Consider the following 144,179-nt stretch of genomic DNA (forward strand, 5'->3'; position numbering starts at 1 on the left):
CAAATGTTTTCGGTTCCCATTGGAGAGGCACGTCCTTTCGTCTACTAATCGCACGGTTTTGCGGTGCAGTTGCAAAACACAGACACTAAACTTATTACAGTGAACGGAAACGTCAATGAACGAACGGACAGATCATAACTTTGGAAAAATAAAGGAAAAAAATTTTCACTCTAGGGAAGACTTGAACCAAGGACCTTTCTTTCCGCAGCTGCTCACACTACCCACGTGACCACGGCGCTCCCGAGTTCACACTATCCTCGATGTTGCCTATCTTGCACATGGACTACTCAGTTTGTATATTTTGCTTATTTTTTTCATAGTTCCACACAACTTCTTCCTGTTTTCTCGATTGATCTGTGTTCAGTTTTTCAAGGCCTATCCACTGTGCCAACTTGTAACTAAATCTGACAGGGGTGCGATGGGGAGGTTCCCTCGTGAGAGGGAAGACAGTCGTGTTCAGTGTACGGCTCTGGTGCATCGTACTGCATTTTCAGTAGCAATTTGAGCAACAGTTGGCACCCCAGCGACACTACAAACTGTGTCAAATCTGTTACTTCAAGGACAGCTTTGAGCCAGTCAACTTGCATTGTGCATTCCAGCGACACCAAAATGCCACCATTTGCGAGTTCAGCGGTGTCGAGCTAGAGCTTGTCGGAGTGCAGGGTGGAGGACTGTTGTTTTTTCTAACGAGAGCCGGTTCTGCCTCGGTGTCGGTGATGGCCGTGTGTCGGTTAGGAGGAGGCCGGTTTAGGGCCTGCAACCGACCTGTCTGCGTTCTACACGCACTGGACCTACACGCAGAGTTACGGTCGGAGGTGTGGTATCGTATAACAGCAGGAGCACTGTCGTGGTCGTCCTACGTAACTTGTCTGCACATTTGTACGGTAACCTGGTGATTCGACCTGCTGTGCTGCCATTATGAACGGCACTCCAGCTGGTGTTTTCCGACAGGATAACGATCGCCCACACGTCTCTGTTGTAACGAGACATCCTCTGCAGAGTATCGACACGTCACCTCGGCCTGCTCGATTGCCAGATCTTTCTGCAATTGAGCACGTGTGGGACGTCGTCGAATGACAACTCTGTCGGTCGTGTGCGGCATTAGCTGTCCCTGTACTGACCGACCGAGTGCAACGGGCACGGAACTCCCTCTCAAGGACTGACATGCAGCACCTGTACAACACGATGCCTGCACGTTTGCGTTCAGCATTCTGGTGGTTACACTGGTTATTAACCTAACAGCATTTCACATTTCCGATGGCTTATTTCGCACTTATATTAACCTGTGATCCTGCAATACTAAACACTTAAATATGTTATCTAGACAAATGTATTTTCATTACTCTACATAATAAGTTTTTGGTGTTTCAGTTTTTTTCTGCCATTGTATTTGGACTGACAATGCGTCATAGCCTGAAAACATCTGGTGTATAAGGCGATATCATGTCCCCGTGGTGGTAGGTCCTTTTCTTCTCTTGTTTTTCTTCTGCGTGGACTTATTGTTCATTGTTGCCTTCTTCTTTTCAACCGTGAAGCTGTTCCAGTGATCAAGCTTCTCCTCATTGTTCTCAAATCATTGCTGGACTGTGCTGCCCAGGTACAATTAGTAGCAAGTCAGTCGAATACTTGCAGCCATTTTTTTCCGGTTCTTACTGGCGTCTCTGAAAAACACAGATGGATGTCTGATGTACAACTGACTCACAGCATTACAGCTTTCTTCTTCTTCTTCTTCTTTAAAAAAAAAATCTGATTCCTAAATTTTCGGATCTTAGGATGATGTAATATTTGTATTCCAGCTCCTGTTTGTGGTGTAGGAAACATAACACAGTGATGTAAATGTTGTGAAGTACCCAGCATCTCCACCAGACACTGTCACATTGTAACTACTCTAGAGCTCAAATCTGAAGGCAGGACATGAAAAGGCACCAAAAAGGGCATTCCTGGCAAAAGGAAGCCTACTAGTATGAAATTTACACCTTAATTTTAGGAAGAAATTGCCACGAATGTACATTTAGAGATCAGCCTTGCATGTTAGCGAATTACGGACTGCGGGAAATCAAGAAAAGATGAGAATCAAAGTATTTGAGAGGTTGTGATGTGGAAGGATGTCAAAAATTAGGTGAGCAATAAGATAAGAAATGAGGCGGCTATTCACAGAATTGGTGAGGTCAAGTACATGTGGAAAACACTGCTGTGGAGAAGCAACTGAGTGAGGGAACTTGCGTCAAGACATGGTGCGAAAACATCTGTGGTACTAGAGGAATCTGCACGAGGGTAAAAACTGTAGGGGAACGTATTTTTTTAGAAGTCTGGCAACCGCAGCTAAAGTTGCACATGACGAATAAAATCTCCCACATTGGCTGTTAAAATACTTTTATTGAAAAGTCATAACCTGTTTTGCATCAATAAGGATGCACCTTCAGGTGATCTGTACAAGAAATTGAAACATTACAGAATTACAATGATTTTAAAAATAAATGTGTCATACCACAAAAATTCATATATCAGTGAGAGCCGAGTACTAACAAGTTTATTTTTTTAACAGTCACAGCGCAGCAAAGTGAATGCTATGATCTTAGTCACATCATTTGTCATCAAGATCAAATTGATAGCATACTAAAAGCAGTTATTTATGACTGGCACTGCACTGCACCTATAAGTGAGATTAAAGTCAGATAAAATTCTTTAAATTTCTGACTGCAGTGTAGTTGTGGTGTCCAACTAAAAACACCATATTAGCATGCCTTAACTCTGACAGAGGAATATAATGTAGCTTTTAAAGCCTCACTATGTCATAGAGATGAGAGGAGAGCACACAGCACCAGCATAAACTGTACCTACGGCTCGTCGTTTCAAGCGAGGTGGCGCTAATGCGAGTCCGACACTGAACTGGTGCTGTCTGTGACAAGAGAGGTGGGGATTGCCTTTACAAGTTATATTGTCATTGCAAACTTCTTTTTTAAAAACATTTATAGTTAAAAATGGTTAAAGACATTAAAACACGAGTTAATGTGCCTCTGGAAAAAACCTGACTAATAACATGAAGTTTTTGAATACTAAATTGCACTATTTTTAGAACCAGCAAAGCATCTAGTGTACCCATATTATTGCAAGGCACATGAAGAGGTGTTTTTTGGAAAGCCAGTTACATTAAGTGACTATAAAACTAAATAGAATGAAGTCTTATGAAAACAAAATCAGAACGAAGAAGAACAGTGTTGTGTATGGAAGTAATAGATAGGTGGGCTGACTATTATCTACCCTTTTCACAGTGCAGCACAAGCAAATTTGAGTGAAAGCTAGTAACCAAATGACCTGTTTCACGTGAACGGGCACTTAAAGTTGACCTCGAGTCCGAGTTTTTCCTATGTTCTCTAAAACGGACCTCAAAGCTTCTTCCTGTCTGGCTATATATTTTAAGTTATCCCAAATTTTATCTACTCTATGCCTGAATTTTACGCCATTATTGTTTGGGACAAAATAGGCCAGAACTATTTTCTTTACTTCACTGCACCATGACCGTTTAAAAGAATATACTTGTAAGTACTCGGCTCTCATTGATAGATGGCACTTTATGGTAGATCTGTTTTTAAAACCGTTGTAATTCTCTAATGGTTTCAATTTCTTATACAGACCACCCGAAGATCCAACTCTGCCGATGGGAAACCAGTCGTGACTTTTTAATAAAAGTATTTTAACAGCCAGTGTGGAAGATTTTATTCATTGCTGCAAGGGAAAGCAGAGACTGGGATACATCCAGCAAATAATTGAGTACATAGGCTGGAAGTGCTGCTCTGACAATAAGAGGTTCGCCCAGATGAGGAGCTTGTGCAGGGCCACATCAAACCAAACAGAAGACAAAATAATACCAATAACAAAAATAATAATAATGAAATAAAGAGATGAAATCAAATTTCTTTAGTGACTTACATTACTTTCAGTTTATTTAAAGTTGTTCGTAACCTCCAAGAGTGCAACTTCTATTCTACCTGGTTATTAGGGGGACCATGACTTTGCTGGAGTTGATAATCAGCTCTCTCATCCTGCGGTAAGCTTCAGTCAGTGGATGAAATTTTTTCCACCCAGCAAGTGGCTGTACCCATCAAATGTATAAACTTATTAAGAGATTTCATAGATGCCTGCCTCTCCTTTAGTTTTTAAGTTTTTCCCTTTCTCGCTCACGATAACTATCGTATCGACATTACGAGGATCAGTTGAAGACGTATTGGTAGCACAAGCAGCCACTATGACACACCGTATAGTGGCTCGTGTAATGTAGGTGCAGGTGTGGATGATACTATATGTGGTTGTTGTTGTTGTGATCTTCAGTCCTGAGACTGGTTTGATGCATCTCTCCATGCTACTCTATCCTGTGCTAGCTTCTTCATCTCCCAGTACCTAATGCACCCTACATCCTTCTGAATCTGCTTAGTGTATTCATCTCTTGGTCTCCCTCTACGATTATTACCCTCCACGCTGCCCTCCAGTACTAAATTGGTGATCCCTTGATGCCTCACAACATGTCCTACCAACCGATCCCTGCTTCTAGTCAACTTGTGCCACAAACTTCTCTCCTCCCCAATCCTATTCAATACCTCCTCATTATTTATGTGATCTACCCATCTAATCTTCAGCATTCTTCTGTAGCACCACATTTCAAAAGCTTCTATTCTCTTCTTGTCTAAACTATTTATTATCCACGTTTCACGTCCATACCTGGCTACACTCCATACAAATACTTTCAGAAACGACTTCCTTACACTTAAATCTATACTCGACGTTAACAAATTTCTCTTCTCCAGAAACACTTTCCTTGCCATTGCCAGTCTACATTTTATATCTTCTCTACTTCGACCATCATCAGTTATTTTGCTCCCCAAATTCCAAAACTCCTTTACTGCTTTAAGTGTCTCATTTCCTAATCTAATTCCCTCAGCATCACCCGACTTAATTTGACTACATTCCATTATCCTCGTTATGCTTTTGTTGATGTTCATCTTATACTCTCCTTTCAAGACACTGTCCATTCCGTTCCACTGCTCTTCTGAGTCCTTTCCTGTCTCTGACAGAATTACAATGTCATCGGTGAACCTGAAAGTTTTTATTTCTTCTCCATGGATTTTAATACCTACTCCGAACTTTTCTTTTGTTTCCTTTATTGCTTGCTCAATATACAGATTGAATAACATCGGGGAGAGGCTACAACCCTGTCTCACTTCCTTCCCAACCGCTCCTTCCCTTTCATGCCCCTCGACTCTTATAACTGCCATCTGCTTTCTGTACAAATTGTAAATAGCCTTTCACTCCCTGCATTTTACCCCTGCCACCTTCAGAATTTGAAAGAGAGTATTCCAGTCACCATTGTCAAAAGCTTTCTCTAAGTCCACAAATGCTAGAAATGTAGGTTTGCCTTTCCTTAATCTTTCTTCTAAGATAAGTCGCATGGTCAGTATTGCCTCACGTGTTCCAACATTTCTACAGAATCCAAACTGATCTACCCCGAGGTCAGCTTCTACCAGCTTTTCCATTCGTCTGTAAATAATTCGCGTTAATATTTTGCAGCTGTGACTTATTAAACTGATAGTTCGATAATTTCCACATCTGTCATCACCTGCTTTCTGTCGATCTCATTTTTGAGGCGTTTGTTTTCCTTTTTGCCTACTTCATTTACTGCATTTTTATATATTCTCCTTTCATCAATTAAATTCAATATTTCTTCTATTACCCACAGATTTCTACTAGCCCTCGTCTTTTTACCTACTTGATCCTCTGCTGCCTTCACTACTTCATCCCTCAAAACTACCCATTCTTCTTCTACTGTATTTCTTTCCTCCATTCCTGTCAATTGTTCCCTTATGGTCTCCCTGAAACTCTGTGCAACCTCTGGTTCTTTCAGTTTATCCAGTTCCCATCTCCTTAAATTTCCACCTTTTTGCAGTTTCTTCAGTTTTAATCTACAGTTCATAACCAATAGATTGTCCACAACTGCCCCTGGAAATGTCTTACAATTTAAAACCTGGTTCCTAAATCTCTGTCTTAGCATTATATAATCAATCTGATACCTTTTAGTATCTCCAGGATTCTTCCTTGTATACAACCTTCTTTCATGATTCTTGAACCAAGTGTTAGCTATGATTAAGTTGTGCTCTGTGCTAAATTCTACCAGGCGGCTTCCTCTTTCATTTCTTAGCCCCAATCCATATTCACCTACTGTGTTTCCTTCTCTCCCTTTTCCTACTCTCGAATTCCAGTCACCCATGACTATCAAATTTTTGTCTCCCTTCTCTACCTGAATAATTTCTTTTATCTCATCATACATTTCACCAATTTCTTCATCATCTGCAGAGCTAGTTGGCATATAAACTTGTACTACTGTAGTAGGCGTGGGCTTCGTATCTATCTTGGCCACAATAATGCGTTCACTATGCTGTTTGTAGTAGCTTACCCGCATTGCTATTTTCCTATTCATTATTAAACCTACTCCTGCATTACCCCTATTTGATTTTGTGTTTATAACCCTGTAGTCACCTGACCAGAAGTCTTGTTCCTCCTGCCACCGAACTTCACTAATTCCCACTATATCTAACTTTAACCTACCCATTTCCCTTTTTACATTTTCTAACCTACCTGCCCGATTAAAGGATCTGACATTCCACGCTCCGATCCGTAGAACGCCAGTTTTCTTTCTCCTGATAACGACATCCTCTTGAGTAGCCCCCGCCCGGAGAGCCGAATGGGGGACTATTTTACCTCCGGAATGTTTTACCCAAGAGGACGCCATCATCATTTAACCGTACAGTAAAGCTGCATGCCCTCGGGAAAAATTTTGGCCGTAGTTTCCCCTTGCTTTCAGCCGTTTGCAGTACCAGAACAGCAAGGCCGTTTTGGTTAGTGTTACAAGGCCAGATCAGTCAATCATCCAGACTGTTGCCCCTGCAACTACTTAAAAGGCTGCTGCCCCTCTTCAGGAACCACACGTTTGTCTGGCCTCTCAACAGATACCCCTATGTTGTGGTTGCACCTATGGTACGGCTATCTGTATCACTGAGGCACGCAAGCCTCCCCACCAACGACAAGGTCCATGGTTCATGGGGGGGGGGGGGGGCTATATGTGGTAGGGGGAAAAAAACTGGGATCAGATGGGGATTCTGTGCTCAAAAAACAATGGAACTAATCTGTTTTCTAATAAAAAGTAATCAAACAGTATTTTTTCATTCACCTGTCTAGGAGGTAGAAACCTGTCTGGTCCACACTGAGCTACTTACATCTACACCTACATACCAGAAGTCATGTTGCAGTGTGTCATGGAGACTTTTTTGTGTACCTTTGTCACTCCCCACATTTCATGTTTCAGTCACAAATAGCGTGCGGGATGACGATTGCTGGAGTCCCCTTGTGATCTTGAATCTCTCTGATTTTACGTTCATGGCTTCTTTGTGAGATACACTTAGAGTGGAAGCAATTTATCGGTTGACTTTCCTACGACTATACATTTTTAAGTCCCTACTTTGATGAACTTTTTTTTTAAACTAGTTTTTGAATCACTGTCATATACAGGGCTATTACAAATGATTGAAGCGATTTCATAAGTTCACTGTAGCTCCATTCATTGACATATGGTTACGACACACTACAGATACGTAGAAAAACTCATAAAGTTTTGTTCGGCTGAAGCCGCACTTCAGGTTTCTGCCGCCAGAGCGCTCGAGAGCGCAGTGAGATAAAATGGCGACAGGAGCCGAGAAAGCGTATGTCGTGCTTGAAATGCACTCACATCAGTCAGTCATAACAGTGCAACGACACTTCAGGACGAAGTTCAACAAAGATCCACCAACTGCTAACTCCATTCGGCGATGGTATGTGCAGTTTAAGGCTTGTGGATGCCTCTGTAAGGGGAAATCAACGGGTCGGTCTGCAGTGAGCGAAGAAACGGTCGAACGCGTGCGGGCAAGTTTCACGCGTAGCCCGCGGAAGTCGGCGAATAAAGCAAGCAGGGAGCTAAACGTACCACAGCTGACGGTTTGGAAAATCTTACGGAAAAGGCTGAAACAGAAGCCTTACCGTTTACAATTGCTACAAGCCCTGACACCCGATGACAAAGTCAAACACTTTGAATTTTCGGCACGGTTGCAACAGCTCACGGAAGAGGATGCGTTCAGTGCGAAACTTGTTTTCAGCGATGAAGCAACATTTTTTCTTAATGGTGAAGTGAACAGACACAATGTGCGAATCTGGGCGGTAGAGAATCCTCACGCATTCGTGCAGCAAATCCGCAATTCACCAAAAGTTAACATGTTTTGTGCAATCTCACGGTTTAAAGTTTACGGCCCCTTTTTCTTCTGCGAAAAAAAAGTTACAGGACACGTGTATCTGGCTCATGCCACAACTGGAGACCGACAGCGCCGACTTCATCTTTGAACAGGATGGTGCTCCACCGCACTTCCATCGTGATGTTCGGCATTTCTTAAACAGGAGATTGGAAAACCGATGGATCGGTCATGGTGGAGATCACGATCAGCAATTCCTGTCATGGCCTCCACGCTCCCCAACTTAACCCCGTGCGATTTCTTTCTGTGGGGTTATGTGAAAGATTCAGTGTTTAAACCTCCTCTACCAAGAAATGTGCCAGAACTGCCAGCTCGCATCAACGATACTTTCGAACTCATTGATGGGGACATGCTGCGCCGAGTGTGGGAGGAACTTGATTATCGGCTTGATGTCTGCCGAATCACTAAAGGGGCACATATCGAACATTTGTGAATGCCTAAAAAAACTTTTTGACTTTTTGTATGTGTGTGCAAAGCATTGTGAAAATATCTCAAATAATAAAGTTATTGTAGAGCTGTGAAATTGCTTCAATCATTTGTAATAACCCTGTACTCGAACAAACAGGCTGCCACCATGAAGGTAGTCACAAAAAGAAAAACTTAGTACAGTGTAGGCAAAGTGGAAATGACCAAGGAAATACACTGCCTGAAAAAAAATTGGTATGCCTGGGAAGTCAAGAAGATGTGTAAAAATCAAATTTTTGGGCCAAATAGTTTTTATGAAATCGAAGGATAATTGTGTCAAAGCAGTCGGAACACCACATGTCTGCAAACAGGCGAGCAGTGCAGTGATGACAAAATCGCGCACATCGCGGAATGCGGAGAGCATGTCTTTGTAGCAGCGAAAGGGTTAATGCGGCTGTGGTGGCTTTACTTCATAAACTTCGTGCTCCCCCCCTAAACGTTAAGTTTGCCAACTATACTATACTATGGCGCTGCTTCTCTAGGCGCGTACAACTGGCAACGCAGCAATCTCCCGCATCTGGGCGGGCATGCGCGAACCGCCAAGATAAAAGAATTGAACTATAGTGGTCGATCGTACAGCTGCCACAGCAGACATAAGGGATTGTGAGCCCAGTCATGTCAACACCAACTGTTGCGAACTGGTTATTAGCTGTGGAACTATGGGCAGACACACCTCTAGCCCAACTTCCACTCACACCACAGCATCGACAGGCACGGCTGGACTGGTGCCGTCAAATGATCACTTGGAAGTTGGAATGGTGTGCCACAAACTTCAGTGATGTGAGGAGATTCTACCTGCACACAAGTGTCGGTTGTCTGCACGTACAATGAGTGCTGTCTCATAGTTCCACACACACTGGCTCCTCACCAGACCGTATAAGCTACAATTCTCGTTCATCTTTGATGTTTTTGGAGGGGACACTGACTGGCACTAAGTACTTGCAAAATGTTGTTAGATCCTTATTATGCTTATCCATTATGGATATTTTAGAACCGTGACTGTATATTAATGTAAATAAGTTATACACAACTGCAACCAGTCACTTTTTTCAATAATAATGCTTTATTACATTAACCGGTTTTCGAACCCTTTCAGGTTCATCTTCAGATGATTTCGGGAGGATCCGGGAAGTTACATCATTACTGGTAGTAGCGTAATGCTGGGTGCTGGTTTGTGACAGTATAGGCGGCTTTTTTCGTATCTGTCTGCCTCCATTTTTGTGTCCTGAACACTTTCACACGAACTGGATGCTGGTAAAGTGTCACTGTTAAAGTGTGGACTAATATAGTTCGTGTGAAAGTGTTCAGGACACAAAAATGGAGGCAGACAGATACGAAAAAAGCCGCCTATACTGTCACAAACCAGCACCCAGCATTATGCTACTACCAGTAATGATGTAACTTCCCGGATCCTCCCGAAATCATCTGAAGATGAACCTGAAAGGGTTCGAAAACCGGTTAATGTAATAAAGCATTATTATTGAAAAAAAGTGACTGGTTGCAGTTGTGTATAACTTATTTACGTTGTTAGATCCGTCTTTTTTTACTGTCGTTCCAACTGAATAATGCTCATCTGCACGCTGCCCGTGAAACTCGACCAACTCTATATAAGACGAACAGCAACTGCTACGGCCAGCACGATTTCCAGACTCGTGTCCAGTCGAGCACGTGTGGGGTGTAACGAAGTGAGAAGTGACTCGTGCAACTCGTCGAGCAATAAGTCTTACAGTACTGTGTGCGTGTGTTTAGCTGGTGTGGTGTGACACATCCCAGCACAGTGTTCACAAACTGTACAACTGACTGGGTGCCGCAGCGAGTGCCTGCGCGTGGAGGGCACGCCGTCTATTAGTGTAGGTGTTTCGGCATAGGTCGACACCTGATCCTCAGAACTGGTTGTGCCACTGATCTGTACACACAATAATTTCGTGTGTTCCCTATGCACTGTTGCAACAATAAATTTTGAGCAAATTGGAAACGTCTAAAATGATGTCCCCTTTTTTTCGGGCTGTGTATTTGCCACAAAACACATGTCGGGTCGACTGTTGCTCACGAACACTGCAGAAGTTGCTCGGAATGGTCATCTCTGACGTCACTGCAGTACTGTGCCGATTTATCAAACGATTAGCGTTTTTAGTGTTCCGATGTAGTTCTTCTAGTGTTGGAGTATTATTTGAGTACACCTGACATTTCAGTTTACCCCATAGTTAAAAATCAGACTGAGAGATCAGGCAGTCAGTGTGGTCAGGAGAGAGAACTGCCTCTGGCGACTGTCCTCTGCTCACCCAACACTGTGCACCACGGCAGTCGATCAGTGCATCGAATGCACGAATTCGAACATTTTTTGTGACGGGCAGTTCTCCTACTCTTTAATGAGGGTCAGTTCCGTTATCGGTATTATAAATATTTTCCGAGCCAGTTGTATTTTGTTCACCCTGTATAAATAAATAATAATAATCAAATGTGTAGCCTTTGCAGATGGCCGTGCAGTCTTTGGAAAAGATATCAAATGTATCAGAGAAAGCAGACCTACAAATCTCAACATCCAATACAAAATAAATGACAAGTGTTGTGTCTGCCCCCAAATCATTGAAAACGTATTCTGGGAAAGTATGAGATTTAAATGTCTCAGAAAAAAAAAAATCAGTCGAACCAAAGGACTGACCAGAGAAGCAAACAAAGCCATATTCCAGAAGTTGTCAATGGCAGATAGATTCCTCACTTACATTTTCAACAAAAAGAAGGTCTTCCTCAATGTAAAAATTAGACAAAATGAAACAGCTGTAAAAGTGCTGTAGGCAGCACAATGCATTGTCATACTAAAGTAAGAGAAATACAAATAATAGAGAGAAAAGGATACTTCAAAAAATTCTGGAACCCACTAGAGATGATAATTAGGAAGGAACAAAGGAGTCTAAAATAAATTCCTAAACTGTCACACACAATCCAAAGAAGGCTATTGAGTTTCTGAGGACGTGTGTAAAGAATGGATGACAATGTATCCACTAAAAGACTCATCCAATATAACAATAATAATAATAATAATAATAATAACAAAATCTATGCATCACAGTTACTCATAAAGACTTATGAAAGAGGAAAATAACTGGAGACAACTTTCAAAACAGAATAACTCAGAACCAAAATAAAAAACTGTATGGGTCTTAAAGAAAAACTGAGGAAATGTGCTAGAATCTTGACCCAGGAACAAAAAGAAGGCACACTAAGAGAATATAGGGAGGAGAACTTTATGTGAAAGAAAAATGCCCCTGGGTAATTGTGTTATGATATCCACAGTTGACTGAAGTCAGTTGACTGTTTACAAAACAAGTGCATCTTCAGCTTCTGACTTGAAAACAGAATTTTCCTTTGAAAGTTCTGGAGATGTATTTAGTCATTTGATCTTCACAATTGCAGCCTATTACTCCAAACCCTTATGCAATTTGCATTTGGTGTACAGTAAAAAGTGAATATACTAATTGTTTGGATATGGTACTTACAAATATTACAAAAAAAAAAAAAAAGAAAATCCTGATACTACAAGAATACTGTGAAAAACCGAATATTACAACAAAGGAATAAAAAATGTAAAAATAGAGATAACGTCTTTCTATAGGATAAACTACCTTTGAGCCCTAATCCTTTACCCAACTATACTGCCTGACACAAAAAGTGAACAATTCAGAAGGGAAGAAGAAATGTAAAACTTCAAGGGTTGAGAGGGTATGTGACATCATTTTGGTGAAAAAAAAATTGAGTCAAATTTGTGAGGAACTTGACAGTGTGACAGCCTCATCTGGCACAGATGTGTGTACTGATTCACTCCGGGATCGTATCGTGAAGCTATTGTACCTCCCCTGAGGTGAGCTGGTCCTGAACCGCTGTAAGTGGTCGTCAATGTTCTGAATACTGGCACCGGGACGCAGTTGACATCTCACCCTGTGCAACACTTTTGCTTTTGGGAACAGATCTGAGGATCTTGCTGGCCACAGTAGTACATCACCATCATGCAGGCAGTTCATAGAGACATTTGCCACATTTGTAGAAGTATTGTCCTGTTGAAAACCAGCATCCCGATATTGTGGCACAAGAGTTAAAGAGTGGGGATGCAGGATGCCTGTGATGCAATGTAGGGCTGTCACAGATCCGCTCAGTTGCCACCACCAGTGATCTGAAGTCACATCCGATGGTTTCTCTCACCGTGATGTGGTGACCAACACTACGGTGCCTCTCCAAAACGGTGGAAGAAGCGACTTCACAATTAGAGCTTATTATCTGGAAACTAACATAGGCCATACAACTCACATTTTTGTGAATTATAAAAAGTTTATTCCTGGTACATGGAAACTTTGCAAAATAAAAAAGAAAAGAAAAAAAAAATACTGTGAAATACATAATACTAAAACAAAGAAATTTTGAGAAAGCATTTGACTCACAAGGGAACCTCCCCATTGCACCCCCCTCGGATTTAGTTATAAGTTGGCACAGTGGATAGGCCTTGAAAAACTGAACACAGATCAATCGAGGAAACAGGAAGAAGTTGTGTGGAACTATGAAAAAAATAAGCAAAATATACAAACTGAGTAGTCCATGTGCAAGATAGGCAATATCAAGGTTAATATGAGCTCAGGAGTGCCGTGGTCCTGTGGGTAGCGTGAGCAGCTGCGGAACGAGAGGCGCTTGGTTCAAGTCTTCCCTCGAGTGAAAAATTTAATTTTTTATTTTCAGACAATTATTATCTGTCAATCCGTCCGCTCGATGCGAGGTAACTGCGCCGTAGTATGGGGACGCTACACCAAAACAAACATCGAAACACACTTTTCTGGGAGTGATTATCACATCCACAAGAAAACCTAAATTGAGTAAGGTAGGAGAATCTTTTTACCCATTCGCCAAGTGTACAAGTTAGGTGGATCAACAACATATTCCTGTCGTGTGACGCACATGCCGTCACCAGTGTCGTATAGAATATATCAGATATGTTTTCCTGTGGAAGAATCGGTTGACCTATTGCAATCAAATGGTTTTGGTTCCCATTGGAGAGGCACGTCCTTTTGTCTACTAATCGCACGGTTTTGCGGTGCGGCCGCAAAACACAGACACTAAACTTATTACAGTGAACAGAGACGTCAATGAACGAACGGACGTATCATAACTTTGCAAAAATAAATAAAGTAAACTCTTCACTCAAGGGAAAACTTGAACCGAGGACCTCTCGTTCCGCAGCTGCTCACACTAACCACGGGACCACGGCGTTCCTGAGATCACACTATCCTTGATGTTGCCTATCTTGCACACGGACTACACAGTTTGTATATTTTGCTTATTTTTTCATACTTCCACACAACTTCTTCCTGTTTTCTCGATTGATCTGTGTTCAGTTTTTCAAGGCCTATCCACTGTGCCAACTTATAACTAAATCTGAGGGGGGTGCAATGGGGAGGTTCCCTTGTCAGTAGCACACCTGCACTTATTGTCAAAAATTGATGATATGGGGCAGTGGTCAAATTTTTGACAGGATTGAAGACTTCATAGTAGGGAAGACACAGCATGTTATCTCAGATGGAGAATCATCAGGCGATGTAGAAGTAACTTTGGGTGTACACCAGGCAAGTTTGTTGGGACCTTTACTGTTCATGCTCTCTATTAATGACCATGGAGACCATATTAATAGTAACCTCAGTCTTTCTGCAGATGGTGCAGTTATCTATAATGAAGTACTGTCCGAGAGAAGCTGCATAAATCTTCCATCATATATTGATAAGATTTCAAAGTAGGGCAAAGATTGTGTGCTTCACAAAACGAAAAAACGTAGTATCCTATGACTACAATATCAATGAGTGACTGTCGAAATTGACCAATTCATAAAAAATAGTGTGGAGTAACACTTCATTGGGACACAAAATGAAATCATCTCTTCAATTGTGGGTAAAGCAGGTTGTAGAATTCAGTTTATTGGTAGAATACTGGGCAAATGCAATAAGTCAACAAAGGAGACTGATTACAAATCCTTTGTGCAACCCAGTCTAGAATATTGCTCAAGTGTGCAGGAGTCGTACGAGGTTTGACTAACAGCGGATATTGAACGTATACAGGCAAGGGCAGCACAAATGGCCACAGGCTTTTTAATCCATGGGAGAGTATTACAGAGATTACGAAGAAACTGAATTGGCAGGCTCTCGAACATATACATTCGGGAGGACAATGGTTCATGCAATTTGGTCATATGATGACATGATGGAGACCGTGGCTGTTGTTTGAAGACAAATGTTGATGATGTTAGGACAGCAACCAGCCGCATACAAAGAGCTCTTTGTATGTATCAAAACATGTGGTGCGTGGTAGAAATGATCTCAGCGACAAATCTGAAGTGTTCAGTGAGAACTATTTACGTGTGCAACAACGAGGATGCAGTGATAATGCATTTACATCTGTTGGACGAATGTTATGAAAACAAACACTCGAAACCGACGTTTCACAACAATTAATCTGTAAAAACACACCACATATCATAAAGAAAGCGTGTAAACCATCTAAGGATGAATCACAATGGTAATGGTATCCTTTGAATAAAGGAATTGAAAGTAAATTTGTGGCTGGTTGCTGTCCTAACACCATCAACATTTGAGAATGGTTCAGACCTGTGTCTGGCCGAGCAGATTTAGGTTTTTCGTGATTTCCCTAAATTGCTACTGGCATTGTCAGGGTGGTTCCTTCATAATCACCATAACTTTAGGCCGCTCCACTCACACCGTCAACAGAACAGGCTCTGCTAACGGTATACTATGCCTTCCACATCGCTGGCAAAGGGTTCTACGCAACACTGGTGACTACTTTGAAGGACAGTAACAGATGCAAATACGTAACACTTTTGTATCGGTTGTGAATAAATAGTTGTCACTATTTAAGTTCCAACCCTCGTATATGCCCTTTTCGTTTTGCTCTGTCTGTCTGCTATGAGTGTCCCTTAACAAGTGGCATCGTGACCATTATTTTTCATGTCAAGGTGCTGTGGTACACAGCAGATCTCTGAAGCGGGTTGACATTTTCACGGAATAACTGGCCCCACAATCAGGTGTCTCCGTATGGCAGGAACCCAGTTGCTCTTTGCTCCAGCCTTGCAGATATGCTGCATGCACTTTTGCTCTCACAACATGCAGAAAAGAAACAAAATTTCCCACGCAGTATGTGGCCCAAAACAAACACATACTTGTAAATAACAAAACAGTTTGCTCGAGGCCACGACTGCTCTTCATCGGATAGAGAGACAGAGGGAGTAACACACTACTTTCTTCAAAGTGATATATTACCCGTCAAGTCTTACAGCATGTACTTCGGAGTGCCCACACTGCTTCAAGTGCAAGTTTCATTCATTTGACTCGCAGTTTTTTTCAGATACGTCCAGGATTGGTCAGGTAATGTATTACTCTGCTCAGTGGGTGAAAAAAATCTAATTTTTAATCACTCCATGATTTTGGGGAGAACACCGTATTTTCCCCTGCCTCTGCTGAAGTTTCCCAGTCATTTTACAGTCTTGTAGTAACTCATTCATTTTGGCCTCAGTTCCAAGTATTCTTCATACTTCCATTTGAACATCTTCCTGTAACCAGTATAGAGCGTCTTATACCTTTAGATCAGATTTACTTTTTGTTCCAACTGATCCGTAGTGAGGAGATCCTCTGGGATGTCGAACACGTCAGATAACCAGAATACGCAATAACTATTTACAACATAAGAACAGATATGCTAATGTACCTTCCACAGAGCCCGAATGAAATCTCCCTTGAGAAAAAAAAAGAAAGAAAAAAAAAAAAAACAACAACAACTTAGGCAGTGTTACATTTAAAAGTATATGAAACTTGTCACCAAATATTAAATGTTCACTGCACTTAGGTGCATATGATAATTTTTAGGATATTGTAGTCACGCATGATCAAATAAAAAATAAAAAAAATAAAAAAGAAAAAAACATTTTACAGCACTTATTTTCGAGGATTGCATTACTGCACAAAATTTGTGCAGAAATCATATTGTACGCAACATTCATATTATGGTGATGTTAAAAATAGCATACAAGCATCAGTCAGTTCTGCTAAGAAATATGTCAATGGAGTAGAATGCGTTCGCAGGATTTGAACAATTTTGCAAGTTTCCTGTTACATTGTAATATTCTAATTTGCTTAAAAGGATATTGTTATTTGACAGTTCACAAAATATACCTCGGAAATATTTTATTTGAGGTCAAGAAGTTAAGGAGATGACTGTATATTATCTTTTCTAAAATTCTGGAGAGTGTGGGCAAAAATGAAACTGGACAGAAGTTTGATGATGGTATTTCTTTATCTCCTTTCTTGTACAAAGGCATAACTTCAGCATATTTCAGCCATTCAGGAAATGTTCCACTAATAAAAAATAGGTCACACAAATAACTTAAAAATTCACCAAACTCAGTACCACACTGTTTAATCGACCTTGTTGATATTTTATCATAGCCGCTATAATTGTTTGATTTAATGATTTTATGCTGGTCATTACTTCTGCTGGTGTTGTGGTGATCATTATTATTGTAGCTACTATTATTATATATTATGTTGTTGTAGTTATTTGTAGTGACCGGTCTGAGGTATTCCGTGGCAGCATGTACTGAACCTTAGAACTCCACTGAACACTGTCTGTGTTATTCTGAAACAGCTCTGCCCCCCTGCCCACACCCAGTCTGTCAGTCTCCAGTGTTGACGGCACTGGCAAGGATGCCGCCAACTCGCTCCACACTGACGACGGCCACTGCGAGGCCGACGCCCCGGCACCGGACGAGACGGTGTCGACGGGCACGGCCGCCACTTCGACCTCCGGATCCGACGGCACCGCGAACGGCGACGGCAGCAGCACCGGTGTAAACGGTGGTGGCACCACGGCGAGCGATGCTGCCACTGGAGTGGGAGAGGAACAGCACACGGGAAACACTGACTCTGCCAGCACTGCCGAGAAGAGGCCGCCGTTCTCCTACAAGGCACTCATTGCTATGGCCATAGCACAGTCACCTCACAGGTTGGTAGGACTGCAACAAAGTGCTAAATGTCTTCACTAAAATACACTACATCTTCCTAGATATGTACTATCACAGTTCAGCACTGCCCACGGTACCGTTTATCAGCAAAGTCTCCACGCAGCAGGGAGGATCACGGGTCTCGCCTTACAGGTTGTGACAGCACATTCGAGTCTTTGTCTGCACATTCGAGTCTTTACTGCACGTTCTGTGGCCCTGCAGTGGTGGAGTGGGGACAGCCGTGTTGCATGTGCATTGCAGCTGTTAGTTTTGTTACTGTCTAGGTCTTGCGTAAGTCGAGTGAGAATGTTTATTGTGCAGAGAGAGTGTTTTCAGTGGAAGATGTTTCCCGTACAGGAGGAAACTTTTGGAGCCTGTGAGGCAACAATTTAGTTTGCGTTTTTCCGCATCGTAACACTGTATGTGGTTTCATTCACAAATTCCCGACGACAAGTTCAGTTTGTGATGCACCACGAACTGGTGGGCCCAAAATTTTAACAGAATGGGACCTTGATGGCATTTTCGACATCTTGTTGCGGAGTCCAACAAAATCAGTGAGGGGATCATTACAAGAGGCTAAAGTGTCTTGTACGACAGCACATAAGGCTGCAACCAAAGAACTGGGGATTTATCTGTGTAAAATTAATGCTGCGCAACATTTACATTCCTCGGACTGTGCAAATAAAATAGCGTATTGTGAGTGGTTTCGGCAATTTGTTAAACTGTATGGAGTTAGTGTTTCAGATTGAACCTTTTTCACTGATAAGGCACGGTTTCACCTATCTGTCTACGTAATTCCACAAAATGGACGAGTTTGGTCACAATAAAATCCACATGCCTTAACAGAAATACACTCTACATGGAGAAAATCAGCGTGTGGCTTACTGTAATGCGAGCACTAATTATAGGGCCAATTATTTTTGATACTGGGTACCCATTCCATTGGCTACTGTTCCCATATAATTTATCTATTTATTGTCCTGCTGAATGAAAATGAGACCAGAATTGATTTTTCCGAAAAGACAATGCTACTGCTCACATGGCATACTAGTTGCTATGATTTTTAGATGAAGTGCTTGGAGACAGAGTAATTTTGAAAGATCTCTGGCTCCCGTGCTCAGCAGATCTGTCTCCGCCCAACTTTTTCCACTGGGGTGGGTGAAACATTTCTGTATCAATTTAACCCAAAGACAACAGACGAATTGAAGACAGCGATAATTGATTGTCTGAAGTCGGTTACACGTGAAACATTGGTAAAGGTATCCGCAAATAAATGTAAACGTGATAAACTGTGGTTTCAAGAAAGAGGAAAACATTTGCAGCACTTAATGTGATACCGGTGAGTACAGTGTATTTAATTGTAATCAGTATAATTAATTAATTTTATTGTTTTAATTGTAATACTGTTGAATACCATCCCCAATCGTAACTGCAGCCACTAGCAGTGAATCCCAGCCCCTAGCTCAGAGTGACATAAACGTGCTGCCAGTCTTACACACCCCACAAGGCGAGATGCGTCGAGCTCACTGCTGCAGAGACTTTGCTGTTGCACTGTATCGTGCTCATACGGTAGACATAAGTTAATGGTGTTTGCATCATCAACCATAATTTTGGGTCGATCCCTTTTTTCTGTCTTCAGTCGTCTGACTGGTTAAATGTGATCCTCTCGACTTCCTCTCCTGAACCATCCTCTGCATTTCAGAGCAGCACGTCTGCCCAATGTCCTCATTTGTTTAGTGGAAATATTGGAATTTCTTTCTTCCCATTTAGTTCTAACCATTCACAAGTCCCTCCAGCACCATCAAAGTTACCCCCTTTATACTTAATATGACTTATCATCATGTCCTTCCTTCTTGTCAACATTTTCCAATTGTATCTCACTGATCCTGCAGAGGAACTCCTCACCTCTCATCCTCTCAGTCTGCCCAATTTTCATCATCCCTCTACAGCTCCACATCTCAAATGCATCTGTTCTCTTCTTCTGTACCAGTTTCCTCACTATTCATGATTGACTTCCATGCGTGCTGTGTTTCAAATGTGCGTTCACATAAATTTCTACCTCAGATTAAAACTTGTGTTTGATACTATCATTGGTCAGGAATGACCCTTTTGCCCGCTTTTTTATGTGCGTCATCCTTTGTCCGTCATGTGTTATTTTGAGTATTCCCCAGCTTTGATGTTAAATTTATTGCCGTTTTTGCAGCTGCTACTCCTCATTACTTTCTGTCTGCCTTGCATTCTCATAGCTAGGCCTACCTGTATGGTTCCACCACCCTATCAACTGCAGTTTTCCCCAATCACCCATGTAATATGTGGACAATCATTCCATTTTGTTTGTCTACATCTACATTTACATTTATATAAAAAACAAAGATGCTGTGACTTATCAAATGAGAAAGTCCTGGTAGATAGGCACAATAAAAAACACAAACACTCACACAAATTTAAAGCTTTCGCAACCCACGGTTGCTTCATCAGAAAAGAGGGAAGGAGAGGGAAAGACGAAAGGAGAGTGGGTCACACACACACACACACACACACACACACACACACAAACACACACACACACACACATATCCATCATCCATCTGCACATATACAGACACAGGCAGACATATGTAAATTCAAAGAGGCTGGGCAGAGATGTCAGTTGAGGCGGATGTACAGAGGCAAAGATTTTGTTGAATGACAGGTGATGTACGAGGGGCGGTAACTTGAAATTAGCGGAGGTTGAGGCCTGGTGGGTAAGTTGCTGTCCCTCGTACATCACCTGTCATGCAACATCTTTGCCTCTGTACTTCCACCTCAACTGACATCTCTGCCCAGCCTCTTTGAATTTACATATGTGTGCCTGTGTCTGTATATGTGTGTGTGTGTGTGTGCGCGCGCGAGTGTATACCTGTCCTTTTTGCCCCCTAAGGTAAGTCTTCCCCCTCGCGGGATTGGAATAACTTCTTAGCCTCTCCCTTAAAACCCACATCCTTTCGTCTTTCCCTCTCCTTTCCTCTTTTCTCATGAAGCAACCTTCGGTTGCGAAAGCTTGAAATTTGTATGAGTGTTTGTGTTTTTTATTGTGCCTATCTACCAGCACTTTCTCATTTGGTAAGTCACAGCATCTTTGTTTTTCATATATATTTTTCCCACGTGGAATGTTTCCCTCTATTATATTCTACATTTATGTACATACTCTTGCAAGTCACAACATTGTGTATGGCAGAGGGTACCCTTTACCACAGCTGGTAATGTCCTTTCCTGTTCCACTGACAGATAGAGGGAGGGAGAAACAACTATCTGTGTGCCTCCGTATGAGCCCGCATTTCTCGAATTTTATTTTCGTGGTACTTACATGCAATGTACATTGGTGGCAGTAGAATAGTTCAGCAGTCAGCTCCAAATGCCAATTCTCTAAATTTTCTCAGTAGTGTTTCTCAAAAGAAATGTTGCCTTCCCTCCAAGGATTCCCACTTGATCTCACAAATCATCTCCGTAACACTCGGTTGAACCTACCGGTAACAAATCTAGCCACCCGCCTCTGAATTGCTTCAGTGTCTTCGTTCAGTCTGATCAGGTACTGATCACAAACACTTCAGCAATACTCAACAATAGGTTGCACCAACATCCTGTATGTGATCGCCTTTACAAATGAACTACACTTCCCTAAAAATCTCCCAACAAACTGAATTTGACTATTCACCTCCACTACTACAATCCTCACATCCTCATTCCATTTTATATTGTTTTGCAACATTACGCCTACATATTTAAACAACCTGACTGTGTCAAGCAGGACACTGCTAATGCTGTATCCGAACAATACGGGTTAATTTTTCCTATTTGCCTGCATTAACTTACATTTTTCTACATTTACGGCTAGCCACCATTTGTGACACCGACTAGAAATTTTGTCCAAGTCATCCAACTTCGACACTTTCATGAACACCACAGCATCATCAGAGATGATTGTACCCATCCTGTCTGCCAGGTCATTTAAAATACAGAAAATAGCAATGGTCGTATCATATTTCCCTGGGACACCTCTGTGTCTGATGAACACTCGCTGTCAGGGACAACATACTGGGCTCTATTACTCATTATTTCTTCCTACTCTTTATTAGACATACTTTGTCACCGACTTGTTACAGCCTGTCATAATTCCTTACTCGATCAGTCTGTTTGGTCTTTTACTGCCCCTGTATCATTCGTTTTTCGTGCACACGCACATACGCAGCATTTCTCTAGACTTGACAACTTATTAATCCTTTTCTGCTATACGGTTGCAGCTGTTTCCTTTTATAGAAGTCATCTTGCTGTATGTAATTCTTGCGAGAAAGTGTGACGATCTCACTGATTGCATTAATATATGGTAGACTGGACTGAGTGATTCAATCTGACCCATCTTGTCGTGTTCTGTGGCCTCCCATGAACCATTCTGCACACACACATTGCACTGCTGAAAAACTTTGTCCCACACGAGCAACAGTTTCCTGGATGAATGTATCACATTTTCTTATGCCAATAATGTGACCTGTTTGAGACACTCTTGATTTGACAGTACGTTTCACGCACATGTCTGTGAGACATCCTGAAAGTGTGCCCAAGTCACACTGATCCATTACCTTTTGTTTATTGTGACAACGAGAGCTGCAGATGTTTTTTACTGGTAGGTGCTGTTGTGCTGCGATAGCTACATTGATCTCGAATCCCTGGACTGAAATGGTTCAAATGCTAATCATTTCTACAGAACATACTAATGTACATCACCTGTGAATGCCAAAGTCTTATCTGTTGTCGTTCAAGTTTTTTTTTTTTTTTTAATCTCCTAAATTATCTGTTGAACTTACTCCAGTCTGTCTTCTCCTACAGTTCTTTCCTTCTACCATGCAATCAGTGCACATATTTTTGTCTTGGTGCGTTTACGAGCCAGCCATCTACCAGGATGAACAGCCACCGCTAAACTGTGGCCGAGAGCAAAGTAGACCACACAGTGGCACAACATGAAGCTGAACACAATGTACTTGAATTCGATGGCTGCTTCACTATCTGAAACATCCGGATCCTTCCCTCCACCACCAGCATTTCTGAACTGTGGATTTGGGAGTTGTTCTTACAATACGGTCTCCGCTCCCGTAATTATCCCGGCCCCAACCTGTGGTATCGTAGTGTCCCCACACCCTCTGTCCAACACTTTCCACCCTCTCTGTCCTATCACCTCCTCCCCATTATCATCTCCCACCCACCTTTCCCACTCATCACTTTTTCGCTCCTTTTTTCCCCACCTCTATGCCTCACAACTTCCTGTTGGCATTCTAGTCCCTGCACACTCCACCAGACAGCACTCCTTTCTCCCCCACCTGTACACTACTGTCCCTCCCCCTTCTCCACCCCCTCCAGATTGCTGCTTTCTTTCCATGTGAGAGCTGCATTTTGGCCAGAGATGCCAGAGATGGTGGTCATGTGAGCATGTGGTGTGCTTGCTTGTATGAATGGATGTATGTGGGGTTCCTCTCCTGAAGAAGGTTTTGGCCAAAAGCTAATGTGTAACTGTCTTTTTGTTATGTCTGTCTGCAACTCATTGTGTCACCTTTAAGGTGACTAGCAATCTATTTTATTTTATTTTACTTTTTTTTTTTTTTTTTACTATTTTGTCAAAAACTGATATTCTGACTTTGTGGCTGTGTACAAAATACAGGCTTACTCTTACAGAGAAGATAACTGCAGTCAACCACTTTTTATAATGCTATTTGTCTATGTAAATAGCATCATTACAGGTTTCAAAGCAACAGGTTCGTAATCAGACGGCTTGTTCTGTTAAGATACATTTTTTATTACTTTGCATTAGCTTTCTTTTTTTATTCCTCCAGATTTTCTTGGGGTGGTAGTGCCGTCAAAAATTCTTTGCCATTATGTTCCAGTGCTGACTGCTTCTGATCGTGCACCAACAAACACTGCATGAAGCACTTTTTTTATGTATATGTACGCACATAATCTGAAGCACCACTCACACACCAATAGGTTTGGCCCCATGGAAGTATGTATACAAAGATGGCAATATCACAACCATAATAATACCAAAGACTTTCTGTTTCAGACATAGTTTGCTATATACATTGATGTGACAGTAGAAATTTACAGTCTACAAACATTCCATTGCTTACTGTTCATATTAAAAGAGAACTGATTAAGATTAAGATAAATGAATAAAGCAGCCAGTTTCTTATAAAGTATTACTGCAGTGATAAGGAACAGATGTACATAAATAAATGTTACAGCAGTGTACAGTGGACAAGCCTGAGGAAATTTCATCATATGGGGGAATAAAAAGTGAAAGCTAATACAAAGTAATTAAAAATGTATTTTTAATGTGAACAAGCTGTCTGATGATGAATCTGTCAGTTCAAAATGGGTAACAGTCTTATTTATATAAATAAATAACATTGTAAGGAATGGGTTGTTACTGTTATCTTCTCTGCAAGAATCCACATGTAGTCTGTCTTTTCCTTGTATTTTGAAATACGATTTAAAAGTGACATGTCAGACACCCATATCGAATGTGGCAAGAATCGCCCTTCGCCAGTAGTTCCGACTCGGTGTTTCTTTCAGATGATGCGCTCTGAGCTGTTCGCTGTTGTCTGTCTGACAGGAAGGCGAAGCTGTCTGAGATCTACGCCTACATCACGAGCCGCTTCCCTTACTTCGAACACAACAAGAAGGTTTGGCAGAACTCGATCCGCCACAACCTGTCGCTCCACAAGTGCTTCATCAAAGTGCTGCAGAAGGGTAGAAAGGAGAAGGGCAACTACTGGGTGCTCGGTGAGTGGTGCGGGCGGCCGGGTGTGACGTCGCCTCGTTCTGTCTTCTGGAACTCGTCACTGATAAAAATATAAAATTTCTTGGGCTTCTAGCTGCATCATCAAATGGTTGAAAAACCACTAGCTTTCAAATGAGTGCACATTGGCCATGGTCGAATGTAATGACTGTTGGTGGCCTGCTGATATACCCTTACATAATCTAGCTAATGGCTGGTGAAATGTTCTTATACCCTTTTCTTACATGTTTGAGCTTAGTCGGGACACTCACATTGGGTCTGTCACCTGTCTTACCATGCATTAATGTACCTCGGTCACTGTTAATTATCTTGTTTATGTGGAAGTCAATAATGAATAAAAAAAATAGGAGTGCAGGTAAGCTACTACAAACAGCATAGTGAACGCATTATTGCGGCCCACGCCTACTACAGTTGTACAAGTTTATATGCCCAACTAGCTCTGCAGATGGTGAAGAAATTGATGAAATGTATGATGAGATAAAAGAAATTATTCTGGTTAGGAAGGGAGACGAAAATTTAATAGTAACAGGTGACTGGAATTCGAGAGTAGGGAAAGGGAGAGAAGGAAACATAGTGGGTGAATATGGATTTGGGGGTGAGAAATGTAAGAGGAAGCCGTCTGGTAGAATTTTGCACAGAGCATAACTTAATCATAGCTAACACTTGGTTCAAGAATCATAAAAGAAGGTTGTATACATGGAAGAATCCTGGAGATACTAGAAGGTATCAGATAGATTATATAATGGTAAGACAGAGATTTAGGAAACAGGTTTTAAATTGTGAGGCATTTCCAGGGGAAGATGTGGACTCTGACCACAATACATTGGTTATGAACTGTAGATTAAAACTGAGGAAACTGCAAAAAGGTGGGAATTTAAGGAGGTGGGACCTGGATAAACTGACTAAACCAGAGGTTGTACAGAATTTCAGGGAGAGCATAAGGGAACAATTGACAGGAATGGGAGAAAGAAATACAGTAGAAGAAGAATGGGTAGCTCTGAGGGATGAAGTAGTGAAGGCAGGAGAGGATCAAGTAGGTAAAAAGACAAGGGCTAGTAGAAATCCTTGGGTAACAGAAGAAATATTGAATTTAATTGATGGAAGGAGAAAATAAAAAAACGCAGTAAATGAAGTAGGCAAAAAGGAATACAAATGTCTCAAAAATGAGATCGACAGGAAGTGCAAAATGGCTAAGCAGGGATGGCTAGAGGACAAATGTAAGGATGTAGAGGCTTGTCTCACTAGGGGTCAGATAGATACTGCCTACAGGAAAATTAAAGAGACCTTTGGAGAAAAGCGAGCCACTTGTATGAATATCAAGAGCTCAGATGGAAACCCAGTTCTAAGCAAAGAAGGGAAAGCAGAAATAGAGGCAGGAGTATATAGAGGGTCTGTACAAGGGCGATGTACTTGAGCACAATATTATGGAAATGGAAGAGGATGTATATGAAGATGAAATGGGAGATACGATACTGCGTGAAGAGTTTGACAGAGCACCGAATGACCTGAGTCGAAAAAAGGCCCCGGGAGTAGACAACATTCCATTAGAACTACTGACGGCCTTGGGAGAGCCAGTCCTGACAAAACTCTACCATCTGGTGAGCAAGATGTATGAGACAGGCGAAATACCCTCAGACTTCAAGAAGAATATAATAATTCCAATCCCAAAGAAAGCAGGTGTTGACAGATGTGACAATTACCGAACTGTCAGTTTAATAAGTCACGGCTGCAAAATACTAACACAAATTCTTTACAGACAAATGGAAAAACTAGTAGAAGCCGACCTCGGGGAAGATCAGTTTGGATTCCGTAGAAATGTTGGAACATGTGAGGCAATACTGACCCTATAACTTATCGTAGAAGAAAGATTAAGGAAAGGCAAACCAATGTTTCTAGCATTTGTAGACTTAGAGAAAGCTTTTGACAGTGTTGACTGGAATACTCTCTTTCAAATTCTAAAGGTGGCAGGGGTAAAATACAGGGAGCAAAAGGCTATTTACAATTTGTACAGAAACCAGATGGCAGTTATAAGAGTCGAGGAACATGAAAGGGAAGCAGTGGTTGGGAAGTGAGTGAGACAGGGTTGTAGCCTCTCCCCAATGTTATTCAGTCTGTATATTGAGCAAGCAGTAAAGGAAACAAGAAAAATTTGGAGTAGGAATTGAAATCAATGGAGAAGAAGTAAAAACATTGAGGTTCGCCGATGACATTGTAATTCTGTCAGAGACAGCAAAGGACTTGGAAGAGCAGTTGAACGGAATGGACAGTGTCTTGAAAGGAGGGTATAAGATGAACATCAACAAAAGCAAAACAAAGATAATGGAATGTAGTTGAATTAAGTCTGACACTTAAAGTAGTAAAGGAGTTTTGCTATTTGGGGAGCAAAATAACTGGTGATGGTCGAAGTAGAGGGGATATAAAATGTAGACTGGCAATGGCAAGGAAAGCGTTTCTGAAGAAGAGAAATTTGTTAACATCGAGTAGAGATTTAAGTGTAAGGAATTCGTTTCTGAAAGTATTTGTATGGAGTGTAGCCATGTATGGGAGTGAAACGTGGACGATAACTAGTTTGGACAAGAAGAGAATAGAAGCTTTCGAAATGTGGTGCTACAGAAGAATGCTGAAGATTAGATGGGTAGATCACATAACTAATGAGGAGGTATTGAATAGAATTGGGGAGAGGAGGAGTTTGTGGCACAACTTGACAAGAAGAAGGGATCGGTTGGTAGGACATGTTCTGAGGCATCAAGGGATCACCAATTTAGTATTGGAGGGCAACGTGGAGGGTAAAAATCGTTGAGGGAGACCAAGAGATGAATACACTAAGGCCAGTATTACACTATCAAATTTCTTTGTCCATTACCTTTGTCAAAGATATTTGATAGTGTAATAGGGACTTTGTCAAATGTCGTCCAATATTTGATCAAATCTAGGGCCTCGCTGTATATTTGATCAAAGAAATCGCTTGTCTTCTGTTCACTGCAATGTGACATGTTACCACATGGAGCGCTAGCATCGCTGCATTCTGTCGTCTGTAGTGTTTTTATAACCATTGCCGGTAAATACAATTGGTGTGTGCTGACAACTACAAAATTAATAGAGATGTCTGAAGCTGATGAGGCGCTTTACAACGTGAGGCACCGTGAATACAAAAATAGATTAAGAAGATTGGAGACCTGACCTGACCTGACCTAACCTAACCTAACATAACCCTTGCCTGTAGCAAGGAATCGGAGTGTTACAGTGAGCCTGTCTTCTGAAGATGTAGCAGTTCTTAAGTGAATATTGTGCCTTGTGATATGAGGATACACTTCATTGAGCACATACAGAAATGTATGCTCATCCATTCTTAAGTAATTGATGTACGACTTGACGTCTTCCACTGTAAGCTCACGTAACAAGTTTTGTTGAATGCTTTTATCGTGTCGTCGTAAAACCCATGGCTTCACCCAGATTAGATTAGTTTTTCGTTCCATAGATCCGTGCTGAGGAGATCCTCGTGGATGTGGAAAATGTCAATTTTTTTTAAGCTGAAATAACAATACTAATAGTGTGAATAAATACATCATTTGTTTCTATTAAAAATTTTGCAAATGGAGTAGAAGGAGTTGGCCAGTAGTAAGTCTTTCAGGCTCCTTTTAAACTGATCTTTATTTCTAACTAAATTTTTTATGTTTCCGAAGATGAGTGTTCCTGAGTAGTGGACCCCTTTTTGAACTAAAGTAAGTGCTTTTAAGTCCTTGTGCAGATCATTTTTGTTCCTGGTATTCTATGTATGAACTGAGTTGTTTGTTGGAAAAAGAGATATATTATTTACGACAAATTTCATTAAGGAGTAAATATACTGAGAGGCAGTAGTTAGTATACCCAGTTCTTTGAAGAGGTTTCTGCAGGACGTCCGTGAATTTACTCCACAAATAATACGTATTACACGCTTTTGGACTCTGAAAACTTTTGTTTGACTTGAAGATGTACCCCAAAATATTATCCCATATGACATTATGGAATGAAAGTAGGCAAAGTATGCAAGCTTTTTCATTTTTGTGTTGCCTATGTCTGCTAACACTCGAATTGCAAACAGATTTGTTAAGGCCTTTCTGCAGTTCTGTGGTGTGCTCCTCCCAACTGAATTTATTATCAAGTTGTAATCCCAGGACTTTTAAGACTGTCAGCCTCGTATGTATGGTTCCATTTTTCCCCCACTTCTTTTCCGCCTGTGCACACAATGCAATTGCGGTACGTGCAACTGCTGCGGTTAATAACAAGTTGTTGTCAGCCATCTTGAACTTTGACGAAAAATTTGATGACAGTGTAATACCCCTTCTAGCGCTACGACAAAGATCTTTGTCAAATATATTGGACGGAATATTTGATCACATCTTTGATCAAATCTTTGACAAAGAAATTTGATAGTGTAATACCGGCCTAAGCAGGTTCAGAAGGATGTAAGTTGCAGTAGGTACTGGGAGATGAAGAAGCTTGCACAGGATAGAGTAACATGGAGAGCTGTGTCAAACCAGTCTCAGGGCTGAAGACCACAACAACAGCAACAGCTGGAAAGATGACATCAAGTATGATCCGATGGTGGCATGTGCCACCTGGGGGACAGTAGACGTACCGATCACGGGTTCAGTTCCGTCCGCCCACAGATACTGTAGTGGCACAGCTACCAGAACGCCACCTGCATCTACCCCTTAATAGGAAATGCGCACAGCCAGGAGTGTCAGTGTAGTGCTAACGTGTGAAGCGAGCATACGACCGCGCCACCGAGAGACGTCAGTGCTTCCTACAGCGAACTGAGCGAGTCTGAAAGGAGTAGTCCTCCCGGAGAATTGCCACACGAGTCTTACGTGCTACGTCAGTCGCGTGATGCCGGTATCGATAGTCACGTGAACATTGTCACACCTGTGGACACACACACACGGCACAAATGCCTGTCAGGATTGTCATATTGAAAGGGCAGCAGTGACAGATTGTACACCTACCACGCACGCCCGTGAGCTCAGATGTGTCGACATGAGCTTTTAGCAGTGGGACTAGGGGCACGTACGCCTCCAGCCCTTCTTCCACTCACACCACAGCACCAGCGCGTGCGGCTCGACCGGTGCCGTCAGAGGATCACTCGGAAGGTGGAACGGTGTGCCACGGTCTTCGGAGATAAAAGGAGATTCTGCGTCCACGAAAGTGACGGTTGTTCACGCATACAGTGTAGATCTTGTGAGTGCTGTTTCGTAGAGTGCATTTGTTTGAGACGCACTGGTGGCACCCCAGGCCTTACGGTCTGCGGTGCGACAAGCTACAACTCCCGTATGTGACCGTAGCCTTTCCCAGTGTAAACTGTCGAGGAAAGTTCCTCGGCTCTCCGGCCCTGTGGTAGCGTCGATATCTCGCGACGTTTCGGGAAGTGTCGTACTACCCGTCTCCTGGCGAAGTGTCGAGATTTGTGGAGAGCGGGCTATTTATATGTGCGGTCACCCCCCTCCACTGGACCTCGGGTGGCTGTGGTGGACCGATGGCGGGCGCGCGGTGGTGGGGGCGGCCCGTAGCAGTCGCTTTCCTACAGTGCTGTCGAGACGAGAACATTTTACCGAGGTGATTCGACATCCAGTAAAATCTGAGAACACCGACCGAATATTACGACGAGCAGGCACGGCCTCAGTAAGGGAGCGCATTCGTTTCACTCGGAAGGAGCTCGACAGGAATGGGCGCACCCTCCTCACGTGCCACCTATAACTGGCAGGGACGTTACCAGCCTACCTGTGGGAATGGGTCGACTGCAGCACTGACTCCCACTGTGAGGTGCAAAAACGGGGCTCTACATCTAAACAACTCGGCTAATTCGACAGACTAGCCGGGACTCGGGACGACTAAAAAGGAGACGAATGACACCGGAGCCGTGGTCAATTTGATTGGAAAATAACTGGACGCTGCCACAATCTCAATCCTCAGAAAAGGACCAAATTTCACCCCCGTCCCCGGAACGATCCCGAAATGAGACATTATCAACGGCGTGGAAGAAGCAGTACGAGGGCTTCTGAAGGAGGAAGCGGGGGAAGTCGGACGGGAAACTTGCAGAACAATCGACAGATCTCGATTACCTAAAATGAACGTATCTGCGGAAGAGCGAGCAGCTCTCCGGTCCCTTAGAGATGACCCCCATATAACGATCCTCCCGGCAGACAAAGGGAACGCTACGGTGCTATTCAGCACTGCCGATTACCGGCAGAAGATACACCTGCTGCTACAAGATGAGGCCTACGACAGGCCGAAGAAGGATCCGACCCTGACGATGAGTAGAAAGATGACAGCTCTGCTGAAGAGATCTGACTTACCTGAGCCAATGAAGATGCGGCTGTACCCCAGAGTGTGAGCGATACCACGCCTCGGTGGACTCCCCGAGATCTGTAAGGATGGGGTACTTCTGAGACCGATTGTGGACTCCACCGACTTTCACAGCTACGGACTTGCTAAATATCTAGCGACGCTGCTCAAATGCCTTGCGGGACACTGCAGCCACCGTGTGAGAAACTCAGCCGAATTTGTAAAAATACTCGGGGACACGCGACTATGAAGGGCGGACCTACTCGTGAGCTTCAACGTGACGTCGCTTTTCACGAAAGTGCCCCTTCGAGACTCCTTGGCACTTTTATCCCAGCACTTTGAACCACAAACAGTCAGCCTTTTCAAATACGCACTAACAACCACCTACTTTCGGTGCGACGGGGAATTCTTCGAGCAGATCGATGGTGTGGCCGTGGGCTTCCCAGTGGCCCCTGTGATTGCAAACCTCTATATGGAAGGTGGCCCTTCAAACTGCCAGACAGAAACCGAAGCATTTCTTCCACTAAGTCGACGACACTTTTGTCGTATGGGGATGTGGCAAACAGGCGCTAGATGGGTTTCTGGAACACCTCGACAGCATCCGTCCGAACATCAGATTTACAATATAAATGGAGGAAAATGGATTCCTCCCCTTCCTTGATATTTTAATTAAGAGGAAGGCAGATGGTTCACTAGGCCATGCAGTACGTAGGAAGAAGACACACACAGACCTATACCTTCACGCTACAAGCTACCACCATCCGGCACAAAGACAAACAGTACTGACCGCCCCGGTACATAGGGCGCACGCCGTCTGCGACAAAGACGGCCTACCGTCTGAGCTGCAACACCTGAGGGAAGTGTTCCACCAGAATGGCTACAGTGAAATGCAGATCAACAGGGCCTTAAAAGGAAGAAGGAAGCAGTGAGAACCCCAGAAGAAGTTGATGATGAAGAAAAAAAAAACAAATGACTCGCGTTCCTTCCGTACGTGGGTCCGCTCTCCGCCAAAATTGCTCGACTTCTGGGCAGATACAATATCAAAACCGTTCTCCGACCACCACCGAAGACGAGGGAGCTCCTAGGTCCTGCCAAAGACGCGCTGAACCTTAACACACCAGGAGTATACAGCATTCCACGCGAATGCGGTAAACGATACATCGGGCAAACACAGCGCTTTATGTGTAAACACTGCGAAGAACATATCAGTTGTGTGCTACTAGGTCAAAGAGAAAAATCAGCCATAGGAGAACACTGCATAAATGGAGAGCACACCTGCAGCTGAGAAAACACGGAGGTACTGTGGCGAGCATCTGGCTTCTGGGAAAGCATTATCAAAGAAAATAAACTATTTTTTCAGCCTTCAGTTGCAAAGTAATTTTTACTTGTTTACCTAGGTTTCGATTCCAGTAATGGAATCTTCTTCAGAACCTATAAATTAAACCACATACGGACGTATGTTACTCACTGAAATGCATTATCAGTCTAATGATTGAATAATAAAGAAATCGTAATACTTACAAAAAAATTAAATTATTTTGAGAGCCAAACACTGGCCATGTCACAGATTAAAAATTAAAACAATAAAGACACATAATCATAAGATTATGTCTGTCAAAATTAAAACCATTAAGGCGAACGTAGACGGAGCTACACCGACCAGAAATAAGGACCACACGTGAGCGGCTCGGAAACTAGGCGTCGTGAGCAGTTCCGCGGCGAGGCTCGGCCGCAGCCAAGTGCATGCGCGAGCACAAGTGCAAGCGCAGGCGTGAGAGACAAACTGTCTCAGAATTACTTAGAGCAAATATACATATAAACAAAATGTGACTAAAAGCCATCCTACAAATGGACAAACCTATCTATTGGTATAGCAACATTAAACAATTTACCTGAGAACAAACTACAAAGCCAAGGTATAAAAATTTTTTTACATTTAAATATTATAGTAAGAGGGCGAAACGCCACTACAGTAAGTACAGTAAGTAATTCTGAGACAGTTTGTCTCTCGTGCCTGCGTCTGCGCTCGCACATGCGCTTGGCTGCGGCCGAGCCTCGCCGCGGAACTGCTCACGACGCCTAGTTTCCGAGCCGCTCACGTGTGGTCCTTATTTCTAGCCGGCGTAGCTCCGTCTACGTTCGCCTTAATGGTTTTAATTTTGACAGACATAATCTTATGATTATGCGTCTTTATTGTTTTAATTTTTAATCTGTGACATGGCCAGTGTTTGGCTCTCAAAATAATTTAATTTTTTTGTAAATATTACGATTTCTTTATTATTCAATCATTAGACTGATAATGCATTTCAGTGAGTAACATATGTCCGTATGTGGTTTAATTTATAGGTTCTGAAGAAGATTCCATTACTGGAATCGAAACCTAGGTAAAGGAGTAAAAATTACCTTGCAACTGAAGGCTGAAAAAATTGTTTATTTTCTGTACATTGCACAGTTGCTGACACGCTGCATTATGTTAAAGATTTGTACATTAACGAATAATCCGTAGAAATAAGGATTCACGACAGTCTGGTCAACAGAGGTGAGGGATACCAACTCGGCGCTGCACGGAACCCTGCGATAGTGGCAATCTGTGGGGAGCGCGCCTGTCAACATCCTCAGCTGCAGATGCAGACAGAATGCTTACACCGAGAACAGAGCGCGACTGCCGGGGGCGACCGCTATCCCCCCCGACCACCGCGCGCACGCTCCAGGTCCACCGCAGCCACGCGAGATCTAGTGGAGGGGGGTGACTGCGCATATAAATAGCCCGCTCTCTGCGAATCTCGACACTTTGCCGGAAGACGGGTAGTATGACACTTCCCGAAACGTCGCGAGATATCGACGCTACCGCCCTGCTGGAGACCCGAGAAATCTTCAGCGGCTACTACTCGAGTTCACCTCTGTCGTTTCTGGAAGGTACGCTAACCGGTGCTAGGTAGTTGCAGAATGTTGCTAGACCCATTCTTTTGCCCTTCTTGCAACAGCGAGGTCACGTGTTGTTCCTACAGGATAATTCCCGTCCGCACATTGGCTGTGAAACTCGGTGTGCTCTGCAAGGTACGCAGCAACTTCCCTAGTCGACCCAATCTGTGGGCGTATCTCCAATCGAGCACGTGTCAGATGTGATGAGACGTGAAGCGGCTTACGTGACTCGTCAGCTGATAACTCTTACAGAACTATGTGAACGTGTCGAGCAGGCACCAAATAATGTATTGCGGGACAGCATTTGTCATCTATACGATTGACTGGATGGCAGAGACAGCACCTGCTTTGCCGCACATAGAGGGCGTACCACGTACTAATACGGGTGTTTCAAAATGGGTCGATACGTATTACCTCTGAACAGGTTCTGCTATTGATGTGTAAATGTAATCATTTTGTGCACTTCGTATGCAGTGTTGCAACAACAAATCTTGAGTGAATTGGAAACCTTTAACAGGGTGTAGATTTTTTTGTCAGTGTTTATTCATTCTCATTGTAATAATTGCTGTTTTCTCATTAGCAATAATTGTACTGATTTGGTGAGGATCCAGCCCGTGGGGAAAGTGTGCACACTCAGCTACTACGTGTTTGTAATAACTCGACTCACACTCTAGTGAACTACGATAATGTCACAGATCCCAGTCCAGTTTTCTTATGTAACCTGGGTGGGTGCGTAATGTATATATATCTGAGTAAGAGGTTGTAACAATACGAGAGCAGGAAAGTTGCCACTCACCATATAGCGGAGATGCTGAGTTGCTATAGGCACAATAAAAAGATGCACACAATCGTAGCTTTCGACCATTGAGGCCTTTGTCAGCAGCAAGCGCAACTTGCACACACATCTGCAGTCTCAGAGAGCTGAAACTACACTGTGATCAACAGCATCAGTGCATGATGGGAGTGGCGACTGGGTGGGGGTAAGGAGGAGGCTGGGGCGGGGAGGGGGAGGGATAGTATGGTGGGGGTGGCAGACAGTGAAGTGTTGCAGTTTAGACGGAGGGCAGGAGAGAAGGTGCGGAGGGAGGAGGGGGTAAATAGCGGATAGGAGAGGAGTAAAAATAAAATAAAAATAAAAGGAATTAAAAGACTGGGTGTGGTGGTGAAATGACAGCTGTGTAGTGCTGGAATGGGAACAGGGAGGGGGCTGGATGGGTGAGGACAGTGTCTAACGAAGGTCGAGGCCAGGAGGGTTACGGGAACGTAGGATGTATTGCAGGGAAAGTTCCCACCTGTGCAATTCAGAAAAGCTGGTGTCGGTGGGAAGGATCCGTATGGCACAGGCTGTGAAGCAGTCATTGAGATAAGGGGTATCATGTTTGGCAGCGTGTTCGGCAACAGGGTGGTCCATTTGTTTCTCGGCCACAGTTTGTCGGTGGCCATCGTGCAGACAGACAGCTTGTCGGTTGTCGTGCCTACATAGAATGCAGCACAGTGGTTGCAGCTTAGCTTGTAGATCACATGACTGGTTTCACAGGTAGCCCTGCCTTTGATGTGATAGGCAATGTTAGTGACCGGACTGGAGTAGGTGGTAGTAGGAGGGTGTATGGGACAGGTCTTGCATCTTGGTCTATTACAAGGGTATGAGGCATGAGGTAAGGAATTGGGAGGACAGATTGTGTAAGGATGGACGAGTATATTGTGTAGGTTCGGTGGACGGCGGAATACCACGGTAGGAGGGCTGGAAAGGAGAGTGTGTAGGACATTCCTCATTTCAGGTCATGACAAGAGCTAATCCACACCATGGCGGAGAATGTAATTCATTTTCTCCAGTCCCGGACGGTACCAATTTACGAGGGAATATTCCTCTGTGGCTGGACTGTGGGACTTTGGGAGGTGGTGGGAGACTGGAAAGATACGGCACAGGAGATTTGTTTTTGTACAAGGATGGGAGGATAATTACGGTCAGTGAAGGCTTCAGTGAGACCCTCGGTATATTTAGAGAGGGACTGCTCATCACTGCAGATGCGACGACCACGAAGGCTAGGATGCACGGAAGGGACTTCTCGGTATGGAATCGATGGCAGCTGTCAAAGTGGAGGTATTGCTGGTGGTTAGTAGGTTTGATATGGTCGGAGGTACTGATGTAACCATCTCTGAGGCGGAGGTCAACATCTAGGGAGGTGGCTTGTTGGGTTCAGTAGGACCAGGTGAAGCAAATGGGGGAGAAGTTGTTGAGGTTCTGGAGGAATGTGAATAAGATGCCCTCGCCTTCAATCCAGATAGCAAAGATGCCAAAGATGGATTGAAGGTCAGGACACCTTATTCACATTCCTCCAGAACCTCAACAACTTCTCCCCCATTTGCTTCACCTGGTCCTACTCAACAAGCCACCTTCCTAGATGTTGACCTCCGCCTGGTGGATGTTCCCACAATGAGATTTTCACTCTGCAGCAGAGTGTGTGCTCATATGAAACTTCCTGGCAGATTAAAACTGTGTACCGGGCCAAGACTCGAACTCAGGACTTTTGCCTTTTGCGGGCAAGTGCTCTACCATCTGAGCTATCCAAGCACGACTCACGCTGTGAAGCTGTGGCTAAGCCATGTCTCCACAATATCCTTTCTTCCTGGAGTGCTAGTTCTGCAAGGTTCGCAGGAGGCAGGAGGTGAGTTACTAGCAGAAGTAAAGCTGTTGGGACAGGGCGTGAGTCGTGCTTGGGTAGCTCAGTTGGTAGAGCACTTGCCCGCGAAAGGCTGAGGTCCCGAGTTTGAGTCTCGGCCTGGCACACAGTTTTAATCAACCAGGAAGTTTCATGTCAGTGTACGCTCCGCTGTAGAGTGAAAATCTTATACATTCTCTCTTCATTAACAGATTTCAATTGAATGTATCTATGTAACAAGTTTTCACTTGACCTCAAGACATCATAGGCATTGCTGTGGCTGCTTTTCTTCTGTGGTGGACACCATATCTCCTAGGCAGGAACCGACAGCATAGAACAAACTGACTGACCAGCAAGTAACACGAATGTGGTACAATGTTTATTGTCGTCCCAGCTTGCAAGTACACTGCGTCCGTCCACCTCATGATATGTACACGTGAATTGAGGGAAGATCAGAAAGTAATGCCCAATATTTTTATTACCAACAAGTTCAATAGATAATAAAGCAAAAAAAGTCACATATGAACTTAAATCTTTTACCTGCTTTTCCACGTAGTCACCTCCGTCATCGACACATTTGTCCCATTGTGGTACCAGTTTCGGTATGCCCTGTTCGTAGAAGTGTACTCGGTTGGAGTGTAGCTATCTGCAACCTGCTTGTTTCACTCCCACATCAATCACGAAACGTTGGCTGGCCACGAATTTCTTCATGGGACCAAACAGATGGAAGCCTGATGGTTCTTTATGGTGGATGCTGGATCCTGTCAAACCCCGATTTGGCAATTTTCTCACGAACAGAAGCAGCACCGAGGGGGTGAGCATTGCCACGAAGGCGTTTGACACTGCCAGTTTTGTGGTATCTGTCACGGAGAGCGTGATGGAACTTAACTGAAGTTTTAATGTAGGCTGCAGTATTAACAGTGATCCTGTGTTCGGCAAAGTCCAACAGTAATACACCGTGTGTATCCCAGAACAGTCACGAGCACTTTCCTAGCAGATAGAGCTACTTTGAATTCTTTTCTCATTCGGGAACCAGCGTATTCCTGTTCCGTAGAGGACTACTCAGTTTCGGACATGTTTTGTTGTGTACACCCGTGACTGATCACCAGTGATGATTCCTTTCAGAATGTTGAGCTCTTCTGCAATGTAATGCTTAAGTGATCTGAGCTCGTCATCATTCGCCGGCCCTCGTGGTTGTCTGTCAGGTTCTGAAGTACCCAACGAGCACTCACTTTACGAAATTTCGACACGTCACCAGCAATATCGTATGCTGCAGCGTAGGAAACATTGAACTGCTGCGATAACATTCGCAGCTGCACATGCCGATCATTTAAAACTGCTGTCTCGATGGCTCGAACGTGCTGTGAGGTTGCAGCTGTTGCCGGCCACCCGGAGTGTGGTGAATGGCTGTAGTCACGCAGCCCTCTCAGAAGAGGACACACACCTGCAGACATCGCTACAGTCTATGCAATTGTCCCCTTACATGCTACGCATGTAATGGCAAATTACACTCAGTTTATGCCCTGTGGCCCATAAATATCAAACAACATTTCACTGCTCCTTACAAGTCCACGACAGTAAAATCCGTGCTGTGTTTCTTTTGTAGTTAAGGATTCTGTCGCTAGAGCTGGAAAAAAAGAAAGAAAAAGAAAATAAATAAATATGTACATACTCTCTGTAACACAAACTTCAAACTTTATTGTTGTGAAATTTCAACTTTCCAGCTACAACACCAGCGGAGAGAAAAATTACTGTGCGTTACTTTCCGTACCTCACTCATAAAATGTATGTCCGAACAGAAAAATATCTAATGCATTACAAAAATAAACTTATTATCGTGGCAATCATCATTTGTTGGTTTGAAAAATCCTTGTGCAGCACATCACCAGGAGATGCCAAAGAAGATCCGAATAGGGGAGTTGCAACATTGATTGTGTAAACCCTGGTAAACACTGCTGAAGACACCAGCAAAATGTGTAAATGGTAGGCGAGTGTGAGCCGACTGCCTTCAGTCCCATCCCATTCGCCTTTGCTCCTATCTGATCCTGTTCCGTTGGTTGTCTATCTTGTAGAGAACTGTCTATGAAAGTTTGCATCCTATCTGACTCTTCCCTAGCAGTGGAGAAACCTTTCCTCTGTCTTGCCCACCTCTGTTGTTGGCACGAGTTGTGTCGGCAATAGACCATTCTGAAGAGAATGTAATGTTGCTGATAGAAGAATATACTAGTCACACACGTTTCTGGGATCCAAGACATCCACAGTGCAAATGCCAATGTAAAAGAAATAATATTTGCAAAAAATTCCCAAAGCAGAGGTCCATCCGGGAATATGAAAAGAATAAATTCATTAGATGCTTGCATCAGCAGGAAATAGTCAGTAAGTCTCGTATGTGTTTTCATCAGAAAGGAAAAGCATAATAAATCTTGTAGGAAATCAATAAGTGCACATATCCCGTTGAGACCCACTGGCCGCAATTGTGTTCATTAAATTTTACTGTCTCTTAGCTGAAATAGAAATATTTTTCCCCAGTGAAAGCCTTATGTACATATTTGTTAATGTTCTATCTTTTTATCATATACGAGTGCTGCCAACTGTTGGGATTCACTATAAAAATGTCAACAAGCAACACGGCATGAAATAGCTCCAGATGACAAATTTTTTGTTAGAACAGTGCAACGAAATCTGGCATTAATGGGCTACGGTAGCAGTTGTTATTTTGCATGATAATTATAGACTGGTCATTTTTTATGACAACAGTGAGTATTTCAAAATTAGTTGTTTTAGTCCATAGAAAGAAGCCAAATATGCAAAGCATGGTTTTAAACAGGCACAATTTTTGTATAAATCTTGCATCTAAAGTGACTTAAAATCATGTAAGAGCATTGCAGTATATAGAAAAAGTTCTCTTACTCTAGAAACAAAAATTCCGCTCTGGAAGAGTTACTCAGGGTGGTCAGCAACAGTCAGATAAGTGTGTAAAGCTGTTGCAGTGTAATTTATTCTGAGAAATAACAACTAAGAAAAAAAATCAATACTTGGCACCACTTCCAAATTAATTACCATTCAGTTTAGGCAATCAGGCTTTTGTGTACGCCCCATCACATTTGAGCCCTGCCATCAGCTCTTACTGACTGAAATCAAGACTCATCTCTTCAGGCCACAGTATTGAAGTTGTCTCGGGCCCCAACCACTGTGGTCAGGAGCCCAGGAAAGGTGCTGCAGGGGATTTTGTGCTGTTAGAAAAGGCACTCATGTTGGTCGTCTGCTACCGTAGCCCATTAATGCCAGATTTCGTTGCACTGTTCTAACAAAAAAAATTGTCATCTGGAGCTATTTCATGCCGTGTTGCTTGTCTGGTAGCACTGACAACTCTACGCTGCTCTCGGTTGTGAAGTGAACACTGTCACCCACTGCGTTGTCCAGGGTGAGATATAATACCTGAAATTTGGTAGTCTCGTCACAATCTTGACACTGTGGATTTTGGAATATAAAATTTCCTAACAATTCCTGAAGTTAAATGTCCATACATCTAGTCCATAGTCTACAAGTCTGCATTCAAATTCCCTAGTGGCCGTAATCGTGTCAGAACCTTTTCACATCAATCAGCTGAGTACAGAGGACAGCTCCACCAATGCACTGCACTTTTATACCTTGTGAATGCGTACTACTGCCATCTATAAACGAGCATGTTGCTACCCCGTGACTTTTGTCATCTTGTTGTATTTTGGCTCAAGATGAGAAGTAGGAAACTTGTCTAAATATTGTGACAATGTGACGCTACAGTTTGGCGGAAAATGCAGAAAGGTTTCATAAACCTAAAAGATTATATGTTTTACGATGATGAATGTCCTAGAGTGTGCTCGGATGATCTCTCAATCATAAAATGACTTTCAAAATGATGGAGAGCAACAATCAGTCGTATCCTTTGTAACTTTATTAAGGCAAATCCAGATATTGGCTACTAACTAGCCATTATCAATGTACTATTTGATAATGACTATTTACCAGCCGAAATTGGGATTTGCCTTAAGGGGGGTAGGACGTCAAACAGGCCGACTTGGAGCAGGAGAGGCACCACAGTACATTTTAATTTCCACTGTCTATACTTTTACAAATAAATTCATAAAACTTTGTCAGCATGACCAGGAAGGACTCTGGATTCACACTCATAGCAGTGGAAGTTCAAAAACATAACAAAATATTTTTTTTTTTTTAAGATATGAAATTTCATCATTTTTTCACTTACTGTTGGCTGCATTTGTTGCTATAGGTACATTTTTCTTCACAAGTAAGAGAGATTCTTTGATGAATTTTGCACAGCATACAAACCATACTTACAGGTGTATGAAACTCTAGACTTTTCCAAATCTATTAAAAACTGGGGTAAAAATTGAGATAATTAACTACAAAATTTGATTTTTTTCTAAACATAAAGTTTAAAACGTAGTAGCTCATTCATTTTTTCATAAATTAAATAGATTCTAGAGTTTCAGACACCTGTAAGTATGGTTTGTATGCTCTGCAAAATTCATCGAAGAATCTCTCTTACTTATGAAGAAAAGTGTACCTATAGCAACAAATGCAGCCAATAGTAAGTGAAAAAATGATGAAATTTCACATGTAAAATAATTTATTTTGTTATGTTTTTGAACTTCTGCTGCTATGAGTGTGAATCGTGAACTCTTCCTGGTCATGCTGACAAAGTTTTATGAATTTACTTGTAAAAGTATAGACAGTGGAAATTAAAATGTCATGTGGTGCCTCTCCTGCTTGAAGTCGGCGTGTTTGACGTCCTATCCCCCTTAATAAACACAAATTGCAGTCACTGCAGTGCATTCCACATTCCTAATGGAAGGTAATTTGATAAAATTATTTTGTTGCCCGGTTGCAGACCCGCAGTTCGAGGGCGCGTTCAAGGACGCCAAATACTGTCAGCGACAGTGCAACAAGCAGCCATTTCCCAGGGATGTGGGGGCGGCGGCAAACTCCGCAGTGCCCGGTGACCTCGCTGCTGCCGACCTGCACTTTGCCAGAGATGAGCACAGGTCAGTACCTCGTGAGGTCAATGTGTCCTCAGCAACTTCAGCTGTCACCTCCCATTATTATTAATCTGTGAGTGATTTTATGCTCCTTCAGTCCAAAAAGTTTCAGGCCCATATTAATAAAAAATGGAGAATAGTTAAGATGGTGACTTTAATGCTTCAGGTGTTCTCCATAGTTTGCCCCCCCCCCCCCCCTCCCCCCGCCCCCGTCCATTATACGGCCATGAGACACTGTTAGAAAAGTCCTCATTTTGGACATCGTTCAGCTTGTGTCTCACAATGGCTCGAATGTAATTGCATGGATAAACAAATCTAGTCAACAAGACACAGCAGTAGAACGAACGTACAAAAAGTAGGCAGTTTGCAAGCTTTCAGAGCCAGTGGCGCTTCCTTCCGGCAGAAGGGTTGAGAGGGAAGGAAGACGGGTGAATTAAAATGACTGGCGAGATTTAGGAAATGTGGAGCATTCAGAAAAATCGCGCAGGACTCCTAGTCAGGGGACGTTTACCAGACAAGATGAGAAGGAGACTGATTGTTAGGGACTGCATCGGATGAGATTTGAAAACCTGAGAGCTTAAAGCTGGAAGCCAGGGTAATTTGCAAGACAGGTCTGCACGAGTTAATAAAAGTGAGAAGCTAAGTGCACTGTACGTGATAGTGATGGGATTGGGGCAGTGAAAACTAGACAGGTCAGAAAATGTAAGTTGTAGAAAACCAAAAGGGAGTGAAGAAAGGAATAGTTACTGTGAAGAAATTCTGAGACTGAAGAAATTAACATAAATTAATGTCGTGTGAGTGGCAAGAACAGAGGATGTGCTGTAGTGCCAGTTCTCCCCTGCGGAGTTGTGAGAAACCGGTGCCTGGGGGAAGAATCCAGGTGGCGCGTGTGGTGAAACGGGCACCGAGGTCACGATGTCGCGTTGTGGAGCACGTTCTGCGACAGGGTATTGTATGTCGCCAGCTCACACCCTCTGCCCATGCCCATTCATCCTAACTGATAATTTGGTGGTGGTCCTGCCGATGTAAAAAGTCAAACAGTGTGCACCTGACAGCTGATACATAACTTGTCATTTCACAGGTGGCTCTCCCTTACGTACCATCTGCTAAGTCTCCCCTGACCTGGGTTTCTTGGCAGTGTTTCCAAATTCTGCCCTTTTACATTAACCTCACCAGTCCTTTTCCTTCACCCCTCTTCCTTCCCCTTCAACCCTTCTGCCAGAAGAAGGACGCACTGGCTCTAAAAGCCTGCAAACTCCAATACCTTTTATATTGTACTCCTGTTGCCTCTTTGTAAGTCAATTTTTTATCCATCCATTTTCTTATATTTTCAAAAATTGATTATTTGCGTTGATGTATTGGCTTGACTGGTTGGTTATGTCATTGGAGCATTGACCCTTCATGTTAATTTCTGCAGTCTCTACGTCTACATATATACTCCACAAGCAACTGCACAGTGCATGGTGGGGGGTACCTAGTATCACTAGTAGCCATCTCCTTTCCTGTTCCAGTGGCAGAAAGAGAGAGGAAAAAAATGACTGTCCAAAATCTCTTACATTCATGGTTCTTATGCAAATTGTATGTTGGTGGTGGTAGAATCATTCTGCAGTTAGGCTCAAATACCAGTTCTGGCAATTTCTGCAACTGTGCATCGCGAAAATGGTGTCACGAAGCATCTCTGGAATACTCGCCTAACTCATTTGAGACTAACTATGAAACTGGACAAAATAAAAAATGAGCTGGCAAATGAAATGCATGAAAATCTATAAGTGAGCAGACATGAAGCTGAAACTGAAGCGTTTGGAGAAAAAATGGGACCTGAAAAGTATAGGAAAGATTCACATGGTGGAGTGAAGAGATAGAAAACATTGTAGATGAGAAGAAATGTGCTTATGAGTAATGGTTAACTATCAGGTGTACCGGTATGAAATGAGCATTAAGATACAAATGTGTCGATAGGGAACATTTGTTGTGAATGAGCCTTTTTTTTTCGGTTGGTATGACATCTGTCAAAGATATTTACTATACATCAAGTCATGGAACAAACAACATCATATGTTTTCATTGTGTTAACAATGTCGAATTTTGTACCAGAAAGTGATGATTTGTGGGAAGCATTAATTTTTTGTTTTCATTTGAAAAAAGTGCTGCAGAGTCGCATCGAATGCTTGTCGAGTGAAATGGTGAACCTACTCTATCAGAAGCAACGTGCAAAAGATGGTTTCAACGGTTCAGAAATAATGATTTTGATGTAAGAAATGAGGAACGTGTAAGACCGCCAAAAAAGTTTTAAGACGCCAAATTGCAAGCAGTATTGGATGAAGATGGTACTTTGAGTCAGAAGCAAATGGCAGCAATTTCTGACCGTTTGAAATCTATGGGAAAGATCCAAAAGTGTGGTAAATGGGTGCCACATGAATTGAATGAAAGACAGATGGAAAACCGAAAAACCATTTGTCAAATTTTGCTTCAAAGATATGAAAGAATATCAATTTTGCATTGAATTGTTACTGGCGATGAAAAATGGATTTATTTTAAAGAATCCTAAATGGGAAAAATCGTGGGTCGATCCGGGACAACCGTCAACATCGACTGCAAAACCAGATCGATTCAGCAAGAAGACAATGCTCTGTGTTCGGTGGGGTCAGAAACGTGTGGTGTATGACGAGCTTCTAAAACCCGGTGACACTGTGAATACTAATCGCTGCAGACAACAAATGATTAATTTGAACTATGCATTGAGCAAAAAAAAGACCAGAATGGGCCAGAAGACATGGCAAAGTAATTTTTTTACACACAAAACAAAACCGGTTCAGGATGCAATCTTAACACTTGGCTGGGAGCTGCTACCCCACCCGCCGTATTCACCACACTTGGTCCCTTCCGACTACCATTTGTTTTCATCAGTGGTACATGCATTGGCTGAGGAACACTTCGATTCCTACGAAGAAGTCGAAAATTGGGTGTCTGATTGGTTTGCTTCAAAAGACGAACATTTCTATTGGTGTGGTTGTCCACAAATTGCCAGAAAGGTGGTCAAAATGCATATAAAGCAATGGTCAGTACTTTGAATAATTTTTTTTTTACTTTTCAATTCATAATTAGTGTTTTATTTTCACAAAAAACGCTCATTTCATACCGGTAAACCCGGTACACCACTACTACTACTATTACTACTGCTACTGCTACTACTACTACTACTTCTACTTCTACTTTACTAATACTAATACTATCAACCCTTTCACTGTGAGCCCAGCTACACTGATTAAGAAGAAAAGTGGAGCATTCAGAACAGGAGGAGGAAATAAAACAAAACTTAATGGCCCGAGAGGATTTTGGTAATTACAAAATGGAGTCAAACTTGGAGAAACCGTGGCAGCATGAGCCGACTTATCATTGTGACATGTACATCTGTCTGGCCTGCAAGCACTTGGGAAGGGTCTCGTAAAGCTGTTTTACCCTCTCCCGAGGCAGGCTGGCCCACAACTGTTGTTTATGGGGCTTCATATCCTGTACACTGGCACAGGGGTGGGGTAGATATCCTAACTGCTCCCACACACGCTCTGTCGGGTACAGATCTAGGAATCTAGCTGCCTGAGAGCTATCTCAAAATTACATGGGCAGTTCGTAGAGACCCGTGCCCTCTGTGGACGAGTGTTATCCTGTTGAAAAATGTCACCACGACACTCTCGCGTGTGAGGTAACACTTAAGGATGCAGGATTTCCGTGATTTACTGTTGTGCCACCATTTCCCCTCAGTTACTGCTGCCCATGACCTGACGTCCTTATTTATTTATATCCCTTAAATCCAATACTGCGAGGCATTCACATGGATGTAGGGCGTGTCAGAATTATTACAAATAATAAAAAAGCAATACATAAAAGTACCTCTTGCAAGAGGATATCTGGTATAAGACAAAATACACATTAACAGGTATAGAAAAAAATTACATTAAAAAATATGGTAGATCTTAATAGCTAAATGAAAGACACAGTAATGTTAAAAGTGTTTGTGATGCACAATAGCACATCAAATTAGTAAATGAAAAAATCAATTACAGTTAACTGTACTGAAATATTCTTCTACCGAATAGAAGGAATTATCTAATAAATACTGTTTGAGCTGTTGTTTAAATTTGGGAAGCTTATGGATAAGTAATTTCAGTGATGGTGGGAGAGCATTGAACACCTTGCAGCTCATGTAATGGACTCCTTTTTGTACAATAGTAAGGTTTTTTGATTCATAATGGAGGTCCATCTTTCTCCTGGTATTGTGGGTATCATTGGTTTTGTACGATTGTCCATTTTTACCAATGAAACATAACAGGGAGTAGATATATTGACATTTATGTATTTATTTATTTCATGTTCCATAGATCCAGTTAGTGAGTCAATCACAAGGATATGGAACGTGTCAAATTGTACAGGTGTCAATTTAAACATACAATAAATAGAAGGGCAATTCAATGCCAAATTGTACATAGTTTAAGTAAGACATACTATACATACAGTAATAGATATAATGTCAGCTAGATGACATAACAACCATTTAAGAGAAAAAGTAGTTTCAAATAAAGGTTAAAAATAAGAGCACAAGTTAAATCAGATATTAGGCCTACAAGAGTAAATACAGGTACAGCCAATCTGTTGTTACCAAAAGTGTGCTAATGCTCAAGTGCACAATAAAATCAATTGAACTACTTCTAGACACAATAAGTTTAGTGATGGTATACATTTTCTTTCAAATATTCATCCACAGTATAAAAAGATTTCTCTGTCAGGTAATCTTTGAGAACTTGTTTAAATTTTGGCAGTTCTGTATGAACACATTTGATATGTAGTGGTAGAGCATTGAACAGCTTAATGCTGGAGTACTAAACTCCTTTTTGTACCAGAGTGAGACATTTCATTTCGAAATATAAATTGTTTTTGTTTCTGGTGCTATAGTCATGGAATTTACTGCTGTCTCGGTAGATAGAATAAGTTTTGCACACAAAGGTCAGCAAGGAAAAAAATACTGTGAGTGTTAGGATACCTATCTTCTGAAACAAGTGCCTGCAAGAGTGTTTTTGATGGACCCCACACATTATTCTGATTGATTGCTTTTTTTTTGGGGGGGGGGGGGTGAAAACTTTTTTTGCAAGTGGTTGGTTCCCCCAGAATATGAATATTATAGGCAAATGTTGCCGAGCTAAGTTTTTTTACATAGATGAAGAACGTGAACTAACCAATTACATTTGCTGTCTATGTAAGCACCCAGGAATTTTGTATCTTCAACCTTCTGTATTGGTTGATCTTTACATTTTATGTTAATTTCATCAAGATTACTTTGTGATGTATGGAACCTGATATAATTGGTTTTATTTGCATTGAGTGAGAGACCATTTGAGGAGAACCAATTTAAGATGTCATTAAAAACAGTATTTGTAGTTTGTTCAAGATTGTGATCTATCAAATCGTCAGGTACAATTGTGGTATCATCAGCAAAGAGGGTAAATCTGCTGTTTGCCTCAGAATAAAGAGGAAGATCGTTAATGAAGATGAGGAAAAGCAGTGGGCCCAAAAGGGAGCCTTGAGGCACACCACACGTTATCGTGCCCCATTCAGACGAGGCAGGTTCTCCAGAGGAGCCATTTAGTATTACAGTCTGCTTTCGATCCTGTAGATATGATTGTAGCCACAAGCCAACAGTACCACCTAAACCATAGTATTCTGCCTTTTTCAAAAGAATTTGGTGGTTTACACAGTCAATGGCTTTCATAAGATCACAAAAAATACCCACTGGAGACATTTTTTTGTTAATGGCTTCCAAAACTTGGTTGCTGAAAGAGAATATTGCCTGTTTCAGCAACCAAGTGCAGTTGACAGTATCCCTAATTTCCTGAAAAGGTTCCTACAAGAATATCTAGGCTGGACTCCACTCATTATCCTAATAACTCTCTTTTGGGCAATGAATATTTTTTTGGATAGTGGCTAATTACCCCAGAAAACTAAGCCATACAGCAATAATGCATGGAAATAACTAAAATAAGCAGTTTTTGTGGTGTCTCAGTCACATACAGTGGAAATAATACAAACAGTGAATGTTGCTGAGTTTTTTGGGGAGGTGCAAAATATGTTCAGACCATTTTAGATTGTTGTCAATGTGTACACCCAGAAACTTGGTTGAGTCAACTTGTAATAACTCACTACCATTCGATGTAATACTTAATTGATCCTCAACTTTTTTCCTTACTTGGACATGCACAAACTGTGTCTTATTGACATTTAGTTATAACCCATTATTTACAAACCAATTACATACTTCACTAAAGACAATATTGGCCGATTCCTCGAGATTGAGGTTGGGAGTTTTGTTGGTGAGGATAGAGGTGTCATCAGCAAAAAGAGTAAAGTGAGTTTTAAAGCTAGTACACAAGGAAAGGTCATTGATGAAGATGAGGAAGAGAAGGGGGCCAAGTGCAGATCCCTGAGGAACACCACAGCCAGTAGAGCCCCAGCTAGGTGACACAGAGTACCCCTCAGAGTCGTTCAACGTGACCTCCTGCTTTCTTCCAGCTACGTAGGATTTAATCCACGAGCCAACTGAGCCACTTATACCGTAATATTCGACCTACCCGCTGGCTCACCGCACCGTGGTGCCACAAGTAACACTGCTGTTCCTCACCAAAATATTGCAAGAATGGCACCTCTCCCCAGCTCGCAGTCATATTTGTCTACAATGGTCATCCGGTGTAGTTCAGAACTGTGACCCGTCACTAAATACAGTGCGATGCTGTTTGTCAGCAGTCAGTGCTTCGCAGTTGAGGTACCACTCCACACACATCTGTTTGTGTTGTTGTTGTTGTTGTTGTTGTTGTTGTTAAACAGCAGCTTGTGTGTGGGATGGTAATTCCTTGCTCCAGCTGCTCCTAGTTCAAAAATGGTTCAAATGGCTCTGAGCACTATGGGACTCAACATCTGTGGTCATAAGTCCCCTAGAACTTAGAACTACTTAAATCTAACTAACCTAAGGACATCACACACATCCATGCCCGAGGCAGGATTCGAACCTGCGACTGTAGCGGTCGCGCAGTTCCAGACTGAGCACCTAGAACCGCTAGACCACCGTGGCCGGCTGCTCCTAGTCTTCAACCAGCAGTGCAAGATGACACAAAATGTAGGAGAGTGTCTATTACTTGCTCACTGATTGAAGGCGCAGATTTCGTGGGGTTACAATTTGCTTCGCGTGCAACAAGTCGACTGTCCCATGTGGCGGTCAGATGTGGTCGACCAGAATCTTGACAATGAGTGTACCTGTCCCAAAGTAACCATGCAGCTCACCTTTGTGCCACCATTGTAGTGCAGCCTCCCACAAACCAGAATATTGCACGATTCGACCAGCCACTGGAATGTTGTACTGCCACTAGTTTGACAGGTGCAGTGAAATTCTCGGATATTTTGCATAGCACCTCTAATCATTTATTTACCTGCTGTCTCAAACTCTGTCAGGTTACAGTAACACTGTTTCACACAAGTACACAGCATTTCTGTGGTCACTCAACATGTAACACTGTTCGTGCTCTTATGCAGGGTGGTCAGAAACAGTCTAAAAGTTTGTAAGGGTGTTGCAAGGGAGGTTGTACTGAGAAATACCTGTTAAGGAAACAATTTGATGCATTCTGCCATTTCTAAATTATTCAATATTGAAGTTAGCCAATCTGGTCATTGTGCATGCAAATTCAAGCACTTGCATTTGCTAAAATGTGGTGATGCAGAGTTGTCTGTGACTCCGTGAGTTATCACTTGTTTGAATGCTCATTACCAGTTGAAAGGTGCCTTTTTCAGCAGTGATAAATTTAATACTTTGAGACCCTCTGGTTTTAATTATGTATAGTAATATTTAGTGTGTGTTAGCTGCAACAGGAATATTTTTCCTCAATGGAAATATGTTGCACGCATCTGTGAATGTTCAATCTTTTCATTGTGCTCCCACCTCGTGGGGATCACTGTAAAAATAGCAACAACTGAATGCAGAAATGTGCAGCAACTTGTGACCGCCAGAATTTACGGAAGTTGTCGGTTAGTTATACTGCACTGTATAACTGAATATTACTATTATTATTAGTCACAAAGCTCCCAGATTTGAAGATGCTAAGTATAGAGGGTTCATTTTCCGTTCTTCTTGTTCTTATTTGCCCACCTGTTTTTCATTGTTTGCGAGAATTTAGCTCTTCTTTCTTCTCTCCATTTTGCTCCGGTCCTTCAGGCTTTTGTCTCTGGTTTAACCTCCCATTTTTCTACTTTTACTCTAAAATTGTTCCTTACGTCTATTTCTTCTTTGGTGATTGTGACTACTTCCAAGTCTTTTTTAACATTTTACATCCATTCTCCATTTAGATCCGTTCTTAGTCCAGCTTGGTTCCAAAATTTTCCTAATTATTTTTCTTTCTTCTTTCTTTAGATTTTGTATATCAGTTTACCTGTTTAGTGCCAAGGTTTCACGGGCGTATAGCATCGATGGTTTAATCACTGTTTTGTAATGTCGAATTTTGGCTATTAAAAATAAGCATTTTTTATTGTAGAGGTTTTGCACTAATCCTAAATCTTTATTAGCTTTTTGTATTCTTTCTTGTTGTGCATATTTCTGAGAGGTAATTTCTCTTAGATATTTAAAGTGTGATACTCTGCTAATTTCTCCATATTGGTTTGTAATTTGAAAATTTCTAAATTTGTTGTTGTAAACACTGTCTTTTTGAATGATGTCTGTAGGCTGACTTTCTCTGCGCAATTGTTTAGGGTTTCTATCTGTTTTATAGCAATCTCACAAGAATCTGCCATAATTGTGAGATCGTTTGCAAAGGCTAAGTAGGAGATTCGTAGTTTTTTTTTTTTTTTTTTTGTGAAATTGATTTCCAGCGATTTTCTTCTTCAAATTTCTTTTCCCATTCTTCCACATTCTTCCATCACTCTATCTAGAACTACAGGGTGATTCAAAAAGAATACCACAACTTTAGGAATTTAAAACTCTGCAATGACAAAAGGCAGAGCTAAGCACTATCTGTCGGCGAATTAAGGGAGCTATAAAGTTTCATTTAGTTGCACATTTGTTCGCTTGAGGCGCTGTTGACTAGGCGTCAGCGTCAGTTGATGCTAAGATGGCGACCGCTCAACAGAAAGCTTTTTGTGTTATTGAGTACGGCAGAAGTGAATCGACGACAGTTGTTCAGCGTGCATTTCGAACGATGTATGGTGTTAAACCTCCTGATAGATGGTGTATTAAACGTTGGTATAAACAGTCAACTACCCGAGGCGATGGATCAGCTGCCAGGCAGCCCGTGACAGAGCACTTCATCACTGGCCTCCAAGAAGCCCTGATCTTACCCCCTGCGATTTTTTCTTATGGGGGTATGTTAAGGATATGGTGTTTCGGCCACCTCTCCCAGCCATCATTGATGATTTGAAACGAGAAATAACAGCAGCTATCCAAACTGTTACGCCTGATATGCTACAGAGAGTGTGGAACGAGTTGGAGTATCAGGTTGATATTGCTCGAGTGTCTGGAGGGGGCCATATTGAACATCTCTGAACTTGTTTTTGAGTGAAAAAAAACCTTTTTAAATACTCTTTGTAATGATGTATAACAGAAGGTTATATTATGTTTCTTTCATTAAATACACATTTTTAAATTTGTGGTATTCTTTTTGAATCACCCTGTACATTGAACAACAAAGGCGATAACCAATCACCTTGTCTTACCCCAGCTTTTGTCTCGAATGGTTTTGAAAGTTTTCCCATAAATTTCACTTTGTATGTTGTATTTGTTAATGTCTGCTGAATGATATTCCAATCCAATCCTTTTTCTTCAAGAAACCTAAATAGTGTGGGTCTGTGGATTGAGTGATAGGCCTTTTTTAAGTCGACAAAGACATATACTGTAGGCGTGCCTCGCATCTTCCTTATTCTCGTGATTAATTTTAGGTTTAAAATTTGCTCTGGGCATGGTCTATTTGGCCTGAAACGAGAGATTTTGGGTTTTAGCACTTACTGTGCTCCTTCAAGTATACAAGCTCATAATATCTTATGTGTAACAGGGAGTAGAGAAATTTCTCTGTAATTATTCGCATCATGTTTGTCCTCTTTTATATGTAATAGGTGTATTAAGGCACAAATCCAATCTTCTGGGATTTCTTCGGTGATTCATATATTTTGCATAATTCTTACTAGCTCCTTTTTTGATTTAGGCCCTAGACTTTTGAGAAATTCAGCTGCAATTCTATCCTCCCCATAGGCTTTGTTATTTTTTAGTTTCTTTTTGTGTTTGTTAATTTCTTCTTCCGTTAGCAGTGAAGAATCTTTTTGTGGTGGGGCTTTGGTGTTGGATATTGGCAGGGTTTCTGTTGGTTCGGGACAATTTAGTAGTTTTTCAAAATATTTGGCCTAGTACTTCACAATTTTCTTCATCACTTAGTGCTAAATTCCCATCTGGTTTGTGGAAGCAAACATTTTGAGGGTTCTGCCCTTTAATTTTGTTTGCAAAGGTCTTGTAGAATCCATGTGTATTATAATTTTCAAAATCTATTTCTATTGACTCCAGTTTCTGGATTACATATTTTCTCTTTTCTTGTCTGATAATTTTATTCGAAACTTTTTGTGTTTCTAGAAAGTTTTGGTAACTATCCTAATTCTTATTCGAGGTCTATTTTGCAAAGGCTTTTTTGCGTAGTTCAAATGCCTTTTCACATTCTATATTCCACTATGGATGTTTGGGTTTCTTCTGTGACAGTATTTGTTCCTTGCCTATTTCTGTGATTTTTGTCTTGAATTTTTCCCAATTGTTTGCAGGAGAATTTTCCCATTTTTATATTGTTTCTGATTCTGTTGGTTTTTGTAGATCAAATTTTGGAATTACTGATGGTGTTCGTGGTGCTTTTTGTCTTGGGGTGAACTGTACTCGAACCCTCACGAGGTGGTGATCAGAGTCGATATTTGTGTATTTCTTAACTTGGATATCTCTGATCTCTTTTTGGAAGTCATAAGAAATGGCTACATGGTCTATCTGAAATTCTCCAAGTTGGCCTATAGGGGATCTCCATGTTTTCTGTTTACTAGGTTTCTTGTTTGAAGGAAGTTGAGCTGATTTTCATGTTGAACTGTTGGCAGAGTTGGATTAGTTTCATGCGCTGGGTGTAGGCCAACTGTCTTTATAATTTTTATTTTATTTTATTTATTTATTTATTTTTGCCAATCTGTGCATTGACATTTCCAAGAAGTATTTCTATGCCATTTCTTGGTATTTTAGAGATTTCAAGTTCTAATTGTTCCCAGAATTTATCTACGTTTTCTCGGTTCTTCCTATTTTCCATGTTGCAAGATGCATGAACATTAATTAGAGTGTAGTTTTTATTCTTATTTTTAAACCTAGGAAACATTAGTCTGCTGTTAATGGTTCTTATAGACTTTATAGATTTAACAGCAGATTTTTCAACAATAAAGGTCGTACTGAGCACGTTTGCCCCTCTGCCAATTTTCCTGTCAGTTCCGCATTTGAAGATTCTGAAGCTATTGTAATCAGTGATTTGATCATCCGGGAACCTCGTCTCTCGTACTGCTAGGATATGGATTTTCAGTCTCTAATTCATCTGTTACTGTATGTAACTTTCCTGGTTGTATCAGTGTCTGTATGTTTATTGTTCCAATGTAATTTTTGTTCTCGTTTTGGTTTCTGGGAAGTTTTCCAGAGTGCTCCGAGTCACTCACAAATCGTGTAGGCCCAGTCTCCCCAGAATCCAAACAACTGGTTGCCACCTTTTCACTAGGTGGGTGGATCTTACCACCTGGGGTAATTTTGTTATTATGTACACGAACCATGATTTTACTTGTAATTTATAATTTTGTCTGGCACGTGCCCCAGTTGACACGATCTGACTCTGTTGGGCACCACCTCTGACATGTGGAGCTGACGTGCCCTTTTGTACTAGTTTTGGTCCACCCCGGGTGTTTTATTTTCCCGGTACCCACCATATCTGGTGAGCATGTCCCTATCCACCTGCCTCCAGGGGAGGCACCCGGTAGGTAACTAGTAACCATTATTATTATTATTGTTAACCATTATTATTATTGTTATTTTGCATAATTATTGAAATATTTGTATAAATCATTAAAATGTTGGCTAAGAGCATTATAGCATAAAGAAAATTTTTCCTTCCCCTCTCAGAAAAATTTCACATGTGAAATGGTTAAGGAAAAAGAGCAAAAGCTAGAGTTATTTGGTTTGTGGAAACTCAATGAAGAACAACTTTGGCAATACTGTCTCTGGTAGGCTGCATTGAATTGGCACTTGCGTCAATCTGGTTGAGTAGCTTCAGTGCTAAATGACTCAGAAAGAGCCCAAAGGATTGATTTCTTTTTTGTTAACAATTATTTTTTAGCACAACCCACACTGCAACATTTTTACAAGCTGTTCAGACAGTTTCTGATCATGCTGTATACCCGACCAGGCCGTTTAACAACTAAGCTCAAAGACCTTCGACGCACTCTGGTTGCTGTTCTACCTGTTACATATGTGGTGCTACCCGTAATATCTGAGAATTTCATTGTAAAAATCAGAAAACTGTACTTACATCCTAATATCCTCTGTCACCTTTGAAGTAATCACCTCAGGCACGTGTGCAGTGATCCCAGAGTTATCCCCATTTTTGGAACATTTCTGGAAAGCCGCAGGGTGGATGGGTGTTCAGAATCCACTGTGATTCCAGTCAGATGTCTACAATCGAGTCGAATCATCGCCCTTTCAACACTGTTTTCATTCTTGGGAACAGGTCGAAGTCACACAAGCCTAGGTATAGTGACGAGGAAAGGTGGGGGCTATTGCCGTGTTGTTTTTGGCCAGGAATTCCTCCACGGCAAGCAAGTTTTCATTGTTCTGTCTTTCTTAACCTATTCTTGCAATGTTTGTATCATCTGCAGACAAAACAATCTCGGCATCTGGTAACATTACTGGTGAAAGGTGATTGATACACGCAAGAAAATGTAAGGACCCTGAGATGGGACCTTAGGGGCCACCACATGAAATTTGTTCCAAATTGCATGATGCCTGACAGTTGAATACATGTTTCTTTCCTATGGATACCCTTTGTTGACTGTCAGAGATACAGGATTTGAACAATTTTGCGCCTTTTCCCGTTACACCATAATATTCTAAATTGCTTGAAAGGATATTGTGATTTGACAGATCACAAAATATACCTTGGGTATTACTTTATTTGTGATAAAATGGTTAAGAAAATGAATGTTTATTTTCTTTTCTAAAATTCTGGAGAGTGTGGACAAAAATGAAACTGGGCAGAAGTTTGATGATGGTATTTCTTTATCTCCTTTCTTGTACAAAGGCATAACTTCAGCATATTTCAGCCATTCAGGGAATGTTCCACTAATAAAAAATAGGTCACACAAATAACTTAAAATGTCACTAAACTCAGAACTGCACAGTTTAATCAAAGTTGTTGATTTGTTGTCATAACCACTACAATTGTTTGTTTTAATGATTTTATGATGGACATTACTTCCACTGGTGTTGTGGTGATCATTATTATTGTAGTTATGATTATTATAAATTATTGTAGTTATTTGTAGCGACTGGTCTGAGATATTCCATGGCAGCATCTACTGAACATTACAATTCCACTGAACACTGTCTCTGTTATTCTGAAACAGCTCTGCCCCCCTGACCACACCCAGTCTGTCAGTCTCCAATGTTGACAGCACTGGCAAGGATGCCGCCAACTCGGTCCACACTGACAACGGCCACTGCGAGGCCGACGCCCCGGCACCGGACGAGACGGTGTCGACGGGCACAGCCGCCACTTTGATCTCCGGATCCGAGGGCACCGTGAACGGCGACGGCAGCAGCACCGGTGTAAACGGTGGTGGCTCCACAGCGAGCGATGCTGCCAGCGGAGTGGGAGAGGAACAGCACACGGGAAACACTGACTCGGCCAGCACTGCCGAGAAGAGGCCGCCGTTCTCCTACAAGGCACTCATTGCTATGGCCATAGCACAGTCACCTCACAGGTTGGTAGGACTGCAACAAAGTGCTAAATGTCTTCACTAAAATACACTACATCTTCCTAGATATGTACTATCATAGTTCAGCACTACCCACGGTACTGTATATCAGCAAAGCCTCCACACAGCAGGGAGGATCACGGGTCTCCCCTTACAGGTTGACAGCACATTCGAGTGTTTGTCTGCACATTCGAGTCTTTACTGCAAGTTCTGTGGCCCTGCAGTGGTGGGGTGGGGGCAGTCGTGTTGCATGTGCATTGCAGCTGTTAGTTTTGTTACTGTCTAGTGTAACCTCCGTGACACAGTACGCATTAAAGCCTGTTGCTGTGGTAACTGAGTGGGATTCACCTTATGAGAAAGGATTTTCGTATAGATATCGACCGCGTGTACCTGAATGGTGGCAAATCAGACTTACATCCACTCTGTCATAACAATGATACGTCAAGTAAGTTCGAAATGCAATCACACGTCAGGACGGAACAAGAGCAAACCAGAAGATGTTATCAATGTGACAATAATATAGTCGCCAGCCTAATTAGGCATTAACTGAGTTTCTTCCCTGTACAATTTTTTATATAGTCATGGAAAACAACAAGTTGTAACACTGAATAATATAGTAGAATTTTAGAACCAGAAAATCTATTAAACTGATAGTTTCACATTCTGTACTGATATGAAAAATCATGAATACATAACACTACACTATAGTGTTTACTACAAAACTTTATACTGTCTATTAATCTGATTAAAATCGGGCATACGTTACCCTGTATTTAAAAAGAAAAATGATTACTGAATTTATTATTCATTCAAGATTTCCAGTATATAAGTTTTCATCTTATTTACTGCTCATTTAAATGCCTTCAAATATGTCTTGAAACATTTAACTTCATTACTATATCAATTCTAAAGTTATCTTTCGACTTCGTTAGACCTTCGCTATTCATTTACTGGTTCATTAACAAAACATTTCTTTAAACACTGTTCTAATATACCTAGTTCTGCAAATAATTATTATTAACACAATTTTAAAGTTTCATTTCGGGACACTCGGATTGCACAACGTTTGGGAAGGTCCCTGTCTAGGTTAGTTGTGGGGATAATTAAATGATGGAAAAGTTCTGGCAAAATTTAGGTTATTATTGCACCAAACAAACACAGTTCACTCTCTGACCCATACGAATACAGTACTAAAAGTTTCAACTTGCTAGTATCGATGCGGCGGTTGGCGGGCGGTGAGATGGTGAGGCACAGAGCACACTTACAATTACAGCTATGGCTCTTGATGTGTCGGCACTTTAATTCTTCTTAGCGTCACAATACTTTTCCATTTAGTGCCTATGGAATTTTGCCATGCTGTGTGGGCATTGGAACGGCATACCCGAGGCTCAGTGAAGTTATGTCTTCCAGGAGAGCCTCCTCGCTCCAGAAGGTGTTGCTCAAACCAGTGCCAAACTCCAACAACAACTGTGTCCATTGTGTCATGCAGTGCCTGCGCGCATTTTCCCGCGCTCGCCTGCCATCCATCTTTTACCACTCCCTGACAGACCGGGTATTCACCCGAGGTTTTGCGTTCTACATATCCTAACACATTGCCTACATATGGACCAGACACACAGTTACAATTTAAACATCTTACAACAGTTTCAACATTCGTTACATTTCAGTTCTATTACAATATTACTTGACATTTGATATAAACATTAATATTCAAATTGAAACTTATTTATAGTTTTCTTAGCATAATGGGATGAAACAAAAAGAACTGGAATCAGAACATCAATTACCCAAGTTTATCGTAAAATAAGATGAAAAGGATTACTAATATGTACAATAGTACAGAGTCATTGTTGTTACACTAGGTCTTGCGTAAGTTGAGTGAGAACGTTTACTGTGCAGAGAGAGTGTTTTCAGTGGAAGATGTTTCCCGTACAGGAGGAAATTTTTGGAGCCTGTGAGGCAGCAATTTAGTTTGCATTTTCCTGCTTTGAGGTGACCGCATCGTAACACTGTATGTGGTTTCATTCAAAAATTCCCGACAACAAGTTCAGTTCGTGATGCACCACGAACTGGTGGGCCCAAAATTTTAACAGAATGGGACCTTGACGGCATTTTGGATATCACCTCATGGAGTCCAACAGAATCAGTGAGGTGATGATTACAAGAGGCTAAAGTCTCTTGTACAACAGCACATAAGGCTGCAACCGAAGAAGTGGGGATTTATCCGTGTAAAATTACTGCTGCGCAACATTTACATTGCTCGGACCATGCAAAGAAAATAGCATATTGTGAGTGGTTTCGGCGATTTGTTAAACTGTATGGAGTTAGTGTTTCAGATTGAACCTTTTTCACTGATAAGGCACGGTTTTACCTATCTGACTACGTTAATCCCATAAATGCAAGAATTTGGTCACAATAAAATCCATATGCCTTAAGGGAAATGCCACTCTACATTGAGAAAATCAGAGTGTGGATTACTACAATGTGAGCATGAATTATAGGGCCAATCATTTTTGATACTAGTGTCCCTTCCATTGACTGCTGTTCCCAGGTAATTTATCCATTTATTGTACTGCTGAATGAAAACAAGATCAGTCATTCGTATTTCAAAAAGACAATGCTCGTATGGCACACCAGTTGCTATGACTATATTCAATTCCTATGAAGTCCTGGGAGACAGACTAATTAGGAAATATCTCTGGCTCCCATGCTCACCAGATCTGTCTCCGCCCAACTATTTACTTTGGGGTAGACAAAAGATACGTGTATCAAAATAACGAAACACACAGCGTACAGTTTGTGACAGAGAACTCTTGCAGAACTAAAATTTTTGTGTCCTAAGATGATCAAACAGTTGAGGAAATCAACCATTTTAAATTTTTATACCTCAGGGTAAATGGATGGCTTTTTTGGAAGTACAGCATTCAAGATCTTTTGCAGAAACCGAATGCTGCTATATTTACAATAAAAATAATCTCCACTTCCCTGACACTCAAATGCTAAGGCTTCTTTACTTTGCCTCACACTATTGTCTCGTATTTTGCTATATTTTGGGGCACCACTGTGCATTCACCAAGAATATTCCCAACCAGAGAAGGGCAGTCACACAAATTAGCAGTGGCAATTCACGAACTTTGTGTAGACCTTTGTCGAGGTGTCTAAGAATCCTAACACTGCCACCTCTGTACATTCTGTATATACTCCCATCACGGGATTTTTTTCGAATATCGACTCGTTGAACACTGGATGGAAAAATGTGCATTTTGATGACAATCCATTAAGTTATGTATGAAAAGTTGAGCACTATTCAGCAGTAACCATTTTCAATAGGCTTCCAACAGAACTGAAAATGTTGATTGCCAAACCCCCAGTGTATGAATGCAGGTCAAAAAGTACAATGCACATCTCTTTGTGTTGGTACGACTACCAACTAGCTGTCTACCAGGATGAACAGCCTCCACTGAACTGTAGCCGAGAGCGAGGTAGACTTCCCTGTGGCGCAACATGAAGCTGAACACAAATGGCTGCTTCACTATCTGAAACATCTGGATCCTTCTCTCCACCACCAGCTTTTCTGAACTGCGGGTTTGAGAGTTGTTCTTACAATTCAGTCTCCGCTTCCAGCCCCAACCTATGGTATCATGGTGTCCCCACACCCTCCATCCAACAATTTCCACCCTCTCTGTCCTATCACCTCCTCCCCATTCTCATCTCTCACCCATGTTTCCCACTCCTCACTTTTTCGCTCCTTTTTTTCCCCACCTCTATGCCTCACAACTCCCTGTTGGCATTCTAGTCCCTGCACACTCCACCAGACAGCACTCCTTTCTCCCCCACCTGTACACTACTGTCCCTCCCCCTTCTCCACCCCTCCAGATTGCTGCTTTCTTTCCATGTGAGAGCTGCATTTTGGCCAGAGATGCCAGAGATGGTGGTCATGTGAGCATGTGGTGTGCTTGCTTGTGTGAATGGATGTATGTGGGGTTCTTCTCCTGAAGAAGATTTTGGCCAAAAGCTAATGTGTAACTGTCTTTTTGTTATGTCTGTCTGCAACTCATTGTGTCACCTTTAAGGTGAGTAGCAATATATTTTTTTTACTATTTTGTCAAAAACTGATATTCTGACTTTGTGGCTGTGTACGAAATACAGGATTACTCTTACAGAGAAGATAATCCCAATCAACCACTTTTTATAGTGCTATTTATCTATATAATTAGCATCATTACAGGTTTCGAAGCAATAGGTTCATAATCGGACGGCTTGTTCTGTTAACATACATTTTTTCATTACTTTGTATTATCTTTCACTTTTGTTCCCCCAGATGATGAAATTTGGGTGGTGGTGCTGTCAAAAATTCTGTGCCATTATGTTCCAGTGCTGACTGCCTCTGATTGTGCACCAACAAACACTGCATGAAGCACTTTCTTTATATATATGTACACACATAATCTAAAGCACCACTCACACACCAATAGGTTTGGCTACATAGAAGTATGTATACAAAGATGGCAATATCACAACCATAATAATACCAAATACTTTCTCTTTCAGACATATTTTGATATATACATTGATGTGAGAATAGAAATTTACAACCTACAAACATTCTATTGCTTACTGTTGATATTAAAAGAGAACTGATTAAGATTAAGATAAATGAATAACGCAGCCAGTTTGTTATAAAGTATTAGTGCAGTGATAAGGAGCAGATGCACATAAATAAATTTTACAACAGTGTACAGTGGACAAGCCAGAGCAAATTTCATTACATGGGGGAATAAAAAGTGAATGCTAATACAAAGTAATAAAAAATGTATTTTTAATGTGAACAAGCTGTCTAATGAGGAACCTGTCAGTTCAAAACTGGTAACAGTCTTATTTATATAAATAAATAACATTGTAAGGAATGGGTTGCTACTGTTATCTTCTCTGCAAGAATCCACATGTAGTCTGTCTTTCCCTTGTATTTTGAAATACGATTTAAAAGTGACATGTCAGACACCCATATCGAATGTGGCAAGAATCGCCCTTCGCCAGTAGTTCCGACTCGGTGTCTCTTTCAGGTGATGCTCTCTGAGCCGTGCGGTGTTGTCTGTCTGACAGGAAGGCGAAGCTGTCCGAGATCTACGCCTACATCACGAGACGTTTCCCTTACTTCGAACACAGCAAGAAGGCGTGGCAGAACTCGATCCGCCACAACCTGTCACTTCACAAGTGCTTCGTCAAAGTGCTGCAGAAGGGTAGAAAGGAGAAGGGCAACTACTGGATGCTCGGTGAGTGGTGGGGGCGGCCGGGTGTGACGTCGCCTCGTTCTGTCTCCTGGAACTCGTCACTGATAAAAATAAAAAATTTCTTGGGCTTCTAGCTGCATCATCAAATGGTTGAAACACCACAAGCTTTCAAACGAGTGCACATTGGCCATTGTCGAGTGGAATGGCCGCCGGTGGCCCGCTGATACACGCTTACGTACTCTAGCTGATGGCTGGTGAATTGCTTATTGACCCTCTTCTTACATGTTTGGAGCCGAGGCAGAACTCACATTTGATACATCACCCGGCTTATTGTACATTAATTTACCTTCAGTGTAACTCGGTCACTGTTAATTATCTTGTTTATGTGGAATTCCTGCAAAGCAGTATCTCTGTGGAACCACGTGTAGCCCTAGAAAGACTTCAGTGCCTCTCCTTTGCCCCCATCACTGACGGAAGGAGAAACGATATCTACGGTAATTATCAAATGACATCAACATTTCATCATTGTATGTCTTGTACTTGTTTCAGTGGGTATACAGATCACTATTACTTCGTAACGGATACAATATAAATTAAATACAAAATCCGCCATGGAGGCTCAACGAGAAGTAATTAACATTTCATTTTACAGCTTCCTTTGTTCATTGCTGTTTACATTCTTGGAGCGGCTGTCTGTTCCTTGACAATTAAGACACACCGAGCCGCAACATCAAAACATAAGAGGCTCCGCCCACAGCAGGTGAAGGTGTTTACTTGCCGTCGCACTTGCCAATTACTCAAATCACACACCTCTCTGTTCTACTGTGCACAAAAGTAAAACAAAACAATTGCGTACAGTATGCAGTTGGTGACTTATTCCCTGTGTAATACTACATTACTATTTCATCATGATCATATTTCCTTCTCATAAATGGGAAGTGGGCAGTGACATTTGTCTAAATGTAACACTACATTGGAATGTCATCTGTGGTCCATGTAGTAATACTGGGTGATCAAAAAGTCAGTATAAATTTGAAAACTTAATAAACCACGGAATAATGTAGATAAAGAGGTAATAATTGACACACATGCTTGGAATGACATGGGATTTTATTAGAATAAAAAAAAAAGATGCACCAGGTGTTGCAGCATGTTGACGTTTACCTGAAAAGGCGCTTTTATTGAAGCTGTATTATCAGATGCCTGAAAGATCTCTTGCGCGCGTCATTCGATGATGACCATGTGCTCAGCTGCCACTTTCGTCATGCTTGGCCTCCCAGACCTCAGTCCATGCGATTATTGGCTTTGGGGTTACCTGAAGTCGCAAGTGTATCATGATCGACCGACATCTGTAGGGATGCTGAAAGACAACATCCGACGCCAATGCCTCACCGTGACTCCGGACATGCTTTACAGTGCTGTTCACAACATTATTCCTCGACTACAGCTATTGTTGAGGAACGATGGTGGACATATTGAGCATTTCCTATAAAGAACATCATCTTTGCTTTGTCTTACTCTGTTATGCTAATTATTGCTGTTCTGGACATTTTTTGCACTTTTGTATTTTTTTGGTTCTAATAAAACCCCATGTCATTCAAAGCGTGTGTGTCAATTTGTACCTCAGTATCTACTTTATTCTGTGATTTATTCAGTTTTCAAATTTATACTGACTTTTTGATCACCCGATATATACGGGCATACACATACTACTCATTTGATGTGCCAGCTTTAGTCTTCAGGAACATTGGTTTCTCCTGTTTGCTGGAAACTGTGAAGGACCAATGTCACATTCACTTGTAAAATGGAATTTTCTCATATTTATTGTGAAGGCCAATGTTTATGGTGTTATATGGACAACATGTTTCAGTAAGTACAAAATTGAGAGTTTTTCCAGCAGCAAATGAAGGCACTTCTTTGCCATCACACTATAGGTGTGTAGCCCAGCAAGCTCTGTGTAGCTTCACATGTCAGTATGTAGCTTGGCAGCTATGTTACTTTTTATCAGTTGTTGAAATCAATTGTTGGAATTCAAGTTTACATGTTCCCACATTTCCAGTTGTAGCCGAGTTATAATTTATAGCATATTACTTTTCCTATCTCGTAGCTGCAACAGAAATATTTTTCCCCAGTGGAATTCTTATGTACATATTTGTGAATGTTCTATCTTTTTATCATATATGAGTGCTGCCAACTGTTGGGCTTCTCTATAAAAATATCAACAAGTCGATACAGCGCGCAGCAGTTCGTGACTCACAGGATACGTGGAAGAGGTCGGTTAGTTATATTCTACTGTATAAATCAATATTATCATTGTTATTTTCCATTTTAATTATAGACTGGTCAGTTTATTTATTACGACAGTGAGTATTTCAAAATTAGTTGTTTTAGTCCATAGAAAGAAGGTATATTTTGAAAACTGGTATAATTTTTGTATAAATCTTGCAGCTAAAGTCATTAAAAATCATCTAAGAGCATTACAGCATAAAGAAAAACTTTCCTTACTCTATAAAAAATAAATTCAGTTCTGGAAGAGATACTCAGGGTGCTCAGCAACAGCCAGATAAGTGTTTAAAGGTGTTGCAGGGTAAGTTATTCTGAGAAATAACAGATCAGAAAAAAATTCAATACGCAGCACCATTTCCGAATTAATTACCATTCAATTTAGGCAACACAAATTCGAACAGCCCACCAGAGGTAGTGTTGTCAAATGTGTTGTCTAAAACTCTACATCTACATCTACATCCATACTCTGCAAGCCACCTGACGGTGTGTGGCGGAGGGTACCTTGAGGCCCTCTATCTTTTTTCCCTTCTATTCCAGTCTCGTATTGTTCATGGAAAGAAGGATTGTCGGTATCCTTCTGTGTGGGCTCTAATCTCTCTGATTTTATCCTCACGGTCTCTTTGCGAGATATACTTAGCAGGGAGCAATATACTGCTTGACTCCTTGGTGAAGGTATGTTCTCGAAACTTCGACAAAAGCCCGTACCGAGCTACTGAGCGTCTCTCCTGCAGAGTCTTCCACTGGAGTTTATCTGTCATCTCCGTAACACTTTCGCGATTACTAAATGATCCTGTAACGAAGCGTGCTGCTCTCCATTGGATCTTCTCTATCTCTTCTATCGACCCTATCTGGTTTGGATCCCACACTGCTGAGCAGTATTCGAGCAGTGGGCGAACACGCTTACTGTAACCTACTTCCTTTGTTTTCGGATTGCAAATACGTAGGATTCTTCCAATGAATCTCAGTCTGGCATCTGCTTTACCAACGATCAACTTTATATGATCATTCCGTTTTAAATCACTCCTAATGCGTACTCCCAGATCGCAGATAATTTATGGAATTGACTGCTTCCAGTTGCTGACCTGCTATAATGTAGCTAAATGATAAGGGATCTTTCTTTCTATGTATTCGCAGCACATTACACTTGTCTGCATTGAGATTCAATTGCCATTCCCTGCACCATGCGTCAATTCGCTGCAGATCCTCCTGCATTTCAGTACAATTTTCCATCGTTACAACCTCTCGATATACCACAGCATCATCTGCAAAAAGCCTCAGTGAACTTCCAATGTCATCCACAAGGTCAATTATGTATATTGTGAATAGCAACGGTCCTACGACACTCCCCTGCGGCACACCTGAAATCACTCTTACTTCGGAAGACTTGTCTCCATTGAGAATGACATGCTGCGTTCTGTTATCCAGGAACTCTTCAATCCAATCACACAACTGTATCGAACGCCTTGCGAAAGTCGAGAAACTCGGCATCTAGCTGGGAACCCGTGTCTATGGCCCTCTGAGTCTTGTGGACGAATAGCGCGTGCTGGGTTTCACAGGACCGTCTTTTTCGAAACCCATGCTGATTCCTACAGAGTAGACCTCTAGTCTCCAGAAAAGTCATTATACTCGAACATAATATGTGTTCCAAAATTCGACAACTGATCGACGTTAGAGATATAGATCTATAGTTCTGCACATCTGTTCGATGTCCCTTCTTGAAAATGGGGATGACCTGTGCCCTTTTCCAATCCTTTGGATCACTACGCTGTTCTAGAGACCTACGGTACACCGCTGCAAGAAGGGGGGCAAGTTCCTTCGCGTACTCTGTGTAAAATTGAACTGGTATCCCATCAGGTCCAGAGGCCTTTCCTCTTTTGAGCGATTTTAATTGTTTCTCTATCCCCCTGTCATCTATTTCGATATCTACCATTTTGTCATCTGTGCAACAATCTAGAGAAGGAACTGCAGTGCAATCTTCCTCTGTGAAACAACTTTGGAAAAAGACATTTAGTATTTCGGCCTTTAGTCTGTCATCCTCTGTTTCAGTACCATTTTGGTCACAGAGTGTCTGGACATTTTGTTTTGATCCACCTACCGCTTTGACCAAAATTTCTTAGGATTTTCTGCCAAGTCAGTACATAGAACTTTACTTTCGAATTCATTGAACGCCTCTCGCATAGCCCTCCTCACACTACATTTCGCTTCTCGTAATTTTTGTTTTTCTGCAAGGCTTTGGCTATGTTTATGTTTGCTGTGAAGTTCCCTTTGCTTCCGCAGCAGTTTTCTAACTCGGTTGTTGTACCACGGTGGCTCTTTTCCATCTCTTATGATCTTGCTTGGCACATACTCATCTAACGCATAATGTACGACGGTTTTGAACTTTGTCCACTGATCCTCAACACTATCTGTACTTGAGACAAAACTTTTGTGTTGAGCCAACAGGTACTCTGAAATCTGCTTTTTGTCACATTTTCTAAACAGAAAAATCTTCCTACCCTTTTTAATATTCCTATTTACGGCTGAAATCATCGATACCGTAACCGCTTTATGATCGCTGATTCCCTGTTCTGCGTTAACTGTTTCAAATAGTTCGGGTCTGTTTGTCACCAGAAGGTCTAATATGTTATCGCCACGAGTCGGTTCTCTGTTTAACTGCTCAGGGTAGTTTTCAGATAAAGCACTTAAAAAAATTTCACTGGGTTCTTTGTCCCTGCCACCCGTTATGAACCTTTTGAGTCTCCCAGTCTATATCCGGCAAATTAAAATCTCCACCCAGAACTATAACATGGTGGGGAAATCTACTCGAAATATTTTCCAAATTATCCTTCAGGTGCTCAGCCACAACAGCTGCTGAGCCAGGGGGCCTATAGAGACATCCAGTTACCATGTCTGAGCCTGCTTTAACCGTGACCTTCACCCAAATTATTTCACATTTCGGATCTGTGTCAGTTTCCTTCGATACTATTGCACTTCTTATCGCTATAAACACACCTCCCCCTTCACTCCAGCCTGTCTCTGCAGTATACATTCCAATCTGAGTTCAGAACAAGGGAGCAACACAAATATTGGACGCGGGACGGTAGTACAGATCGAACCCGAGCTAAAGGCCGAGCAGTCTTGTGCACAGTTATCTACACTATGAGAGCAACTGCAACCAGTATCGTGTAGTGGGCCACTCGAATTTCCCTGATTGGCTAACTTCAGTGCCAATTAACTGAGAAACGGCACAGTGTATTGCATTTTTCTCTTAACAGTTATTTCTCAGAACAGCATACCCTGCAGCACCCTTACAAACTTCTCGCAAAGGCAAAGGTCCCGGGTTCGAGTCTCGGTCGGGCACACAGTTTTAATCTGCCAGGAAGTTTCATATCAGCGCACACTCCGCTGCAGAGTGAAAATCTCATTCTCGCAATGTTTCTGACCCCTCTGTGTATCAATTATGCTGGTTAAAATTAATAATACTCGAAAGATGTGATTAACTTTGTTACTTCTCTCACAGTATCGGTAGTTACAGGGCTATTATGTTTAGAGATTTTTGATAATAAATAAAAATCTTTGCTTTGGATCAAAATAACTACCCTCGACAAACTGTGCGTCACATTTAATCGAGTAATCTCTGTGACATGTAACATACATGTTTCTGAATTCATTAATGATATTCTATTGACAATACTGTCCTTAGATGCAGTTTAAAAAAATCACTGAAGTGCTTCTCGTATGTCACTGCAGACACGAGAAATTCTGAAATGCGAAAATATCAGTGATTTAAATTTCTTTAGTTGCTAATAACCACAGTGTTAATGCCGGGCTTTCTTCAGTGTAGGTCGGTCAATGGCGATTGGCGTTCTGCTTCTAAATTTCCTCCTGAGTTTTGATGAAAAATCAGCAAAAGTTGTCAACCGACATATGTGCAACACATGAGACTTTTTTCTTCTCACGGCATTACGAGCACAGGTCTCGTGCTCTTCAACAGGTTTCTCCCATTCTGCCCCGTCCGGCGCAGTTCTCCGCTATCCTCTGACTCCGAGAGATTTTGTATCTTCTTCTGCGTCACCTGTCCACCACTGTTGTGGCCTTCCTCTCTGTCTCCTTCCAGTGGGCCTCCATTCGGAAACCTTTTTAGTTGTTAGTCCAGTATCCATCCTAAGGACATGTCCACATTAGGCTGTCCTCTTACTTTTTACTGTTCTTACAGTTTCAGCTTCTCGTACGAGGTAATCCAGCTCAGCGTTCCTTGTAAATCCCCAATCCTGAATTGCCCTGTACGTCTTGTGCAGAATGCCGTGTTCAAATATCCTCAGCTGCTGCTCGTCAGCACTCATTGATGTTTCACATCCGTAGGCTACAACTGGGCTGATTATTACTTTATAAATTTGAAATGTCAGTTGTGTATTAAATCCTCGAATCCAGCAATTTCTTAAATATATGTGATATGGAGTTCAATATAATAGAGGGAAATATTCACTGTAGGAAAAATGTATCTAAAAACAAAGATGATGTAACTTACCAAATGAAAGTGCTGCCATGTTGATAGACTCAAAAAAAAAATCACAAACACACACACAAATTTCAAGCTTTCGCTACCCACGGTTGCTTCATCAACCTATCAGAACTCCGGAGATGGGAACTTGCCCTTCAATATATCCTCTCTTCCTGTTACCCACCAGACCTCAACCTCCGCTAATTTCAAGTTGCTGCCGCTCATACTTCACCTGTCATTCAACAACATCTTTGCCTCTGTACTCCCTCCTCGACTGACATAACTGCCCAAACTCTTTGCCTTTACATATGTCTGTGTGTGTGTGTGTGTGTGTGTGTGTGTGTGTGTGTGTGTGTGTGTGTGTGTGTTTTCCCCCTAAGGTAAGTCTTTCCGCTCACAGGACTGGAATGACTCCTTCCCCTCTCCCTTAAAACCCATATCCTTTCGTCATTCCCTCTCCTTCCCTCTTTCCTGTTGAAGCAACCGTGGGTTGCGAAAGCTTGAATTTTGTGTGTTTGTTTGTGTGTCTGTCAACATGCCAGCACTTTCATATGGTACGGTATGGAGTTCAGCCGTAACACATGTGACAGCTACAGTGCACGAGTCACAGAAAGCAATTCCCACACGGTCCGTAGCAGCCACGTGGGACGTTGATGTATGCCCTCAGATCAGCAGGGTCACACCAAAAGCTACAGAGTGCCAGGTACCTCACCAGGCATCAGCAGGAGGTCACTGGCTGTGCCGGCATCCGGCCACGAGCTACTGAGGGTCACCACATCTCTTCACGGAGAACAGCTATTTAAGGAAACCCGGGGATCACTGCGGACAGTTCCTTATCGGAGTCGGCCGACTCGGGCACTGACTGCTCTCGATCTCTCAATTGAGCTCTCGTCGACGTGCCGTCGGTTACGGCAGCGTAATGCCGAGAAGTAGGCTTTTCCGTCGGAAAGTAGCTCTCTTCGAGTCTTGGCCATTTCGGTGTTCAGTTCCAGCTCCAGGGAGTCAGATGGACCCAAATCCTGAGGACTGTACTTTGTTTGGAACCGCATAAGAGGTGGAGTTAATTTGTAATTATAAACTGCAATGAACATATTTTTACATTAAATGTATTTGCTATTGAGAATATGGGCAGCCATCAGCTCCAGAAAGGAATGACGACAAGGAAATTTCTATCGGACTGGGAATCGAACCTGGATTTCCCACTTATCGTGAGCGGTTGCCGTACCGTTTGGCTCTCCGTACACGACTCGGAGCCGGACCCGAACTTCCGTACGTCATTAACTGTGTGTCTACAACCTGTACTTGTACATCCACTGTGTATATTTCCTTACAGGAGAGACGTATGGAAGTTTGTGTTGCCGGTGATTCGTGCAATGAGAGCCAAATGGTGAGGCAACCGCTTGCGATTAGCGGCAAATTGGGGTTCGTTGCCCGGTCTGGCACAAATGTTCATTGTTGTTATTCCATTCTACAGCTGACGGTTGTCCGTACGCGGAATAGCAAATACATTTATGTATTTCATAATGGCTGTAGTCGCCACAGTACTTGTTCCTTTGGATATGCGTGTGTGTCCGTAGAAACTTTGCATCGTAATTCAGAATAACACAGGCACTGCAATATCAAACAGATTTTTCGTTTTTTGAAGGAAAATAAAGAAGCTATTGTACTTCTACTGGGACTTCTTTCAATTAGAAAAAATAAACAGATTTTGCGCTGTGGAAGCATTTATTACAACTTAGGATGTCCTGTTTTATTTCAGTTGACATGGAATTTGTCCTGTTAATATGAGACCCCAGGTGAACAAAGTTCTGCACTGTACAGGTTCAGAAATGAATGCAGCTACTGACAGTTTATCCAAGTTATTATTCCTCTTCTTTGAGAAATTCGTTTATCTAGTCTTCTTTTCATCAACAGTAAGGCTTTAGAGTGGTTTAGGTCATACCTCATGAACAGAAAACAAAGGGTAGTTATATCAACAAGTGAGGGAAATTCCTTCTCTGAATGGATGATTATTTTGGAAGGTGTTCCACAAGGCTCAGTTCTGAGTCCTTTTTTTATGTAAATAACCTACCCCTGAACATAAATTCAAACTGAGTTTTATTCACTGACGATACTTCTGCCCTTGTTGAGAGCTATGGCCCCAAACAAATTCTTTCAACTGTCACAAAACTATTAGACAGTTTGGAAAACTGGTTCCAACTGAATGGGCTAAAATTTAATATTGGGAAAACACATTTGCTGCAGTTTAAAACTAAAAACTCTCAGCTAAAAGAATTCCACATTAGTCGTAGAAACCAAGAACTGAGAGAAGTGGACTGTGTTAAATTTTTGGGCATGCATTTGGACCAAAATCTATCCTGGTCTTCACACACAGTGATTTAGCAAGTAAATTAAACTGCCTGGCATTTGCAATGAAAATCCTGTCGTATTGAACTAGCATGGAGATAAGAAAAATAGTTTACCACAGCTATTTTGAATCAGTGATAAGGTATGGTGTTATCTTTTGGGGAAGCACAAGCAAAATGAATAGAATCTTAAAATTACAGAAATCAGTTGTTAGAAATATGTCCAATGCAAAACTGGAAGTATCCTGTCGCTCACTGTTAAGAAATTTAAAAACATTAAGTGCTCCATGTTTGTACATTTATGAACTGATTATTTTTGTATACAGTCACCCCAAGTTGTTCATAGATGATACCTTTAAACATCAATAGTTTACTAGGAACAAGGAGAATTTCTCTGTAAATTACAAATTAAAAATTATTGTTTGTGTAATACACCCAAATTGTAATGTCAATATTGACAAGTCCCCTGTACATTAAATCTTGTGATTTAACTCTGTATGTTGTGGGATAATAAAAATTCTGATTCTGATTCTGCCTCTAGGTGGGGTGGCTTCTTTCAGCTCGGCTACTCTTCTCTTCTGTGAAATTCTTATTCTACTAATAACTGCTACATCATCAGCATACGCACACATTTACTGAGTTGTCCATCCACTCGCACTGCAGTCTCGGAACCGATCAGTGTTGCTCGGATAAGTGAAACGCACTTAGACGGTATATCAGACAGCAGCTAATCAGTTAGCATTTTCGCCCTATCGAGACTATCGAAGGTAAGCTCAAAGTCCACATAGAGGTTATGAAGCTCCGTCGTATACTCACACACATTTTCTCGTATTTGCCTCATCTCGAATGTCCGATCTGTTGCTGACCTATTAGGCCGAAACCTACTCTAACATTCTCCCAGAATCTCTTTTACATATAGAACTAGCCGGCTGTAAATAATATTAGAAAGAATCTCACATGTTACATTCAACGGAAAATTCCTCGGTAATTCGAGCAAGAAGTCTTGCCTCCTGTTCTGTTGACTGGTACGATTACCCATAAGGTCCACTTTTCTGGGATTCTTTCCTGATTACATTGTTGTTGTTGCTGTTGTTGCTGTTGTTGAGGTCTTCAGTCCTGAGACTGGTTTGATGCAGCTCTCCATGCTACTCTATCCTGTGCAAGCTTCTTCATCTCCCAGTACCTACTGCAGCCTACATCCTTCTGAATCTGCTTAGTGTATTCGTCTCTTGGTCTCCCTCTACGATTTTTACCCTCCACGCTGTCCTCCAGTACTAAATTGGTGATCCCTCGATGTCTCGGAACATGTCGTACCAACCGATCTCTTCTTGTAGTCAAGTTGTGCCACAAACTTCTCTTCTCCCCAATCCTATTCAATACTTCCTCATTTGTTATGTGATCTACCCATCTAATCTTCAGCATTCTTCCGTAGCACCACATTTCGAAAGCTTCTATTCTCTTCTTGTCTAAACTATTTGTTGTCCATGTTTCACTTCCATACATGGCTACACTCCATACAAATACTTTCAAAAACGACTTCCTGACACTTAAATCTATACTCGACGGCAACAGGTTTCTCTTCTTCAGAAACACTTTCCTTGCCATTGCCAGTCTACATTTTATATCCTCTCTACTTCGACCATCATCAGTTATTTTGCTCCCCAAATAGCAAACCTCATTTACTACTTTAAGTGTCTCATTTCCTTATCTAATTCCCTCAGCATCACTCGACTTAATTCGACTACATTCCATTATCCTTGTTTTGCTTTTGTTGATGTTCATCTTATACCCTCCTTTCAAGACACTGTCCATTCCGTTCAATTGCTCTTCCAAGTTCTTTGCTGTCTCTGACAGAATTACAATGTCATCAATGGACCTCAAAGTTTTTACTTCTTCTCCATGGATTTTAATACCTACCCCGAATTTTTCTTTTGTTTCCTTTACTGCTTGCTCACTATTCAGATTGAATAATATCGGGGAGAGGCTACAACCCTGTCTTACTCCCTTCCCAACCACTGCTTCCCTTTGATGTCCCTCGACTCTTATAACTGCCATCTGCTTTCTGTACAAATTGTAAATAGCGTTTCGCTCCCTGTATTTTACCCCTGCCACCTTTAGAATTTGAAAGAGAGTATTCCATATCAACTTGATAAGTGCTAAGGAAAGCTGGAGATGCAGTTCAGTTATAAGTGCACCACCTTCACGCACTTCATGCTTATGTACATATTCAGACACCTAGATTCTTCAGTTTTCCTTACTTGGCCAAAAACAGTGCACCCGCCACACAGAATAATCCTCTCTTAATATCAGAGTCTGGCATCACAGCTCTATCTGCATAGTGCCATATCCTGTGTGCCAATAACTACCACCGAAAAACAATAATGCAGCATTCCTAGGCCGTGTCAGGAATGTTGTGTTCTCTTCGGTTTCTGCTAGTGTAAACGCTTTTTCACAGACACGAGGAACTGGCACCGAACACTGACAAACTGCCTGGAAATCGTCATTTGCTCGTGTTTGCCTTCGTTTGGTCCGGTGTAAACCGGGCTCGAGAAGAAACTTAAGAGGACCGTCGTGTCGCCTTACGACCTGGGTGATGTGAATGCGTACTTATTAGCAGGAACAGAAAAATTTTGTGAAAATGATAATGCAAAATTCGTGGCTTGTAGTGAAATAACATGAATCAGCTTCCTTAGATTTTACAAAAATTTGTTACTTTGCTGTATAAAAATTTTATAAATTTGTGAATGTAAGTTTATGAATATAATAGAGGGAAACATTCCACGTGGGAAAAATATATCTAAAAACAAAGATGATGTGACTTACCAAACGAAAGTGCTGGCAGGTCGATAGACACACAAACAAACACAAACATACACACAAAATTCAAGCTTTCGCAACCCCCGGTTGCTTCGTCAGGAAAGAGGGAAGGAGAGGAAAAGATGAAAGGATGTGGGTTTTAAGGGAGAGGGTAAGGAGTCATTCCAATCCCGGGAGCGGAAAGTATGTAATTATGAATGTAAGTTTACTAATAGTTGTGACTGGTAGTTATTGAATGTTAACTTCGACTTCTAATTTTCTCAAAAATAACACCGGAACTGTCCAGAAATGACATCGAATAACTGACAGTATGAAATCTTCTGTGATTGTCAATTGAGTCCTGGTGACACTTTGTCACAAACTTTTGATGAAATCTGCAGTGCCTGTAGTGGTTAATAAAAAAGAAAAAGAGAAGAAAAGAAAAGAAAGGTTGAAAATGTGGGAAGAAATGGTGAATAAAAAGGGGGTTTTAAAATCCTTAATGACCGTGAAAAAGGGAAAGAATGAAATGCAAATCGGACTTCGTATTACAGAAAAGTTATCGCACTTCGTGATTCGGAAAAGCTATTGTTGGGGAGGTCCTTGCGGCGTTTCTGAGCAAAAGTCAAACCAATATCCACTACAAAAATTATTTGAAAGAGAACAGAGAATAACACAATGTGATTAACAGGGGGAAATGGCGTAGATAAGAGTTCATCCTTTACCATGTTAACACGTCTTCTCTCGTGCGGCGCCCAGGTCTTGTTCTCCAAAAATCTCCTGCTTCATTTCTGCATGAAAAGTCATAGCTGCTCTGAAATCTTGCAATAAATTTCATTGTCCAGGAATTACTAATGTTTACAAATCAAAATTGTCTTGATATTAAATGCAATGTATTTTATGTTGATGCTTCCATCCTCCAAATTTCACACAAACTTCCACAATACGTCTGCACATTAATAAGTTTTTTTGTCTTAATCCGACCAAGACTAGCTAATAAGTAAGTTAAGCTTCCACTCTCGAGAGACAAAAGATGGATAGATAACAAAAAGGGTTACAATTTTAGTACCTTCATTTTCTTATATATTTTCTCTGCCGTCGAGCGCTCGTACCGCTGTGATGGTATAATTTATATCTGAGGGAACGAGTGTAGCGCGGCGAAATTCAAAGTCCCACTACATGCCATTTGAGATTTCTCTACCGAGGGCCTAAAGGGTGGATGCAGTCGGGTGCCTCCAGAAGAGGTGTCACGGCTGCCTATGGTGAGGTGTCAAGTTCTGGTGCTGCCTATCTGTTCTGCCATCTGCATCTGCTGCTTTCACATCACAGAGGTCCTGACATACTTTTGCTATCTCAACAGTTCCGTTTGTCATGTACTCGTACATCCACTGTGTGTCTGAGGACCGAATCCCAGAACCCACTGACATGTGGCACAGAACCTTTGTCTGTTCGTGTCTGCGATGGCAGAGCACGGCATCGACAGAGGCTACGTACATCTTTTTCTCTTTGTTCCTATTTTTTTTAAAAAGAGAAAAATAACAATCTATTGTACCAGTACAGTGGGTTCTCTCTGAGCTCTGGTGGTAACAAAAATGTGTGTGGAACACACCGATGTGAAAGTGGGGTGGTGGCAGTGGGTGGATTAGGCCAGTAGTACCAGGAGTGCTACCCTCCCACCCCCCCACCCCCTCCCCCCCACCCACCCCTCTTACCAGGTGTACCGGTATGAAATGAGCGCTTTTTTTTTGTGGTAATGAAACACTAATTATGAATTGAAAAGTAAAAACATTTTATTCAAAGTACTGACCATTGCTTTCTATGCATTTTGACCACCTTTTTGGCAATTTGTGGACAACTACGCTAATAGAAATGTTTGTCTTTTGAAGCAAACCAATCAGGCAACCAATTTTCGACTTCTTCGTAGGAATCGAAGTGTTCCTCAGCCAATGCGTGTCCCATTGATGAAAACAAATGGTAGTCGGAAGGGGTCAAGTCTGGTGAATACGGCGGGTGGGGTAGCAGCTCCCAGCCGAGTGTTTTGATTGTATCCTGAACCAGTTTTGCTTTGTGTGCAGGTGCATTGTCATGTAAAAAAATTACTTTACCACGTCTTTTGGCCCATTCTGGTCTTTTTTTCGATCAATACATAGTTCAAATTGATCATTTGTTATCTGTAGCGATTAGTATTCACAGTTTCACCGGGTTTTAGAAGCTCGTGATCGACCACACCTTTCTGACCCCACCAAACACAGAGCATTGTCTTGTTGCCGAATCGATCTGGTTTTGCAGTCGACATTGATGGTTGTCCCGGATTAACCCACGATTTATTCCATTTAGGATTCTTAAAATAAATCGATTTTTCATCGCCAGTAACAATTCGACGCAAAATTGATTTTTTTTCATGTGTTTGAAGCAAAATTTGACAAATGGTTTTTCGGTTTTCCATCTGTCTTTCATTCAATTCATGTGGCACCCATTTTCCCTACTTTTGGATCTTTCCCATAGCTTTCAAACGGTCATAAATTGTTTGTTGTGCAACATTCAGCATTGCTGCCATTTGCTTCTGACACAAAGTACCATCTTCATCCAATATTGCTTCCAATTCGGCGTCTTCAAATTGTTTTGGCGGTCTTCCACGTTCCTCATTTCTTACATCAAAATCGTTATTTCTGAACCGTTGAAACCATCTTTTGCACGTTGCTGCTCATAGATCATGATCACCGTATGCCTCGACAAGCATTCGATGCAACTCTGCAGCACTTTTTTCAAATGAAAACAAAAAATTAATGCTTCCCGCAAATCATCACTTTTTGGTACAAAATTCGACATTGTTAACACTATGAAAACATATGATGATGTTTGCTCCATGACTTGATGTATACTAAATATCTTTGACAGATGTGATACCAACCAAACAAAAAAAAAAAAAAAGAAGAAGAAGGCTCGTTCACAACAAATATTCCCTATCGATACATTTGTATCTTAACGCTCATTTAGTACTGGTACACCTGGTAAATCCTACCGTATGTCCCCATTACCACCAGCTACAAAACTTCTATCTGAGTGATTGGTGCACCTGCTGCGTTCTAAGCACAGGAGTCTGTGGTCCAACAACTATAAAGGAACAAACTGGACACGAACCGTATACACTGTGGTAACAGAAGTCACGGGTACCTCCTAATGTCGTGTCGGACCTCCTTCTCCCTGGCTCGATGTTGCATAGACTCGATAAGTCGTCGGAAGACCCCTGATAAGATATTGAACCATGCTTTTTCTCTTGTGTTGCCGGTGCAGGATTTTGTGCACAAACTAGACTCTCTATTATGTCCTATAAGTGTTTGACGGGATTCAAGTCAGGCGATAAGGGTGCCACATCACTCACTAGAATTGTGTAGAATGTCGTTCAAACAGTTAACGAACAGTTGCGGCACGGTTGGTGTGGCACATTGTCATCTGTAAAAAATTTATCATTACTTGGCTGCAAATGGTCTCCAAGTAACTGAACTTAACCATTTCCAGTGAATCATTGGTTCAGTTGCACCAGAGGACTCGGTCCACTCTGTGTAAACACAGCCCACAACATTACGGAGCCACCGTCAGCTTGCAAAATGTCTTGTCGACAACTAGAGTCCATCAATTTGTGGGTCTGTGTTACGCTGTCACATTTGAAACCTATCATCAGCTTATACTGACTGAAATCAGGACTCACCTCGTTGGGCCACAGCACCGAAGTCGTCTAGGGCCCCAACCACAGCGCCAACGAGCCCAGGAAAGGTGCTGCTGGGGATTTCCGCACTTGAGTCGGTCGTGTGCTTCCATAGCCCATATTAATGCCAGATTTCGTTGCACTGTTCTAACGAATACATTTGTCGTATATCACCCATAGATTTCTGCACCTATTTCATACTTTGTTGCTTGTCTGTTAGCACTGACAACTCTACACTGCTCTCGGTCACGAAGTGAACACTGTCACCCACTGCATTGTCCAGGGTGACAGGTAATACCTGAAATTTGGTATTCTCGGCACATACTTAACACTGTGGATTTCGAAATATTGAATTTCCTAACAATTTCCGAAGTTAAATGTCCCACACATCTAACTCAATCTACAAGTCTGCATTCAAATTCCCTAGTGGCCATAATCATGTCAGAACCTTTTCACATCAATCAGCTGAGTACAGAGGACAGCTCCACCAATGCACTGGACTTTCATACCTTGTGAATGCGTACTACTGCCATCTGTATATGTGCATGTTGCTACCCCGTGACTTTTGTCATCTCGTTGTATTTCGACTGGAGATGACAAGTAGGAAACTTGCCTAAATATTGCGACAATGTGATGCTATAATTTGGCAGAAAACACAGAAAGGTTTCATAAACCTAAAAGAATTTCTGATGGTGAATGTTGTAGTGTGTGCTCAGATGACCTCTCAATCATAAAATTACTTTCAAAATGATGGAGAGCAGCAATCAGTCGTATCCTTTGTAACTTTATTAAGGCAAATCCAGATATTGGCTACTAAATAGCCATTATCAATGCTCTATTTCAGAGTTTTACTACATGCCCTAGTACGTCAAACCCTGTTTTTTAGGCTCCTGCCATTGTCATTCATTGAGTCTTGGATGAACTGTGACAAGAGGTCAAACAACATGGGTTGACGTACCGGAGCATGTGTTAAAACTCTGACATAGTGCATTGATAATGGCTATTTACTAGCCGAAATTGGGATTTGCCTTAATAAAGAAAGGGTACGACTGATTAGTGTGCTCTCCATCTGGAAAGGCAAGTCACAGTCACCGAGTGCATTCCACATTCCTAATGGAAGGTAATTTGATAAAATTATTTTGTTTCCCGGTTGCAGACCCGCAGTTCGAGGGCACGTTCAAGGACGCCAAATACTGTCAGCGACAGTGCAACAAGCAGCCATTTCACAGGGATGTGGGGGCGGCGGCCAACTCCGCAGTGCCCGGTGGCGTTGCTGCTGCCGACCTGCACTTTGCCAGATATCAGCACAGGTCAGTACCTCGTGAGGTCATTGTGTCCTCAGCAACTTCAGCTGTCACCTCCCATTATTATTAATCTATGAGTGATTCAAATTATTTATGCCCCTCCAGTCCAAAAAGTTTCAGGCCCATATTAATAAAAAAATAGAGAAAGTTAGGGTGGTGGTTTTAATACTTCAGGTGTTCTACGTAGTTCCTCCCTCCACCCCCACTTGAGCACAATACACAACATTCATACAGCCATGAGACACTGTCAGAAAAGTCCTCATTTTGGACATCGTTCAACTCGTGTCTCACACTGGCTCGAATGTAATTGCACGGATAAACAAATCTAGTCAGCAACACACGGCAGGAGAACGAACGTACAAAAGGTAGGTAGTTTGCAAGCTTTCAGAGCCAGTGGCGCTTCCTTCCAGCAGAATGGTTGGAAGGGAAGGGAGACGGGTTAATGAAAATGACTGGCGAGGTTTAGGAAATGTGGAGCATTCAGAAAAATCGCGCAGAACTCCTAGTCGGGGGAGGTTTACCAGACAGTATGAGAAGGAAAGGGGGACTGCGCCAGATGAGATTTGAAAACCTGAGAGCTTAAAGCTGGAAGCCAGGGTAAGTTGCAAGACAGGTCTGCACGAGTTAATAAAAGTGAGAAGCTAAGTGCACTGTATGTGATAGTGATGGGATTGGGGCAGCGAAAAATAGACAGGTCAGAAAATGAAAGTTGTAGAAAACCAAAAGGGAGTGAAGAAAGGAATAGTTACTGTGAAGAAATTCTTAGACTGAAGAAATTAACGTAAATTAAGGTCGCGCGAGTGGCAAGAACAGAGGATGTTCTGTAGCGCCAGTTCTACCCTGCGGAGTTGTGAGAAACCGGTGCCTGGGGGAAGAATCCAGAGGGCGCGTCTGGTGAAACAGGCACCGAGGTCACAATGTTGTCTTGTGGAGCACGTTCTGCGACGGGGTATTGTGTGTCACCAGTTCACAGCCTCTGCCCATGCCCATTCATCCTAACTGATAATTTGGTGGTGGTCCTGCCGATGTAAAAAGTCAAACAGCTGATACATAATGTGTCATTTCACAGGTGGCTCTCCCTTACATCCCATCTGGTAAGTCTCTCCTGACCTGGAATTATGGGCAACTTTTACAAAGTCTGCCCTTTTACATAAACCTCACCAGTCCTTTTCCTTCACCCCTCTTCCTTCCCCTTCAACCATACTGCCAGAAAAGGAGCATGGCAAGACTTGAAATCAGACAAAACACACACACACACACACACACACACACACACACACACACACACACACACACACACACACACACACATGGCCAGTCGCTGGCATCCTGGCTTCAGCTGCCAGAGACTGTGGTCGTGTGTGTGTGTGTGTGTGTGTGTGTGTGTGTGTGTGTGTGTGTGTGTTTTGTCTGATTTCAAGTCTTCCTGTGCTGATTTTTTCCAGAAACAAATTGTCTGTGTTTTGCATTTCAGTTTATGTCTGACAGATGTCCATGCATCACCATTTTTGTACAGAGTCAAGGTGTGGTGGATAAACTTCACACACACACACACACACATTACTCTTCTTCAAAACATTCTCAAGAATGTCTCGATCACTCGATTTATAGATGTTCCTCCAGCACAGTGTGTGACACAACACCTTGACAGACTACAGCTGCACAGCTTAACACCGCACGCTAACAACTCACAGTTTGAATGCAAATCTATTGTTTACAGCTGTTATTTCATGAAGCCACCGTAGTTAACTGCATTAAAATTTGCTTATAACTCAGGAATAAAATCATTCTCAGAACTTTTTTGAAGGATGGTGTATGTTTACTGCCAATATCTTATGGTATTGCTGGATAGTTGTAAGCTTTCTTATCTTGCCTAGAAAACAGACAAGTCATTAAAAAATAGCCAGCGGAAAGCTTTTGAAAACCTCAAAATGCACTCAAAGAAAGTGACATTTGGTGGTCCTAGTTATTCATTTCTGTGAAAATAAAGTGATGGATTAACAGTGCCCTAGTAGGACTGCACAAGAGTTTTTGCACTTACAAGAGAGTAGGGGCATTTGTAGAACTTTACACCTTCTCTGCCCAAATGCACTCTCTTTCCTTCTCATCCCATCCGGTACAGTTCCCCTGACCTGTGGTTTTCGATGACTTACCCGAAACCTACCCCTTTTTCTAGACCTCTCCAGTCCTTTTCCTTCACCCCTCTTTCTTCCCCTTCAACCCTTCTGCGTGAAGAAGGAGCCACTGGCTCCGACAGCTTGTCTATTAAAACCTTCTTTTATGTATGTGTCCTGCCGCTGCTTAGTGAGTAGATTTTTTGTCTATCCAATTAAACTACCATTATGTACTAAATTCAAGTTTATTTCCTTCCAGTACCTCTCTTGCAATAATGCACTCTAACACAAAAAAAGAACACATACCTCAGAGAAAACTTTTAAAGGAACGGATATCGGTAGCTGTGGTGTACGTGTACAGACAAGCAAATGATTACAATTTCAGAAAAATTGGATGATTTGTTCAAGAGAAAGATCTTCACAAATTGAGCAAGTCAATAATGTGTTTGACCACTTCTAGCCCTCATGCAAGCAGTTATTTGGCTTGGCATTTATTTACAGAATTGTTGGGTGTCCTTCTGAGGGGTATCATGCCAAATTCTGGTCAATTTGCACGATATACTGTCAAAATAACCAAGCTGGTTGGAGGGCTCTGCCTGTAATGCTCCAAACATAGACAGTTGGGGAGAGACCTTGCTGGCCAAGGTAGGGTTTGGCAAGCACAAAGACAAGTAATAGCAGGCATTTTCTTGCTGAAATGTAATGTGAGGATGAGCTTGGCATGAAGGGCAATAAAAAGGGTACAGAATGTCGTCAACGTAACATTTTGCTGTATGAGTGCTATAGATGACAACCATAACTCCTGGGTGCCTGGCTGTACGGTGGCTGAAAGACAGGTTGCTGTCCGACCACTATCTGGGGCATATCCGGATATGTCTTTGGCCTGGAATCTTATTCACCAGAGTAGAGTTGTGTTTAGTGATGTGTCTGGAGATGCACTGGACAGCAGTAGGATATCGACCTGACTGCCACCTACCACACAGTTCGACAACCAGTTCTTTTCACAGCAGGACCCCTTTGGTTGTCATAGACAGAACCCTTACAGTACAGCAGTACACTGATGATATTCTACTACCCATTTTGTTGCCCTTCATGGCGAGCCATCCCGGGCGTACATTTCAGGGAGACAATGGGCCACCTGCGCACACCGAGGGTTTCTACTGCTCGTGTTGGTGCTGGCCAAATCCTACCTCTGCCAGCAACATTGCAGGATCTCTCGCCAGTTGAGAACATTTTGAACAGCTCGGGAGATTGACGATCTAATGTATCAGTTGGCCAGAATTTGGCACAATGTCCCACAGGAGGACACCCGACAACTCTTATCGATCAATGATAAGCCAAATAGCTGCTTTAATAAAGGCCAGTGGACCAATGAGTTATTGACTCACTCAATATGTGAAGCTCTTTCTCTCGAGTAAATCATCTAGTTATTCTGAAACTGTAATCATTTGCTTGACTGTACATCTACTCCACACCTACCAATTTCCATCCCATTTTAATCATATGTCTGTAGTTTGTTTAAGTAACTAAATCATTTCTTATGTTCATGCTAATCTGTTTCTTCAGCAGTAAATTAGGAAATTATTATTAAGTATCAGTACACTCTGGACTGTTCTGTTTATCTCTATTTGTTTGATTTTCTTGATGTTTCAGGTCTACTGAAATTCCTTCATTTGAAGAAAGCTACCTTCAAAACGTGTCCGGTGGTGAGGTAGCGATGAAGGAAGAAAAATCAATCCATTTCATCAGTTGTGGTGCTCCAACACGAGGAATTATCTTACAGTTGGATAATTCCTTCTGTAGTGCAGCTTATATGAGCATGGTGGACAATATCTTTTCTGTCTTCACCTGCAGTTCGTGCCTACAGAGGTTTTCATCGAAATACAGCCTCATAATGCACGTGTTCATTCACATCGATTGTGTACAGCCACCGTTACACGTTTGTAGATACTGCGGTGAAGTGTTTCTCACTTATTTTGGCCTGAATAAGCATTTGAGGACGAAAGACGACGACGGGACTCTGATCGCACGACCATTTTCTGATGCCGGAAAGACGTGTCACTCTAGTGATTTGTGCAGCGATGTAGTCAGTTCCGAAGACCACGTGCCTGTTTCTTTCGACTCAGTCACTGGTAACAGTTCAAATGAACAAGTCACTAACACAGATCTTGTGAAAAGGGCAGATTCTACTCGACGTAAAGATGACAGCTCGAGCTGCATACAGGCACAACAAAAAGACTGTTACACTTGAGCCTCCGGCCGAAACCTTCTTTAGAAAAGGAAAAACGTCCGCACAGTCCCACAAGGAAGCACATCTCTCGCACATGCGTCTGCCATCTCCAGCCACACTGGCCGCACGGTAACTCGCGTCAGACGGGAACAGAAATCCGGAGTGGGGCACGGAAGTGGGAGGGATAGTAGGCTACAGGTGGGGGGGGGGGGGGGGCAAGGGAGAAGTCAGCACTGCTTGACGGAGCATGCAGGGATTAGAGGTGGCAGTACAGGGCTGCCAGGCGCCGCGTCGGGAGGGAGTGGGCGTAACGGGGAGTGGAAAAGGGGAGGAGCACAGACGGGAAGAGAAGAGTGGCATCGGCAGAGAGTGGAGCACAGTGAGGGTGGGGGATGTGAATTGGGAGGAAATTACAGGACAAAAGGGGCGGAAACTGTTTCATCTACATCTACATGGATACTCTGCAAATCACATTTAAGTGCCTGGCAGTGTGTTCATCAAACTTCCTTCACAATTCTCTATTATTCCAATCCCGTATACCGCACGGAAAGAATGAACACCTATATCTTTCCGTACGAGCTCTGATTTCCCTTATTTTATTGTGGTGATCATTCCGCCCTTTGTAGGTCGGCATCAATGAAATATTTTCGCATGCAGAGGACAAAGTTGGTGACATAAACTTCGTGAGAAGATTCTGCTGCAACGAAAATTGCTTTTGTTTTAATGATGTTCACCCCAAATCCTGTATAATTTCAGTGACGCTCTCTCCCCTATTTCACAATAATACAAAATGTGCTGCCCTTCTTTGTACTTTTTTGATGTACTCCATCGATCCTATCTGGTAAGATCCCACACTGTGCAACAGTATTCTAAAAGATGGAGGACAAGCATAGTGTAGGCAGTCTCTTTAGTAGATCTGTTAGATTCTCTAAGTGTCCTGCCAATAAAACGCAGTCTTTGGGTAGCCTTTGCAGTGTTATGTGGCTTTATGCTTAATTACAGACTTACTATTCTCTCAGTTGATTTGTTTTCACCACGTAACGCCCGCTGTTTACGTCCTCCTTCGTTGCTGAGCGATGTATCACTTTTTGTTCTGACGCCGCAACTCTTCCTTTCCTATATCTTTACTACTTTTTATCTATATTAATGGTGAACTATTGGTTTTGCCATTTAACAACTTTTTAATAACTGTGGAAGTATTACAGGCATCGGGTTCCACCTAGTGTGTCACCTGCCTATACGTTTTACACGAACCTTTCGAGACTCAATCAATCTGTTTACAAAGAGAAAGCAGAATGTCTCTTCCTTTGACGTCGTCCAACAACGACCTAGGAAGCTCGACGCCCTCGCGGCCCGGGCTCTTCCACAGCTTGCGGTAGTTTGCAGCATTCGTTTTATTCCTCGCCCATTTGCCGCTACGTCAAACTTTCGTGGTGATCGTTGGGCAACGTCTTCCACGTTATCTGCAACATAATAAACTTTATTCCCACAGTATTTCTGAAAACCCAAAAACAAACTTAAAAAACATAATAGTAATAATAATAATAATAATAATAATAATAATAAAACAACACCACATAACAAACCTGACATCATACTCACCAATAAAAAGAAGAAATTAACACAACTAATTGAAATATCCATACCCAACACAACAAATATACAGAAGAAAACAGGAGAAAAAATTGAAAAATACATCCAACTGGCTGAGGAAGTCAAGGACATGTGGCATCAGGATAAAGTCGACATTATACCAATTATACTATCAACTACAGGAGTCATACCTCACAATATCCACCAGTACATCAATGCAATACAGCTACATCCAAACATATATATACAACTACAGACATCCGTAATTATTGATACATGTTCAATTACCCGAAAGTTCCTAAATGCAATATAACATATACCGTACAGTTAAAAGGAAGTCACGCTTGATCAAGGTCCGCGTCACTGTCCATTTTTGACCACACATAACGTCTGAGAATAGAAAGAAATAATAATAATAATAACTGTTCTTACAATTATTCGTATAAGTCTTGATCGAATTAATGAGAGGTGGGACAGGTATAAGCCTTGTGACACCACAACTCCATCACTCCTATCTGGTAAGACCCCACACTGTGCAGCAGTATTCTAGAAGAGGACGGACAAGCATAGTGTAGGCAGTCTCCTTAGTAGGTCTGTTACATTTTCTAAGTGTCGTGCCAATAAAACGCAGTCTTTGATTAGCCTTCTCCACGACATTTTCTGTATGTTCCTTTCAATTTAAGTTGTTCATAATTGCAATTCCTATGTAATTAGTTGCATTTATGGCCTCCAGATTTGATTTATCTTGTAACTGAAGTTTAATGGATTCCTTTTAGTGCTCATGTGGATGACCACGTACTTTTCATTATTTAGGATCAATTGCCAATTTTTGCACCATACAGGTATCTTTTCTAAATCATTTTGCAATTTGTTTCGATCTTCTGATGACCTTACTAGTCAATAAATGACAGCGTCATCTGCAAACGACCTAAGACGGCTGCTCAGAAGGTCCCCAGTGCTTTTCACATAGTAAACATCCTTTTATTGCAAAACCAACTACAGAATCAGAAAGCTTGGACTTGTAGTTATTTTTGAGCCTACTTTCTGTCATGATTGATGCATATTTGGAGCCATTCTAGAAGCTTTTTCATACCTGCATCATACCATTCTCTTGCTGCAGACTTGTGCAGGAAGGAATGGTCAGCTTCCTTCAGCTCTTCATCGCTTGACAATTTCGTTCCCCCCAAGTGTTGTTTCAAGTTCGGGAACAAATAGTAGTCACTGGGAGCCAAATTAGAGCTGTATGGAGGATGATCAACGATTTCCCACCCGAATTTGGCGATGAGATTCGTCGTGATGTGGGCGACATGAGGGCGGGCGTTGTCGTGGTTCAACTGAACTTCCTTCGTGAGCTGACCCCTCCTTTTGTTCCGTACAATCCAGCTTAGCTTTGTTAGTGTCTCACAGTACCTTGCCGCATTGATTGTTGTACTTCTTTCCAGGTAGCCTATAACCCTCCTAACTCTCCAGCTAATCAGGCTTTTCTATATGACTGTGTACCTAAAGCCCATAATTTGTGGGGAAAAGGCATCTACTCTGAAGAATAATGCAAAACCGAGAGAAGTAGATGAAGATATAATCAAATTGCCATTGCTCAGTACTTCAGCAGTGACGATTAGAAACAAAGTTTGGTTAAATTTATGTATTTTTAAAGAACCAACGGTTACCAGTTCCTCACCGGAACAAGAATAATTGAATTGAAACTGAACTTAATACTCATAAGCAATGTTACGTAAGAAAAGTTATTGGCTTCATAACGTAGGAACAGTACCTAATGCACACTTTCAAGAACTTCACACCACACGTCACAGTAATCAAATAATAATCAAATAGCAAACAAATACAATATATTATATTAATTTTCAGAGATCAATTACAGTTAAGATTGTTTACTGGTTGTGGACAGAAACTTTTTGTTGCATTACTCACCGTAATACTGACTGTCGTAATTGTAGCAAGCAGAAAGATTGTTTGAATTTATTCATTAGTAAGGACTGTTATTTGCCTAGCAGTTACTCTGGTATTTCTTTGTAATAAAAGTTATAAATTATTCCACAAGCTATAAATTAGAAACTGTGCTTTGACAATGAAATAAAGTGTCCAAGTTACGTAAAGTTTTACTACCAATTTTTTACTATAAAAGTTACTCTATTTTTAGCAAATGAATTAATACTGGCTTTTGCGTCATTCTATTTCTGACATTATTCATGCTAAATCCAAAGATTTCATTATTATGTAATTGTCCAAAAGTTGTAAAAATTATGTTTTGATAATGTAATAAATTAATATTCATTTCATTTTCAGTTCATTTTCTGATTATCTCAGTTCATACAATGGGATAGGATGGATACTACTTGGATAATGACTCAGGGAAATTATTTACATGACAATATGCATGAAAACAGTGTTATTTAAGCAATAAAATTTCAACTATGCTGCTCGTCCCATTACACATCTAGTTATAAAAAGTCTAGATCTTACTTCACTTTATGATGCCGTTCATTTAGCAGTAAAACAGGGCACAGGTTGATCTTCTTGCCCTACAGTAGCCAATAACAAGGTCCCACAATACTCTAGGTGTTTTGTGAATTACTCTTGTTGCATCTGTACTGTGCCCAATAAATGCCATACACATAGGTTGCCCATATTAAGCATCCACCAAAACAACCATTTCAGTTTGTCACTGCTCTCCACTTCAGAAACAGACTTTCTATCTTCGCACTTTTGCATAGCCACACGGGCGAATACACACAGCCGACGACACCAACTGTCTCCTCGCGACTCCCGACTGCTACTTTTTTGGCGCACTTGCACACCCAGCAATAATGCATTTACAATTTATTACACTCTTTGACAATAGCTTTTTCTCTGACTAGGCCAGCGTGTCATCTTACAAAATGTTAACATTCCGTGTGCATTCTCTTTCTGAAATAAAAAGTAGCATTTGTAACTTGACAACACATTTACAAAAATAATATCCAGCACAACTAATAAAAAACCTTCATAAAACATGTAGAAAATGTACGATCATCCACAGAGTTGTGGTGTTATAAGTCGACTAGCAGAAAGCTTTTCCTATCCCGAAATACTGACGCCATCACCTTTGCTGCCGATGGCATTTGCTTGAACTTCTTGACATTGGGAGAACCGGAATGTTGCCATTGTTTTGATTGTTCCCTAGTCTCTGGCTAGAAGTAATGGACCCAAATCTCATCCTCATTTACAACTGAATTCAGAAATGATGCAGAAACTGGCAGGCACTTTTAATGCGCTTATTTTTGTGTTTGTCAGTGAGCATCTGCAGCACCCACCTGGCACACACTTCGTGATTCTACCAAATGTGCATCAAAATCGTGTCCCCAGTAGTCTTAGAGACATCCCTCGTCAGTTCGGCAATCTCTTGCACAGTCACACACCAATCCGCAAACAAAACTTCTTTTACTTTCATCACTCTCTCATCTGAAACTGACGGATGCCCTGGCCAGCCTCGTCGTGGAGTTTTGTATGAGATTCTGCAAACTTCCTTCACCAATACACACATTTTTTACATCTGTACACTTTTCACCGTACACATCAGTCAACTGGCGATGGATTTTGTTAGGGTTTGACCCCTTCATCATCATCATCATCATCATCATTTAAGACTGATTATGCCTTTCAGCGTTCAGTCTGGAGCATAGCCCCCCTTATACAGTTCCTCCATAATCCCCTATTCAGTGCTAACATTGGTGCCTCTTCTGATGTTAAACCTATTGCTTCAAAAACATTCTTAACCGAATCCAGGTACCTTCTCCTCGATCTGCCCCAACTCCTCCTACCCTCTACTGCTGAACCCACGAGTCTCTTGGGTAACCTTGCTTCTCCCATGCGTGTAACATGACCCCACCATCTAAGCCTGTTCGCCCTGACTGCTACATCTATGGAGTTCATTCATAGTTTTTCCTTGATTTCCTCATTGTGGACGCCCTCCTGCCATTGTTCCCATCTACTAGTACCTGCAATCATCCTAGCTACTTTCTTATCCGTAACCCCAACCTCGTTGATAAGGTACCCTGAATCCACCCAGCTTTCGCTCCCATACAACAAAGTTGGTCGAAAGATTGAACGGTGCACAAATAGCTTAGTCTCGGTATTGACTTCCTTCTTGCAGAAGAGAGTAGATCGTAGCTGAGCACTCACTGCATTAGCTTTGACTCCTTAAACCACAGAAATCTAATGACAGAACACAGTTCACACTTGGTGGGAGTGTCGATTTTCCCACCCCTCATTAATGGGTGCTGCGCCAAGACTGAACATCGCAGAGATCGATTAATTGATTGAGGGGGTATGGGGCTAAATGGTGAGGCCATCACTCCTGTGATTCCAAAATTACATACGGAAGTGAGAAGGTCTAGTGAAAGTCGAGAGGAGTCAAACTATAAAACAAGGAAGTTGAAACATACACAGTAGAAGGTATTAAAGGGTAGCCAAATCTAAAAACTCAGAAAACAGAGGGATAAAAGAATGGTCTGTTGAAGGGGAAGTGGTCATGAGCCCCAGACCCAGAAAACACTAAGAGAGGACCCGGCCACAACCACGCTGCCCCTGATTCAGGCAAAACTTTATATCTGAAAATAAAAACCACTTTCACAGAGGAAACTGAGGGCCACTTCAACCGTCCGTGTATCATCTGCCAATATTAAATTTGAGGAATCTTGAAGACTATACTTAGGATAAAGAGCCAAAAGAAGGAGACATTCCACCAATATAGGATACCGTCAGTCTGGCCCCACAACCACATTGTAGGGGTGGTTTGTTGTGCAAGAGGACACAGTGAGTGAGTCTGGTATGACTAACGCGTAGACAGCATAAGGCAGTCAGAGGAGCGAAAGGAAGAGTGGCAAACCGCAGTGGTCCCCTCGGTCGTGTATAGTTTATTACCGAGAGCAGAAGTACACAGGATGTCATTCCAGTTCTGGGCAAAGAGAGAGTTGACGTAGATCCGCGCATCCGCAGCTGGAATCGTGAAAGGGAATGGGGGTAAGTGCCTGCGTCTCTAGCCAAACGGTCAGCCAGTTCGTTCCTCGGGATGCTCACGCGTCTCGGAACCTAGAGAAAGAGAACCGAGCAAGTGGCACGGCAAAGGGCAGAGAGGGGGATAGCAGGGACCGAACGGTGACGAGAGTAACGTCGGTCGGTGGCCTGCAGGCTGCTCGTGGAGTCTGGACAAATTAAAACACTGTGCAGGGCTCTGTGAATGGCCAGGAGCTCTGTTGGGAACACACTACACGACCCCAGCAATAAATGGTGTTCTAAGACAGTAGGAGATGTGAAAGCATATCCCACCTTATCTATTGTCTTACAAGGGGACCTCCCCATCGCACCCCCCTCAGATTTAGTTACAAGTTGGCACAGTGGATAGGTCTCAAAAAACTGAACACAAATCAATCGAGAAAACGGGAAGAAGTTGTGGGAGCTATGAAAGAAATAAGCAAAATATACAAACTGAGTAGTCCGTGCGCAAGATAGGCAACATCGAGGACAGTGTGAGCTCAGGAGCGCCGTGGTCCCGTGGTTAGCATGAACAGCTGCGGAACGAGAGGTCCCAGGTTCAAGTCTACATCTACATCTACATCTACATCCATACTCCGCAAGCCACCTGACGGTGTGTGGCGGAGGGTACCTTCAGTACCTCTATCGGTTCTCCCTTCTATTCCAGTCTCGTATTGTTCGTGGAAAGAAGGATTGTCGGTATGCCTCTGTGTGGGCTCTAATCTCTCTGATTTTATCCTCACAGTCTCTTCGCGAGATATACGTAGGAGGGAGCAATATACTGCTTGACTCTTCGGTGAAGGTATGTTCTCGAAACTTTGACAAAAGCCCGTACCGAGCTACTGAGCGTCTCTCCTGCAGAGTCTTCCACTGGAGTTTATCTATCATCTCCGTAACGCTTTCGCGATTACTAAACGATCCTGCAACGAAGCGCGCTGCTCTCCGTTGGATCTTCTCTATGTCTTGTATCAACCCTATCTGGTACGGATCCCACACTGCTGAGCAGTATTCAAGCAGTGGGCGAACAAGCGTACTGTAACCTACTTCCTTTGTTTTCAGATTGCATTTCCTTAGGGTTCTTCCAATGAATCTCAGGCATCTGCTTTACCGACGATCAACTTTATATGATCATTCCATTTTAAATCGCTCCTAATGCCTACTCCCAGATATTTTATAGAATTAACTGCTTCCAGTTGCTGACCTGCTATATTGTAGCTAAATGATAAGGGATCTTTCTTTCTATGTATTCGCAGCACATTACACTTATCTACATTCAGATTCAATTGCCATTCCCTGCACCGTGCGTCAATTCGCTGCAGATCCTCCTGCATTTCAGTACAAATGGTTCAAATGGCTCTGAGCACTATGGGACTCAACATCTTAGGTCATAAGTCCCCTAGAACTTAGAACTACTTAAACCTAACTAACCTAAGGACATCACACACACCCATGCCCGAGGCAGGATTCGAACCTGCGACCGTAGCAGTCCCGCGGTTCCGGACTGCAGCGCCAGAACCGCTAGACCACCGCGGCCGGCATTTCAGTACAATTTTCCATTGTTACAACCTCTCGATACACCACAGGATCATCCGCAAAAAGCCTCAGTGAACTTCCGATGTCATCCACAAGGTCATTTATGTATATTGTGAATAGCAACGGTCCTACGAGACTCCCTTGTGGCACACCTGAAATTACTCTTACTTCGGAAGACTTCTCTCCATTGAGAATGGCATGCTGCATTCTGTTATCTAGGAACTCTTCAATCCAATCACACAATTGATCTGATAGTCCATATGCTCTTACTTTGTTCATTAAACGACTGTGAGGAACTGTATCGAATGCCTTGCGGAAGTTGAGAAACACGGCATCTACCTGGGAACCCGTGTCTGTGGCCCTCTGACTCTCGTGGACGAATAGCGCGAGCTGGGTTTCACACGATCGTCTTTTTCGAAACCCATTTCGAAACTCCAGAATAGTCATTATTCTCGAACATAACACGTGTTCCAAAATTCTACAACTGATGGACGTTAGAGATATAGGTCTATAGTTCTGCACATCTGTTCGACGTTCCTTCTTGAAAACGGGGACGACCTGTGCCCTTTTCCAATCCTTTGGAACGCTACGCTCTTCTAGAGAGCTGCGGTACACCGCTGCAAGAAGGGGGGAAAGTTCCTTCGCGTACTCCGTGTAAAATCGAACTGGTATCCCATCAGGTCCAGCGGCGTTTCCTCTTTTGAGCGATTTTAATTGTTTCTCTATCCCTCTGTCATCTATTTCTATATCTACCATTTTGTCATCTGTGAAGAAGGAACTACAGTCGCACAGATTATCACAGGAATAATCACACAGATTGAGGTCTGGGAACCTGTGAGGGCGAGAATGACGGAAGTGGCAGTTCAGCGTGTGATCCATACTAAAATGATGTGCACAAGACGCGTCTGACACGTGTAGCAGTACTGGACAGAGTGTCGTCCTGCACAGTATTTATACTTTCCATCAGGTGTTTATCAAACTTCGTGCTGTTTTCTTCACGACGACATTTGTGAAAGGACCTTTACCCACTTGAATACCCTTCTTATGGCGATAGGATTGCGAAGCCACAGTAGAGGATTCCCCATTGCGATAGCAAAGCTTCACTGACTGTGCCTCTCCTGGTAAAATCGACACGAGGCGGCTGCCGGCACATCCAACTTCCTCTCTCACTACCGCTCATTTTATTTACAATTCTTATGTGGCTTCACTGACATTTTGCCATCCAGCGTCATCCGTTGGCTGGTTTTTGCACTCGTTGTTTGTTTCAAGGGAACTGCATGTCATTTCAGTTTTACCTCTCTACCTAAATTATTCTTGCAATTGGGGCATTTTCAAATGTTAAGGGACTTTCGGGTCACTCTGTATATTGAAACAGCAATACTGGCAGCCTTTACCACATGTTAGCTGTTTGGAACCAGAGAGAATCTCGTATGATCCAAAGTGATGCACATCGTTGATACCGACGTAAGACACCACCTGCTGTTGTATTCTCCGACAGTTTATTGAATATAACTTCTTCAATATAATAGCTGGCTGTACAATAGATGTAAACGTCTGTCGATCTAGCCGGAGATGTGGTTCCTCTCGGTCGGCTGGTACTTCACTTGGCGGCGGCAGTACAGTGGCTTCGGTGATATCTTCTCGGAGACTCTACTATAGCGCTTGCCATTAGCAGCGGACGCAGACTGGTCTGCCTTTGACCGGCCGGGCCTGTATAGTGAGCTGGAGCCAATAGAAACCCGGCGTAGGAATCCGTGGCCGGATATGTCGCGGCGACTAGAGTCCTGCATGACCGAGTACACGAGCACGAAATACGAGATGGGGCGAGCACACCCTAACTGGATAGGCTGCCCGCACTAGTTCTAGTGACCGAGCATAAAAGCCGTGACCGAATACATAGCACGCAACTTCAAACACATTACACGTGTCATTATCCGTCTGAGACTGCAGCCAGTACGGGCTTCTCATTTGTGGTGTCTCTCTCTCTCTCTCTGCAATCACGCAGTGCGAGGAAGCCAGTACAGTAAGACCTAAGATTGAAACCAATGTTTACACATTGAAGGAACGGGAAGGTCTAAAAAGCCAAGTATGGAGTACATTTCTGTTGGTTTTAGATGAAAACAGTGCGTCTAGTGGGTACGTATCGTGCATAAACTGCTCCACATTATTGTGTTTCCAGTCGGGAACCCCTCATTTCAAGAACACAGTTGCAGGAAACCTCACAAAGATACAGCTCCTTTAGGGATACCGGCAGTAATATAAAATAGTATTACAGCAAAATGTGTTGCAATGTGTGCGAAAGATACGAGACCTTTTAATGCTGTTTGCGGTAAAGGTTTCACAGAACTAGGCCAAGAATTAATACATCTAGGTGCGCATTATGGAGAAGTTAACGTGGCAGATGTCATGTCACATCCCTCTACTGTAAGTAGACATGTCGAAGAACAAGCTGATGCAATGCGAAGCAGCATAATACCTTCTGTTATTGCAGAGGTTATTAATAAAACAAGTGCTGCGACAGTTGATATGTGGACGGATTCGCATAATCAGGTGCACTGTTTGACACTTACAACACATTACATTAACAGAGATTGGTTTCTTGTGAACAATGTTTTATTTGTAACAAAATTTCCTAACGTTAAGAAGACGGGAGTAAATATTATGAAATAAATTGAAGAGAGGATGGCTGATTGGGACATTTCGCCGCACAAGTTGCACAGTTTTGTTTTTGCTGCTCATTGTATAAACACAGCACTTAGCCATACTTTCGATGAAGATAACTTCTTGTTAAATCATGCCCCGAACGTCACATCGACAATAATTACTGCAAAATGCATTGTAAGGTTCATTAAGAAAAGTGGCCTCTGCTCGCATTTGAAATCATCGTTCAAAAATGGTTCAAATGGCTCTGAGCACTATGGCACTTAACATCTGTGGTCATCAGTCCCCTAGAACTTAGAACTACTTAAACCTAACTAACCTAAGGACATCACACATCAAGGCAGGATTCGAACATGCGACCCTAGCGGTCACGCTGTTCCAGACTGAAGCGTCTAGAACTGCACGGCCACACCGGCCGGCAAATCATCGTTGGAACAAGAGGTCTGCACTCGCTGGAATAGCTTGTACTCTATGCTGGAATCCTTTCACACTCAATATAATGAAGTTGCTGCTTTGCTGACGGTAAAGGACTCCGCTTACAGATTACAAGGATGTGATAATGAGCTTGCAGGAAAAATTGCGCATTTTCTGAGACCATGTAAAGAGGGCTCAGATGAATTAAAAGGCGAAAAAGAACCGACAATCCAGTTAGTTCTTTGGTTTCAGAAACTGCAACAAATCTGCAGCGTCAATGACACTGACTGTCGGGTGAGTAATTACTGCAGTTAAAAGCACTGTTTCATTATGATATGTGATATATTTATAATTCACTAGCGTAATTGATGTGTACTAACATATATGTATTTTTTAAGAGGATGTAGAAATGATTAAAAATCGAGCCTTGACTTTCGATTGTGAGACATAAAATTGCTACGTCTTCTATCCGCGATTGTATTGAAATATCATTTCACTTTCCAAGTGCTTTATGAATTTAGCTGTGTCACGTACTCGTTCCTGGAAACGTTACTTTTGTATTAAAAGAGAGAGAGACAGAGATAAATACATTGTGTGTGTGTGTATGGAAGAGAGAGAGAGAGAGAGACAGAGACAGAGAGGCGTTGGATATGTACAGTACAGTGCAGCGAGCCGGGGTGAGGGGAGGTGAGACGTCAGCGGTGACCGGTCATGCTCGGTTATCCGCGTGCCCGCAATCCGGACATCAGACATGTGGCGAGTACGTGACCGAGCCGAGTCGTGTGGGGCCGGACATGAGCAGCTCGGTCCCCACGTCAACTGGCGAGCCGTGACCGGTCAAACATTGAGCGTTGCAGCACTCTAGCGGGGACCTCTGCAAGGAAAGGTTCCTATTAATCGACTAGAATCTTCGCCGTGTTTACCTGATGTCTTCGCCTGTCTGGCTGTTGGTTTGTTTCCCTCATAGCGTGGCTGTTATGCGGTGCTGCCTGCCATTTAGGGGAACCCGATGGCAGACAGTACACCTGCAGTTGGCTGCACCCCGTGCTCTTCATGGCATCCGGGAGGTCCCGTTCCCTGTCTGGAATGAATCCACTCGGTATGCACACAGAGTGCACATTGGCTTTCCTCCCTTTCTTGGCAGCCGTGTCCCTAAGGAGCCCTACAATGCGCCGAACGTTGGAGATCCCAACTATCATTAGCCCCGTGCTCCACGATTGTCCAGACTTGCAGGCTGAGAGATTTCCTCTGAAACACGACAGGCGACAGCATCTGGCTCAGCGACAGTGTCAGCCACAGACAGCACCTGGAATTTGTTTCTCAGACTAACCGGGGAGGCCTTACATGGCCGCGTAACCTCGGAAGTCTTTCGACGACTGCCACGCCCTGGGGTGACTTCCCGCTCGACCGCAGGTAAGGGGTCAGCCTCAGTGCGAGCAGTAACTAGACTGGCCACTGGAGAGTACCAATTGGAGGACTCGGACATACTGGACATCTGTTGGAGCCCCACAGCCGGCCCACGACAGTGGTGCCCATCCACTCCAGCCTCAAGCTGTGTAACCGAAGTCATCACAGCCAGGAGCTTGGGCGCTAATGACCATTGAAGTTGTGCGCCCTAAACCCACAAAAAAAAAAAAAAAAAAAAAAACCGGTCAGGAGCTGAGAGCAAAGTGTCACCAACTCAGCTCACATCTGCACACAACAATCACAGTCCCTGTCCATAGTAAAGACTGTGGAAAACTAAACTATCCACTATCTACATAAGAACTTAAATAGTAAGTTTGAAAGTAGGCTTGAAATTCAATTACAGAAAAGTAAGCCGGCCGCTGTGGCCGAGCGGTTCTAGGTGCTACAGTCTGGAACCGCACGACTGCTGCGGTCACAGGTTCGAATCCTGCCTCGGGCATGGCTGTGTGTGATGTCCTTAGGTTAGTTAGGTTCAAGTAGTTCTAAGTTCTAGGGGACTGATGACCTCAGAAGTTAAGTCCCATAGTGCTCAGAGCCATTTGAACCATTTTGAACAGAATAGTAAATTAACGTGCAACCAACAAATCGATAAAACTCGTAGGTTGGAGAGCGAAGGAAATAAACAGGGAAATAAAAATAACCTGGGCTTCTTTCCTGTAAACTCAGTATGGTTACCTAAACGAAGATTACAATTTGTTCAAAAAGCGAAGTTTAGAGATATTACCCACAAGTACAGTACTTGAAGGAAACGTTTCCATCAGAGATGCTTCGTTGAGAACCGAAAGTGGATGTTGTGCTAAAAACCAGGGTGGCCACCAGCGTTGTTGCAGTATCGTTATTGAAGAAAAATCGGGACGAAAATCAGAAAAGGAAGAGAAAAAAAAGATTTGTTTTGGTGAAGAAATGGATGCAGATGTGTTCACACAGGGTGACAATTATTGAACTGTATGAGAATAAACGTAAATTAGTAACAAACTACGGCTTGCACACATTTTATTCAACATATAAATGTCGCTACATATATTCAGATTTAGATTATGTTCACTCTGCCCGCCATCATTGGCAATGGTGTGGTGCAGACAAATAGCGAAGTTCTGCATGACCCTTGAAGTGTCAGATCACTGATCGATGACCTCCTTCAGCCGAGCAAAGGTTTTGGGGTTATGTCTGTAGGCCTTGTCTTTAATAAAGCCCCACAAAAAGGAGTCGCACTTGTTCAGCTCCAGAGAAAATGTTGGCCAGTCGATGCCCAAGTGGTACCCCAAAGTGGTCCTGCAGGGCTTCAGACACACTCCTGGTTCGGTGGGATCGACGTCCGTCTCGCACGAAACACATCTAGTCGAAATCGTGGTCACTTTGGATAACGGGGATGAAATCATTTTCCAAAAGCTTCACGTACCGTTCGGTAGTCACCGTGCGACCGAGGAATATCGTACCAATTATTCTGTGACTGGACATTGCACACCACACAGTCACCCGTTGAGGATGAAGAGACTTGTCTAACACGAAATGCGTATTTTGAGTCCCCCCAAATGTGCCGATTTTGCTTATTGACGAACCCATCCAAATGAAAAAGGGGGGCTTCGTCGCGAAACCAAACCATGTGTGCGCGTACTGATTCCCATCATGCCCCGTGGCCAATCGTGCAGTTTGAACATCCTAATGCAAACCATTCAGAAGTTAAGTTGACTTTTATTTCATATAGTTCAATAATTGTCACCTTGCATATCCCTCTGCCGGCTTGCCCCAAGGTTCTGTCCTTTCCCCTCTCCTCTATCTCCTGTACACTGCTGGTATGCCCAAACCTCCCCCACCGGTTCATCTCCTCCAATTTGCTGATGGCACCGCCTTCCTAGCCCTTTATCCTACCCTTCAATGGTCCCAGCATACCCTCCAAACCCACCTTGGCCAATTTACCGCTTGGTGCAACCAGCGGTTCCTCCGTATCGACCCCTCCGAGACCCAAGCCGCACCACCCGCTCTTTCCGTCTCCAGGGTTTCTACCTCACCATTTATGGTCGTCCTATCCACCTCACTCCCACCCTCAAATACCTTGGCCTCACCTTCAACTGTCACATCACCTGGACTATCTCTTTACCATACAACACAAAGCTCACAACAGACTCTGCCTCCTGAAACTCCTGTCCGGCTGGACATGGGGTCTGCATCTTTCCACCATCCTTCACAGCTACAAATCCTTGATCTGCCCCATCCTCTGTTATGCCAGCGTAGCTTGGATTTCTGACCCTCCCAGGTTCTATAAATCCCTCCAAATCCTCGAACGCCACGCACTCCGCCTCGCCTTCCACATCTGCCTCTCGTCCCCCACTCGCCGACCTCATCCCCTTCCCCCACCTTCTCCTTTTCCTTGAATACATCCGCACTCTATATATTGTCCGCCGCCTTGGTCTCGCTCACCCCCTGGTGTCTCCCTTCCTCTCCCCCCCAGCATGTTGCCACGCTTTTACCATTGTGTCCCACTCTCTCTCCATCTCCACACCCTCCGCCTCCTTTCCCGACGCAACTTCCATCCACCCCTCCCAGATGATGAGCTTCGCCCTGACATCTACCCTTCCTACCAACTCTAACCCCACCTTCCTCCTGCCTCCTCCTTAGGGCTCCCTCTCCTCCCCCTCCCTTCTCCTGAGCAGCTTTCCCCTCCTACTCCCCCCCCTCTCTGTCCTGTAATCCCCTTCAGTGTCTTTGCCCTCCTGATTTTTCTTCCCTCTTCATCTCCCACCCCATGTGTCTCCCACCTCTTGGTGTACCCACTGACACCCCTACTCGTTCCATCCCGCCCCCTCCCCTGCTGCACCCTGCTCTCCCCTCCTTTTCTATCCTCTCCAACCTCTCCCTCGGCAGGTACCAGCTGGTAGTTTTACTCTTCATTGTGTGTGCTCTAAGTGGGTTTAAAGTGTGTTGTGGAGTGTTTTTAATACTGTGGCCAACTTTTAATCTGTGCGTGTGACTTCAGTGTCTTTTTTGTGCTGTATGAATTGCCAACTGTGTTGTTTAACTTTATGTCAACTTTTTTCATTGTCCACCCATGAATGTCTCCATGCCAACCTCCATTATCTTCCCTTACTCTTGTAAGACGTGTATATTTCTATTGTTTATTGTCAAATCACAATTTATGAAAGATGTTTATATTTTATTAATAGGATTAAGTAGGAATAATTAATATTTGTCATGTTGGAAATAATTGTGGTAGCAGGGAATGTCTGCACCAAAGTATTATTGACAAGAGACACCGCAAATTGATATAATTTTAAAAAGGGCGGGAGAGACTGCGTATGGATACATTTTGTAATGGTAGCAGGGACTGTCTGCACCAGAAAGCATTGTTGGCAGGAGAGACCGCACTTTAGCTTTCGTAGGGAGTCAGCAGTAAGCGAGAAGTGAAGCGAGTCGGTAGCAGGTCTGAAGCGAGAGGTTGAGCGGTGTGCCTGCCAGCCACCAGCTGTGATTTAGAAGAGATTATAAACGGATGTACAGAGACATCAGCTAACTACTATAATAAGAGGAACTAATATTATTGAGTTAATTTTTTGAGACACTCAAGGCTACTGAAGGTATGTTTGCGCATTGCTAGTTGTAAGATTATTGTAAATAGTAAGTTCCATTTGAACGTTTGTAAAATCATTTCATTCAGAATATAAATAACTTTTGCCAGCAATATTGCATTTCTAATTATCATCCATCCCAAAAACCATCTACGTAAAATTTTGCAAAATTTTATTGTTGTCAAGAAAAAGCTTAACTATGAATTACGTAATTTCAGTCAAATTAATTATAGAATAACGTCAGCTTTGCTATTAAAGAATAACGTCAGCTTTGGTAATAAATACAGCCACTTATTATGAAAGCCCATAGTAAAACAGAGTAAGTATATTCATGTCGCAGTTCGATGTAGCGGTCAAATGGCAATCCAGTAACAGAAAAAAAGGTAAGGAACAATTTTGGGTTATTGCAGATAACAACTGAGGGCCACGACGACGACACATTCTATGTTTCGTAGAAATAACCAGAAAATCACTTTTAATAAGCAGCAATTAAATTTGTATGCGAAGATAGAGAGAAGAGAATAAATTTCAGAGGGAAGATTTCATTTGTTATTAAGCAAGAGACAGAAATCCTAAGAAAAGGTTACACAGTTTGCTGTAAAAGGGAAGGTTATCAATAACACAAGAGGTATAGAGGAGACGGGAAGATTTCACTCTGTTTTATGTCTCCCTTTTTTATCGCCTTATATGTAACATTTTCTTCTTGTATTAGCTGTCACGTGACTCGGTTGAAGAGCGGCGGATTGTGCCACTGACAGCCCTCCCTTGTCCATATGGGGCAGTGGAATGAAATCGCAACAAAGAAAAAAAAAAACACTATAACCAACTACAGAAGTAAGCTTTTCCGTGTTACCTTCAAGTATTCCTGATTTAACTAGAATATCCATAATTCCCCCTTCATATATCATGTTACAGTTCACCGTCACCACACCAAGATTACATGGAAAGGGGGGGGGGGGAGGGGCATGCCACTCTCCAACAAGTCTTTACCAGTAATTAAATGGCGGAAAAATTACGAGTATAGGATGGCGTAACATGGGGAAAATGAAATTTTCATTATTCACTCACTGTATTTAACATTTATTTACAAAAATGGTTCAAATGGCTCTGAGCACTATGGGACTTGACTTCTGAGGTCATCAGTCCCCTAGAACTACTTAAACCTAACTAACCTAAGGACATCACACTTATCCATGCCCGAGGCAGGATTCGAACCTGCGACCGTAGCGGTCAACGCGGTTCCAAACTGAAGCACCTAGAAAAACACGGCCACACCGGCCGGCCATTTACTTACCATTCCTTTAAAAATCACATAATAGCTTGTATTAAACACAGTTCAATCACTCATTCTGCAAACTTATTTCATAATTATGGCACTTTTAAACTGCAAATCCTCTAAGTGATGTCTTGAATCTTCACGATTCTCTCTCAAGAGTCTTGATGTGGACAGATACGGATAGTCGGAACTGTGTCTGCATAATCACAAGATTTATTAAACATTTTTGCTGTCACTAGTTACAAGCAATGTAATTGACAGAGTAGTTTTGCTAATATATCCTGTAATGAAAGACACTCAATGGGGGATGTTTCACATTTGCAGAAACGATTCCACTTAAGTACTTAATTTCATCGAAACACTTAGAAACTAACCTTCGCCAGAAGATGATGGGTACGAAACTCACTGAAACGTCGCGCCAAGACGACGCCAGCACTCGGCTGATAACCCGAGAAGAATTCATTGACTAAACTCTCGTCCGACAAAGACAGTCTAAAGACCAGTGGCAATTTCTCCAGATCTGTTGACAATGATATTTTGAATTATCGCTATACTGAGTGACTGAAATGTAGTTCGGGTACATGTAAACTTCACAATACGTTAGAATTCGTTTTCTAAACACGAACTTTTACGGTACTGTATGGCTTCTTACACGTTACATTATTAATATTTTCGCAATTGTTTATTTAATACAAAATAAAAGCCAACTGGGGAACAAACGGGAACCATATTTATTAATGACCGTTTAGTTTAGGTGCTCCTTTCTCCGTAGGCAAGTGTAGCTTTTTCATATGGTGATAAATCGCAGGAGTCACAGAAATTGCAGTGGTAGGGTGCGGAGGGATACAAGACCTGGATTTGTTAACTGCGACAAATCACACTTAAGAATAACAGTTACTGTAAAGCAGAATTCACAGAAATCACTGATATGAGAAAATCGCAGTTTAGCCCATCACTATACCTGATAAATCGTTACTGCCTCTCAAAAGCAAACAAAATACGCAGTGGTTAGAGGCACCTGTTTGTGGTGAAATTTTTTGCCCGATTTCGTCTTTTATAAAAAGTTATTTCGGTATATTTTTCGCTAGTTTTTTTTTCCATTTCGTCAATAATTTCGCTAAATTTTATTTCCACTTTTCAGCAGTAAAAGATAAAGGAAATACATTTGTGGCACATTTGCTGTGAAAAATCTTTTATTTTACGTAAATTGAAAAAGCATAAAAGTTATAAATCTTATTAAAACACAAAAACCAAATCATGAAAGTTTGGAAAACATTTCTCCTGTCCTAGTCTATGTACACTACACACAACTCAGTCTGAGAAAGACAAGGATACCGTGAGTTCCATATTACTGGGAGTCCGATCTGTTATCCAGCCAGACAGTATATTGCAGTATCTAGAAAATGATCTCTCACTATCAACATTACTGACTGGGATCCACAAAGTCTTCACTTCAGCTTCCACAAAAAGTCGATAGTTTGCTTTCAGCGAAAGATAAATACCAATCACATCAACATCTTTACCTTCTCTACAAGTACTAGCTACCAAATCACTAAACAATGCGTGTGGTACAAGAAATTCTGACGTTGGAAGTTCTTGTAGAATCGGAATTTTCTTTATCAGCTGAGAGATTTCAGCACTATCTGAATTGCCTTTGTTATGTTTCTCGGATCAAACAATTTACCTATGGAAGAAATGACAATTTTTCCTGTGTCACACTCCATCAAGTAGTTCAGTTTGTAAGACTTGCTCTTCCTATGTACTGGAAGAGTGATGTTAACTGTACTTGCATATGCTCTGGCAGTTTAAGAAGTTTTTCTGAGGTTGTCTCGGAAAAAAAGCATCCTCTAGTAACTTAAAGCTCTTTGCAAGGTCACCAAGCTTAGACTGCAGAAGATAAATTAACCCTCTAATGTCAGCAGAAAATTTCAACATTTTGAGCAGTCATCAATAATAAAAATAGCTAGGCATTGAATTTTTTTGCTTCAGCAGAAGCCAAAGCTTAAAATAATTGACAGCTACACTCTCATCCTCAACAGTTTGAACAAACGCTGCTATATCACAGAAATATTCTCCAAGGTACTCGACACTTTCGAACCACGAGTTCCACCTGGTGATGACAGGAACAGAGAAAAGTTTAGCTTTTGTGGGTACACCTACATATGAGGGCTATCCATAAAGTACATTACGTTTTGGAATTAAAAATAAATAAAATATTGGAAATTTTTTATTATATACAGATGAAAGCCACACTTAAATACTACTTTTCTACATAGTTACCATTTAAATTAAGGCACTTATCGTATCGATGGACGAGCTCGGAAATTCCTTGGTCGTAAAATTCGGCCGCCTGCGCCTTCAACCACGTGGTTATCTCTTCTTCAAGCTGTGCGTCGTCATCAAAACGCTGCATAGCCAACCACTTCTTCTTCGTTGCTGGGAATAAGTGGAAGTCGCTCGGTGCCAGGTCGGGACTGTACGGCGGATGAGGAAACGACTCCCACTTAAAAGATTCGAGAACTTCACGAGTGCCATTTGCCGTGTGGTCCCGGGCGTTGTCGTGAATCGGCAAGATCTTTGAGCCCAACTTTCCCCTGCGCTTGTTTTGTAATGCTCTTCTGAGGTTGTGCAGAGTTTGGCAATACCTTTGAGAGTTTATTGTAGTGCCTCTTTCCAGGAAATCCACAAAAATCACACCTTTTCTGTCCCAAAAGACAGTCATTACGTGGTTGAAGGCGCAGGCGGCCGAATTTTACGACAAAGGAATTTCCAAGCTCGTCCATCGCTACGATAAGTGCCTTAATTTAAATGGCAACTATGTAGAAAAGTAGTACTGAAGTGTGGCTTTCACCTGTGTATAATAAAAAAATTTCCAATACTTTATTTATTTTTAATTCCAAAACGTAATGTACTTTGTGGATAGCCCTCGTATTTCTGAGCTAACAACTGAACGTATGTATGCTTTCTCTTTCGGGTATTAAGGAAGATGTGTTTTGTCTGCAAAACACAATGGTTCAAATCACAAAGTTCCACAACCCACACATTGCCAACCAAATTTAATTTATGAGCCCAGCATTGTGTGTGTGTGTACTAATCCTTCTGAAATTAAAACCCTAACTGCATTTATACACTAGCCCATATAACGGGCTGAATCTGAAGTTATAGAAACTACATTTCTGTACTGAATTTCAAGTTTCTGTATTACACTCATAATTGCTTGTGCACGTCCTGTAATAACTTTCACTCCCCCGACAAATAATTTCTGAACCGCACCATCGCCACAACTAAGAACTTTTATCAGAACCACGAACACTCACTCCCTTTTCTGTCTGTCGTTTCATCACAAAGAACTGAAACTCTTTCGTCTTTCACGGCTCCTTTTAATCTTTCCTCTTCTTCTTTGATGAATCGAGGTATGTAACCTTCCCGTAGTTTTCCAGCTGAGGGTAAGTCTCCAGCACCTTAAAAATGTCAATAGAACTGCTGTTAGAGCACTATGTAACGAATTAAATTACCACACTACCCGATTACAAGACTTTTTTTGGAGGGTGCTCATGGAGAAATTATTTTTAATATCGGCCCATTCCGACCAACAAAAATTATTGGCTATTGAGATTACCTAATCTTTTCTGCGATCAGCAGACGGTAAATTAATTATTACACAAACCTGGTATGTATTTGTTCATCCATTCTCTCAGCTTCGGATGATCAACTTTTTCCATCGGAATGTTAGCCTCAATGAAAGCTCGAGTAGTCGATAAAATGAATTCTTCTTTCTCATTTTTCGCTCGTTTTGCCGCCGCAGTGACTTCCGTGAGCGTAGCTTGTCTTTTTATACCAGTAGTCGTTAGCGCCTTCTCCTTGTGGGAAGAAATGTTATTAATGTGTTTCAGGCACGTGTCCTTCCTCTGCCACTCATTACGCACATTGCAGTATTTGCACACAAGTATCTTCCTACTTTTGTCGAAAACATAAAATTCTTCTGACGAAAATTCCTTTTCTCGGTCGAAAACAACTGCCAATTATTCGAATGCGGTGGCTTGTGCGCATGTGCAGTAATCCCGAACCCGTTCGAAGGCGAGTTATCATTCTCCCATCCTTCTGAAATAGACGGTTATTGCATCCACTAGAGTTGTGGCGATTCGTGAATGAGTCAAATGAACGACTCTAAATAAAGAATCGAATCGTGATACGGAGGAATCGTCGTTCAAAAGAATCGTAAGAACGATTGCGTGTTTCCGAGTCGTGACGATTCCAAGTTCCAACGATTCAGCGATTCTTAGCACGCTATGCTTCGGAGGCAACTTCCGAATCATGCCGAATGATTACGACCGCCAGATGGCAGTCAAGTGGAGAATGCGTGTGAACAAACAACAAAGGAAGCTCGGAACGAACAAACGAAGTTCGTGGGCCGTAATATTACTCGTGAAAACCAAGCTCACACTAGGCGCCAGGCGGTGTCGTCTTCTCAAGTAAATAGTAGTGACAGCAGCAAGTTCTCAGACAAATTAAAGGCAAAATACCTATGCTTTGTATTTAGAAGAAATGAAAGTCAGCTAAATTTGCCTTGTGGGAGGGCTGTCAGCTGCGTTATGAACTACAAGGGTGATGTGGACTTGGAAAGACATCTTAGCACAGAAAAACATAGGATGATATGAGCCAAACCACGTCTGCCTCACTGCTACATTTTGTTACTATAAAACAGACGTCTGTAGTTAGATACGTTCAAGCCACACAACCAAACTGGCATACCACTTAATTTTGCACCACATATCGACTTCTCTTTCCCGCATACTGAAATAAAACAATAGATGCAATCAAATAAAACGTGACCTTTCATCAATTAAGGCATTACACGTATAAATCGAGAATCACACTTGTAACGTCATATGCATGTTTACTCATAAATCAACTATTTCTGGCTTATCTTATCATGACACAGTTCGATTCTAACGCCATTGACAATTTCGGACATGTCCTGCCATCTGTGAGTAAGATGTAGAACTTTTTGCATTCCATAAGAATCGTGCCGTCGCAGACTAGAAAGAATCGTAGGAACCGATTCGCAATGTGTGATTGAATCGAATCAGGAACAAGAATTGAGTTGCCTAACTCTAGCATCCACTATAATTCACTCCACACTCTTAATGCGCAGATCGTATAGATCCACGCCCCTCCCAAAGTGTCTTATAGAACAACTATGCAGGTAACACGGCTGCAATACATGAAGTTGCCGTACATAAAAAGTAAGTTGCCAAGTTAGTTTCCGGGTGTGAAGTATCTTCATCACAAATAGTCAAGAGAGATTAGCAGTTACTGCTGTTTCGTTAACAAACTAGAAATAAGTATTTCATGTAGAAGACGTTTGTTATTTCCAACCGTTTGTTACTAAACTCGTTAATGAGAAACAGAATGAACGGCTCGTGGCGCAGTGTTGCGTCAGGTTGCCGAGAGATGTCAGCTCGAACGCTACTGCTGGGTGAAGGAAGGAAGCGTTGTGTACTTATTTGAAGCGAGAAGAAGATGGCGACGAAAGGCAGGAAGAGCAAACTGGCAGATCACAAGAGAAGCTCGATTGTTTGCAGTAAGTGCAACTTTGATGCGATATCGTAATTATATGAGAGTTAAGATTCACGTAACAAAGACATGCAGTATATTAACGTGAACATATCTGCGCCGAGGATTGCTGCGCAGCGTTGACGTGAAATTCTTGACGTGTCGATATAGTTATGTACTTAGAGTAGGCCTAATTCGAAACTATTAAAATATGTTATCTACTAACATATCTTACCAAACGGATCCTCGTTTCAGTTTGCAGTGTGCACTTCCTGAAGCACGCTTTTTTTCATTTGTTTTAGTTTATCATTACAAGAAACAAGGAATTAAAAGAAGACAATTTAAAAATATAACAGATACGCTAACATAATGGAAATAGTTTATCTACAGACGATTTTTTTTTTAATTTCTCGGTATTTTGCATTTGTTTCTCCACTGCCATCTGAACTCCAAACACTAGATACAATCAGTATGTGTACACACACTTATCATCAATGAAAAGTAACGACATACGTGCGAAGGAATGAATATTCGCCGTTTCTAACAACTAACTTTCGTGCAGTGACCTAAGTAGTATGCGATAGAGGAGAAACTGTCATAGTGCATTATTCAGCCATGTAATGTTCCGTAAATTGGGATTAACTTGGCCCTATTTTTACCTGTAGTAGTAGTAGTAGTAGTAGCAGCAGCATCATCTTTATTCATTCGTAGATCTCGTTTTACAAGGATATGGGACATGTCAGAGTATTTACAAGTTTAGACAAATTTAAAATAAGCTAATTCGTATACAGATACACTTAGAAAGTTCTAGTTAGAGACAATCATTAGATTTACTCCTGGTATACAATATTTTTTTTTTTACGAAAAACTTATTACATAATGTAACGCTAGACTGTTCACTCTTACCTCACTACCAGTCACTACACACACACTATACACCCATTGTTTTATAACATGACACACACACACACACACACACAAAATTGCTGATAACAGCACAGATTTTATGTGTGTGTGTGTGTGTGTGTGTGTGTGTGTGTGTGAATCAACTTGGTGGATTCATCGTTCAGTCCCTGCCACTGGATTGTTATCCATATTATTTTTTGTTAGAGAGCAGTCATTGTGTGATGAAATATATGTACACTACCTGCAGAATCACAGGGGTTGAAATTAATTTTGTTTAATGTTTCTCATTGGTCTGTTACAGCTTTAACCACTTGCTCATGATCCAGTTTCCATTGCTGATACGCAGATCATTAAGGAACAAGTGTGTCGCTGCCGTGTGTCAAGTTCTGATATTTCTTTGCCGATCTCACTAATGACATTGGCTGTCACTTAGTTCTGAGCAATTAGTCGAGCACAGTATTACTGCACCTGGGGGTGTGGGTCCTTCAGTTGCTTATAGTGACTTTTTATCGCGACATGTTATGAGGACACACAGCAACACTTGATAGTACACTAGTGGCCATTAAAATTGCTACACCACGAAGATGACGTGCTACAGACGCGAAATTTAACCGACAGGAAGAAGATGTTGTGATATGCAAATGATTAACTTTTCAGATCATTCACAAAAGGTTGACGCCGGTGGCGACACCTACAACGTGCTGACACGAGGAAAGTTTCCAACCGATTTCTCATACTCAAACAGCAGTTGACCGGCGTTGCCTGGTGAAACGTTGTTGTGGTGCCTCGTGTAAGGAGGAGAAATGCGTACCATCACGTTTGCGACTTTGACAAAGGTCGGATTGTAGCCCATCGCGATTGTGGTTTATCGTATCGCTACATTGCTGCTCGCGTCGGTCGAGATCCAATGACTGTTAGCAGAATATGGAATCGGTGGGTTCAGGAGGGTAATACGGAATGCCGTGCTGGATCCCAACGGCCTCGTATCACTAGCAGTCGAGATGACAGGCATCTTATCCGCACGGCCGTAAGGGATCGTGCAGCCACGTCTCGATCCCTGAGTCAACAGATGGGGACGTTTGCAAGACAACGACCATCTGCACGAACAGTTCGACGTGTTTGCAGCAGCACGGACTATCAGCTCGGAGGGCATGGCTGCGTTTACCCTTGACGCTGCATCACAGACAGGAGCGCCTGCGATGGTGAAGTCGACGACGAACCCGGGTGCACGAATGGCAAAACGTCATTTTTTCGGATGAATCCAGGTTCTGTTTACAGCATCACGATGGTCGCATCCGTGTTTGGCGACATCGCGGTGAACGCACATTGGAAGCGTGTATTCGTCATCGCCATACTGGCGTATCACCCGGCGTGATGGTATGGGGTGCCATTGGTTACACGTCTCGGTCACCCCTTGTTCGCATTGACGGCACTTTGAACAGTGGACGTTACATTTCAGATGTGTTACGACCCGTGGCTCTACCCTTCATTCGATCCCTGCGAAACCCTACATTTCAGCAGGATAATACACGACCGCACGTTGCAGGTCCTGTACGGGCCTTTCTGGATACAGAAAATGTTCGACTGCTGCCCTGGCCAGCACGTTCTCCAGATCTCTCATCAATTGAAAAGGTCTGGTCAATGGTGGCCGAGCAACTGGCTCGACACAATACGCCAGTCACTACTCTTGATGAGCTGTGGTATCGTGTTGAAGCTGCACGGGCAGCTGCACCTGTACACGCCATCCGAGCTCTGTTTGACTCAATGCCAAAGGCGTATCGAGGCCGTTATTACGGCCAGAGGTGGTTGTTCTGGATACTGATTTCGCAGGATCTATGCGCCCAAATTGCGTGAAAATGTAATCACAAGTCAGTTCTAGTATAATATATTTGTCCAATGAATACCCTTTTATCATCTGCATTTCTTCTTGGTGTAGCAATTTTAATGGCCAGTAGTGTATATTCACAGCTGTCTCGAAATCTTTTCCTGTATCCATCGTACTTGTTTACAGTTAACGTCACCGCGTGTTTCGGATGACAGCCACCTGAGGCCAAGTGCACTAATATCATGGTGGGGTAGTCTATGCCTGCGATGTGGGTGGATGGATACTGCTGCAGCACTCTTTCCATACATGAGTCATTTCCTCTTGTGGTACAAATAGGCAGCAATGTTCTCAAAATTATGTGACAACTGATGTTACAGTAACGAATATTGTGGAATGTCACCGTTAAGCAGAGGTGTAAAAGTACATTCTCCTACATGTTATGATGGATGCATGGGACATAAGACCGTGAACATCAACAAGAGTCTCTTTTAGCTTTCAAATTACTACGGTACCTCTAGTGCAACTACACGCAGACACGAACTAAATACGCACGTCAAAAAAAATTTGAATCACCCCAGTTCCCAGAACTCCAGAAGACAACGTTGAGTGTGGGTACTGTATCACAGACACAGTCCCTTTGACTGTTCAGAGATGTCACTAGACCCGCCCAAAGATGTAAACAACCACGCATGAGCAGCGCCTATTAGACGGAGGGGGTCCGACAGCCGATCAGTTCCAGTCACTCCACCAGGAAGGAGGTACACGGCTCGTGTTGTCTGGAGTTCAACCGTGCCTAGACGGTCAATACCGCGGTTCGATCGCGCCTGCATTGTTACTTTGTGCCAGGAAGGGCTCTCCACAAGGGAAGTATCCAGGCGTCTCGGAGTGAACCGAAGCGATGTTGTTCGGACACGGAGGAGATGCAGAGAGAGACAGGAACTGTCGATGACATGCCTCGCTCAGGCCGCCCGAGGGCTACTACTGCAGTGGATGACCGCTACCTGCGGATTATGGCTCGGAGGAACCCTGACAGCAACGCCACCGTGTTGAATGATGCTTTTCGTGCAGCCACAGGACGTCGTGTTACGACTCAAACTGTGCGCAACAGGCTGCACGACGCGCAACTTCACTCCCGACGTCCATGGCGAGGTCCATCTTTGCAACCACGACACCGTGCAGCGCCGTACAGATGGGCCCAACAACATGCCGAATGGGCCGCTCAGGATTGACATCACATTCTCTTCGCCGATGAGCGTCGCATATGCCTTCAACCAGACAGTCGTTGGAGACGTGTTTGGAGGCAATCCGGTCAGTCTGAACGCCTCAGACACACTGTCCAGCGAGTGCAGCAAGGTGGAGGTTCCCTGCTGTTTTGGGGTGGCATTATGTGGGGCCGACGTACGCCGCTGGTGGTCACGGAAGGCGCCGTAACGGCTGTACGATACGCGAATGCCATCCTCCAACCAAAAGTGCAACCATGTCAGAAGCATATTGGCGAGGCATTCATCTTCATGGACGGCAATTCGCACTCCATCGTGCACACGTTGTGAATGACTTCCTTCAGCATAACAACATTCCTCGACTAGAGAGGCGAGCATGTTCTCCAAACGTGAACCCTATCGGACATGCCTGGGATGAACTGAAAAGGGCTGTTTATGGACAACATGACGCACCAACCACTCTGAGGGACCTACGCCAACACCGACTCAAGGGAAGGCCTCGGCGCTTGTTGGTGAAGTCACGTCAGCTAGTCACGGCGAATGCCAGGTCTGTTGCAGGCAGAAACGCCTGGGCGAGCTTATCACTATAAATCTCTTATTTTTGGACAAAATGTTTGGTATTGTTTTGGATTCTGCAGTTTTTTTAAGATGAAAGATCTTCTTACTATCGTAAAGCTACAAATGAAGATCATAGTTCTGTATTACTGAATCCTGTCGAAACAAGCGTAGATCAATATGAGAAGATGCTTTGCCCCATTGCAAGCTTCGGAAATTTTACATTCAAGTAACTATATTTACTTGATCCATGTTATCCATTTTGTTGTCGAAACTTACCCCAACCCCCTTACAATGAACTCGTTTCTTTTATTTATTTATTTATTTTCGTTTGACATCGTCACTGGAAATGTGAACTAATTTACATGTGTAAATGTCGAACTGTTGCCAGTCATTAGATTACAGTCGTTTTCAACAAAAGGAATTCTAAACAGTAAACAAAATAGCTTCATACACCGAAAATACTGCCGAGCTTAAACTTTTTTAAACCTGCACGTTAGAAAAGATAAATATTCCCCTCTTGCAACTGATAGGATAAACTTTATAAGATAAATAAATTTTATTTGATAAAACTAGTATCTCTCTTTTGCCTCTTCTACTGTCCCCCACCCCCTCCCCCAACGTGTACAATCGCAAGATATTTCACTAACAGTCAGTGCTCCTCACACCATAGTCAACCAAGATACCTAAAGAAGAGCACCAATATGTTCACAGTTTCTTGTAAAAGCAACCCAGTACAAACGTAACTTCCTCAGATTTACAAATAAGGTAAAGAAGCACGAATTCTGTTGCTGCTGGACCATGAAGTTGTTTTTGTATGTCAACCCTTAAAACAGGTGGAAATTTAAGTTTAGGAGTACACTATTTGTTAAGAAGTGTAATGAATTGCGCAATTAATTGATTGCAGAAATCTCTCAGAACAATGTGTGTCGGTCAACTACCGCCAATAGTTTCACATTTTCCTGCGTCAATAGTTTCACATTTTCCATTATGAGTCTGCCTGCAACAGACCTGGCGTTCGCCGTGCCTAGCTGACGTGACGTCACCAACAAGCGCCGAGGCCTTCCTTTGAGCCGGTGTTGCCTACACCGAATCGCTGTTGAGGAGTGGGACTATCTCGACCCACACTGCCTTGATGAACTTGTGGATAGTATGTCACGATAAATACAGGCAGGCATCAATGCTAGAGGACGTGCTACTGGGTGTTAAAGGTACCGGTGTCTACAGAAATCTGAACCACCACCTCGAAAGGTCTCGCTGTACGGTGGTACAACATGCAATGTGTGGTTTTCATGAGCAATAAAATGGGTGGAAATGCTGTTTATGGTGATCTCTGATCCAATTTTCTGTACAGGTTCCGGAACTCTACGAACCGAGGTGATGTAAAACTTTTTTTTGACGTGTGTACACGACCCACCTTGTACACAGTACTGATGTGAACTGGATGAGAATGGTGGAATCTTGTGGTCGTTGCGAATGTGAATCTGAATATGATGACAGGCATTATAAAAAAATTGTGAAGTTAATGGGTGAGGCAAGGTGTTGTAATGCGCCACTTTATCTAAGATATCTTGCCAACTGCCCTGTTAATAAACAAGCACAAACTCAAATTTTGATGACAGTGCTTTGTTTCCAAAACAGATTCACACCACAAATAGCAGTAGTAACACAACCTTTCTGACTCTCTATGCTGTGTTCACATCACAGCGTTCGGAAGTGACGTGTGAAAAAGCACCGTGCTTTGGGTCCAGTACGTCTCCCAGCTTAACAGTCTTGTTGTTTGTCACTAACTTGGCTACAGGTCAGTACATAAACGATGCCCCCTAAGTTCATTCACAAACTTAGAAAATAACCGCGCTTCTGACAAAGATGGTGTAAAGAAGCTGTGGCAAAATTTCCAGTTCTGCTGTCACCCATATTTTGTATTATTGCTACATCGAGTGGCTGAGAATGTCGTTCAGACACTTGTGAACGTAACAACGCGATTAGAAATCGTATTGTAAACATCAACTCCTATGGTACTGCGTGGTATTTATGCTATGATTCTCAACATCGTCGTCGTTGTTGTTGTTGTTGTTGTGGTCTTCAGTCCTGAGACTGGTTTGATGCAGCTCTCCATGCTACTCTATCCTGTGCAAGCTTCTTCATCTCCCAGTACCTACTGCAGCCTACATCCTTCTGCATCTGCTTAGTGTATTCATCTCTTGGTCTCCCTCTACGATTTTTACCCTCCACGCTGCCCTCCAACACTAAATTGGTGATCCCTTGATGTCTCAGAACATGTCCTACCAACCGGTCCCTTCTTCTAGTCAAGTTGTGCTACAAATTTCTCTTCTCCGCAATTCTATTCAATACCTCCTCATTTGTTATGTGATCTTCCCATCTAATCTTCAGCATTCTTCTGTAGCACCACATTTCGAAAGCTTCTATCCTCTTCTTGTCTAAACTATTTATCGTTTACGTTTCACTTCCATACATGGCTACACACCATACAAATACTTTCAGAAATGACTTCCTGACACTTAAATCAAAACTCGATGTTAACAAATTTCTCTTCTTCAGAAACGCTTTCCTTGCCATTGCCAGTCTACATTTTATATCCTCTCTACTTCGACCATCATCAGTTATTTTGCTCCCCAAATAGCAAAACTAGTTTACTACTTTAAGCGTCTCATTTTCTAATCTAATTCCCTCAGCATCACCTGACTTAATTCGACTTCATTCCATTATCCTCGTTTTGCTTTTGTTGATGTTCATCTTATATCCTCCCTTCAAGACACCATCCATTCCGTTCAACTGCTCTTCCAAGTCCTTTGCTGTCTCTGACAGAATTACAATGTCATCGGCGAACCTCAAAGTTTTTATTTCTTCTCCATGGATTTTAATACCTACTCCGAATTTTTCTTTTGTTTTCTTTACTGCTTGCTCAATATACAGATTGAATAATATCGGGGAGAGACTACAACCCTGTCTCACTCCCTTCCCAACCACTGCTTTCCTTTCATGTCCCTCGACTCTTATAACTGCCATCTGGTTTCTGTACAAATTGTAAATAGCCTTTCGCTCCCTGTATTTTACCCCTGCCACCTTCAGAGTTTGAAAGAGAGTATTCCAGTCAACATTGTCGAAAGCTTTCTCTATGTCTACAAATGCTAGAAACGTAGGTTTGCCTTTCCTTAATCTTTCTTCTAAGATAAGTCGTAGGGTCAGTATTGCCTCTCGTGTTCCAACATTTCTACGGAATACAAAGTGATCTTCCCCGAGGTCGGCTTCTACTAGTTTTTCCATTCGTCTGTAAAGAATTCGCGTTAGTATTTTCCAGCTGTGGCTTATTAAACTGATAGTTCGGTAATTTTCACATGTCAACACCTGCTTTCTTTGGGATTGGAATTATTATATTCCTCTTGAAGTTTTAGGGTATTTCTCCTGTCTCATACATGTTGCTCACCAGATGGTAGGGACTGGCTCTCCCAATGCTGTCAGTAGTTCTAATGGAATGTTGTCTACTCCCGGGGTCTTGTTTCGACTCAGGTCTTTCAGTGCTCTGTCAAACTCTTCACGCAGTATCACATCTCCCAATCATGCTATCAATATTTTCACACTTGTTCCATTAATATAACACTAAAGCCAAAGGAAGAACATTGTTAAATACTAACTGTTTTGTTGAGGCGAAAGTTTGTGACTCAAAATGGCTCTTAGGACTATAGGACTTAACATCTACGGTCATCAGTCCCCTAGAACTTAGAACTACTTAAACCCAACTAACCTAAGGACACCACACACACCCATGCCCGAGGCAGGATTCGAACCTGCGACCGTAGTGGTCACGCGGTTCCAGACTGAAGCGCCTAGAACCGCACGGCCACACCGGCCGGCGCGAAATTTTGTCTGTGTGCAAGCGTATCTTTCGTATATCATGTGACAACTGAGGAGCAATCGTTGAAAATATTTTCGGTAACTTTTTGTCATTTGGGTTACTGAAACGTTAGATTAGGCCCTTGTAACTAATCGACTATACAAGGAGAACGAATTTCTCGGTTGCATTCCCATAGTTTATTTCTTACTTGCGCCTAATAACAGTGTAACATCTACGGTGATAAAGCGCAGATATCGCAGAAGTCACAGAAATCGTGTAAGTCGCAGGAGTAGCAAAATCGCAGAAGTCGCACAAATAGCGGAGGGATACAAGTCGTAAATTCGTTAACTGCTAGCATGAGTTTCTTAGAAGTAGATACCTTAGGGGTTGCGAAGCAACTCAAATCGCTTGATACGGGCAAGTCTTCAGGTCCAGATTGTATACCGATTAGGTTCCTTTCAGATTACGCTGATACAATAGCTCCCTACTTAGCAATCATATACAACCGGTCGCTCACCGATAGATCTGTACCTACAGATTGGAAAATTGCGCAGGTCGCACCAGTGTTTATGAAGGGTAGTAGGAGTAATCCATCGAACTACAGACCTATATCATTGACGTCGGTTTGCAGTAGGGTTTTGGAGCATATACTGTATTCAAACATTATGAATCACCTCGAAGGGAACGATCTATTGATACGTAATCAGCACGGTTTCAGAAAACCTCGTTCTTGTGCAACGCAGCTAGCTCTTTATTCGCACGAAGTAATGGCCGCTATCGACAGGGGATCTCAAGTTGATTCCGTATTTCTAGATTTCCGGAAAGCTTTTGACACCGTTCCTCACAAGCGACTTCTAATCAAGCTGCGGGCCTATGGGGTATCGTCTCAGTTGTACGACTGGATTCGTGATTTCCTGTCAGGAAGGTCGCAGTTCGTAGTAATAGACGGCAAATCGTCGAGTAAAACTGAAGTGACATCGGGTGTTCCCCAGGGAAGCGTCCTGGGACCTCTGCTGTTCCTGATCTATATAAATGACCTGGGTGACAATCTGAGCAGTTCTCTTAGGTCGTTCGCAGATGATGCTGCAATTTACCGTCTAGTAAGGTCATCCGAAGACCAGTATCAGTTGCAAAGCGATTTAGAAAAGATTGCTGTATGGTGTGGCAGGTGGCAGTTGACGCTAAATAACGAAAAGTGTGAGGTGATCCACATGAGTTGGAAAAGAAATCCGTTGGAATTTGATTACTCGATGAATAGTACAATTCTCGAGGCTGTCAATTCAACTAAGTACCTGGGTGTTAAAATTACGAACAACTTCAGTTGGGAAGACCACATAGATAATATTGTGGGGATGATTGGCAGGACACTTGGAAGATGCAACAAGTCCACTAAAGAGACAGCTTACACTACACTCGTTCGTCCTCTGTTAGAATACTGCTGCGCGGTGTGGGATCCTTACCAGGTGGGATTGGCGGAGGACATCGAAAGGGTGCAAAAAAGGGCAGCTCGTTTTGTATTATCACGTAATAGGGGAGAGAGTGTGGCAGATATGATACGCGAGTTGGGATGGAAGTCATTACAGCGAAGACGTTTTTCGTCGCGGCGAGATCTATTTACGAAATTTCAGTCACCGAGTTTCTCTTCCGAATGCGAAAATATTTTGTTGAGCCCAACGTACATAGGTAGGAATGATCATGAAAATAAAATAAGAGAAATCAGAGCTCGAAGAGAAAGGTTTAGGTGTTCGTTTTTCCCGCGCGCTGTTCGGGAGTGGAATGGTAGAGAGATGGTACGATTGTGGTTCTGCGAACCCTCTGCCAAGCACTTAAATGTGAATTGCAGAGTAGTCATGTAGATGTAGATGTAGATGTAGATGTAGATGTAGAACTGCGATTCGTAACTGCGACAAATCGCAGTTGAGAATCGCAGTTACCGAAAAGTAGCACTCATAGAAACCACGCATATCGGAAAATCGCAGTTTAGCCCATCCCTACTGCGCATCAACAGCGCGAAAATCAGAACGCAAAAGTGCAGAGGCTGCGCCTGTACACCATTTTTGAAATAAAAACCACATAGCTAAAGTGTGGTTAAGAAAAGCGTTGGTGGCTGTTAATACCTTAGAATATCTTAAAGTTTCATTTCACGTAACTTACAAGGGAACCTCCCCATCGCACCCCCCTCAGATTTAGTTATAAGTTGGCACAGTGGATAGGCCTTGAAAAACTGGACACAGATCGATCGAGAAAACAGGAAGAAGTTGTGTGGAACTATGAAAAAAATAAGCAAAATATACAAACTGAGTAGTCCTTGCACAATATAAGCAACATCAAGGAAGCTGTGAATCCTAGAGAGCCGTGGTCTCGTGGTTAGCGTGAGCAGCTATGAGACTAGATGTCCTTGGTTCAAGTCTTCCCTCGACTGAAAATTTTAATTTTATATTTTCAACAGTTATTATCTATCCGTCCGTCCGTAGGATGCGAGGTAACTGCGCCGTAGTGAATTGCAGTGCGTCAGGAAAAATGGAGAAAAGACTGGTGAAAGACTTTAATGAATGTGTGATTGCTCTTTACGCGGACAAAGATTTTGCCTTACTCCTTGACAGCTATACAGGACAGAAGGATCAGGCATTGTACAGTTTTAGTGTGGGAGTAGACATGATTACCATTCCTCCAGGTTGTACACCTCTTGTGCAACCGTTACATGTGTTTGGTTTTCGGCAAGTGAAATACTTCGTGAAAAGACTCTATGATTTTGCGAAGCTGCACAGGTACACAGAGCAGTATTGTTTACGTTATCGTGTGTCAATTATCAAAGTTCAGGCACTCACACATAATCAACTTCTCTCTCCAAAATTCCAGGACATGTTCAGTTTTGCTTGGACATACGCAGGATTTGACGGTCTACACACGGAAGACTTTGAAAACGTTAAAAACATATGTTATGACAGAGCACAGGGGAAACCGTGCGACTGTGAAACTGTTGCATTCATTTGTTGCAGTTTACGTGACAAAGTCTTACGTTTTCATCACGTTTTTGGGAGTGATTATCAAATCCACAAGAAAACCTAAATCGGGCAAGGTAGAAGAATCTTTTTACCCATTCGCCAAGTGTACAAGTTAGGTGGGTCAACAACATATTCCTGTCATGTGACGCACATTGCGTCACCACTGTCGTATAGAATATATCAGACGTGTTTTCCTGTGGAGGAATCGGTTGACCTATGACCTTGCGATCAAATGTTTTCGGTTCCCATTGGAGAGGCACGTCCTTTCGTCTACTAATCGCATGGTTTTGCGGTGCGGTCGCAAAACACAGGCACTAAACTTATTACAGTGAACAGAGACGTCAATGAATGAACGATCATAACTTTGCGAAAACAAAGAGTGTGAACTTTTCACTCGAGGGAATACTTGAACCAAGGACCTCTCGTTCCGCAGCTGTTCACGCTAACCACGGGACCACGGCGCTCCTGAGCTCACGCTATCGTTGATGTTGCGTATCTTGCGCATGGACTACTCAGTTCGTATATTTTGCTTATTTTTTTCATAGCTCCACACAACTTCTTCCTGTTTTCTCGATTGATCTGTGTTCAGTTTTTCAAGGCCTATCCACTGTGCCGACTTATAACTAAATCTGGGGGGGGTGCGATGGGGAGGTTCCCTTGTTATTAATAATATACCTAATACACTCCTGGAAACTGAAATAAGAACACCGTGAATTCATTATCCCAGGAAGGGGAAACTTTATTGACACATTCCTGGGGTCAGATACATCACATGATCACACTGACAGAACCACAGGCACATAGACACAGGCAACAGAGCATGCACAATGTCGGCACTAGTACAGTGTATATCCACCTTTCGCAGCAATGCAGGCTGCTATTCCCCCATGGAGACGATCGTAGAGATGCTGGATGTAGTCCTGTGGAACGGCTTGCCATGCCATTTCCACCTGGCGCCTCAGCTGGACCAGCGTTCGTGCTGGACGTGCAGACCGCGTGAGGCGACGCTTCATCCAGTCCCAAACATGCTCAATGGGGGACAGATCCGGAGATCTTGCTGGCCAGGGTAGTTGACTTACACCTTGTAGAGCACGTTGGGTGGCACGGGATACATGCGGACGTGCATTGTCCTGTTGGAACAGCAAGTTCCCTTGCCGGTCTAGGAATGGTAGAACGATGGGTTCGATGACGGTTTGGATGTACCGTGCACTATTCAGTGTCCCCTCGACGATCACCAGTGGTGTACGGCCAGTGTAGGAGATCGCTCCCCACACCATGATGCCGGGTGTTGGCCCTGTGTGCCTCGGTCGTATGCAGTCCTGATTGTGGCGCTCACATGCACGGCGCCAAACACGCATACGACCATCATTGGCATCAAGGCAGAAGCGACTCTCATCGCTGTAGACGACACGTCTCCATTCGTCCCTCCATTCACGCCTGTCGCGACACCACTGGATGCGGGCTGCACGATGTTGGGGCGTGAGCGGAAGACGGTTGCGAATGGTCCTCGCCGATACCCCAGGAGCAACAGTGTCCCTAATTTGCTGGGAAGTGGCAGTGCGGTCCCCTACGGCACTGCGTAGGATCCTACGGTCTTGGCGTGCATCCGTGCGTCGCTTCGGTCCGGTCCCAGGTCGACGGGCACGTGCACCTTCCGCCGACCACTGGCGACAACATCGATGTACTGTGGAGACCTCATGCCCCACGTGTTGAGCAATTCGGCGGTACGTCCACCCGGCCTCCCGCATGCCCACTATACGCCCTCGCTCAAAGTCCGTCAACTGCACATACGGTTCACGTCCACGCTGTCGCGGCATGCTACCAGTGTTAAAGACTGCGATGGAGCTCCGTATGCCACGGCAAACTGGCTGACACTGACGGCGGCGGTGCACAAATGCTGCGCAGCTAGCGCCATTCGACGGCCAACACCGCGGTTCCTGGTGTGTCCGCTGTGCCGTGCGTGTGATCATTGCTTGTACAGCCCTCTCGCAGTGTCCGGAGCAAGTATGGTGGGTCTGACACACCGGTGTCAATGTGTTCTTTTTTCCATTTCCAGGAGTGTACATCAGTAGGATCTACTTCCAAGAGAGTAACAACACCAGTGTAAGTGTGTTACGGCTTCTGACCAATCATTGTGTTTGTGTTTGTTTACATCGGGTTTATTCTTATGATGAACGGAGTATAGTCGTGACCGACCCATTCTGCTCGCTGCTTCTGTGTTGACGACAAAAATCTCCCCTCTGCTTTTTATACAGGCGGGATATGTGGATATGTCCTGACACCTACGATCAGATACTGCGAACCAAGTGATGCGCACATTTTTGAGGCGTACACCGAAAAAGTTCAAAGAACGGTAGCTCCTTTTGTATTATGGCGAAGTAGGAGCGAGATGGGATGACAGTCGTTAAAGCAAAGGCCCTTTCGCTGCAGCCAGATCTTTCTTTCTTTCTCCTCCGAATGGGGAAATATTTTGTTGACGGCCATTTACATAGCGATAAGTGATGATCGTAATAGAATAAGAGGAATCTTAGCCGAGCGGTCTGAGGCGCTGCAGTCATGGACTGTGCGGCTGGTCCCGGCGGAGGTTCGAGTCCTCCCTCGGGCATGGGTGTGTGTGTGTGTTTGTCCTTAGGATAATTTAGGTTAAGTAGTGTGTAAGCTTAACTTAGCAGTTATATCCCATAAGATTTCACACACATTTGAACATTTGAACAATAAAAGGAATCGGAGTTCGCAAAGGAAAATTTTAAGTGATCATTTTTGCCACGCGCTGTTTGAGAACGGAACGGCAGAGAAATGGTGTGAAAGTAGTTCGATGAACCTTCTGTCAGAAGCTTTCCAGAGAAGCCATGTAGATGTAGTAGTAGATGCTGTAGGATAGCGCAAATAGAATTAAAATTTTTTCGACCAAAACTGACCGAAAAAACAAAGCGTGTAGCATTACTTATTTTTACGGCCCTCGTACGAGTAAAAGTCGGTACCTCGAATTCTCGTAAACACTTGAGAAGCACATGGTACTAGAGGAGCATTTGTTATATCTAAAGTATGCCCTGCAAACATGCGCAAGGTGAGCAAAATTGGACACGAGTTCCATGCTCTACATCTACATCTACATCCATACTCCGCAAGCCACCTGACGGTGTGTGGCGGAGGGTACCTTGAGTACCTCTATCGGTTCTCCCTTCTATTCCAGTCTCGTATTGTTCGTGGAAAGAAAGATTGTCGGTATGCCTCTGTGTGGGCTCTAATCTCTCTGATTTTATCCTCACGGTCTTTTCGCGAGATATACGTAGGAGGGAGCAATATACTGCTTGACTCCTCGGTGAAGGTATGTTCTCGAAACTTCAACAAAAGCCCGTACCGAGCTACTGAGCGTCACTACTGCAGAGTCTTCCACTGGAGTTTATCTATCATCTCCGTAACGCTTTGGCGATTACTAAATGATCCTGTAACGAAGCGCGCTGCTCTCCGTTGGATCTTCTCTATCTCTTCTATCGACCCTATCTGGTACGGATCCCACACTGCTCAGCAGTATTCCAGCAGTGGGCGAACAAGCGTACTGTAACCTACTTCCTTTGTTTTCGGATTGCATTTCCTTAGGATTCTTCCAATGATACCCAGTCTGGCATCTGCTTTACCGACGATCAACTTTATATGATCATTCCATTTTAAATCACTCCTAATGCGTACTCCCAGATAATTTATGGTATTAACTGCTTCCAGTTGCTGACCTGCTATTTTGTAGCTAAATGATAAAGGATCTTTCTTTCTATGTATTCGCAGCACATTACACTTGTCTACACTGAGATTCAGTTGCCATTCCCTGCACCATGCGTCAATTCGCTGCAGATCCTCCTGCATTTCAGTACAATTTTCCACTGTTACAACCTCTCGATACACCACAGCATCATCCGCAAAAAGCCTCAGTGAACTTCCGAAGTCATCCACCAGGTCATTTAAGTATATTGTGAATAGCAACGGTCCTACGACACTCCCCTGCGACACATCTGAAATCACTCTTACTTCGGAAGACTTCTCTCCATTGAGAATGACATGCTGCGTCCTGTTTTCTAGGAACTCTTCAATCCAATCACACAATTGGTCTGATAGTCCATATGCTCTTACTTTGTTCATTAAACGACTATGGGGAAGTGCATCAAACGCCTTGCGGATGTCAAGAAACACGGCATCTACCTGTGAACCCGTGTCTATGGCCCTCTGAGTCTCGTGGACGAATACCGCGAGCTGGGTTTCACACGACCGTCTTTTTCGAAACCCATGCTGACTCCTACAGAGTAGACTTCTAGTCTCCAGAAAAGTCATTATAATAGAACATAACACGTGTTCCAAACTTCTATAACTGATAGATGTTAGAGGTATAGGTCTATAGTTCTGCACGTCTGTTCGACGTCCCTTCTCTAAAACGGGGATGACCTGTGCCCTTTTCCAATCCTTTGGAGCGCTACGCTCTTCTAGAGACCTACGGTACACCGCTGCAAGAAGGGGGGGGCAAGTTCCTTCCCGTACTCTGTGTAAAATCCAACTGGTATCCCATCAGGTGCAGCGGCCTTTCCTCTTTTGAGCGATTTTAATTGTTTTTCTATCCCCTCTGTCTAAAAATGCTTAGACTGCTGGCCATTAAAATTGCTACATCAAAAAGAAATGCAGATGATAAAAGGGTATTCATTGAACAAATATATTTTACTAGAACTGACATGTGTTACACTTTCACACAATTTGGGTGCATAGATCCTGAGAAATCAGTACCCAGAACAACGACCTCTGGCCGTAATAACGGCCTTGATACGCCTCGGAATTGAGTCAAACAGAGCTCGGATGGCGTGTATAGGTACAGCTGCCCATGCAGCTTCAACACGATACCACAGTTCATCGAGAGTAGTGACTGGCGTATTGTGACGAGCCAGTTGCTCGGCCACCATTGACCAGACGTTTTCAAATGGTGAGAGATCTGGAGAATGTGCTGGCCAGGGCAGCAGTCGAACATTTTTTGTACCCAGAAAGGCCCGTACAGGACCTGCAACATGCGGTCGTGCATTATCCTGCTGAAATGTAGGGTTTCGCAGGGATCGAATGAAGGGTAGAGCCACGGGTCGTAACACATCTGAAATGTAACGTCCACTGTTCAAAGTGCCGTCAATACGAACAAGAGGTGACTGAGACGAGTAACGAAAGGCACCCCATACCATCACGCCGGGTGATACGCCAGTATGGCGATGACGAATACACGCTTCCAATGTGCGTTCACAGTATGTCGCCAAACACGGATGCGACCATCGTGATGCTGTAAACAGAACCTGGATGCATCCGAAAAAATGACGTTTTGCCATTCATGCACCCGGGTTCGTCGTCGAGTACACCATCGCAGGTGCTCCTGTCTGTGATGCACCGTCAAGGGTAACCGCAGCCACGGGCTCCGAGCTGATAGTCCTTGCTGCTGCAAACGTCGTCGAACTGTTCGTGCAGATGGTTGTCGTCTTGCAAACGTCCCCATCTGTTGACTCAGAGATCGAGACGTGGCTGCACGATCCGTTACAGCCGTGCGGATAAGATACCTGTCATCTCGGCTGCTAGTGATACGAGGCCGTTGGGATCCAGCACGGCGTTCCGTATTACCCTCCTGAACCCACCGATTCCATATTCTGCTAGCAGTCATCGGATCTCGACCGACGCGAGCAGCAATGTCGCGATACGATAAACCGCAATCGCGATAGGCTACAATCCGACCTTTATCGAAGTCGGAAACGTGATGGTACGCATTTCTCCTCCTTACACTAGGCATCACAACAACTTTTCACCAGGCAACGCCGGTCAACTGCTGTTTGTGTATGAGAAATCGGTTGGAAACTTTCCTCATGTCAGCACGTTGTAGGTGTCGCCACTGGCGCCAACATTGCGTGAATGCTCTGAAAAGCTAATCATTTGCATATCACAGCATCTTCTTCCTGTCGGTTAAATTTCGTGTCTGTAGCACGTCATCTTCGTCGTGTAGCACTTTTAATGGCCAGTAGTAAATTTCGATATCTACTACTTTGTCATCTGTGCGACAGTCTAGAGAAGGAAGTACAGTGCAGTCTTCCTCTTTCGAAAATGGTTCAAACGGCACTGAGCAATATGGGACTCAACATCTTAGATCATAAGTCTCGTAGAACTTAGAATTACCTAAACCTAACTAACCTAAGGACATCACACACATCCATGCCCGAGGCAGGATTCGAACTTGCGACCGTAGCAGTCCCGCGGTTCCGGACTGCAGCACCAGAACCGCACGGCCACCGCGGCCGGCTCTTTCTCTTTCCTCTTTGGAAAAAGCTGTTACCTCGTAAGCTGTTACCTCGTAGCTTTTGCGCATTATTACGTGACGCAATGACATCGCATCAATTGTATAGGCTACAGATCACTCTTTTTTTTATCAGCCGCTGTAGGAGAACAAAGAACTGTTGCGACCCACATTCTGAGATTGCGCGCCGCATGTTACGCACATATGGGGCCCATACGCCTGTCAGCGCCGAGAGTATTAAGAAGTCTGGCTGTAAACAAAAAGTCCCACGCTGACAGCATTAGGGTGGAAGCAACACAAGGGCCCGCTATTAGCACCTCATAATGACTTGGCTGCTGCTAGCAACACTGCACATGAAAGAAACTCACCTCGCCAGAAGTTCAAAAAAATAAAATAAAAGGACACCGTTTCTTTTTAGCCTGTCTGCCTTTCTGTCGTACCGATCTGTTCGGAATATTTGAAGCCGATTCGTCAGACAGTACCGCGATTTGAGGAATTAGTTTTTCGCGGCGACATCCTATAATAAACGAATTTGCCGAGCGTTCTCCACCGTCCCCGGGAGTGGCTAATTTTCTTATGGAGCATTTCGAAGAACACGCGTTAAATTCAGCTCCGCTTCGTCCATCTTGCTACTTTCTCTGCGTTGACGAGACATTTATGATCTGGCCACGTGGAATCTATGCCGGCTATCTGAACAGCGTGCACTCTACTGCAAAGTTCGCCACTGAGATGAAGAGAGAAGGAACATTGCCCCCCGCCCCCCTTTGTTTTTTTTTTTTAACCGCGTCGATTTCACACAAATCCCGATGTCACTGTGTTTTCTGGAAGCCCAGTCACACATACACTACTGGCCGTTAATATTGCTACACCCCGAAGATGACGTGCTACAGACGCGGAATTTGACCGACAGGAACAAGATGCTCTGATATGCAAATGATTAGCTTTTCAGAGCATTCACACAAGGTTGGCGCCGGTGGCGACACCTACAACGTGTTGACATGAGGAAAGTTTCCAACCGATTTCTCATACACAAACAGCAGTTGACCGGTGTTGCCTGGTGAAAAGTTGTTGTGATGCCTAGTGTAAGGAGGAGAAATGCGTACCATCACGTTTCCGACTTCGATAAAGGTCGGATTGTAGCCTATCGCGATTGCGGTTTATCGTATCGCGACATTGCTGCTCGCGTCGGTCGAGATCCGATGACTGCTAGCAGAATATGGAATCGGTGGGTTCAGGAGGGTAATACGGAACGCCGTGCTGGATCCCAACGGCCTCGTATCACTAGCAGCCGAGATGACAGGTATCTTATCCGCACGGCTGTAACGGATCGTGCAGCCACGTCTCGATCTCTGAGTCAACAGATGGGGACGTTTGCAAGACGACAACCATCTGCACGAACAGTTCGACAACGTTTGCAGCAGCAAGGACTATCAGCTCGGAGCCCGTGGCTGCGGTTACCCTTGACGGTGCATCACAGACAGGAGCACCTGCGATGGTGTACTCGACGACGAACCCGGGTGCACGAATGGCAAAACGTCGTTTTTTCCGATGAATCCAGGTTCTCTTTACAGCATCACGATGGTCGCATCCGTGTTTGGCGACATCGAGGCGAACGCACATTATAAGCGCGTATTCGTCATCGCCATACTGGCGTATCACCCGGCGTGATGGTATGGGGTGCCATTGGTTACACGTCTCGGTCACCTCTTGTTCGCATTGACGGCACTTTGAACAGTGTACGTAACATTTCGGATGTGTTATGACCCGTGTCTCTACCCTCCATTCGATCCCTGCGAAACTACATTTCAGCAGGATAATGCACGACGCATGATGCAAGTCCTGTACGGGCCTTTCTGGAGACAGAAAATGTTCAACTGCTGCTCTGGCCAGCACATTCTCCAGATCTCTCACCATTTTATAACGTCTGGTTAATGGTGGCCGAGCAACTGGCTCGTCACAATACGCCAGTCACTACCTTTGATGAACTGTGGTTATCGTGTTGAAGCTGCACGGGCAGCTGTACCTGTAAACGCCATCCGAGCTCTGTTTGACTCAATGCCCAGGCGTGTCGAGGCTGTTATTACGGCCAGAGGTGGTTGTTCTCGGTACTGATTTCTCAGGATCTATGCACCCAAATTGCGTGAAAATGTATAATGTATAATATATTTGTCCAATGAATACCCATTTATAATCTGCATTTCTTCTTGCTGTAGCAATTTTAATGGCCAGTAGTGTAATTACACCGTTTCAGCTCCCACTATTCACGGAACGGTGAGCCTCCTTACAGGTTTGGTTGACAGGGCACTCTTACAACACGGAGCGTGAAGTGGTATAGCTACAGTTGATTTTATTAAGTTTATTTTGGTTTCACGGAATACTGAGTGTAGAGCAATTAGTGTTCATACCTACAAAGTTGCCAGAATCAGGTTTTCACTCTGCAGTGGCGTGTGCGCTGATATGGAATTTCCTGGCAGATTAAAACTGTGTGCCGAACCGAGACTCGAAGTCGGGACCTTTGCTTTTTACGGGTAAGTTCTCTACCATCTTAGCTGTCCAAGCACGACTCACGCCCTGTCCTCACAGCTTTACTTCCGCCGAGTTTTAATCTGCCAGTAAGTTTCATATCAGCGCACACTTCGCTGCAGAGTGAAAATCTCATTCTAGAAACAACCCCCAGGCTGTGGCTAAGCCATGTCTCCGCAATATCCTTTCTTTCAGGAGTGCTAGTTCTGCAAGGTTCGCAGGAGAGCTTCTGTAAAGTTTGGAAGGTAGGAGACGAGGTACTGGCGGAAGTAAAACTGTGAGGACGGGGCGTGCGTCGTGCTTGGGTAGCTCAGTAGGTAGAGCACTTACCCGCGAAAGGCAAAGGTCCCGAGTTCGACGCTAGGTCAGACAGAAAGTTTTAATCTGCCAGGAAGTTTCAAAATATATGGAAATATAACCTCGTATGGTTTTGCGATTGCTTCATATTAGCGCAGCTGCTAAATTTCAGGCAAAATCTTTTATTAGTCGTAAGTCCGTAACTAAACATTTGCGGACCTATGTTTACATGAATTTTTTTCTTTAGTTTTACTTGCAGAACAATATACTTGCATGTCTTTGTGAATCACCCTTTATATTACTGACGACTAACATCTGTGTTATATGTGTCTGTTGTGTCCATTACACTTACGGAAAAGCGCTACGAACGTATGCACCAACCTAGTATATCACTCGCCATTTTCGCCAGTGTGGTTTAACGTGTAAGTAGACTGTTTAGGTTTTTATGTTGGTAACGCCATGTAGCGCTCTGTGTGAAAATCTCTGACTGTGCTGTGTGCAGTCTGTGGCTGATTTGCTTTGTTGGAATATTCGTCATTGTAGTGTTGAGCAGTTGGATGTGAGCAGCGCGTAGCGTTGCGCAGTTGGAGGTGAGCCGCCAGCAGTGGTGGATGTGGGGAGAGAGATGGCGGAGTTGTGAGAGCGGACGATCTGGACGTGTGTCCGTCAGAAAAACGAAATTTATAAGACTGGATGTCATGAACAGTTACAAAAAGTGCGCTCGTACGGTCTATCCAATGACATATGCGGTTGGACAGAAAGTTTTCTAACAGACAGGTAGCAGTATGTCGTCCTGAACGGGGAGACTTCAACAGAAACAAGCGTTAACATCAGCTGTGCCCCAGGGCAGCGTAATAGGGCCTCTGCGTTTTACGATTTACATAAACTATGTCGTTGATGGTATTGACAGCGGCATTAGACTGTTTGCCGATGATGCTGTAGTCTACAGGAAAGTAGTATCACACGAAAGTTGTGAACTAGAGATGGGCAAACTGAAACACGTAACTGTTTCGAAACAAATGAAACAGTACAATGTAATGTTTCGATACGCTGATTCGAAACAGTGAAACAATTTGTGATTTGTAACCTAATAAACCTACACATTTTATCATCTTGAATGTATTCTATAACTATGTCCATATAAACACAAATTAGGTGCGAGAGCGCTAATCATATCGCAGAAAGTATGAAACTCATCACTTGGGCGTCATGGCAGTTTCGTGAGCAAACTGCAGAAACACACATTCCGTTAGTATGGGTAATATACCCATCCTGCTAATTTCAATCTACACAAGGGGAATCATTGTGGATAATAGGCACAGTGACTATAGACTCATAAATAACGCCAAATAATTCGAATAAATAACAAAATATAACAGAAAATTTTTTTGTCTTTCAAGGTGTTTCGAACCGTTACTATAAATTCACCATGCTTCCTAGTCCTTCCCGTTCACCATTACACTATCAGTGATATGTCAAACAGATTGCTTGCAATTATACCTACATCAGATTTATGTATATGTCTAATAACTGTCACTCTACGCCTTTTTTATTCAAAATGCTGTAGTCTTACTTACGCTTCTTAATATGATTACTGTACATGAACAGAGGAGCGCATGTTATAAAAAAAGTGTAATTTAGCTGAATGATTTTCACATATTTATTATTTTGAATGTGAATAGTATGCGTTGTTTTATTGTTTGGTTAGTGTTTATAAAGCAGATATTACGCCATTTCGAAACAGGACAGTCAGGTAGAAACGAAGCTTTATTTTCGGATATCTTAAGCTTCATGCTATTGCTTGTCAAAAAGATTTCGACACTCTTGAAAGTGTTTCACGAAGTGGTCTGTTGTGTTTCAGTACCTGTGCCGAGCCCGAATGTCGTACGACAGAGAGCGGAATGAAACATCGCTGTTTCGATACAATTAGTCCGTTCCAGGCACAGGTGGACTGAAACAGCCTTATTTTGAAACAACGATACAGTTTCTGTGTCTGGCTCGAGATCGAATCTGGTCCGAGACAGGGGCGGAATGAAACACCACTGTTTCGAAACAGTGAACCACAGCCGTTCCGAAACACTGAAACAGTTCCACGTGTCGGTACACTGTATCGAAACATAGAAACAGTGGCCAAGTCTATTGTGAACAAATCAGTGAGGATTTGCAGAAAATAAATGCGTGGTGTAATGACTGGCAGTTATCTCTCAATATTAGTAAGTGTAACCTACTGCGTATAACAAGGCGAAAATCCACATTAATGTACGAGTACAAAGTAAATGCCCAGTCTTTGGAAGCGGTAACATCCGTCAAGTATCTGGGTGTGATTATTCGAAATGATCTCAAATGGAATGATCAGATTACACAAGTAACGGGTAGAATCCTGAAGCGATGCAGTCCTTCAACAAAGGAAACAGCTTACAATACGTTAGTTCGTCCAGTCTTAGAGTATTGTTCGTCTGTATAGGACCCTTACCAGATGGGTTTCATTCAAGAGATTGAGAAAGTCCAAAGAAGAGCGGCAAGATTCGTTACTGGTACATTTAGCCATCGCGATAGCGTTACAAATCTCATGCAGATAGACGAGGCGCTAAACGGAAGGGGCTGCTGCTCACTAAATTCTGAAATCCGATCTTCGCCGAGGATGTAGAGCATATATTATTACCACCAGCTTTCAATTCGCGACATGATCACCATTCAAAGATTAGGGAAATTATAGTTCGTACTGAGGCGTTCAGACAGTCGTTTTTCCCTTGTGCGATCCGCGAGTGGAACAGAGGAGAGGAAATATGACTTAGGCGCGAATTCTACCCTCCGCCACACACCGCTTGGTGGATAGCGGAGTATATACGTAGTTGTATAACTTATATATATATCTTAATAATGTTCAAAAGTCAATATATATATATATTTTGAACATTATTAAGATAAAAACATTGTTTTTCCTCCATCAAAATGTTACATTTGCAAACTGTGCCTATCAGTAGTTAGTGCCTTCAGTAGTTTGAATCTTTTATTTAGCTGGCAGTAGTGGCGCTCGCTGTATTGCAGTACTTCGAGTAGCGAAGATTTTTGTGAGGTAAGTAATTTCTGAAAGGTATAGGTTATTGTTAGTCAGGGCCATTCTTTTCTAGGGATTATTGAAAGTCAGATTGCGTTGCGCTAAAAATATTGTGTGTCAGTTTAGTGGTCATCAGAATAAGTACAGAGAGAAATGTCTGAGTACGTTCAGTGTTGCTCAGCTGTTTGAAAATTAAATAACGTAAGAGGTTTACCAGCACAGTAATTCATAATTTTCTATGGGGACGTTTGAAACGTAGATGGATTGAATTTCATGCCATACATATGTACCTGACGTTGCTCATGCGACAAAGGTAGCGCTGTTACCGGTGATATTCGTAGTGATACAGTGTGTGTGTGTGTGTGTGTGTGTGTGTGTGTGTTTTGGACGGCATCATACACACGCGCTGCTGAAGCAGAATGCTTCGCAGCCGGTGCGTGGACGGGAGTTTACAAAACACTGCCCGCCTTGTTTGCACAACACGAATCTCGCGCGGGGGTCCCTCGCAACTGGAGAACTCAGCCCGCTACCGAGACTCACTCGCCCTGTTATGTTTTTCCGCTCTTTTCCCCTGACATACGACTTCGTCGCGCTACGTCAAAACTTCTGCCCACACGAGTCGCCGAACACGAAACAACGCCGGCTGCTACAGACGTCGGACTGCATCAAAATACTACGAAATTACTCCATTACTCACACGAGAACGACTCAAATGTTTTTATGACCACTGTAATTTTTTTTTCTTTATTGATTTTCAATTCCCCCGCGAAGGGGGCGGGCTGGCAGCAGCTTAGTATGCTGCTCTACAGCCTACAGACTTTTTTTTTTTTAAAAAAGGAAGAAGAAAGAAACAAGGAAAAACAGGCGATAAAATGGTGACTTAAAGTGTAAAATGGCGTAAAAACGCGGAAAGTTAAAACAGAAAGCAAAAGGGGTTGGCAAAATACATAGGAATCAGACAAGTAACATAGTAGACACACAAGTAAAAAACAGGGCGACAGTCTGGTTTCTGTTCGCAAGAGATAAAAACAATCACACCCAGCGACAGTATGATGGCTGTTCGCTACACTTCCCAAAAGACACAACACGGAACACTCACTGGAAAAACACACACTGGAAAACACCGCACGAAAATGGCGGCACAAATATGGCACTCCCGAGCGAAAGGCAGATGGGGGGGGGGGACTTGGAGGAGGGGGAAAAACAAGGAGGGAGGAGAGGAAAAAACGAAAAGGGGGGGGGGAACCAAGGAGGGAGAGGACTAATAAAGGGGGAGAAGGGCAGACGCGAGAGGGAATGAGAGGAGGCAGAGGAGGGAAATGTAAAAGGACTCAGGCAAAAAAGGGGGCAAAGAGAGTGGAGGTGGGGAAGAAAGAGGATGGAAGGGGGGGAGAGGGAGGCCGGGAAAAGGACAGAGGAAAGGAGGGGGAGTGAGGATCAGAGTTGACCACTGTAAGGAACCATTCCGACTTTAATACACAGAATGCTAGAAAACTGTTTGCGTACTACGCTCTTTCTGTTTGACAAACATAGGCGCTGTCCAGCCAACCGATTGCAAATATACCGGATGATCAAAAAGTCAGTATAAATTTGAAAACTTAATAAACCACGGAATAATGTAGATTGAGAGGTCAAAAAATTGACACACATGCTTGGAATGGCATGGGGTTTTATTAGAACCGAAAAAAAAAACAAAGTTCACAAAATGTCCGACAGATGGCGCTGGACAGCAAAACGTCAGTGACTGCGCATGACAATCGTGTATAAAAGGAGGTGTAATGAGAGAGAGAATCAGATGCGCCAGCAGTCGCAGTATGTTGACGTTACCTGAAAAGGCGCTTTTAGTGAAGCTGTATTATCAGAGTGGGGAATGTGCTAGTTCAGCGTTACGATTTTATCGCCATAGGAAGGGGATTCGAACGGGTAAAGGTCCGTTGACAAATGGAGCTGTGGCGAGAATGATTTCAAAGTTCGAAACCACGGGTTGTTTCGGCGATAGACCCCGTAGTGGCCGACCGAGCACAAGGCGTAATGCTGCTGAGACAGTTCAGGCAGAAATGGAGACTGTAGCGGGTTCGTCTATGCACGGGGAAGTCAGCGCTCGTGCAGTCGCACGTCGCACCGGCATTCCGTACACTACTGTTCGGTTGGCACCCTCCGATGCTATCCGTACAAAATCCATCGGCATCGTGAACTGTTACCTGGCGATTTAGTGAAGCGGAGGGCATTTGCGGTGTGGGCGTTTCAAAAGATGGCGGAAGATGACGATTGGTCGAGTAACGTGTTGTGGACCGACGAAGCTCATTTCACGCTCCGAGGGTCTGTCCACGCCCACAACTGCAGAATTTGGGCTACCGAAAATCCTAGAACTGTCGTGGAAACTCCATTGCACGACGAGAAAGTCACGGTATGGTTTGGATTTACCACATCTACCGTTATCGGGCCTTATTTCTTCGAGGAAATGCGTGATTCTGGTTTTTTAACTGCTACCGTGACAGGTGAGAGGTATGCCGATATGTTACAGAATCGCATCATCCCCAGCCTGGCTGATAAACACCCGCTGGAACGTACGATGTTTATGCAGGCATATTGCTAGACGCGTGAAAGATCTCTTGCGCGCGTCGTTTGGTGACGGTCGTGTGCTGAGCCGCCACTTTCGTCATTCTTGGCCTCCCAGGTCCCCAGACCTCAGTCCGTGCGATTATTGGCTTTGGGGTTACCTGAAGTCGCAAGTGTATCGTGATCGACCGACATCTCTAGGGATGCTGAAAGACAACATCCGACGCCAATGCCTCACCGTAACTCCGGACACGCTTTACAGTGCTGTTCACAACATTATTCCTCGACTACAGCTATTGTTGAGGAATGATGGTGGACATATTGAGCATTTCCTGTGAAGAACATCATCTTTGCTTTGTCTTACTTTGTTGTGCTAATTATTGCTATTCTGATCAGAAGAAGCGCCATCTGTCGGACATTTTTTGAACGTTTGTATTTTTTTGGTTCTAATAAAACACCATGTCATTCCAAGCATGTGTGTCAATTTGTACCTCTCTATCTACATTATTCGGTGATTTATTCAGTTTTCAAATTTATAATGACTTTTTGATCACCCAGTATGTTTGGTAAAATTGATCTAGACTTCGACACCTACTACGAGGATGTCTTTATCAGAATGTCATTTTGATAAATCGTAACATTACATTGCGAGAAAGCTATGGTCACAGTTCAGAGCACCTGTGCTCAAGTCAAAAATAACATAAAATGCGTTCCAGCCTTGTCACAGATGGCTAGCTAGGCGTACCTGACAAGGCTGGAACGCATTTTATTTTATTTTTGACTTGAGCACAGATGCTCTGAATTGTGACCATTGCTTTCTCGCAATGTAATGTCAAACGGCCCCTTTGGAAAATTATAAAAATGACTGTGCTGGTAAACTTCGACGTTATTTGATACAAAGACAGCCGAGTAAAACTGAACGTACTCAGGCAGTTCTCTCTTTACTTATTCTGATCATCACTAAACTGACCACAATATTTTTAACGCAACGCAATCTGACTTTCAATAATCCCTACAAAAGAATGGCCCTGACTAACAATAACCTATACCTTTCATGAATCACTTGTTATTGTTGTTGTGGTCTTCAGTCCTGAGACTGGTTTGATGCAGCTCTCCATGCCACTCTATCCTGTGCAAGCTTCTTCATCTCCCAGTACCTACTGCAACCTACATCCTTCTGAATCTGCTTAGTGGATTCATCTCTTGGTCTCCCTCTACGATTTTTACCCTCCACGCTGCCCTCCAATACTAAATTGGTGATCCCTCGATGTCCTACCAACCGATCCCTTCTTCTAGTCAAGTTGTGGCACAAACTTCTCTTCTCCCCAATCCTATTCAATACTTCCTCATTAGTTATGTGATCTACCCATCTAATCTTCAGCATTCTTCTGTAGCACCACATTTCGAAAGCTTCTATTCTCTTCTTGTCTAAACTATTTATCGTCCACGTTTCACTTCCATACATGGCTACACTCCATACAAATACTTTAAGAAACGACATTTCAGATGTGTTACGACTCGTGGCTCTCCCTTCATTCGATCCCTGCGAAACCTTACATTTCAGCAGGATAATGCAGGACTGGATGTTGCAGGTCCTGTACGGGTCTTTCTGCATACAGAAAATGTTTCGACAGCTGCCCTGGCCAGCACATTCTCCAGATCTCTCACCAATTGAAAACGTCTGGTCAATGGTGGCCGAGGAACTGGCTCGTCACAATACGCCAGTCAATACTGTCGATAAACTGTGGTATCGTGTTGAAGCTGCACGGGCAGCTGTACCTGTACACGCCATCCGAGCTCTGTTTCACTCAATGCCCAGGCGAATCGAGGCCGTTATTACGACCAGAGGTCGTTGTTCTGGGTACTGATTTCTCAGGATCTATGCACCCAAATTACGTGAAAATTGAATCACATGTCAGTTCTAGTATAATATATTTGTCCAATGAATACCCTTTTATCATCTGCATTTCTTATTGATGTAGCAATTTTAATGGCCAGTAGTGTAAGTATTTTTAGAGAAAAAAGTAAATTACAGAGATCTACTAAATACAGTATGTGCGTGTGTAATGTAACAAATGTACCAATTTTATGTGACGCAGCATGTGAAGGCTGCTGTGTGTTGACGGGTTACTCGTGTAACCGAAATTGCAGGTACGTTCTGGTACATTTGGTTTTGATCAGATAGGATGAGAAAGGTTTGCATTCGTGGAATGGTAAATTAATATCATTATCGTTACAGATCTGAAGATGGTTCTAGAGGAACCGAAACCGGTCATGTGAATAAACATTTTTTGCAATCAAGACGGATTATAAATAACGTTGTGGTTATCCCATCAGACATTATGTCTGTTTTTGCAATAATTACGAACGGTCGCCACATCATGGTGGCTTACGATATTTGCGACAAAGCTGACACATACCATGAAAATACTGTGTCGCATGTTTTGATTATGGAGCGTGTGGCAGCAAAATTTGTTCCAAAATTGTTGAATTTCGAACAAAAACAGCGGCGGATGCATGTCGCTCAGGAGTATCGACGGCGAAAATCGAGCAGTTGTAACCGATCCGGTATATTCATTCCGAAAAACCGGTATTTTTCGGTATTTGTTTAGTCTGGGTTGTAACGGGTATTTTTCATTTTTTTCAGTAATAACCGAGTTAAAAAAAAAGCGGAATATCAATTATCCATGGCAACAGTTCAGATGTTGAAATGTGTGTGAAATCTTATGGGACTTAACTGCTAAGGTCATCAGTCCGTAAGCTTGCACACTACTTAAGGTAAATTATCCTAAGGACAAACAAACACACACACACATGCCCGACGGAGGACTCGAACCTCCGCCGGGACCAGCCGCACAGTCCATGACTGCAGCGCCCCAGACCGCTCGGCTAATCCCGCGCGGCGCCATGGCAACAGTGCTAAAATTTTTCGTACTTAGATAAATCCTTTTTGATAACTGACTAATGTTTTTCGTAAAATGTACGTCGGTTTGAAATACTGCTTTATTACAGAAAATGGGAAAAAGCTATTGGTGTTGTTATAATAACAAAGTCGAGAGAAACAGGCAAGAAACACATGGCATAAGAATTGTGCAGGACTTTGTCCCCGCCTGTTCAAATGCTTTTATGAAGTGACGTGGCAGTGAAGTAGAATGCTTCAGTTGCATTGGAAGATTAAAGATTTGTCTGCTACTTCTATAAAATAATTAAAGAGGAAACAATTATTCACTCATAGTTAACAATAAAAATGTAGAGTAGATGACGATTTGCTGCCTGTGTCTAGATAACATGTCTTTGTCTGCTTGTAACTCTTGAAAACGGACAAATTACCACGAAAAACAGTGTGTTCTTCAACCTCGGTTTTTACCCTCTGGCACTGACTATTCGTAATAATGAAAACAGTGGTACGATCTGCGATTACAACAGCAGTTTTGAGCAGAGTAAGTAGGCTGTTTAGGTTTTTATGTTGGTAACGCCACGTAGCGCTCTGTAGGAAAATCTCTGACTGTGCTGTGTGCAGTCTGTGGCTGGTTGGATTCACTGTTGGTTATGTTCGCTTGTGTAGTGTTGGGCAGCTGGATGTGAACAGCGCGTAGCGTTGCGCAGTTGGAGGTGAGCCGCCAGCAGTGGTGGATGTGGGGAGAGAAATGGCGGAGTTTTGAGAGGTTGCTATAAACGGACGATCTGGACGTGTGTCCGCCAGAAAAAGGAAATTTGTAAAGATGGATGTCACGAATTGATAGATATGTATATATGATCACTTTTGAACACTATTAAGGTAAATACGTTGTTTGTTCTCTGTCAAAATCTTTCATTTGCTGACTGCCTATCAGTAGTTAGTGCCTTTAGTAGTTAGAATCTTTTTATTTCGCTGGCGGTATTGGCGCTCGCTGTATTGCAGTAGTACGAGTAACGAAGATTTTTGTGAGGTAAGTGATTCATGAAGGGTATAGGTTATTGTTAGTCAGGGCCATTCTTTTGTAGGGATTTTTGAAAGTCAGATTGCGTTGCGCTAAAAAGTATGGTGTGTCAGTTTAGCGTTGATCAGAATAAGTAAAGAGAGAACTGCCTGAGTACGTTCAGTTTTACTCAGCTGTGTTTGTATCAAACAACGTGGAAGTTTATTAGCACAGTCATTTATAATTTTTCTAAGGGGACGTTTCACATTGGAATCAATAGGAGAATAGCGGTGATTTTCTTTTTTTGTTAAACCACTTCTCACTTCTCGAGAAAAGCAACGAATGTGGGCGAACTAAGATTTCTTTTATTTGCCTATTGAAATTAATATTTTGATTCTATGTATCTTGAAACTGACAGAGGCGAATTTTTCAATCCTTGTCCGATTTCTGCGTGTATTACAGAGAATAATAGGAAAAAAAATCGAAAATCGGTTGTTTCAGAAACCAATTGTTTTGAGCGGTTCTGACAATCAGGTTAAATCGGCGCACAAGAAAATCGATATAATCAAAAACCTACTCTTTCAGCTATAACACCCATATCTACATCTACATCCGTACTCCGCAAGGCACCTGGCGGTGTGTGGCGGAGGGTACTTTGAGTACCTCTATCGGTTCGCCCTTCTATTCCAGTTCCGTATTGTTCGTGGAAAGAAAGATTGTGTGGGCTCTAATCTCTCCGATTTTATCCTCAATGTCTCTTCGCGAGATATACGTAGGAGGGGGCAATATACTGCTCGACTCCTCGGTGAAGGTATGTTCTCGAAACTTCAACAAAAGCCCGTACCGAGCTACTGAGCGTCTCTCCTGCAGAGTCTTCCACTGGAGTCTATCTATCGTCTCCGTAACGCTTTCGCGATTACTAAATGATCCTGTAACGAAGCGCGCTGCTCTCCGTTGGATCTTCTCTATCTCCTCTATCGACCCTATCTGGTACTGGTCCCACACTGGTGAGCAGTATTCAAGCAGTGGGCGAACAAGTGTACTGTAACCTACTTCCTTTGTTTTCGGATTGCATTTTTCAGTCTATGTCCACTCAGGCGTCGCCAGATGAAGTCAACAACCTTGCAGAACTACAGAACCGGGCCCTAACAGGAGACGTAACGTGGGTTTGAGTCGAAACCAATGCTCAGTCGTTCTAGTGGAAACATTCTGGATCACCAAGACGGAAAAAAATCTTGACAGGGGTGGTCAAATGTGAAGGTTCTCTTCACTGACTTGCCGGCCGGAGTGGCCAAGCAGTTCTAGGCGCTTCAGTCTGGAACCGTGCGACCGCTACGGTCGCAGGTTCGAATCCTGCCTCGGGCATGGGTGTGTGTGATGTCCTGAGGTTAGTTAGCTTTAAGTAGTTCTAAGTTCTAGGGGACTCATGACCTCAGATGTTAAGTCTCATAGTGCTCAGAGCCATTTGCACCATTGTTCTTCATTGACTTCTTCGATTTTAACGGCGTAGCCCACCACAAGTTCTTGCCGTAAAGTCGAACGATCAGTAAGGAATACTGCCTACAAGTTCAACGCCGTTTGGTTGAAGCAGTGCGCAATGAAAGCCCAGTATTTGTCGAAACAGTTTATGGCTTGTGCGCTAGGATAATGAACTTGCCCACACATCGTTGCTTTTTGGTTCATTTTTTACCAAAAACAGTACCGTAAGCTGAGGTTCCTTTCGTCCTTTGCAGCTAACTTGGCCCACTCGTCGGAAAAAGTTTATAATTTCCCCCTAACCTCCCCCCCCCCCCCAAAAATTGCATCATCAACATGCAGAATTCATTTATAGTGTGTGACGAATGATCTAGAAGGCTGTGAGTTCCATGAAGTGTTCCGACACTGACAATGTTGAGTGTTTATGGAAAAAGTGCAAGCCAATCGTAAAATGCGTTTTAGACAGGTACGTGCCGAGTAAAGCTGTGAGGGACGGGAATAACCCACCGTGGTTCAACAACAAAGTTAGGAAACTACTGCGAAAGCAAAGAGAGCTTCACTGCAAGTTTAAACTCAGCCGAAACCTCTCAGACAAACAGAAGCTAAACGATGTCAAAGTTAGCGTAAGGGGAGTTATGCGTGAAGCGTTCAGTGAATTCGAATGTAAAATTCTATGTACCGACTTGACAGAAAATCCTAGGAAGTTCTGGTCTTGCGTTAAATCAGTAAATGGCTCGAAACAGCATATCCAGACAATCCGGGATGACGATGGCATTGAAACAGAGGATGACACGCGTAAAGCTGAAATACTAAACACCTTTTTCCTAAGCCGTTTCACAGAGGAAGACCGCACTGCAGTTCCTTCCCTAAATCCTCGCACAAACGAAGAAATGGCTGACATCGAAATAAGTGTCCAAGGAATAGAAAAGCAACTGAAATCACTCAACAGAGGAAAGTCCACTGGACCTGACGGGATACCAATTCGATTCTACACAGAGTACGCGAAAGAACTTGCCCCCCTTCTAACAGCCGTGTACCGCAAGTCTCTAGAGGAACGGAAGGTTCCAAATTACTGGAAAAGAGCACAGGTAGTCCCAGTCTTCAAGAAGGGTCGTCGAGCAGATGCGCAAAACTATAGACCTATATCTCTGACATCGATCTGTTGCAGAATTTTAGAACATGTTTTTTGCTCGAGTATCATGTCGTTTCTGGAAACCCAGAATCTACTCTGTAGGAATCAACAGGGATCCCGGAAACAGCGATCGTGTGAGACCCAACTCGCTTTATTTGTTCATGAGACCCAGAAAATATTAGATACAGGCTCCCAGGTAGATGCCATTTTCCTCGACTTCCAGAAGGCGTTCGATACAGTTCTGCACTGTCGCCTGATAAACAAAGTAAGAGACTACGGAATATCACACCAGTGTTATGGGACCATTGCTTTTCACACTATATATAAATGACCTAGTAGATAGTGCCGGAAGTTCCGTGCGGTTTTTCGCGGATGATACTGTAGTATACAGAGAAGTTGCAGCATTAGAAAATTGCAGCGAAATGCAGGAAGATCTGCAGCGGATAGGCACTTGGTGCAGGGAGTGGCAACTGACACTTAACATAGACAAATGTAATGTATTGCGAACACGTAGAAAGAAGGATCCTTTATTGTATGATTATATGATAGCGGAACAAACACTGGTAGCAGTTACTTCTGTAAAATATCTGGGAGTATGCGTGCGGAACGATTTGAAGTGGAATGATCGTATAAAATTAATTGTTGGTAAGGCGGGTGCCAGGTTGAGATTCATTGGGAGAGTCCTTAGAAAATGTAGTCCATCAACAAAGGAGGTGGCTTACAAAACACTCGTTCGACCTATACTGGAGTATTGCTCATCAGTGTGGGATCCGTACCAGGTCGGGTTGACAGAGGAGACAGGGAAGATCCAAAGAAGATCGGCGCGTTTCGTCACAGGGTTATTTGGTAAGCGTGATAGCGTTACGGAGATGTTTAGCAAACTCGAGTGGCAGACTCTGCAAGAGAGGCGCTCTGCATCGCGGTGTAGCTTGCTCGCCAGGTTTCGAGAGGGTGCGTTTCTGGATGAGGTATCGAATATATTGCTTCCCCCTACTTATACCTCCCGAGGAGATCACGAACGTAAAATTAGAGAGATTCGAGCGCGCACGGAGGCTTTCCGGCAGTCGTTCTTCCCGCGAACCGTACGCGACTGGAACAGGAAAGGGAGGTAATGACAGTGGCACGTAAAGTGCCCTCCGCCACACGCCGTTGGGTGGCTTGCGGAGTATAAATGTAGATGTAGATTGTGTTGCAAGCACAGTAATTAATGTTGGTCATAAATACTTTAATTACTACACTGAAGCGCCAAAGAAACTGATATAGGCATGCGTACTCAGATACAGAGATATGTAAACAGGCAGACTACGGCGCTCTGGTCCGGAACGCCTATATAAGACAAAAAGTGGAACAGTTCTTCGATCAGTTAGTGCCGCTACAAAGGCATGTTATATGGTTTAAGTGAGTTTGAACGTGGTGTCATAGTTGGCGCACCAGCGAAGTGGCATAACATCTTTTTTCTTCTTTATTGTTACTTTAACACCTTATACCAAGGTAGGCCGGCAGCGGCAATATTACGCCGCTCTTCGGCCACAGATAATACAAATAGAAACAGGGAGACTTTTTTTTTTTGGTCATCAGTCTACTGACTGGTTTGATGCGGCCCACCACGAATTCCTTTCCTATGCTAACCTCTTCATCTCAGAGTAGCACTTGCAACCTACATCCTCAATTATTTGCTTCACGTATTCCAATGTCTGTCTTCCTCTACAGTTTTTGCCCTCTATAGCTCCCTCTAGTACCATGGAAGTCATTCCCACATGTCCTAGCAGATGTCCTATCATCCTGTCCCTTCTCCTTATCAGTGTTTTCCACATATTCCTTTCCTCTCCGATTCTGCGTAGAACCTCCTCATTCCTTACCTTATCAGTCCACCTAATTTTCAACATTCGTCTATAGCAGCACATCTCAAATGCTTCGATTCTCTTCTGTTCCGGTTTTCCCACAGTCCATGTTTCACTACCGTACAATGCTGTACTCCAGACGTACATCCTCAGAAGTTTCTTCCTCAAATTAAGGCCGGTATTTGATATTAGTAGACTTCTCTCGGCCAGAAATGCCTTTTTTGCCATAGCGAGTCTGCTTTTTATGTCCTTCTTCCTCCGTCCGTCATTGGTTATTTTACTGCCTAGGTACCAGAATTCCTTAACTTCATTGACTTCGTGACCATCAATCCTGATGTTAAGTTTCTCGCTGTTCTCATTTCTACTACTTCTCATTACCTTCGTCTTTCTCCGATTTACTCTCAAACCGTACTGTGTACTCATTAGACTGTTCATTCCGTTCAGCAGATCATTTAATTCTTCTTCACTTTCACTCAGGATAGCAATGTCATCAGCGAATCGTATCATTGATATCTTTTCACCTTGTATTTTAATTCCACTCCTGAACCTTTCTTTTATTTCCGTCATTGCTTCCTCGATGTACAGATGGAAGAGTAAGGGCGAAAGGCTACAGCCTTGTCTTACACCCTTCTTAATACGAGCACTTCGTTCTTGATCGTCCACTCTTATTATTCCCTCTCGGTTGTTGTACATATTGTATATGACCCGTCTCTCCCTATAGCTTACCCCTACTTTTTTGAGAATCTCGAACAGCTTGCACCATTTTATATTGTCGAACGCTTTTTCCAGGTCGACAAATCCTATGAAAGTGTCTTGATTTTTCTTTAGCCTTGCTTCCATTATTAGCCGTAACGTCAGAATTGCCTCTCTCGTCCCTTTACTTTTCCTAAAGCCAGACTGATCGTCACTTAGCGCATTTTCAATGAGACATAGAAAAACAATGTTGGACAAAAAACAGTAGAGACATCAGTAAAAAACACGCAGCCGTTCACAGGATTGGGTTGGGTTGGGTTCTTTGGGGAAGGAGACCAGACAGCGAGGTCATCGATCTCATCGAATTACGGAAGGACGTGGAAGGAAGTCGGCCGTGCCCTTTCAAAGGAACCATCCCGGCATTTGCCTGGAGCGATTTAGGGAAATCACGGAAAACCTAAACCAGGATGGCCGGACGCGGGATTGAACCGTCGTCCTCCCGAATGCGAGTCCAGTGTCTAAGCACTGCGCCACCTCACTCGCTTTCACAGGTGTGGTAAATTTAAAAAAACTTTCGGCACTGGTACAAGAACACAGATGACTGGAATGATACATGTGAACGATGGGGCGTGAGCGGGGAAACACTAAAGCACTAACACGAAGGCACACACAACAAACCGATGGCGATGATCTCTGGCGCGCGAATGTTCACTCTACGTGTCCGGGGAGTACGGGGACCTGCCAAAGGGGAGGAGGGAGAGGGTAGGGTGTAGATGCCAGTGGCAAAAGAGATGGGCACAACATCTTCAAGCTAATTATGAAATGGGGTTATCCCGTACCACCATTTCACGAGTATGCCGTGAAAATCACGAATACGGTACAACATTAAGTCTCCGACATCGCTGCGGAGTATCGTTCAACGTGACAGAAGTGCAACCCTTCCGCAGATTGCTGTACATTTCAATGCTGGATCATCGACAAGTGTCAGCGTGCGAACCATTCAGCGAAACTTCATCGATATGGGCTTTTGGAGCCAAAAGCCCACTCGTGTACCCGTGATGACTGGTCGACACAAAGCTTTACGCCTCGACTGGGCCCGTCAAAACCGACTCTGGATTGTTGATGACTGGAAACATGTTGCCTGGTCGGACGAGTCTCGTTTCAAATTGTATCTGGCGGTTGGACGTGTAATGGTATGGAGACGGTCTCACGAATCCGTGGACCCTGCATGTCAGCAGGGGACTGTTCAAGCTGGTGGAGACTCTGTAATGGTGTGGAGCGTGTGCAGTTGGAGTGATATGGGACCCCAGATAAGTCTAGATACGACTCTGACAGGTGACACGTACGTAAGCATCCTGCCTGATCACCTGCATCCATTGATGTCCACTGTGAATTCCGACGTACTTGGACAACTCCAGCAGGACAACGCGACACCCCACACGACCAGAATTGCTACAGAGCGGCTGCAGGAACACCCTTCTGAGTTTAAACACTTCGTCTGGCCACCAAACTCCCCAGACATGAACATTATTGAGCATACCTAGAATGCCTGCAATGTGCTGTTCAGAAGAGATCCCCACCACTCTTACTCTTACGGATTTATGGACAGCCCTGCAGAATTAATGGTTTCAGTTCCCTCCAGCACTACTTCAGACATTAGTCGAGTCCATGCCATGTCCCGTTGCGCCTCTTTTGAGTGCTTGCTGAGATCCTACATGATATTAGGCAGGTGTACATTTCTTTGGCTTTTCAGTGCAGTACAGCCCAGCAACTTCTGCCATGGGGGTTCGTACCACTTAAGCTAAAAATACGGTGAGTGTAGCTTTGTCTTGTTATAGTATTAGGTAAGAAGGTGAAAAATTGTCTTTTGTGTCATATTCAATTTAGGTAATATGTTTAACATTTCTAAAAAATGGTGTACATTTTTACAGAATATGGGGTTACTATGGCCTGAGCTACAGTAACTGGAAAATGAAGATGGAGTGGTTCTACACTTTGATGGTGATTCTGAAAGTTTCGCTGATGTGCAAGATCATGACCAGCACCACGAAATGATAGATAAATTAGTAATTGGGAAATACACTACAGTTCTACTTAACAAGGCTATTCCAGAATTGGTACTGAGGCAAGTAATGAAGGTGCTAAAGTGAACTGTGCGGAAAAGACAGTCCTGCTGTGATTGACCATAACAAATAGATAGACTATTTTATCCTTGGGAGGATTTGATAAGATTTTATCAGTCAAACATGTCTAACAAAATGTGGCTATTTTCAAGTGCCCGAGCTTCCGTAATTTGCGTAATAAGGCCCATGTCCATATTGCACAGTATCCATGACATTTGATATATTTTCTTTACAAATAGTTACCATAGTGAAACATGTAAATTTAAAATTAATTAGGCAATTGATAAAGTAAATAACACTTGTACTTCCTGTATCACTTTCTGAATATAGTACAGAATTCCATGTTCTTACCTTACTTAACTGATGATACATGTCTTTTTACAGTACTAGAAAAATGTATTTGGAATTTTCTGTCTGTCATTATCCTTTGTTTTATTGCCACTTATAAAAAGATAGAATTAAATTGGATCAAAGTAGCCTTAGTTTGTGGCACTGTAATAATACTTTAACCTTCATATTCGCGTGGCATGACCCCAAGTAACTTTTTCTATTCGCAAAACTAAAATAAAACACGAAAGAACATTTTTTCACAAGCATGAATGAGATTAAAAACCATACTGATGATGGAGCTAAAAGCTGTTCCAAAGGCTGAGTTTCAGAAGTGTTTATAGGATCGGAAAATGCGCTGCCATAAGTCTACAATTTCTGATGGGGACTATTTTGAAGCAGTTAACATTGATGTAGATGAAGAGACATACATAATATATACATACATACATTAATCCTTGTTCCATAGATCATGGATACAACATTTCGTAATAATGTGGAAAGTGTCAGTTTAAAATAAGTTTTCTTTACACAAAATAATAAAAGGTTTTACAGTTACTACTTCATATCTAAGAATTCATCTATTGAGTAGAAGGAGTTGTCATTCAGAAATTCTTTTAATTTGCTTTTAAATGTTGGTTGGCTATCTGTCAGACTTTTAATACTATTTGACCAAAGATTTTTGTGGCAGCATAATTTACCCCTTTCTGTGCCAAAGTGAGATTTAATCCAGAATAATGAACATCTTCCTTTCTGCTAGTGTTGTAGCCATGCACTTTGCTGTTGTTTTTGAATTGGGATGGGTTATTAGTGACAAATTTCATAAGTGAATATATGTATTGCGAAGGTAGTGTGAAATTCTGAGTTCCTTAAATAAATGTATGCAAGGTGATCTTGGGTGGGCTCCAGCTAACTAGCTTTGCATCTTCATTTCCATAAAACAAAAATTGTCTTTATTTTTCAACACACCTCATCATATATCATAAGTGTGCATTTGCAAAGAAAAAATAATTTTTCATCAGGTCAGTGCAATTTCCGCAGGAAGGTTTGTAACCTGACGGCGAGGTTTTACTAACCTTAATTTCATGCATGGAATTTACTCACAGTAAAGTTATGATGGGCTAAATACTTGGGTATCAAGAGATGCAAAGTCTTTAAAAATTTCAAAAAATGCCCTGCAAAACATACCAAATTGAGCAGCTTTTCTTTTTTTCTATTTAAGATTATGTATGCTGTACAATTTTTGTAGAGTGTAATGTTTTTATTCTGCCCTGTGATTTTCTTTGGTAAAAGTCATTAACACTATGTTTTAAGAAACTTTTTGATTATTTTGTATTAGAACCAAATAATA

At 42.7% G+C, this 144,179-nt stretch overlaps 1 protein-coding gene across 1 annotated transcript; it reads left to right on the forward strand.

The window, feature by feature from the left end:
- Window positions 1–4,007: 4,007 nt before the first annotated feature.
- LOC126108840 (forkhead box protein D3-like) lies at window positions 4,008–82,328 on the forward strand. Its single transcript, XM_049914203.1, has 8 exons — window positions 4,008–4,048; window positions 17,481–17,837; window positions 24,476–24,645; window positions 41,456–41,609; window positions 55,299–55,655; window positions 60,753–60,922; window positions 77,650–77,803; window positions 81,565–82,328. The coding sequence occupies exons 1-8, from the start codon at window positions 4,008–4,010 to the stop codon at window positions 82,160–82,162; spliced, it is 2,001 nt and encodes a 666-aa protein (XP_049770160.1). The 3' UTR covers window positions 82,163–82,328.
- Window positions 82,329–144,179: the final 61,851 nt, after the last annotated feature.

This window comes from Schistocerca cancellata, chromosome 11 (genome assembly GCF_023864275.1).
Source record: "Schistocerca cancellata isolate TAMUIC-IGC-003103 chromosome 11, iqSchCanc2.1, whole genome shotgun sequence".
NCBI classification, from domain to species: Eukaryota; Metazoa; Arthropoda; class Insecta; order Orthoptera; family Acrididae; genus Schistocerca; species Schistocerca cancellata.

What these genes read in the sequence shown, in the direction of transcription:
- LOC126108840 (XM_049914203.1), top strand. Translation starts at nt 4,008, where the DNA reads ATGACTTTGCTGGAGTTGATAATCAGCTCTCTCATCCTGCG. An exon ending in GGGCAACTACTGGGTGCTCG is followed by an intron (nt 24,646 to 41,455) that starts GTGAGTGGTGCG and finishes GCCCGGTTGCAG; the next exon opens with ACCCGCAGTTCGAGGGCGCG. An exon ending in TTTGCCAGAGATGAGCACAG is followed by an intron (nt 41,610 to 55,298) that starts GTCAGTACCTCG and finishes ATTCTGAAACAG; the next exon opens with CTCTGCCCCCCTGACCACAC.